We start from the raw sequence: 144,179 nt of genomic DNA on the forward strand, positions 1-144,179 counted from the left end.
ACCACCTGACAAACACTGTTATTTTTCTTTAGCCTATTTAATTCACATAATAGCCTTAATGTATAGGCCTCAGATTGTAATATGTATTCTTCAAAGAGCCCTCAGATCTGTATGAGCAACACAAGCAAACCATGCCATCAGCTGTGTACTCACAGCCTACAATGCGTCAGATTCAAACAAACACGCCCTGAAGCGTTCTTAAAAACCATCTGAATTAATAACAGAACCACAGAGACATATGGCCAGATCCCAGAACAGGTTCCAGCCAGAGCACGGAGAAGCTCTCAGAGACTAGAGGACTATAAGCCGAGTCAAGTTCAAGTTCACTGTGCAGTGAAGTGTCCAGGGTGGGGGGATGGGGGTCACATTTAGTGGCTGTGTTTTCAAATAAACTCAGTAACTGAGCTGGGAAAATATAAAGTGACAAGATATGATGTACGGAAGACAAAGCTTTGCTGTTTTTTTTCTAAATGAACAGAGAAACATAAGTGTGCAGGATGAAAATGCTTAGTTTGCACGGGTTTCTTTGCTTAAATTAAACTAGTTAAAACTCTGCTACAAATTATTTAACTAGTTTGAATTGTCTTCCTTGTTAAATGTATGGTTTCTGTGTACACAATTTTACTTAAATGCCAAAATCTCCTGTTTATTTTTGCACCACAACAGCCACATTGTTTAGGGCCTGTAAGAATGCTTTGCAAAGCTTGAGATAAAACACCATATTGTCGTTTAGCCCAGAAGGACAATAATTGAGAGATGAGTCTGAGACGTAATAAAGTGCCTGAATAATTCCAAAACACACTAAATGCCTCCCCAAACAATAACTCCACTAAACTGCACCAAGCAGCCAACAAAACAGACAAGTATGAAAAAGCAAAAAAAGGAAAATATTTAGCACTTGCAACACCTTTTATTATATTTGTATGCAGTAAAATTCTTATCACAATAAGGAAGAAAACACCTCTTAAAACTTTGAACAAAAGCACATAACGAAACAACTGCCCATGTTTAGCTCGTAAATTGTACATATTTATAGTAAAGAAACATTCTTTATAAATACTGTTTCATCTGTAGCAAGTAAATACCATAATTTAATTACAAATGGATAAATATGGCAGTCGATATTTACAAAAAAGGAAGGGCGTAGTTACAGAAAATGGAACGGCACAACGTTTATTTTCCTCCACAATCTTCCAGATAGTATTTCACAATTCAAACTTGCAAAGCACAAAAACATCACAAGTTAAGCCCAGTAAACTAAAAAATATACATTCACAAGCATAATATTGTGGTCTGTTTTTGAGTTAAATGTTAACTTTGGCACTCTTTCCAGTTTATAGATGTTTAGTATAGTACAATCAATTTGCCTTAGGATCACAATATTCAACATTATAGTACAATTTTTTATCGTAATATGTGCACTAAAAGTCCAGTTAGAGAAATAGCTACCATTGAAGGAACATCTATACACCAAAGACTGACAAACTAGCACAACCAATGGGAAAGTGGGCTTTTAGTAAGTATTTACAATATGAAATACAACTCGACTATTGTACATATTTTCCTCTGTTGTCATCTTCCCTGGCAGAATCAAAAATAATAAAATAAACAAATGTTTGTGTGCCTCTCCTGCAGTGCACTTTGTCCCCATCTCCTGCTGAATGGTCCCAGTGCTGTGAAATGAGTGTGTGTTTTGCTTCATTTCAAGTCCTAAACATACCATTCACTGAAATTGGAGGATAGGCCACTGTGGTTGGTGGTGTTGTGCACAGCTGAGGCTGGGGACAGGGTGGTGTTGCTATGGGTCTCGGTGGTGGGAGACACCAGGCCTGGAGGTGTGGAGGATTCATAGCCAGAGCTGGCTGCTGGTGAGGAGTCTGATGGTGGTGGTGGTGGGGACGCTTCATGGACCTGAAAGGAAAATAAGACAAATGAGTATTCACAATAAGAACAACAAAAAAAACATTGAATTTAGATGAGAATGAATGATGCACAATACAAAATCAGTGTGTTTTAATAATAATAAACATTATAGAGGCCTGACACACACACACACACACACACACACACACGTATTTACCTTCATGTGTTTCCGTAGAGAGCTGGGATGTGTGTAGGACTTGTCGCACATTTTGCAGAGATAAGGCTTGTCCGACGTGTGGACGTGCATGTGTTTCTTTCGGTCGCTGCTGTTTGCAAACCTTCTGTCGCAGCCCTCAAACTCACACTGGAACGGCTTCTCTCCTGTAAGGGGAAAAAAAAAAGAAATATAGTCAGATATTTGTATTATTGTTATTATTATTATTACAGATAAATGCTGTGCAGCTCATTGCATGCGTAAAATCCCAAAGTTGGGGTTTACAGCTTGAACTAAAAAAAACACAGCAATCAATAACAATTTAAAACATGATCTCTATTGTGATATTCAAAGTTTAGAGCTTCTTTTTTTTTTTAAACGAGATGGGGGAGTTAATAAATAATGCGCATACATAGTGATTTGGAGGGGGGGTGGGACAGATAGAGAGAGAGAGAGGGAGAGAGAGAGAGGGGGGATAAATAAGGCCGTCCTCAGCAGGCCCATGGATACAGAAGGTTGAACCATTTGCTTGCGAGACAATAAAAATCTAATTAGCACCTGACCAATTTCATGGCACGACACCATAATGTATTTCCCCACAAGAAAGTAAGTCCAAATGTGAAAGGCATGGTAATGGCCCCGTCTAGCACCTTTATTATATAGCTCGTATCAAAAGGGGGACGCAAACAAAAGGCATTCCTCACGCGTATAAACATTACTACTACTACTACTGACTGACTGGTGCTGTCCTCGGCTAAACCTATACACCACAACTACCAAACAAAACAAATCGATTAGGAATATTTAATGGAAATAATTTCCCTGTGTGGCCAAATATGAAATGTGAGCTATAAAAGCGTAGAACACATTCAAATTGATATGATTTACTACACCAGTCTGGCTGCTCTACGAAGCACGAAACGCACTGTCCCCTTTGACCCATATTTTCTTCTTTTTTTAAAGTTTACCCCCAAACAGTGAAAACATCCACTCAGCATGTGTTTTCTATGTGAAATGTTTTACACCAGAATAAATGTAAAATTACGCACGCTATAATAAACTAATTTGCTCTCTCTCTCTCCTGGATGTGATCCTAAATCTACTTTGTCTGTTTCTACGAATACTATCTACTTTAGCAGCCTGAAATAGCTGCCTGATAATTAGATCTTCATTTTGCGCTTGGCAAGGCACACTTGTTTACAAGAGAAGAGAAATTAATACACATGCCTGCTTATAGTTACAGCAATAAACACCAATCTTATTACTTAACCTTTATCTTGGTCTCTGTCTAGTGGATGTGTGAAATGTTGTTGTCTGCTCTGTTTACCTGTTTTTATTCTGCACTATGTCTGTAAAGCACTCATGTTGTTTTAAATGTGCTACAGAAATAAATTTGACTTGACTTAAACAAAAATCAATGAACAGAAAAAAATCCTTCCAACTAGTGTTTGTTGTGATAATTTACCTGTATGTGTTCTCTTGTGGATCTTCAAGTTTTCCGACCGTGCGAACACCTTCCCGCAGCCTGGGAACGGGCACGGAAACGGTTTCTCTCCGGTGTGCACCCTGATGTGGTTCACCAGTTTGTATTTCGCCTTGAACGGTTTGCTCTCCCGGGCGCAGTCCTCCCAGAAGCAGATGTGGTTGGTCTGCTCCGGACCGCCGACGTGCTCCACGGAGACGTGCGTCACCAACTCGTGCATGGTGCTAAAAGTTTTGTTACAACACTTCTTCGGGTTGCTCAGCTGCTCCGGGTCGATCCACTTGCAGATGAGCTCCTGCTTGATGCACTGCTGCCTCATGTAGCGGAAAAAGGCACCGGGGTGGTGATGGTGATGGGCTGCCATGTTCATCCCCATGTTCATATTCATGGAGCCGTACTGGTTGTGGAGCTGCGCGGCCGAGTACGGGTCGGTCCTCGGCGAGGAAACCTGGTGGTACTGGTCGGAGCGTCCGAAAACTTCCCCCGGTAGTCCGAGCCTCATTTGGCCGTTCAGGACGTTCGGAGAGCCGTGGGACTGGTCGTGGATCCCCGGGAACAAGATGTGGCCTTGAGTGTCTGTGTGGGAGTGATGGAGGGATCCCGCAGTGGGGCCAAAAATAGCGTGTTGGCTGCTCGCCGGAGAGGATTCTCCGAAGCCACGACTGCGAAAGAGAAAGTCCCTGGTGGAGTTGAAAGGAGAGCTCGCGTACGACGTGACATGGGCGGCGGCGTGCGCTCCCAGAGCCGCAGCGGGGTAACCGGGCGCCTGGCTGGAGAAGGCTGAGCTCTGTCCCGGGGAGAGATCATGGTTCAGCTTGAACGCACCCATGTGTGCGGAGTCTACAAAGCTATTTTGTGCCAAACTCAAGTCTCTCTCCTGCATCTCGGTGGCTGCTGAGTGATGCCTGGCGAATGACCCCACTCCCAGTCCGGGGAACTGGTGACCAGCATCCAGTAACATGATTTCTTTTTTTCAGTAAATGACAATTTTTTTTTCGTTTTATAAATCAGTCGCAGAGAATAATAAGTTAAAAAAAAGAAACAGAATCAAATGCTGGCAATATAACTTCCAAACCTTAGAAACACCATATCAAGGCTGCCATTCAGCTCCGCTCATGAGGATACAAAAAATAAAGAATCAGCTCGAAGGCGCATCGAAACACTGGATTTACTTCTAGTTTAAGTTAAAAAAAAATCCAACGAAGTGAAGAAGTGTGTCCTCTTCTCTCCACTGCGGCGTTTTTTTTAAAAACAAAAAAAAGAATGCACTGGAAGAATTAAATAATTATCTTACTGGGTGTCCTCTTGCGCGCACAGAGCGAGTAGTAAGCTGGAGCATCGCAACACAAATCGCCGTTCCGATTGGGTATGTATTTATTTCTCTGGCTCTCGCCTTGTGTTTCTCGCGGAGGGTCCCTGTTTCTCTCCGTGGACTGGCTCTACCTCTTCTTCCGCCCCCTTTAACTGGAGCCCGTTCATTCATTCCTCGCAGCCTCATTGGCCACTGCGCCTCATCAATCCCAGGTGCTGCTCCAATAGCAGGTAGCGCTGCGGAGACTTAATAGCGCAACGCCATTTTCCACTAATAATTACCGCCTACTTTTAGGGGAAGATTTGGGGAGGAGGGTATATACAAGAGAGAGAGGATCACGACAAGAGGAGAGGAGAGAACATGTTTTTGTTGTTTATATTGCGTTGGTGCCAAGTTGTAGTAGGAATAAAATATTAAAAAAAATATGCAGCATTTGATGAGAAATAAGAAAGATTGGAGATTAGAGAATTCATCTTTTTAGTGGTGGGTTATTTACTAAATCTAAATCTAATGCAACAGCTCACTGTATTTTCACATTTCTCAATTGGAAAACAAACGCTCACGCTCCTCTATCAGCCTGTGCTATTAAATATATGGCTATCAATTAACCGCCATGATATCTAAAAATTGCACTAATTGCGCACAAACGTTCAGTAGCTTTACGCATGCCAGTATGACTGCAGAAGGAGGGGGGGGGGGGGGGTGTAAACTGATTTCCAGGCTTCTTTACGCATGTAAATCATCAAATATTGTTTTTGAATATTAAATAATTTTATTGACATCCAAAGTCTGCTAAAAAATACCGAGGTTACATTAAGTCGCTTTGACACAAAAAATATAATAATAATGCAGAACTTTTTTGTTTAATTGGACTGAATATACTGCTGTAACACCCTCCCCCCTTTAAAAAAAAAAGAAAAATTATAATGAATTGCTCTATTTAAACATAGCACATATGCATGTTAAATGCTGATACATCGTAATAATCAATACACAGTTTATAGATTCATTCAAATGTGATGAATCTCTCGCCACTTGTATAATTCCTCACAGCTGAAAAAGCATGTGTGGCTCCATATGGAGTCCAGTGGTTTTTTCACTGGTGGTATAGAACCACAACTGGGCCTTTTAGCGGTGCTCCAGTGCTCACACTGATGGTGGCAACCGCCAGTGCTTGTTGTTGGTGGTTCGTGTTTTTTTTTAATGGTTCCATATGTTGCTGGTTCTGGTTCCTCGGTGGTTCTCACATTCACCACAGCAATTAAAGTGACATGTTATGGTGGTGAACTGCGCTTAGATCCCAGTTAACCATTAGTGACCTGTGAGGTCGAACTCACCATAATTAGTTTTAGGATTATTGAATAAGATGTTATGGTGTTTTTTTTTTTTTGAGAGCATGTGTCTGTGTGACACAAACGATGCCCTCAAGAAAACAATAGGCAGCAGCCACTGTTTTTACGCATGTGTTTTTTTTTCTTAATGTGATTTCCTCTTTGGTTCCCATGGTACAAACACGTATAACTGACTGAGGGAAGTCTTTTTTTGAAAAGAAAAATTTGCAAATTTACTGGCAACTTTCCACAAGCATGCACTGAATCTGCGTTCAAATTGGGATATCCTATATACAGGCCATGTGCCACAACAGCTGCTCATTCAAAGTCAAAGGAAGTTTACTTACATTTTCACCAAAAATCCCACAAGTTGTGCGGTTCCCTTCCATATTACACAACACATTTTCTGTGTCTGCCTCGGCTCTCCAGTGCTACAACATAATGGTTGAAGGCGAAGTGAAAGGTTTAAAAACTTTTTTTTTTTGGGTAAATTGTGTGTCTCTTAGCTGGGAGTAGGAGTGGGACAGGCTGAGCGTTGTGTGTGCCATTCTTCCAAGTCTATTTCAACTCGCACCACAGGAAACACAGGAGCTGATCCAAGTTCAAAGTCACGTCTGCCGACCCCTATAAGAAGTTCTTTATTTCTCTGGAAAAAACACAAAACCTTTCTCCAGATAGGGAGAAAAGCGAGAGAAAATTAAAAAGGAGAAAGAAAAAAAAAATCTATCGGGTATAGAGAGGTTTTCCCTTCTGCTTGGAGAAGAAAAGGAGGACTAGGTCTATTGAAAATCCCCCAAAGACCAGTATTTCAACAGGTTCTGGGATCAGCAACACACACTGAGACACCCACAGATTTTAAAATATAAATTACATGAAATGAATCTGAAGTTACTGTAAGTGTGACGCAAAGCTAATCAATAAAGTCAGTAAGTGTTGATCACATGAAGGCGCTCTGCCTGTGCGTAATAATGGAGGGGGCCAAAGGCACATTTCTCTTCTCTTGTTATCTGACAATATCAATATGTTGACACACTGGAAGGTTACTTGTGTGGCTCCTGTGACCTTGTGTTTCATGGATGTTTGACCTCTGACCCTTTAAGACCACATATGTTGCCCTCTTGACTCCTTTTGGTAAAATAACCCTGTTTATGACAAAAGCGTCTTTGTTTTAAAGGGGTGAGAGACACACAGAGAGAGAGAGAGAGAGAGAGAGAGAGAGAGAGAGAGAGAGAGAGAGAGAGAGAGAGATAGAGAGAGATGCCCCCCTCTCTTGTGTCTGAGGCATCGACAGCTTTGGGTAATTTGGAAGCTATAAGTCAATAAAAATTAACCCATTCCTTCAAGAAACTCAACTTTTCTCTCTATTAATTTACATAATAAAAAAATATGTGTTATATAGATCAATCTCCATTCATTTGACATGGCAGAATATGATACATGTGGAAACACTGTGCGACACTGTGACCACGAAGTGTGTTTTTCCAACAAAAAAAAAAATGCACGTCCATTATATTCGCAAACTGTCACGGTTAAAGCTACCAGGGATGGTAAACCTTTGTTTCTACGCGTTCTCAGCAAAATTTATAATTCTTGTTGTTAATTTTGTCCCATTTAATGTGCTGTTTAATTTAATGTGTATGAAATGGGGGGCCCTTTAAACAAATCATAAACAGTGCACCCACTGCTCTTCTGGGTTTTATGGGTTTCCAGAAGGAGCTGGGCGTATTTTATTTATTTAACTAAATCCCCGAGACAATGATACACACGTGGCACATGCACATTTTTTACTGACTTTTAAATTATGATTTTTTTAATAATAAAAAAAATACAGATATGAGACAAAGTGTGCAAATAAAATAAAAAAAATGAGCAGCTGTAAATTTATATTATTATTATTATTATTTTTGCAAAGACTATACAACACGCTATATATCAATTGTAGGAGTTGTGATTATTCAAAGCCTCTGTTCCAGTGGCTGATTATCAAGTTCATAAATCAGTTTCATGCACGTGCAACAGGCCCATAACATGTAAAGCCTTCCTCTCTCTAACACGGTGGAAATCAATTATAGAACATGGTCCTGAGAGGGGAAATGTGCTGTTCATTATTCTACTTGAACATTTTTAAGGGCGAGCTCCTGTTCAAGTTGCATCAACTTTGATGATGTGATGATTTTGTAGTTTTAAGCCCAGTTATCACAAATCGATTGGAAAGGTGTCTGAATTAAGACATATATCAATGACAGATACACGTCCTGCTGACTATTCCAATGGCGCGTCAAATACAGTTTAAGATAATGTCTGGCAACTTTAATTATAAACCAAGATTACAAAAAGTTGGTAAATAATGGCTAAAGCTTATTACGTGCTGATAATAAAAGTACACGACACTTTTTTACAGGTGCTGCCAAGATATTCACTAACATTAAATTGTAGGTTACGCTTTCTTAGTTTACTGTTGGATGTTTATATCTCACGCTAAGGTCGACCGTTACTTTTTAATATATTTAAGCCAAAATAAATTAATTTAATGGGATTTTTTTATTGAGGCGTTATGAAAAAATGTCTGAATAAATAAGATTTTTATTGGTTTTCCTAACTTCAGCATTATAGTATGATTGGTTATGACAGCCTACACTACCCACAATTCAATTTAAAGCTTATCTAAAATTTAAGTGTAGTATAGTACTATTATTTATTCTATGAACATAAGAAGAAAAAAATAACTATATTCATATACTAATAATTGCGAGAGGGAGAATAGGGTTAAAATGAGCAACACCTAAAAAAAAGCAAAACCAGACTGAAATATCTTTTCTGATGTTTTTATTTTATTTTATCTATCTAATCATAATTTTACGATATTATATTTTACAGTAAAATAGTTTGTATAATTAAGCAATGTCTGCACTTTTTTAATTTGATATTTTCCTGACAAATAAAGTTAAATAGTAGGAGCTGCATGTTTTCGAAATCCTTCTTGATAACTAAAAAAAACAAAACGCCAAATAAATAAACTTTACGCCATGACTGTTGTGTCCTCTGTAGACATCTATACACTGGTCACATACGTCTACCCACCAGCAGCGGGCTTCTTTTCTCTTCCCCCTCTCTCTCTCGCTCTCTCTCTCTCTATCTTTTTCAATGTCGACATCAAATCAATAGTAAGGACACTTTACCAGAAGAGATAAACTAGGCTGCGTTTGTCACATAAAACTGACATGTCGGTCATCCAGTAAACAGAAAAAGCCGCGCGTAAAAAACAGATCTGCTGGTAACTTTGTGTGAGTACAACTTTTTGGAGTCAACAGCGCTAAAGAGAGTGAGGAGGCGGATCCCTGCTGAGCTGCTGCGCTGAACGACAGCCAATCGCTTCGTTCTCCTAACTGCCAGTCACCGAAATCCGTCCAATACCCGCAGTGCCATTTCTAAACTGTATTCCCCACTGTGTCCTCCAACTGTTGTATGTTCTGCCAATCGCTTGAGGACAGAGTGGTTGGGAAGGGGGAGCAAGCAGAGTTAGAAGCCGGACAAAAAGAACTTTATATATATACACCCTTTATATATACATATTTTTTCCTAATGTTTTAGAGAAGGGTGGTGAAAAAACAATTGAGCAGAGTGCGCATGGACTTGTCAGTGTAGTTATCATGGAACCCCCTTTAAACAAGAGGAATCCGGCGATAAGATTAGCGGATTTGGCAGCGACTCAACCCCTTCCTCATCAGAATATGACAGGCTTCCCGGGGCTAGGGGGGCATCACCCTCTCTCCCACCATGCCCACCACCACCTCCACCCTGGGGAGCTGGGCAACGACCCCGGAGTGGCACTCACTCCATTTGGACCCGAGCACATGGCACAGACAAATGCTCTCAAACTTAGCCCATCATCTCAGCACATTCAGAGCCACCACGAAGCCACCCAGACCGCGGCACCTTTCACTTCTTCTGCTGCCGCTGCCGCTGCTGCTGCTGCTCAGACCACAGTTGGTTTCCACCCCCACTCAGGCTACTCCTCGAGCAGCAGGGACTTCATCCTCAGGAGAGAGCTCTCAGCCTCTGCTATGCATGCACTTGGCGACCAGCATAGTTCCGCCTCCTCCCCTCATCACCATGGCATGTTCATCTCCCCAACAGGTGCTTATGGCCACGCGGAAAGTGCAGGGGCCCATTCACTTTTTACTGGACTCCACGAGCAGGTGTCCCCAGGTGGTGGTGCCCATCACCACCACCACCATCATCATGCCCTCAACGGGCAGATGCGCCTGGGTATACCGGGGGACATCTACGGCAGGCCGGAGCACTTCGGGCACAGGCCGGAGCACTATGGAGCCTCTTCTCTCCACAGCTACAACTCCATGAACCTCAATGTGAACATCGCTTCTGCTCCTCACGGAGCGGCGGGGGCGTTTTTGAGATACATGCGGCAGCCCATAAAGCAGGAGCTGATCTGCAAGTGGATCGACCAGGAGCTGAGTCAAAAGAAGCCCTGCTCCAAGACTTACAGCACCATGCACGAGTTGGTGAACCACGTCACGGTGGAGCACGTTGGAGGACCGGAGCAGAGCTCGCACGTCTGTTTTTGGGAGGAATGTCCGCGCGAAGGAAAGGCGTTCAAAGCGAAGTACAAACTGATCAATCACATCCGAGTTCACACGGGAGAAAAGCCCTTCCCGTGTCCTTTCCCGGGCTGTGGGAAAGTGTTTGCCAGATCGGAGAATTTAAAGATTCACAAGAGGACGCACACAGGTCAGTCACTTTTTCTAAATTGTGTAATCTGAAAAAAAATATCACTCATAATCGAAGAGCGTTCGAATGTATCCGATCCGAAGAGACCTTATGTTGTTATAAATAAATGGATAGATAGTGCGACCGTGCGTAATTGCGCACAAAAGTTGTATTCAGTGACGCGATGGCAGTTTCGTGTTTCATTTCCTTTCTTTAAATATAAACTTTTTCTACTCGCCGAGACGCCTGCATGCATGCAGTAGGCGTGAGAGGATTAAGGGCATATGATTTGTAAAAACGTGCTTACGTACGGACAGCGCTACAACACGCGTAAATGTAATTATCCGCAGGCGCAGGACGTTTACGCAGAAGCTTAGTTTATATCGACGAGTGCATGTGTATGTGTATGGGATATCTAAACAATGTGCAAGATGTATTTCTGTTCCACCATATGAGTTTGAGCTATATAGGCTATACGACCTGTCTGTCTGTAGAGAAACTAACTAAATCTATCCGGATACACTGTCCAAACCAAAACAACAACATGCATCGTGGTGAAATGTTGCTCAGAGTTGTTAAACACATGTAGTGACTCTAAAAGCAGGCTAACTTTCCACGAGGTTAAAATCCTCATGAGTGCCTTTTTGAGAGCTGTTGTTGTTGTTTTTGTTTTTGTCATTACGCACAGATTGAGGGTTGTGTTTTGGCTAAGAGAGAGAGAGAGAGAGAGAGCTTAATTTTGGTCTGCTGCCACCAGCATCGACAGGCCTCTCTCTATACACCTTAATACTGAATGGTGCAAAATCCCCTGGGAAATAAATGAGTCATCTACCATAAAAATATAAGTCATCCGAACGCAACCTTCTTATTGCTTATCAATTTTTGAAAACAATGTCCTGCAATCCACAATTTGACATATTATGCATGATGTAAATTTTAAAAAATGCATGTTTCAGTGTGTGTGTGTGTGTGTGTGCGACGAGTTATAACCAGAGTCCACCTCGGTACATAAACGGCTCCTGGTGGTCTCCTGAGTGCCCCCCCCCCTCCTTCTCCTTCCATCACATACACACACACACATACATGTAACCATAAGGCCTAAAGGCATGTTACACGTGTTCACACTGGAAAATGCTTTGGACAAGTAGGTGTGTGGGGTACAGTGGATGTTTAGTGAATCAGAAGTACAGGATTAGCAAATGTCCCTTATGTTGTATTTATTTATGCTGAGAATATGGACAAATTAATTCTCCAGCTCTGATCTTGTGGTGTGCGTAAAAATAATCTTGTGGTGTGCGTAAAAATGTAAACACATCTCTCTTGGGGACTTTTGTCCCACCCTGACATTCTTGACACTGACACTGCATCTGTTTCTCGTTTTCTTTCCATCAGGAGAGAAACCTTTCAAGTGCGAGTTCGAAGGCTGCGACCGAAAATTCGCCAACAGCAGCGACCGGAAGAAGCACTCCCACGTCCACACCAGCGACAAGCCTTACTACTGCAAGGTGCGCGGCTGCGACAAGTCCTACACGCACCCGAGCTCTCTGCGGAAGCACATGAAGGTGCACTGCAAGTCTCCCCCGCCTCCTTCCTCCTCCACCAACAACAACAACAACAACAACGTCCCGTACATTTCCTCCACGAACCCACTCGGAGACCCTCTCTCTCCAAACTCCTCCGAGACTCACATCAGGAACCGCTCCTCCAACCTCTCCCCTCAGGTCACCAACCTCAACGAGTGGTACGTGTGCCAGGGGAGTGGTGGGCCAAACCACCTCCACACCCCCTCCAGCGACCTGCCCACGTCAGACTCGGACGAGGACTCTTTCAGAAACTCAGACCCGAGGACAATGCTCTGATGCTCTCCATGTTTACAATACAAACCACGTGACTGTCACACTTTGTCATCCAGTTGAGCCGTGAAAGTGAAAGAAGTGCCATGCTGGCCCCTAAGGATATTGATCTGTTATTTCCACTGTAGTTGTGGTATTAATAAACGACTGTGCTAAACGCAGGTAATTCAGTATTATTGCGGATGCAATGCAGGCCTATACACAAGGAAGGATTTCTCTCTGAGGTGACCCCTGACCTTTCCTCAAATGTAGATCAAAACTGTCCAAAATAAAACATTTGACAGACATTAGCAATTATTATTTTTTAAAAAGGACCTAACATTTTAAAATGAGCCAGTTCCTGAATAGAACTTTTCAACAATTATTATTATTATTATTATTATTATTATTGTTATTTTTAAAAGAGCAATATGCAGGGTTTAATTAACTGTATGGCTATTATTGCGGATGCAATGCAGGCCTTACCCAAGGAGGAATTTCTCTGAGGTGACCCTTGACCTTTCTTAAAAATGTAGATCAAAACTGTCAAAATAAAAACATTTGACAGACATTATTATTTTAAAAAGGACCAAACATTTTAAAATGAGCCAATTTCTGAATAGAACTTTTCAACAATTATTATTATTATTATTATTGTTATTTACAAGAGCAATATGCAGGGTTTAATTAACTGCATGGCTTAAGACTCAACTGGTGTGCTGAAATGACATGTTTCCTGTGACCTCCCATCACCCCCCTTGCAGTTTAATAACTCGCCTGCTATCAATCACTGTCATATTCCAGACATTTAAGGAAAACAAATGGTACCGCTTGTAGCAACAAATGCTGACGGACAAAAATCTAGAAGTTTTTTTTATTTCATGTGATTTCTGTAAGATGTGGTACAAACTTTGATAAACCAATAAGGAAAAAAAAAGAAGAAAAAAAAGAGAGGAGGCAAACATCTGAGTGTCTTAAGGGTTCTCATTTTACCTTTTCAGATTTATACAATACATGTGTTTGGATGGAATTTTTGTAATATTTAAGAACTATTTAAGACTATATTTTATGCAAAATACACAAGTGTTATGCTCGTTAAAGAGTAAGTCCCTTGAGACCCTAAATGTCTACACTGACAGGCTTTGGCCCTGTAGGATTTGTATATATGTAATTGTACTGATGCTTGTGAATGTTGTGTAGTTTTAATTACAAGAAGAAAAAAAATGTTGTTTTGTACATTGTAATTTATTTGCTGGTATCAATGTTGTACTGGAACTACAGGAACACCAAAGAATAATAATATCAGTTTTGGTGATGCATAGTACCCTGCTGATGTTTTTCTTTTTTTTCTCAATTTCATGTTAATTTTCTGTTCACTTTTTTTATTTTTTTTAATTGTGTTCTGTAAAAGAAGAAACATTTACTTGAATAGGCTGTGTAATGTGAAAAGTCCCTTTCTCGCATGCCTTTTTGTAGTGATCTGTCTTTCTCTTTGAGGTGCATGGTGCCGTTGGACATGATGGATAAAAGAAGAAAAAAAAAAGAGATGAATCAGCTATGATTGTTGCAGAGCCTTGATGTTCAAAATTAAATTTACAAAATAAATTTCATGCTAAAAAAATAATAATAAAAAAAACAGGTCATATACAGTAAATTATTAAAAAGTGTCAAATTATTATGATTAATGAGTGAATTGGGAAATCAGAGTGCGTAAATGGAGTGGTTACACAGAAATTCAGCTTGTCAAATGTATTTTTGGAAGCGTTAATTGTCAAATAATTACCTTTTTTAAATGTGAAATGTAAATAAGAATCAACAACTCTTAATGGCATTCTCACCTGAAATGAAAAAAAAGTAGAAGTGTTCACTTCCTATGGAGACATTTCTATAAAATATTCACTGTTATCTCAGGAAAAAAAGGCCTATAACGGGCCAAGGAGGCTGGTATAAACTAATCACTGAGCTAATGGGAAAACTTATAGCCCCCTGATGGCGCTACCTCTGAAAGGCGCGACAGCAACAAAAGCAAGCCGAGGCATGAATCATTCATGGGGAAAAATAAAAGATAAAAAGATATCTGACAATAAGCAAGGCCTTGTATAGGAGTGTATAAAACAAGTTCCCCCTCTTATTTCCTCCATTAAAACGCACAATCTCACTTTCAAAGAGTTGCCTGTCCGGCCTATAGAATTAAAATTGACCAACGCGAGTCTCTGCGCCACTTCAAAGGCTGCGGAGCTTCTGAGAGGAAGGCTGGCCATGCTTTGACAGTCTTCATGGTGCGTTAGGATTTCTATGGCAATTGGGTAGTGAGACGCTCACATTTTCAATGTGTCTGCTTGGAAAAACACTAACTGCCACTAAATGAACTAGAATCAAAGCTCTGGGATGCACCAACCTCTCTCTCCAGAAAATGCGCAAATTCACCAGGTAGATGACACACAAGCTTGCAGACACTTTTGCAAGCTAAGAATTTGACAAATCAAAAAGAAAAATGTGTAAAAACGCACAGTCATACAACACATTCTGAGGTGCACCAATTAAGACACTTGACTCAGGTCAACCTGGAGGATGTTGGGACTGTGTGGCCATAAAATGCAAAAACTATGGAGTGCAAACAATGTCAAATATTACGCACATTTTTACAAGAAAATAAAAAACACTTATACACTTTTTTTTTAAATGCAACAACTGCAGGTTTGTTTAGTTGAATTAATGGGGCTTTATCAATTTTATAGCCTTCAGCATTTCTAAAAAAAACAAACACTTTATCTGCTGCTTCATTCAATGGATAAGCACTCGTGGGCCTCCTCTCGACTTTTATGGAGCTCAGGGCCCCAAAAGAGTCGCCTGCTCTTGTTAAGGTCCTGTTTGAAAACAAGAGCTCCATGAATGTTACAAAATAAACACGGGGTGAAAAATAACCAGAGACAGTTCCTTGGGCATTAAAAGGAGAGGGAGACTTAATAAAAAAAAGGAGTGAAGCGGTCACCCTTCAGCGAGAAAACGCTTTGAAGTAGAACTTATTATCTGAGAAATACTTTTGGGTTGTCCTAACGACGCCGCTGAATGGGAAAGGCGCTCCTTTGTCAGCGATTTGTTCTCCTTTAGTGGGATGCCCGTGGAAATCACTTACATGGGCCACCTTAACATACTGCCTTGCAAATCAGTAACCGGCAGAGTCAGACATGCAGACGCCACTTTTCGGATGAGGACAAAAGCGCAAGAAGTCGCAGTGAAAACGCCGCAGCTTTTTCTCAATTGCGCCCCTTTTTTTTTTTTTTTAAAGGGGTTGAATGATAATTTCTCAGACGAGCGTAGGACCAAAACAAACGGCGTCTTGTCAGACTTTACAAGCATTATCCATCCTCCTGAATGCTGTTGGCACAATGCGCAAAATGGCTTGTGAAGTGATCATTTTGGTCACAAAAGTTAAGAGGGCACTGGTAAAGAAAACAAAAAAAACACAGGTCATTTGATCCGAGCACCTGCGCTTTGAGATGGCAGTGTGCTTGTTTGGCCTCACCTTGATGGTGACAGAAAAATATTCAGTTTTTCAGAGGAGAACATTTTTTTTTTATTATTATTATTATTTAACTCCTTTTTTTTGTGAAGAGGAAAGCAGGTGTGAAGAAGAAGCAAGCAGCAGCAGCAGCAGCCCTCCTCCACTCCAACTCCAACACCACCCCACCTCCACACCCAGAAATCAAATATAGCAGAACAGCAGCACCTTGTGACAGCTTTGGCTGCTTTTCGCTCAGTTACTAAATTAAAATCACACTTCCTAAATATGACAAGTGAATAATAAGATGTGGGTGATTAAACAGAAATAAACACACAACCCTGGAAATAAGAGATAGAGATTGTAGAGTAGACTGTATTTGGCATATTTATACCCATTTAATAAAGTAAGTTAAAACGCAAATATAGGCCATGTTGCAAAGAGGAAAAAACAGTTCCCTTAATTTGTATGTTGCCTAATAATGTGGATAATTAAGATTTGTATTGCTGCTTTCCACCTCTCCCTCTAAATGCACTGTAAATCCCAAAAGAAAAGGATTCATTTAGTGGCACAATATTACCTGTGCACTGTGAAACTTTGCTGTGATCATAACTGATATGCAAAATCATAAACTTCAAATACATTTAAGGTCCAATCACTTACATTAACATGTGCCACAGAAGAATATAGGCTACACACCTGTCTGTTTGTCTGTGCCAAAACTTTCACACCAGTGTGAACTCTCCGTTGTTCTTTTCTTTCTTATACAAACTCACATTTAACGGCCACATTATTTGCTATCCGGGCATCTTGCCAGGCTTTTTCAGAGCTCCCTACCTGGCTACTGTCTTAAGTTTCATGATCAAGTAAGTCAGAGAACAACGCAGACCAGTAGTTGCTGGTGCACCTTTCTCCAAGCCGGTTAACTCTCAACTCCAAGAAGGAGGTGATTTTGATTATTTTTTTTTTTCTTCCAGCTTGCACACAGACTCAGCTTTTATTCTAGAGGGTTTTTTTTACAGTAACTCCAGCCTGTATAGGGGACAACTCGGCAGCAACTTAAAGGAGAAAAACTTTTTTTTATTATTTGTGTGGAAGGACTCTTTCTACCCTGATTCACGGATTGCGCATGGGAAACAGGGGGAAACTCTCAACTCTTTGTCCCGTTTTCCTCTCGGATTGTCGGACGTCTGCAGCGGGAACATGTCGCTCCTCTCCGGCCAAACTTCATCCAGCAGCTGTGGTTTCACCTATTAGCCCCGGTGTGTCTCCCAAAGGAGCGCGGGAGTTAAACATCTGACAGTGGGCGCGCCGGGGGGTTACTCCACTGACCTGTACTTGGTTTTTAGTTTCATAGGAACTTCATTAAATCAATTACTCAGTGAGCACATCATGATTTTTTTTTTTTGTGTATTTTTAACGACAAAAATATGTTTTTTTTCTCCCCTCCATATGTATATACAGAGAAACCTGAGATGCCTTCTACAATTAAATATAATCATAAGCTGCACAGAACACTGTGTGTTGTGAGGAAAATTGGTTTATTCTTGCTCTTGACATTTACAGTATCGTTTCTCATCTTCCATCTCAAGCTATAAGTGGCATAAAATAGTCAGCGTTATCATTGTCCCTCTGTTTGTGAGACCTCATTTCAAATAGTTTTTTCTTTTAATTTATTTTTATACCGTTTAATTAAAATAAATAAATACAAATTGAATGTTTCATTTGAGTTTTTAAAGCACCTGGAATATGTTTCTCCACAGTCTCTTCAAAGATGTGCACTCATGCTTGAATTATTTTGCGTTTTAAATGTTTAAAAAAAAAGACAAAAAAGGATGAAAATGTTAAAATGTTAAAGTAAAGACACATCAGTTAGAAAATTACAGTAACAGGTGCCACAAGGCTGGCCTCTAGACATCTAAATATGTTGCAATATAACACAAAAAAAATATATTTTAAAAACAGATATTTTTATTGTGAAAAAATGTATATTTCATGTTCCATATTGAATTTTTTAAAGTATATCTCTGACATTCAAATAATTATTTAATTGTAATATTTAAGCATTTCCTTCTCTGACATGACAGATCAGTATAGAGCCATAATTATAACAGAATCTTTTAGTGATGGGGTCACTTTACTGATTTTCCTCGGTTGTCACGTGTATAAAGTCGTGCACTTCTATTCAGAGGAGCATGATACATCACTCAGAAACTGACATAATATCTGGTGGCTCAGTAACATCTGTGGGGGTAGAGACTTGGTTCCGGTCCAAAGCCCCATCCCAGGACTGGGAGCCACTCCAAGGCAGTAGGTGAGGAGAGCAAGGTCGTCCACGGACAACCGCATGAGCCAGGCCCTGCTACCTGGCCCTCATATAGCCCACCAGCCAGAAAATAGAAACTAAAGTGCAGATAAGCGCGAGCATGCTGCCCCAGTAGTCTCTCATTGAATGACAGGGCTTTCCTAAAAGCCTCTAAATGCAGGATGTAGGCTTCAGCGTACTTGGAAACTAGGGCTGACAGGGTGGAGGGAAAATGGGGAACTATATACTCTATCAAAAGAGAAGCAGATGGACTTTTTCAGTGTAGGATATTTTGATTTGTGCCCAGGGAATGATAGCTTACACTGAACTAAAAGAAACAGCTTCACCTCTGGCACATGAAGAACATCATGTTTTACTTATTTTTGAATAATTTGTATTGTTAAGGGCTTTTTTTTTTAAGTATAAAGACAAATGTAAATCAATATGATGTGAGCTCATGCTTTGCACTCCATAATATAGTCTACTTTTGTTGTTATTGAAGACATGCTGACACTTATAAACTGACCTGGGGGTCAAAATACCAGATTGAGGCCTCTGGTGAAAGGATTACTTTCGCCAACCACGGCCCCCTAGTAATCAAATTCAAATCCATGTATCTCCCCTTTCAATTCCAACCCTATAACATATCTGAAAAACCTATCTATGATTGATCAAAAATGATTTCAAAAGCATAGTGCCAGTCCACTATTTTAATCCACCCCCATTCCTTTGCTTCGTCTTTCTCACCATCACTTCCTCCATTGTGGGCGAAGATTGCTATCGGTGCCAGATTTGTGCAGAACTATCACGCCTGCAACATCAGATGGCGGGGCCATGAATGCATCTGGTTTTACTGCAGAAAAGGTCAGCATTTAGAGTGGGGGGAATCACAGCTGGGGAGAAGGAGGGCATCCTTGGAAAGAAGAGAGGAGGAAAGGGAAGAGAGTGGAAGTATAGAGAGGGAACATGAGCAGTCTTGGTAATAAAAAAAAGGACACACTGGTCATCTGTGCCAACAACAGATAAGGGTTTGACTCTACGAACATCTGACTGTCTTCACGTAGTTGTGTTCATCATGGGCCAACGTGGTGAAGTTGGTTACCAATCATCCTCAGCTTCCAGTCTCACTGTAGGAGCTCTAATCCAATGTGATAAGCCAGTGCACAAGCAGTAAAGTATCCAGTGTGGAGGCATCACTGCCTCCTCGACCATGCGGAGCCAAGACCTCCCTCTGACTTTGTGGAGGTGCCTGCATGGATGCCAAACATCACAAGCCTCATTCTCTTTAACAGCACTTGGGTTTTGGAAACGACAGATATGGCTCTGGATGGGCAGAAGGAAAATGTGGTGTCTTGATGTTTTCCAACTGACCAGGGATAAGCCAGAAAGGATATATGGCTGGATAGGCAATGAGATTGAGATATGGGGGTCTCCATCTGACCGACGGCTTCAAAAAGAGATGTGGCGTTGGTCCGCTGAGGCCCCAGATGAGGCTTAAGGCATAAATGATTGAATACCAAGATGACCTATGGTATTAATGGTGTCCAGGAAACAAGCTCTCCATCCACTTTGCCATTAGTCGCTTTCGCTTTGTGTCTGCAGAAAAACATGTTTCAAGAAATTCTGTTTTCAGAAACATGTTGAATCAAAGTGATCACACCTCATCTAAAGGACATAACACTTATTAGGCCGAGCTCTTTTACTTGCTGTGAAGATATACTGATGACAGCCATAATGTGTCTGGTTGTCCCACAGGACACTTAGCTCTGGACGGTCCCAATCACAAGACTAATTGTATAATTAGGCCAGCTCCGTTGGGGATGGCCACCTTTTGGCCCTTTCCTAGACACTTGCCATGGTAAATGACAGTATATCTCACAAACTATCAAAGCTTATCCATCTTAGTGACACTAAACCTTGAGAGATGGCGATATTTTATTAACATGACTGATAGTTCGCACCGCAATCTACAAGAGGGCTGTATTTAGAGCACAACAGAGACTTTATTTTTTGAGGTGTTAAAAGAAACATGGTATATCCACAAAAATCAACTTCTACCGGTTCACAATAGAAAGCATCTTAACTGGATGCATACTGGTATGGTTTGGCAACATTACATCAAATGACCACAAACTCCTGATGAGGACAGTGAAAACAACAATCCAAAATTATTGGATCACTGTTACCACAGTTACAGGACATTTACACCACCCGCTGCAGGAAGAAAGCACTTTGTATCATGCAGGACACAAGTCATCCAGCACATATAGTCTATTCTCTTATCTCCCTTTAGGGAAGCGCCTACAGGGCATTGGAGCTCGGACCTTTCGCCTCAGAGACAGTTTTTACCCTCAGGCAGGCGGTCAGACTACTGAACAGTAGCACTAAATGAATGCAGAGCTGTGGATTGTTTTATGGATGTTTTTAGGTTGTTTTATAATTTTATTCTCAGGTATTGTCTTATTTATTGTAGTATTTATCTAGTGTTATAGATTTAAAGGGCCGAGAGAGAGCCAGGGTAAAATGCATTTCATTGCACACTGTACTTTTAAATGCACATGACAAATAAACTTGAAAATTGAAACTTATCACATCATTATCCAGTGTTCACATGAGCTAATCTGCCTGATTTTGTTTGCCTATTTTAACATTTTAGAACAGATATTTGACTGTTTTGTGGATTGTGAAGGATGCAGAAGAAGTGAATTGGTCCTGAGGAGAAAAAATGCAAGGTGGGCCCCTCCCCTTGCTCAAACACGGAGAGTCCTTATTTCCCTACTACTACACAGCCCCTCCTTAGATTTTCAGCATCACCATGCGCATCATTATCGTTGTCAAAAGTTGTGCGCAGAGTATGAACTCTGGGTGATGGGGAGCCAGGAGGAGGAGGAGGAGGAGGAGGAGGAGGTGACGCGCAGGTGTCGGTGCTTCAAATTCTGACCTGGGTTAGGACACCTCTCCATCCAGGAGGGCCCCCATAGGTGCCCTCATTACGCAGGGCCCCTGTAGCACCGGAGCGGCGTGCTGCATGGAGAGGAGAGGAGAGGCGCGCTCCAAGTGTACCTCTCCACACCTGGCCTCTGTCTGTCTGTCACAGCCCCTATAGGGAAGAACTCCCAATATGAATTATAATAAGCATAATAACAACCTTGTGGTTGCGGGGGAAAACTGAAAAGGGGTATTTGGTAATGGCGCATTATTAGAGACGCGTCAATTTCCACAAGAGATGTCATAGAGCAATAAACTGAGTCATCACTTAAAAAAAAAAAGTTCATGTGCTTAAATCCTCCTCGGAGCTTTTTTTTTTTTTTTTTTTTAATTCTGACAGTATATCCGCTCCAACAATTTGGACCTCACTGAAACATTTGGAGCGCAATCATTGCTGTAGATGTCCTCATCATATTTTATTTATGATGCATGATGCATGAGGGAAGTATAATGTTAAACGAGTTGAAGTTTTTCTCCCAAACTTCCCCGGCGCTGCACACTGTGACCGAGATTCAAAGGGCAAGTGGTGCTTCATTAACCGTATCCCCATTTACTTTAGATCCCCCCTGAGTCTCAGAGAGAGCGGATTAATGTCAATTACCTGTCATTTTGCTACACCTACAATATGTTATGTCGGCTTTATGGAAAAAACGTGTCGCCTTTTTCCCCTCTTTTCTCAAATTTGCAACAATTTAAACAAAATAGGAATAAAAACTTGTACATGCCAGATGTCATTTTTAATTTTGTTATATTTCAAGTTTTTTTTGATTATTCTGGTAGGAGCTGAAATTTTGTACAACTATTTATCCCAGAATAAGTTGCACGGTTTGTATTTGATTAAAACTGAGGATTGAATGTTATCTGTCATTTTTTTTTTTTATTACAGGCCTATAATCTGCTTAAACCATTTAAACAAACGACTAATTAGGCACACTTTAAAATGATTGTTTCCTTAAATCCCAATTAGCAGGCTGTTTGGATTACAACAAAGTTTGAACTATTTAACAAGATAATGAATACAGGCTGATTATTTCTTATGTTTTTCAATACTCTTCTCTGCTGATATATAACAAACTAATAACTGTCAGCAGCCCAGTGGACGTGATTTCCCCCTTTAAAGGCCTTAAAGAGAATGGAGCGCTACGCGTGATGACCGCACTAAACAAAAAAGCCAGAGTACTGGACAAAGAAAACACCATCCAGCTCGAGGACCAATGAGGGCTTTCTTTCACTTTTCAATCACTCCTAGTCGTGCACCGGGATTAAGAGAGGGCTCTTGACTCTCTCTTTTCACACAAAACCAAGAGTGCTTGTCAGCAACTTGAAGGGGAAAAAAGGAAGAGAATAATACGTGAGTCCAGGGTTATCGTGTTTAATTGGATTAGATGGTGTCATGTTGAAGTCCCGAGCATGACAAACAAGAGATAGACGGCGAGACGACTGGGATATATATAGATATAGATATATGTATATATAGGCTGCATCCTTCCTCACTTGGAAAATATTTAATAAAAACAAATATTTTTGTTTGCCATTTTATTTTTAAATTACTGATAAATAGTGCATGTCTCCATAAAAAGAAGTGGAGCACGCTGAGGCGGAGGGCTGTGGCACTGGAGAGGTTTATATTGTCGGGATTGTGTTGTTGGCTGTGTGCTGCGCTCATCTGTGCGTCAAGCAGCGGCAGCAATAACAAGGTGCGCGCAGCTGTGCGTGCAGGTGCGCAGGCCTCCACCTGCTCAACGGCACAGAGACACAGAGAGAGAGAGAGAGACAGAGAGAGAGGAAGAGAAAGAAAAGAGAGAGAGGGAGGAGGTAGCAGATCAGAAAGCTTGGTTTTTCCGATTGTGCAGAGAAAAGGAAAATATGGAGCTTTAAATGCGCAAAAAGACATTTTTGGCACCATTTCTAAGGTGAAAAAGAGGAGAACAGCACTGTGTTTGATATTTGGTTATAAACTGTAAACTCTGCAGGCTGGAGTTGACACACACTGTTATTAAAGCGCTGCGTGAAAAGTTGTGAATGTCCCCAAAAAGTCACCTGCAACACTTTGCTCCCAAATCTGTGAATCGAAAATGTGAGGTTCAAAATGAATAGTGGAAGCGTTTATGGCACATCCTCAGATATTGAACAAAGAGAGCAGAGCAGAGGAAGCTGCTGGACCCTAATCATGGCACCTGCACTTTATGATCCATTTATTTTTCTACATTTTGATTTGAATGTTTTTTATGTTTGCTTTTACTGCCAAGAGCTGCTAAACTGTTTTTTCTTTGTTTTCAATGACAATGACAATAAAGTCTCTATTCTATTCTAGGAAGATCTGAAAAGTTACCCCCCCAGTCGAATATTTTTGCCAATATGAGACTTTTATTTCAATATAAGAGAGAGAAAAAAATAATATGGAAGCATTCATTTGGCTTTAACATGTTCCTGCCTCATTAGCTGCTAAGAGGCAGGTGTGAGAGTTGATCTCCGCTCATGTGTGTGTGTGTGTGTGTCTGCATGGCCACAGACAGACCTCCGCAGACATTTTATGAGGTGCTGGTACTTTTTTTTCTCTCTCTCTCTCTCTCTCTCCCTTAAACTGTCTGTGTCGGTCGCGTAAAACTTTCTATTGGTCTGCTTTTGTCTGGTGCGTTCAGGGAACAACAAAGAACAAACAAACAAACAAACAAGACAACAAGCCTAGGTAGGTGCGGTTCCATCATTTAATTAAAAGGGCGTTAATTGGGACAGAAATGTGCGCGTTTATATTAAAAAAGCTGCATTTTAGACATATACATCCATAAGATGTGAATCAGAAAAAAATATGCATTCTGTCATATAGGGTGAGTGGGACACAGCCTAATGTGGGACACCTAAGCTCCAGTGGGTCTTCTTCAAACAAATAAAAGTCAATAAAACTATTGATATTTAATGTCTTTCTAATATGCTTCAAATCTATTTATTCATTATTATTTATTTATTATTATTTATAGTCTTATTGTTTGTTTGATATTGCTCGATTCTCCATAAAACATCCACACCTATGCCTATAGGTTTTGTAACAGCAATAACATTGTAAGTGATAACATTTCTGAACATGGGATTGCACGTTTCCTATATTAATTATGGTAATTTTGTAGGCCTTTTTAGACTTTTCAGTGTCCCACATTTAATGACTGTCCCACATTAGAAAATCTAATTTGTCAGAGAAAACTTGGCATTAGAGTGCTACCATTTCTTATGTGTGTGATATCTGCATTTTTTTGGTTTGCTTATAGGGGGGTATTTCGGAGTGGTACTGGGTTTATATTTAATGTAATGGCTTCATATCATAATATATTCCAGAAATATGAAATGCAAAAAAAATTCTCACATCCGGCTAATTCACCTTATACATTACAGGTTATTGTTTGTTTGTCCTATAACATGTAAATGTGCTGCTGTTGTTGTCATCCACAGGAAATACTAGAAATAAAAATGAATAAAGTTGAAGTCAGACAACTTTGTGAGATATGAAGACAGATGGACACTTTGGAGGTAAAAAAGAAAAAGTTGCAGAGACTTTTTGTAACGAGTCTCATTACCATGCCACCCCTCCTCCTCGACACCCTTCCTCACTCCTGGCAACAGCAGACAAAGCGGGCGGGTTTTAGTGGTCTCCGCCGGGGCCCGGTCAGCCTTTGATCTGAGCCCGTTAAGGAGAAGGGAGTCTGGGGGGAGTCGGGCCAGGAGGAGGGCCGAGGAAGAGGAGGAAGGTAAAGTCACCTCAAAATATATTTCTACCTACATTTAAAAAAAATCATCTGACTATTTTTTTTTATGGGACAACATCATTTGCATATAGGAGACCTCTGAGGGTAAGATGTTGACAGCCTGTTTAATTTCTGTTATTTTTTATTTATGATATTAATCCACCAGGTAAACACACCTAAGAGAGAAAAGGAGCTCCAAGAACTGCAAGAAGCGTGAAAGGCCTTCAAATATGGAGGCCTGGACAAGTTTGGTGGGTAAATTAAACAGAGATAGACACCTCCTCCCACACCATCACCTTTATGATAGACATATTGCAGGTGGGAAGCACTATAATATTTATATACCTGTCTGGTGTTGGGGATGAATTATTGACTAAATTTAACCAGCAGTGTCAAAAAAATAAATAATCAACTCATATTATATGAACAAAAATTGTATTTTGTTTAGAAATATTATTTAGCTTTACATGAGGCTTATTGGGGTGTTATAGTTTCATCAGAAATGATTTATGTCACAATATGAAGGTGTATGGAAAAAAGTAAAAAGTTTGGATTTAACATCTCTGATCCTGATTCCGTCCCCTCGGACTGCCTCGCTGACTCACACAAAAGGTCTCCACAAATGAAGTTAGTAATGGTCCACATGTGCCAGATCACTCAGGCAGCACACACAGACACACAGACAGACATACAGGCAGACAGACAGGCCGAGGTGAATTTCATATCATGCAAACACACTGGGGAAGAAAAAAGAAAAGGAGGCTGGACATGCGTCTGTCATCAGAGGGGAAATAAAAGGCTGTGCGTAAAAAGAAAAAAGAAAATGCTTTTGGTGGTTTCTGAGCAAACAAAATATTCCTCTAACATGCGTTTTTATATTCAGAATAAATACTGAATTAATAAAGTGTGGAGGTATATAGGAAGGCTCGCTTGTTATTGCAGGATAGAATAGAAAATGACCCAAACAAGATAAATTAAAGTAAAAGATTTTATTAACAGACCATGCTTTTGAATTAATCCGCCTTTTATTTTTAGATTAATTTATTCTTAAATTACATAAAAAAAACATTTCTTTGCAGCTGCATTATTTCATGTATTTTCAAATCTAAAAAAGAAGGCAACATTTATTTTCTTAATTTAAAGCATTTTTTATTATTATTTTTTGGAAGCAATAATTGATAATTAAAAGTAACATGTTGTGTGCCTCAGGCACTGGGATATCCTGAAAATGAAGAACTCACAAGATGGCCTATATTGGAGCCCCTAACTGAAAATGTTCTAATCCATTTAAACAATGGCTAAATATTGAAACAGAGTTAATTAGCTTCAACTAAATGTTTTATGTTGATCAGCTCTGCGCACGTTATATATATATATTTCAAGCCTCTTTTTTTTTTGTTGCTAATAGGTTTGCACTTCTCAAACTGTGCTGCAGCTCCAATAACGAGGCGTTTTATTGCTTTAGAATAATCTTTTTTTGCTGCAATTACTTTGTCATATATTGTCATTAGAAGTCTATTAAAACATCAAGTCATTATTTGGGCATCCCCGGGCGGGGGAATTAGAATAAAACCATCCTTGCCACACGGGTCCCATTTAGATTAATGGAAAAATATGTAAAACATTTCGTTTTAATTTTCCTCTGACGGTGTTTTGCATACATGCATTTTCTCCGCCTGCGCTGTCCCTCATAATTTATGAAAGCAATCTCGACCAGCACATTACCGGGCTATGAAATACTGCTCGCAGCCTAATTGATTCCCGTCACAATTTGGTGAGGTTATAATCGTGTTAATTGTAATTTACTCTCTCGGGGAGCAGCAGAGAGATGTATTTAAATAAAACCGCCGAGCGGATTGAGCAGATTATATCAATTCCACGCATAATAGAAATGTCATGTAGAATTACACAGCGGAAGCAGACAGGAATGCATTCCTCTAATCTACAGAGATGTCACTGAAATCTTTGGGATTTTTTTTTTTTTTCATTCCCCAAATGTTATTGAGTTGCAAAGTCTGAGCAAAACCAGCTCTATAAAAAGACCAAAGGATGTTTGTTTTACCTTTTAAAAAAAAAAAAAAGTGTAGAAATATCACATAATAAGAGCAGGCTGAATGGATGGAGCAAAAAAAAAATATATGTGTCAAACTCAGGGGGGATGTTGTGTTTTGCTAGAATATAAACTGGCCAAATTCTTTCCTGATCATCCTCAGAAGAGTTGTTTTGTCCCTGCATGATGCTTCCTCTGCTTTATACAGAGCTGCCTTCCTGTCTGTGGGGACACCTGTTGGTGCAGAGCAGCTCGGAGAAAAAAAAAAAAGCCCAAGTTTGTCCCATCTGACTGGCCTCCTTCACCACTAAAGACACCTGGTGAGCCTCTTTTCAACTCTGAACACATGTGTCTAAGGATGACTCTCTGCTCCCTATAGTATGCAGCTCTATACTGTATACTCTGGCTCGGTCAAAGTAGTTTTTATTCAACATTTGAGTACAAAACTTTCAAGAAATTTGAATTAAAATGTGCAAATTCATCAATCTGAGGAGAAAACACCCGTTCATGCACTTGACTGCTTTCTGTCATTTGAACATATATTGATGGAGATAATAGTGTCAAACATGAGATGCCAAACAGTTCTTTATTCATATTGAATTGTTTTAACAATTTTTTACTGCACTTCATTATATTATTATTATTATTAGTCACACAAGAATCATAGTTGATTTTCATTCTGCAGCTTTTTTCTGCATTAATTTCAGATCGGACTGCAACGAGACTTAGCTGCAAGAAATGATACATTAATGAAATGTCACAGTAAAGTGTTTCAAAGTTCGATCAAAATCTGAGTAACCCATTTTAATGACAGTCAAACAAAAACAAGACATGTTGAGCAATCAGTGCTCACAATCTACAAATGATGTAATTGACAAGTGGAAGAAACATATTAAGGTCGACCGAATTCCAGATCCGGTTTGTCCAACATGTATTTCAACAGATCTGCAAGAGCCTCACAAAAAAGGCTCTACCCCGAAATAATGTGTGCGGCTTTATTTAATGAAAGTCAAACATAATGGCAGTTTTGTCCACCAACCTCGGGGTATAATGGTAGATTGGGTGGAAAAACAAACAAACAAGCTTGAATGTGGATTTCGAAAAAAAAGTGAGCCAGGGGTGAGGGAAATATGTGGCCAAATGCCAAAGAGACAGCTTACTGTTCGGGTCTTTGGCGGGGCGCAGGAGTGGTTTCGATCTTTTTGTCTGGCCTGGCCTGGCACAGACCACAGTCCTGCCCCAGACACAATAGATCATACAGTACTAGGGAGAGAGAGAGGGAGAGAGAGATGAGTGGATGAGGTGGGGTAGGGGAGGTATGGTGCCTTTCATTACCATGGTCACCAATGGCACTATTAACCATTCAACACCCCCCCAATTATCCTCCCATCCGCCGTCAGAGAGACAAAGCCTCGGCCCTGGTCTGCTGGAGCAACATGGCCACTAATCTGTCTCACTCCAACATCACACCCACTTCACTGTCTCTGGAAGTCAGACGTGCACAGAGACCCATTGTACTTTTATATGTGACAGCACAACAAATTACTTTACTGAACTTGTTTGGGAGTTCATTTTTTTTTTAAGAAAAGTGACCATTTAAAACTGGATAAGAGGAGGGATGCTGATAAGGTTTGAACCTTATCTGGAAACTGAACATCCAAGTTTAACTGTGTTAAATGAAAGATCAGGTAAAAAGAATACCGCCGCAGCATGTGCATGTACGCAGTGTTTATTTTTCCGTACGGGGTCACGGCGTGTCTGACGCCACACGCCTTCTCCATCAAGACCACGGGCTCACAGCTGCCATAGGGCGAGCTGCATGTCTCTACTAAGGAGACTGACACAAAAAAAGCTAAATCGTGAGTTTATGCACTTCCATCTGACTTTGATGTGTGCGAGTCGGGTCGTGGGCAGGGGGCTGAGGCCTGACTAGAGGACTGGGGCCCAATGAATGGATCCACAACAGTGGCTTGTTGTGTTTGTTTACCCTTTCGCCCAGCTGCCTGGACCGTGGAGATGGGAGAGCATTCATCATGACCTAGGAGAGAGATGGGAGGCGTGGGCACAAACACACACACAGAAGAATGACATGGTGGCGCACACACACACCGCAGAGCGTGCCAAGAAAGTGCCCCACACGGGGCAGTAATCGGCGACACTCGGGTTTCAAGAGGCAGATATCTGCTGCTGCGACTCGCTATGTGCACATTTTATATTGTTGAAAGGTATATTTTAAACAGCAGCAAAAGTGAAACTTCAACTGCCATAGCAACCAAAACATGTCAACAGTTATTAAAAACTTAAATTAAAAACCACAATTCCCAGCGTCCACTTATGTCAGGCAACATAGTTCATAAGCTTTTGAGGTGCTTTTGTTGTCAAGAAAACCTGCAACAGTCCCGGTGTCCTTTAACCTTTACTCGTGCAGTTCCTCCCATTTTCTTCCCCAAACAGTGGCGTTATATCCCTGGCACCACGACGGAGAGCGTTACGATGTTCTGTGCCTGCTTCACCGAGGGCATGTCAATCATGCTGCCGCGGAAGGTGAACGCACCCTGAACAGGTTTGCAACAGAAGAGGAGAGAGCAGAAAGAGAAACATTAGACCAGCAGTAAAATGCACTCTCTCAAGATGAAGGATGGGGGTTTACACATGCAGGAAGTAGATTACTGCATGAAAAAACATACTGTAACATGCCACTTTATGAGAACCATCATAATATGTGTTTTTTGTGTGTATGGGGGTGTGGCATAGATAAATATACTTTTTAATCTGTAGCAATTCGTACTAAACAAAGTCAATAATTACAGCAAAGAGGAAGTTGCAGAAGAAAATGTACCAAGCACGTACACATCCAGTGAAGCATTAAAAACTGCCAGGAAAAACATATAGAATAAGAAAAAAATGTATAAAAATTAGCTAATTATACATTTTCTGGTATAATATACTACTTTAAAAAAGATCTCAGAGAAACCTCAAGTCAGGAAAAAAAGCAGTCAATAGCTGGAGGTGAGAATTATGAAAAACAAGCACCTGTCGTGTTGCGAGACAAAGGGACTGACCCTGCTCGCTGTTCAAACCCTCACACACACACACTTACACACACACACACACACACACACAGAGAGACAGAAACACACACACACAGAGCGCGGCAGAGGGATGGGTAGGATATGAATCCCTCGGGCGATGCTTAGTAGGAGCAGCCCTGGCAGGGAGAGAGGTGTGGGCAGATTGTGTATTACCTCAGCAGATAGCCCACAGAGCTCAACACACAGGATCCAACCATGCACTAAATTAGGAACAATAATATTGTACACTTAATTGGCCCAGTCCCCCCACCTAACCCACCCACCCCCTCGTCCCCTATGTTGTCTCTGAGAGTCACCCAGGGGTGTACAGTATGTATTCTCTGGAACTACAGAGGTGTGTGAGAGGGTACACAAAGGATCAGTCCGAGTCTCAGAGCAGAGAGAGGCTCAACACAGATACGACGTCATGCTGGAGATGTGCATTTCAGAAAGTTTCGTGTACAAATTATCCAAGGTCTCTTCCCTCCTTGTAATTTGTGAAAGGATTTATAAAAATATATTTAGTTGTTTTGTGAAGTCAGTTTTTTTACCGGAATTTTGGAAAAAATGGATTGTTCTGTTTAAGAACTTAAGTGACATTTTAATGAGCTTGTAGCCTCAGAGTTCAATTAAATAATAAGTGAAAAATCAGGACAAATGCTAACAAACTAAATCATAAGAGCAACGGGCTGCATGTCTTTTCTGAGTTATCTATTCATTTTGCATTTGCAACCATCTACTTATTTTGCTACATTCCTGAATCGTCTCAGCAATGAGCATTTATGGTTTCAAATTTTACACCAAAACACTAACACAAAAGATTTTTTTTTTTTCTACTGTAAAATAATGCGATTTTACTTTATTTGTGAAGAGGATGTTAACGTTACCTTGCCCTCCTTTTGGTGTTGGTCAAAAGCAGCGATGAGCTCTTTGGCCCACTGGACCCTCTCTTGACTCGGTGAGAACTCTTCCTGCACAGCCTGGATCTGCCCTGGGTGGATAACCTGCTTACCTGCACAGAAACACACACACACACAGAAAGAAAGAAAGTGAAATATGCTAATGATAACAGCGGGCTAGCTGTGGTTTCAAATCAAATCAAATACAAGAGCCATTTGTTCTAAAAAAAATAATAAAAAAATGTTTTTACTTGTTGGCACAGAGCTATCAATAACACAGTTTGTGCCAATTACCCTCCCTGATAAAAACAACAAAACAAATATTTTTATGAAAACTGTTGAGCAAACAGCTGCGTGGATGGGAAAAAAAAATAAGAAGTCTGAGAATTGGGAGGGATTGCAGCTGGCACTGTTTCTGCGAGAGAGAGAGGAACCACGACACAGAGAGGCAACGACAGAGGAGAAACAGGAAATACACAAGACTGTGTGTTTATGTGTCAGTATGTCCTATGGCACTGAGGTGAGTCAGAGGATGCTGTGCATCATGAAGGACATCATGTGTCTCCCTTCTGCTTGCAGCCATTCTGTCAAACAGAAACTTCATTATGTAACATAAGTTGCTTACTGTATATGGATACCTGTATACCAAGTATATTTATAACCATGTTCAAACAGATATAAATGAAAATTCGTTTTAACGCCACTAATTTTTTTAACGCATTGACAAAACTTGCGTACCTAAGGAATCCATTGGTACCAACATGTCATACTAGCTTGTCGTGAAGGAGGCTTAATAACGCTCCAAACTTGCACTTAATTTTGGCGAGGAAAAACTGGCATGGCTATTTTCAAAGGGTTTCCTTGACCTTTGACCTCAAGATATGTGGATGAAAATGGGTTCTATGGGTACCCACGAGTCTCCCCTTTATAGACATGCCCACTTTATGATAATCACATGCAGTTTGGGGCAGGTCATAGTCAAGTCAGCACACTCACACACTGACAGCTGTTGTTGCCTGTTGGGCTGCAGTTTGCCATGTTTTGATTTGAGCATTTTTTTTATGCTAGATGCAGTACCTGTGAGGGTTTTCTAGACAATATTTGTCATTGTTTCGTGTTAATTGATTTCCAGTAATATGTATATACATACATTTGCATAAGGAAAGTATATTTGCCCACTCCCATGTTGATAAGAGTATTAAATACATATATAAAATCTTGCTTTAAGGTGCATATTGAACAGATAAAAAAATGTGAGATTTATTTGATCAACTACGGACAATCATGCGATTAATCGCGATTAAATATTGTAATCGGTTGACAGCCCTGATATAAACAAATGTTTTCATGCATTCTTACTAAAAATATTCTGTTATTGAAGTAATAAATATGAAGGGAATCTATGAATACATTTTCTATTGCCTCTGTACAGTCTCTATAAATGTCCATTGTCAGTGGTTGCATACCTTCCAGAAATCTCACATCCGACCGAAAAACAAGCCTAACATGGAGTTAAAGCTCTGTCTGACACGATCCCCCCGCCCTCCCGCTCCCACTCCCTCCCAGTTAAATGTGGGCTAACGCCACAGACATAATCCCATGTACATTTGCAGATCTAACTTGTAGTGATAAGTTAAGGTTATGAAACGTCTGGTGGGAACGACGGCTCAGCGGCAGCCAGCAGGAACTCGACACTTTAGGGCTTAGCTCCGTCGCCGACAACAAATCCTTCAAGGTGGCCGAGCGGGCGGGCTGCACGGGCGAAAAAATTTTGCCCAGGAGAGGAGAGGAAGAGAGGAGCGGAAAGGGGAGGAGAGAACCCACTCCCTTCATCCAGCTCCGCTCACCCCAGTTAACCTCAGAAAGACACACACAATCAACACATTGTAGTTAAAAAGCTTGAACAAGTACCAATGAGAGAGCATATATTCATTGACTTGCAACTAATGATTCATAGATACCTTTGAGGGAAAATGTGTATGCTACAAAATATGACATTTGGCACTTGTTAGTGTGTCATTGTGAAGCAGAGACTGTAACTGCACATTTTCTGTTGGACTAACAGCCCGAGGACTCCCCAGAGCTACGCTGGAGATGTGTATGAGTGTGTGTGCGAGCAATCTTATGTATGTTTATCTGTGCATCATCTTGTCTGTAGTATTTAAATAACAATCTCATACCAATATTGTGAATCGGTTTCAATGCAACAACCTGTATGTGTGTGTGTGTGTGTGTGTGTGTGTGTGTGTGTTATGTGCATGTATGTTGCATTCTACAAGGATTGAGGCAAGAGGAGTCTCTGTTCCCTCCTCTGCCACCTGTTTTACTTCTAGGCTGAAGGCAGGAGCATGTTTCCACACTGAAATTGGCAGTAAATATACTCAAAGAGGGTGGCTCTTTGTGTGTGTGTGTGTGTGTGTGTGTGTGTGTGTGTAGGACAACAGGAGAATGACGGAGCGAAGAAACAGACAGGGTGACTCAGGTGCCCTCAGTCACAACCCATTGGTTCCTCCTAAAATGCATCATTCGTGCCCTCCAGCCAATCCCGGCCTGCCATGTGGTGCTGGCACCTCATTGGAGGATTGCTATTTAGCAAAGTGCTCTCAGGCGAATGATGGGCAGGGTCCCCGGGATGGAAGTGAAATGCGGTCCCTGAAAGCAGGGTATTTTGTGGAACCGATTTCTATTTCTGGGGAGGCAAAAACACTTTTAGAAGGATCATTGAGTCTTGGCAGCAACAGTACAAGCACATAAAAACAAGGTGCTTTTAAAGTCAAGACACAATTAAATCCCCCAAAATTAACGACCTTCCTCCCTAACAGATTTGATACTTGTCAAGGTTTTGCAGAATTTAAGCACCGGGTGTTTGTGTGTTTCACCAGTGTGTTTTGTGCTAATGGGTGCTGTATGCGGCTTAGGTAGTGCCAAGGTCAATTACTGCACAGGTAGAGGCTTTTGGCCGCTCCGTATTATTGCTTAAGCACACTCGGGCCAGTAATAGCTACTAACTAAGATTATACAGAGTGCCCATGGCTTGTAAGCCACTAATCCAGCGCTCTGTTCCATATCAAATCTGACCATTTATTTCATCAACCGGCTGCTTCCACTTTTATATCTTTTACCTCATACAAACACCACCTCGGGCTTGCTTTTATGAATTACTGTTTGCTAAAAAAAAGGATATGTCATTCTGATTAAGACAAATGCAAACAGGAAAAAGGCGCAAGTCATCGAAAACAAAACGACATTTGCACAATACTATAGCTGTATAATTCCGATATACACACAGAGAAATGCACGTACGCACGCAAACCCGCAGCACCAGAGAATAGTGGCAAATGAGGTCATCTGGAAAATAAGTTGCCGTATAAGACAGTAAGAAGCTCTCCTACAACATGATTTGATGATGTGAAGTGCAGGTAACGTGCGTCTGGGCCAGTGCAACATGGAGAGCAGAGATTCACAATATTTGCAAAGCCCAAAAAAAAGAAGTGTCAAGTGCGCTTTTTTTTCTCCATTTCTTTCCAGTGTGGAAGCTGGCTAATTGCTGACGTTGTTCTGTTCCATTCACTCATTTTGAAGAAAGACAATCTAAGCATTACCACATAGTAAATAAAACATATTTCCCCTAGACCACTGTGTGAAATATGTCAGGTTTTAAAATAATCGCCCTTAAAAGGATGAAAATTACAGCATAAATATATATTTGCTGCAGCGGAGGAAGAATGACTGGAATAGCCACTTTGGAACAGGCTGTCCTGCCTTCTGTGGTCTGATACACACACACACACACACACACACACACACACACACACACACACACACACACACACACACACGCACACGCACACGCACACGCACACACACGCACACACACGCACACACACGCACACACACATTCTGAAAGCGTTGCCTGGCTACGGAGACACACAGAGCGCCGTTAAAGTAGACGCTACCACTACTTTAACTCCCTTTAATCATACTTCTTGTACACATTTGCACGCGAGCAGGTATGCTCTCTCTCTCACACACACACACACACAGACACACACACAGACACATACACACACATACACACGGGCACAAAAACATTCATGGTGGGCATAACAGAAATGTCAGAAAAGCATTTAAAGACAGCGGCGTTGTTCACAATTCACTTCAGCAGCACCTGAGGTGCAAACAACAAAGACAAGCAGCCAGGTCTAAAATCACAGACACATTGGTCTCTTTGAGGCAAGACCTCCATTACAATGAATACAATTATATTGATGATAAATGAAAAGCCAGATGTTCTGCATCCTTCCGCTGTGTGTTTTTTTTAATTTTTTATATACATCCTATTCTCACTTGGAACGCAGGAAGAGCAAGACAGAGTAACAGAGGGAAGGAGGAGTGAAAACTGAAATGTTGGATAGCCTGAATGCAGCTTGCAACAGGAAGTTGAGGGAAGTCCGTTATTGTATCCACAGGGATACAAATAAAGAGCCAACACTGAGAACGATGTGAAGCAACTGCAGAAACCAGAGGTATCCAGGATGGACAGACTTGTAGTGACCTTAGTTAATGGAACAGGGGCAGATTTGAGAACTTTACCTGTAAAGCCCATGAGAGCGCCCTCTCTGGCCTGCAGCCTCAGCCCCTCTACATCTTTGTAGTCAATGTAGACCAGGTCGATAGCCTGCAGCCCAAACGCTTTGGTGGTCACCACCACCTTCTGCCTCGCGTAGAGGAGCTCCCTGGCATCTTTAGTCCGCGTGGCACCTGTAAAAACCAAAATATGAGGGTACGTCCACATCATATAGGTCACATGCCAGTTAAGATCTCAGAGGCAGAGGCATAAGCAAGGAAATAAGAGGTGCAGGGGAGATGGGTTGAGGGAGATAAACAGGTGAACGGAAGAGTCAGAGAGAGAGAAACCAGGACTGCAATTACACCGATATACAGTATGTCAATATATTTCTCTTTTTTAGTGGGGGGGATTTGGCCATCACTTGAAATCGATAGATTCTGTCTATAAATCCAGGTTACTATATGGGATAATTAAGAAGAAATACTTGTTTCTAAGTGTCCATCAAATTCATACAGTATGTCAGGACATATCAAAAAAGACATGGATCAGCAGTTCAACCACAATTCTTTGCGTATCATACCTGTGAAGTCTCTCCATTAAAACAGACCCAACCATGGGTTAAACTGAGTACAAACAAACTTTAAATAATAGATTGTGATTTAAACACAGCCTCCCTTTTTACTTGTGGTGAGATGTACTCATACACGAGGTGAAAATAAAGCACTTGGTAGAGGAAATGCGTCTTAAACTACATCGCATTAATTTTTTGTATACCACTCACACATCCCATCAAAAAAAAATGCTGTATTTATAACCACTTTTCCTGCAGTACTGTAATCATTCAAAACGGGAAAAAGGGGGATTGACCTGCTGTGAGACGTGCTTTTACAGACAGGCACATTTTTATAAAGCAATACAACCTCTCTCTCTGCCACAAATCCAGAAAAAAAGAGAATAGCATATGTGTGGCTTAAAAAAGAGTGAGGAAGTTAAGCAGGTGTAGGTGTAGTAAGGTTTAATAGCTACCTATGCTGGCACAGAAGTCATCGGAGCCAAAGACCACGCCGTCATGGTGGAGACCGGCCTTGGGAGCAAGTCGACGGATTTCCTCACACACCGCCTGGAGAGAATATACATATTAGTATAATACAGGCTGACGAAAGTGACACAGGTGTAAAGAGGGAGAGAGATGTTGGACATATTTTCAGCATACTCAGCAGCATTTGTGCCAATATGTCCAACAGTGGTTCAAATAATCTGGATTTCTGAGATTCCTTAAAAAAGCCATGATCACACTTAACTCTCTAACAAATTGGTAATAAACACATATCTGTCAAAACTTTTATTCCAGCTTCCTTTCTACAAAGACAGATATTAATGTACTAGCCCACTAAATGTGCCACCTGCAGACACACATAATGTAAAGTAACACAGGCAGGAGTACAAATGATGTCTCTTCACTCTTGACCAGTCACTTAGCTAAGTAGTAGGGGTGGGAATCACCAAAGGCCTCACGTTAAAATATTATCATGATACTTAATTCACAATATGACCTTATTGCAGTCTTAAACATCTTGTGATATGCTGAGTATTGTGATAAGATATATTGAGATATATTGCAAGTAAGGCTGTCAAAGTTAACGCGATTATAACGCGTTAACGCAAATTTGTTTTAACGCCACTAATTTCTTTAACACAACTTGCCATTTTTAGGTTGTAACAGGCTCAATTTTAAAACTAGAGGGAATATAACGGCATCATATGAAACTAGAAAACCCAAGGAATCCATTGGTACCAACGATGTTATACTAGCTTGTCGCAAACTAGGCTACATAATGCTCCAAACTTACGCAACATTTTGTGGAGGAAAACTGGTATGGTCATTTTCAAAAGGGTCCCTTGACCTCTGACTTCAAGATATGTGAATGAAAATGGGTTCTATGGGTACCCACGAGTCTCCCCTTTACAGACATGCCCACTTTATGATAATCACATGCAGTTTGGGGCAAGTCATAGTCAAGTCAGCACACTGACACACTGACAGCTGTTGTTGCCTGTTGGGCTGCAGTTTGCCATGTTATGATTTGAGCATATATCTTCATGCTAAATGCAGTACCTGTGAGGGTGTGTGGAAAATATTTGTTTTGTGTTGGTAATTGATTTCCAATAATAAATATATACATATATTTGCATAATGCAAGCATATTTGTCCACTCCTATGTTGATGAGTATTAAATACTTGACAAATCTCCCTTTAAGTCACCCTTTGAACAGATAAAAAATATATTTTCCACACCCTCACAGGTCTACGCTTTTAGCAGTAGTATATATGCTGCAAATCATCCATGCAAACTGCAGCCCATACAGGCTAAAACAGCTGTCAGCTGTGTCAGTGTTGCTGATTATTGACTATGACTTGCCAAACGCATGTGATTATCATAAAGTGCTGTCGATTGGTTCTAAGAATTTTCATTCACATATCTTGAAGGTCAGAGGTCAAAGGACCCTTTTGAAAATGACCATGCCAGTTTTTCCTTGCCAAAATTTAGCTTAAATTTGGAGCGGTATTTAGCGTACTTCCTGACAAACTATCATGACATGGTTGGTACCAATGGACTATTTAGGTTTTTTAGTTTCACATGATGCCAGTATCATCACTTTAAGCTTTAAGACTGAGCCTTCTACAATATGATGCATGACGTACATGTATCGATACAATATTGCCACGCAAAATATCGCAATGCCATGCTGTATCAATTTTTCCCCCCTATCCCTGCTAAGTAGTGGTGGATATCAAACGTCAATGCTTTCTGGGTGCCATTCTAAACGTTTCTGTAGGAGTCAGGGCGGAAGCAGCTAAGTTTTTCTTAAGTACCGTCAAGTAATGAAAGCTGGCATTGACTGCTTTGTCATGTTTAGCTTTTTTTTTTTACTTATTCTACAACCACATATTCTCTGTCATAAAGTTCTAATACGGTTACTTTGTATTAAGACCTCATTAATCAGTGATGCATGGAGAAGTTATTTATTTTATTAAATGAGAAAAAAAAAAATATTTTGCAGTAAATTTTGCATTTTTTAAGATGGCATTGAAATATAAGTCAGATATCATATTTGTACCTGTATTGTAAGATGTCTAACAATAACAAGCCCCATGGCTAAGACAAGACTATTGGCGACAATTATTATCGACTGAGGAAAAAAACAAAAAAATCTGGAATGTGATTGTCTGCGGTGAAGAGCGTGGAACAATAAGAATGTGTCTCCTGGCTTTTGTTGGCCTCCAAATTAATTTCACCACTAGCTGTGCCACAGTCATTTTTTTCTCCCTGCTTGTAACCTGGGGTTCAGTGTCTGGGCAAAGATACAGGGTGTTCTCAAGAAAGCACACAGAGGCACCCCCTGCCATCACAAAACACACACACACAAATACACACTGACAACCAAACAAACACAGAATTAGAGTGGAGAACTAAAAAGACAAATCAAAAGAAGGAAAGGACAGCTTGTTTCTCCCCAAATGCCCAAAACCGTGCCCTTTTCCCTGTGTAGCTGAAGGTCGTGCCGCACTATAACAGGAACCGCTTTGATGCTTGCCAAAATATCATTAAGAACTTTTTCCACTATGATTATAATAAAACAGTTCTAATTAAAAAATGTCTGGAGAGCGATAGAGAGAGCGACGCACACATACAGACAGAGAGAGAAAAAGGCTCATTTTGAGAGACTGTCCGAAAGCTTTGAATCCCTTTCATTTTGGACACGTGGAGCGCCCCGCTCGCTGACGCAGTCTTTAATCTAAAGTGAACAATGGACAAACAGCAAAAATGTCTTACGCAGGCACTTTTGTGGGGGTTTTGTTTGTAATTTACCTTAAAATTGAGCAGGCCCACAGCGGTTTCCACAAAGGTGACCAGGCGAATGGGTTCTGTCAGTGCCCGTCCTTTCAAGTTGTGCTGAAACCTGTCAACAAACTGAAGCACACGGGGACAACGTCAGGCACGACTCATTAACAACACCCACTGGTTCTGTAAATAGAGAACAAAAAACCTCCTAAAGCCATTTGTTCCCACTACATTGTGCAGTCATATTCATTAGATGTTTGTGCTTTGTTGGAGCACATATATCCTCTACAGCATTTGTTATAAAAAACAATTAGGGCTGTCAAAGTTAACACGATACTGGTATCATATTAAACTAGAAAACCTGAGGAATCCATTGGCACCAACCATGTCATACTAGCTTGTTGTGAAGGAGGTTAAATAATGCTCCAAACTCGAGATACATTTTGGCAAGGAAAAACTGGCATGGCCATTTTCAAAGGGGTCCTTTGACCTGCGACCTCAATATATGGGGATGTAAATGTGTTCTATGGGTACCCACGAGTCTCCTCTTTACATACATTCCCACTTTATGATAATCACATGCAGTTTGGGGCAAATCATAGTCAAGTCAGCACATTGACAGCTGTTGTTGCCTGTTGGGCTTGAGTTTGCCATGTTGATTAATGATTAGAGCATATTTTTTATGCGAAATGTAGTTCTTCTGAGGGTTTCTAGACAATATTTGTCATTGTTTTGTGTTGGTAATTGATTTCCAAAAATAAATGTATACATACATTTGCATAAAGAAAGCGTATTTGCCCACTCTCATGTTGATAAGAGTATTAAAAACTTGACAAATCGCCCTTTAAGGTACATTTTGAACAGATAAAAATGTGCGATTAAATATTTTAATCGATTGACAGCCCTAAAAAAATACTTTTCAGACTTATAAAAGCTTGAATCCATTTGTGATATTGTGTATAATATGCACAGATCTTCAAGAAACAAATGATGTTCTGGTGGACTGTATTCATCACAAGTTCCTGCTCCACTGTGTGGTAAAGTGCAGCTGCCACCCTCGGTGGACTTCTTATCAATGCATTATTAGTTATATGAATGAGAAAAAAAAACAGGAAACTCCTACTGAGACACTGAGCTATTGAGTCAGGATGAATTTAAAACTGGGAGAAGAAAATGTTCAGCAGTAAGAAATATGACACATCTTTCAAAAATCCACTGTGGGGTAAGAGACAGAGAGAGGGGGGTTGGGGGGGGGGAGAAAATCTTCACATGCAAAAAACTCACTTTTGATATGAATCTTGACACCTTTATTACGTGCACTGTTCCCATTTCAGTCCTTACTGAGAAACACATCCATGAGGGTTCAAATAGCGCAGAGAGCGAGCACAGGAGAGCGGCAACAAAAGCAAAGTGAAATGAAATATTTTACATTATCACCAGGGTTCCCCCCCTTCGTCTGAAGTCTTCCGCTCTACCTTCTTTCACAGGCTCCGCGCAACTACAGCATGCGTCTCCCCCGAGAGAGTGTGCACACATGTAAATGTGCACGTGCACACGCACACACACACACGGCAAACCAAAGAAGAAACAAAATACCGAAAAAGGGGAGAAGAAACAAGATTTGGGATGTCTTTGAGTGTGTTTTACTCCTACATTATTCTGTTTTGCGTCCCCCCCTCCATGGCAGGGAATAGGGAGACTGGAGCAACAATCACCAGTGTGATGTGACACTTTGCTGAGGCCTTTATTCTGCACGACTCCTGCTAATATGCGAGCTCACCTAAGTAGGGCTTTAAAACCAAGTTTAATTCTTTGAAGACCAAAGCATTTCAATTTTTTCCAACAGACCAGTTCACAGCTAGCCCTGGACTGCCAGTGGGGTAGCCCCCAAATTCCAAAATCTATCATCTGGAAACACACAAAAGCCCCCTCCGTCAGATATTTCCTTTCAAAGCCAGTCAAAAAAAAAAAAAAAAGAAAAGGAGAGGAGAGGGCGCAAAAGCTCAGAGTAGAAATGTCTAACTCCATGTCCCCCTCCTTCCTCTCCTTTTCCTCGCTCCCTCTTTGACACACCGGGAAAAAAAAGACAGATATAAATAACCTCAGGTATAGCACTGCTATTTTCCTAAATGAAGAGCGAAACAACCCCGTGTCTCGCTCGCACTCACCACTCTTGTTCTCAAAAAACTGAAAGAGTGGGCCCTCCATTGAAGGATTTCAAAAAACAAAAAAAATAGGGGCAATTTTAATCATCTCTCCATTCAATCTCAGTTGGATAAATCATATCTGAGAGATTTGCATAAATACAAACCATCAAAGACTTTTCATCTTCAAAGAGGTTTTCAAGACCCAATAGGCTTTGTACTGTAATCATCTGAGGTCACAACCCTGTGGGAGCAAGGCTGCTATGGCAACATAAAAACTAACGCTGGGGGCTTAGCATAATATCCCCCCCTCCTTCGCAAACACAGGAAGGGGTGGAAGGGGGTCCGAGAGAGGGAGTGTGAAAAGAGGGTGTAGATAAACCTATTTCTGGGACAGAGGAAACTAGGTAGATATGGCTCGTTGTGGGGGGAGACCTAGCTGATATTACACACAGAGATTACCACCGCCACGCAAACCCTACAACTAGGCCGCGGCGAGCCGAGCGGGCTGTTTGGATTGTGCTGAAGGAAAACAAATGACAGCTCAATGCGCCACCGCTGGCTAGAAGAGCCTCTCTGATTACATGTTTCTGTCCTTCTGCTGTATTCTCCTCTTCAGCTATTATACACTTTGAGGGCCTGATTTGCACTGCATAAGAGCTACCATAGTGCTTGTGCATTGTCCCTCTGGCGCATACAGCAACCATTAGCCGCCAATGGCTCTCAAAACTATAGCACCCTTTAAGATGTTATTCACTACCGAATTGGAAAAAAAAACAGTAAAGGAAAAGGGGAAAAAAAGAAGAAATAACACCTCTTCTTGCCATTCAAAGCCACGCTACAAACAAGCCCCTCTGACAATTTCGCCACCCAATCTTGAAAAGAGAAGGAGGGCGAGATGGTGCTAGAGAAAGGAGGCTATAGTGGGACAAGTTTCAATTAATTTTCTTCAAAAGGGGGCCAGATTAAATGTTTCCGGCCTGCTGAAGTGTTCATTTCACAGAGGGGAAGCGGAGAAAGGGGATGAGGGGAGGGGACGGGAGGAGGAGTAGGAGGAGGAGGAGGAGGAGGAGCGGGACAGGGCGCGATTCTTTCGGTCCCAGTGCACACCAAATAGTGCGGTGGGCAAAGAATGCGCACGGCTCCGAATCTGTGTGAGAATTGTCCTCGGACAAAAGGAGGGAGTTACGCCTGTTATAGCCCAATAAGGCCTGTCAGTCACACAAGGGCCGGGGGGAGAGGAGAAAGGCAGAGCTAAAGGTTTCCACACAAAGGGAAACAAGCAAGTCCATCTTTTAGCGACAAATCAGTCTGGAGGTTCCTGTGCTAATATCAATAAAAAAAGGGGAGAAAAATAAACAAGTGAGGGATTTACTGCGCCGCCTTACAAGAGTGGGGAAAATCAGACACATGCTTACAACACAGACACAGAGAAAAGCATGTGTAAAGAAGACACGGAGAAAGTTTGAGGGACAAAGATGGGATTAGATGAGCACACACGAATGAATGAAGGGCCCATCCAGAGCTGCAGACTTGGCTCGACCGTTTCGGGAGCACACACACACACACACACACACGCACCTGCTGATGCAGAAACACCCCGACAAACACACTGTAAATCCGATGTGCAAACAGATTTACAGTGAGCACTCAGACTGTTTTTCGCAACAAAGCTTTAGTGTGAAAAGAAGAAAAAAAAATACATAAGCAGGCAATTATTTGATAGCTCTCAATGGGCTGACTGTGATTTTCAGCATTCTAATAATAATAATAATAATAATAATAAAAGTGTTTTTTTTTTTCTTTTTAAAAGGAAATTAATGCAGAATAAAATTGACTTAAGTGAGGAAAAGTAGCGGAGGGAGAAACGGCTGAGCTAAGGGAGAGAATTAGCGAACACCTGTCAGCAATTATACTTGGAAGAAAGAAAGGGCAGCAGGAAATAGACGTGTTCTAATTAAAACCACTAGTTAAAAACTTCCTGCTCCTGCCCCAAGACCATGTATGAGTGTGTGCATATGCGTGTGTGTGCGGGCTGGCGTAGTAACACTTAGGGTAAAGCCAGACAAGACACCCTCCTTTCACCTTTCTTCTAAACAAACCTAAATTTCTCCTCTTGTGTAATCACTTCTTACTGTTTGACACGATACTAAAAGCTGTATTTTAAAAAAGCAAAGCAACCACTTAAAAAATGCTTAGCTCGGCCCATATTAAAGTGTGTGCAAAGAGAGATTTAAAAGAAAAACAAACTTATTTAGCAACTTCAATATAGAACCTTTGAACTGTATTCAGACACAAACAGTGCAGGAGGCAGAGACAGTAACCTGGTGGCTCCTGGCGAGTGAACCATATGGAGCTGATCAGAAAGGCCCGCATTAATGATGTCACTGTCTCCTGACCTTTCGGGACCTGACATCCGTACAGCGCCCCTTTATAGAAAGCCAGAGGGATGGCCAAGCCCAGACAAACACCTCTTAAAGGGATAGTTTGGGTGTTTTGAAGTGGGGTTGTATGAGGTACTTATCCATAGTCAGTGTATTACCTACAGTAGATGACGGTCAGCACACCGCCAGTTTGGAGAAGCAGACGGGAGTACCGACACAGGAGCAAAGCAATGTACTGCTGTGGACGGGGCCGGCAGGAAAAAGCATTTTAGCCAAAAATAAAAAATAAAAAAACATATCCCTTTAAGTGTACACTGTATTTGGAATATTTTCAGACAGCGAACTGAACTGAAAGCGAAAACTTATCTATACTGTTTTGTCAATGGAGTCTGCTGACTTTGAAGAGAGCATAGATAAGTTTCACTTTCAGTTCAGTTCCCTGTCGGATAGGGCTGTGTGATGGCAAGATAAAGCAGTGAAAATATTCTAAATATAGCGTACACTTAAACGGATATCAATGTTTTTGGGTGAGCCTTTCTTTTAGGTGGCTAAAGTACGTTTTGCTGCCGGCCCCGTCCACAACAGTACATTGCTTTGCTACTGTGTTGGTACTCCTGTCTGCTTCTCCAAACAGGGGGCGTGCCGCCGACTGTCATCTACTGTAGGTAATACACTGACTCATACAATCCCACTTCAAAACACTGGGAAGTAGCCAATCAATTCGTATTTGTTTAACAGTTATTTTATGTGTGCATTACCAATAACCATTTTAAGAGTGCAAATCAGTCAAATCTTGTTGTGATACAATAGGGGAGATCTTTAAGTACCAAGTCAAAGGTATCTGTATTTTAGAGTCTCACTTGCTTTTGATTTTGTACTTCTACGCCTTCAGTTTGTGATCTTCAAGTTACCCACGAGAGCCTTTCGTCTTAATATTCAAGAATATTCAAAGGTGTGCATGAATAACGGCATGTTTTTTATTCATTATACCTGTCTGGCTGAGTGCTTTAAGTTTGATTAAATCAATTCTTAGCCACAACATGACACTGTTCCCGGCAGTTTGCAGAAAGTTCAGCAGTGGCAGAAGGCACCGTTTGTGTTGTTACAGAAAGCTATCGGGCTTCTGAAGCTAATCCGAAGAAATGTCATCCGTTTCTTGAGCAGCGGCCAAGAAAAACACCCCGTCTGTCCCCGAGTCCTGCCACAGGGATCGATTCCCACTTTTTACTGGGAAATGGAAAAGTTTGTTATGATTGCTTTGAAGATTCCCGTGGTTTCCTCTTACTTCATGAGTTTGTGTAAGAGCACCACTGTGTTTTTTTTTTAAAAGACACCCAGAGGTGAAAGAGAGAAGAGTCATGGGTATTTTTTAGTCCTATTTAGTTTTTGCATGTATTGCAACTTTTTGTTTTGTTTTTTTTGTTCTGAAAAAGTCTCTTTCAGATTACTCCATTCAGCCTTATATCGCTTTTGGAAAGCTTCAGCAAGATTTATAAGGTGGGCTAATATTTGGAACTTACCCACTGCACCTCCTGCGTGTCCTCCACTTTGGGCAACATGATGGCAGGAGGGAGAACCGCAGCCTGCAGGATGACCTGCAGGTCAGCCTCAGCTAAGCCACTGGACACCGAGTTCACCCTCACACACTTCTCCGTCCGGCCCAGGTCCAGCTCTGCCAACATCCTGGGAATAGTCTCTCTGGCCTCTGTCTGCACCACGGGAACATAAAACACAGACAGAAATCCTTATTATTTCATGTTTAGACTGCACTTTTGAATCACTAATAAATGAGTTTTAAGATATCAAAATGCAACATTTTAAAAGCTAGCATAGTTACCGTGAAAAATGCTAAACAGAGCGAAAAAGGAAAGGTTGAAAACTGGTGATTTGTTCTAACTCCATTCAACATTTACAAAAATATGCATGAATGCAAAGCAGCAAAAACAGTACAGGATAAATTGTTGAAGAATGCAATAAAAGTCCAATTTCCTCCAAGGAAATGTTGCTACATGAATTAAATTGACTATTAAGCATGATCATAAAAATAAACAACACATTGCAGACACAAATAATGTGTCATCATAGTGGGCAATTGAAACATCAATTTAGGAATAAATAATAAAGATGAAACTTTAACATATTAAAAGAACAAAATAACACAGCACACCTGCACTCTGCCTCGACAGCAGTTTATCTACATACAGTACGCCACAAATCAACAAAACGCACGCTGCACACTCTCTCAATGCAGGCATTGTGTGTGTCGAGCAGGAAGAGAGTTGAGGAGGATGGAGAAATCAAAGAGAAGCCTATGCACAGTCCCAACTTCTATCAGTAACACAGTAGCACACGCCGCTATATTCAAACCAGATGCCGGGCTACAGGAACGGAGAGAGAGAGAGGGACGGAGTGGGGAGAGAGAGTCCGGCTAGTGAGAGGAGAGAAGGCTCTCTGGGAGAAATGTGGTCCGAGTTAAGCAGCATGAGGAAACGGTAGCTTAGGAGTTGTCAGGTCAGATCAGAGGCTGGAGCCTTTGAGTGCTTGTGTGTGTGTGTGTGCGTGTGTTGTGGAGATGCTCAGATTGGGATATTTCCCCTTCCTCGGTTTTCATTTATATTACTAAAAATTTCTCTCAAAAAACAAATAAATAATCTAAAACTGACACCGATTGCTGGTAGGGATGCACTGATGCCGATACTGGATCGGATATCAGGCCGATACTGACTTAAATAGCTGGATCGGGTATCGGTGACAATGCAATCTATTCAATTAAATTCTATGTTTATATACTATATACATCATATACTGGAATTCCTGCTTAAGTTTTGACCAATTTGTTGCTGCATTAAAAAGGTTTACACCTGAATTGTAATTAATGTAAATAATTCCTATTCATTTTGAAGATTTTTTTTACCAAGTTTCTGGTGTATGATTTTTTTATTATTTTAATAATAATTATTACACGGCTTTGTTGAATACTCGATTCTGATTGGTCAATCAGCATTCTACAGTCCGTTACTATGGGCTCAGTTCTGATGTTGGACTCTGGCAGACCATTTTTGGGCCAAATAATTGATTTCTTAAGAAAGTAGCCGTGTAATAAGCAGGATAATGTACAGCTAGCGGGTGATTGTTGCGAAATAAACACCGTCGGGGTGATGCGATTGCCCTGTCGGGGGTTTATTTATATTTAGTTAAGCCTGTTGTTGCCTTACACATAAAAGAATGATCCCAGGGACTTCCACACAGTGAGGCATACAGGTTATTAATTAAACACTGGTATCGGATTGGTACTCGGTATCGGCCAATACCCAATGCCAAGGTATCGCTATCGGTATCGGGACTGAATAAGTTGGATCAGTGCATCCCTAATTACTGGATGAGAAAGATTTTGGAGAAGCTTATTCATGAAATGAAATGTGGGTAATTAAAATATGGCACCGATTGATGGTGGCAAATGTGGCCTCATGCCATGTGATGCAAATGCTTTGGATTTACTGCAAAAAAACATCTGAGTGGAATATCTAAACAAGCAGATCGTTGGCAGGCCGATCACTGAAGTCATGTGTGCATGAAAGAGAAACCGTGGACAGATATAACATGGAGAGCCCATACATCACAATCTCTTGTAAAAACTAAAGGTTCAGTTGTATGTGAGCTTACGGAGACCCCTCAAGGGTCACGGGACAGCCTCTGAGACAAAACAGCTCTCGCTCTGATCTCCTGGAATGCAGAACTGTACTTGATATTACCAACACCCCTCCAGTATCAATAAAATATGGTATCAAAGTACATATCAAAGATTTGCTCGGATTTAATAGGGGTCACGAGCGGGCCGGACTGCTGCGTGTCATCTATGTCTGCCTGTCGCCTCATTGAATGAGACAAGAGGGATCGTCACACCATACGATGAGAGCGCTGTGATCTCTGACTGCGTTCTGCTGTAACCTCTCTCATAAGCCAAGATGGAAGCCCCGTAACTGTACCGCGGTAACTTAAAACGGACGGGGCGATTTACGCAGCCATAATTCACTCTTCATAAACCTGCTACTTGGTGGATTAAATTCTGTCTGTCCCTCCCCGGTTCACGGTGACTGGAGAAAATTGATCTGTGAGAACCGCTGGCTGCCTCGTAATGCCAAGAGGAGTCACCATTGATCCCTGACCAAACTAAATAAATAGCCAGAAATGATCAAAAAGCATGGTTTATAACATTCACAGATCAAATAGACTGGAGAGGGCCGCGTCTCCTGCTCCAACCTCAGCCTCATACTAGCAGCCTGCATGTATAAAATTCTTTTAATGTAACCAGAGAGCGCTCATTGCAAGGATTGTCTCCTGCACTTTTCTCCCTTTTTGCGACGCCGAAACCATGACACCGGGAATGGCTAAGGAGAAGGCCAGGTCACTGTGCACTATCCTTTCTTTTATCTCGCTCTCTCTGTAAAGTGAGATATTATTCCGCCAGACACCTTGACCCCTATGGGCTCCGCTACTCCGAGCTTGAATAAAGCCCTTTGAAAAAGGAGATATTTTACATTAATGGACAGCCATCCAACAAGTTGCTTCAAAGCTCCCTCCCCAATCACCTGGTGTCCCATGGAGCGCTCGCCCCGACGTCAGCTCCATCTCCTCTTTGATTCCCTCCATCATCCTCATCATTAGAGGCTGACACACCGGCAGGCAGGCGGGCGAGTGGTCGGCCAGGCGGGCAGGGCCGTCGAACGAGTAGATGCGCGCGAGAAGCTTTTCAAGTGCAGAGAGGCTGACCTTCCAGAGAGCGAGGTCAGCTCCTTAACACACAGCCTGAGCCTCGACGCCCAGGATCCTACAGAGTGCTGTGCATACGTGACGCAGCATGGCTGCTGCCTTGTAGACACCACATCAGACTGGAGCGTCCAAACCGATGTGTGTACAGTCCACAGCGGGACGGCCTTCCTCTCCAGCATCAGATCATGGATGTCCAGCCCCGCCGTCATGCGGCTTGAAACAAGCAACGTCAAACATCGCCTCTGGACAGAGTCTGGGTGTAGACTCACTCTCTCTCAGTCCCTTCATTCAATTTGAATTAGATCTCAGGGCATTGGTTGTTACTGTACATACTGGATAAAAAATGAGGAAAAATAAAAAAGGTCTGCATGACATGAAATGTGTATTAGAGAATAAAAAGGCATAAGAAGGGGTGGAATCTATGTTTCTACAATGATTCTCAAAGTGGGGTCCGTGGCACTCTGTCAGGGGGTCGACGAAATAATTTGCTATAAAGCATGCACCAATAAAACAAACATATTGTGTCCATTACTCCCACCCATGTTAGCTTTGGGCCAATAGAAACTCTTGTCACATTGTCAATCTGTGATGAATCAGTCACTTCACTCATGGAGCAATGAATTGTTCCTGCTGCTGCTGCTTAGCTTATTAGCCAGCTAGCTGGTGAGTATAGAGAAATATTTGAGTCAGTACATATCGTTAAGTGACGCTAAATCCAAACTAGCTAAATTAAGAAAATATGAAGACAGTTATATAAAGCGACAGTGACAGGAGACCAAAATGTGTCCAAACCGACCATGCTAAAGCAACATCTGATGACAAAGCACCCGGAATATCAGGGCAAAACAAAGTGGTGTTAGCATGATTCAAATTGAACTGTGTTTCGGTTTTTCACTATCAAACAGGTTTGAAGTATTTAGGTTTAACACTTTTAGAATACAAATAGTTCCAGTGGCATCTAAGAGTACAATGGTAGTAGCTTAAATCGGTGATTATGAGGGGGTCGAACCCCTGTTCAAGAAAATAAGAATTGTGGGTATCAATAGCCTGAGAAACAGCAAAATACATAAAAGATAATAATGGCATAAATCAGGATCATTTACAACATTAAAAAGTCATTAACATTATCACTGAAATAGTGCCTGTGTGTGTGTTTGAGTGCCGTGTCTTTTATTCTGGAAGCGTATATATATATGGTTTTGTGTGAAAAGAGTGGGAACCCATGAGTCACAATGAGCGTACTTGTTTTTCCATTTGTTTTTACCTTTTAAGAGCTGGCGTTTTGCATCCTGCTGTGCAACTCGCGATGCCATTTAAAATGAGCTGTAAACTACCGCAGGTGAAGGCTGCCTGCCTGAAGTGTGACTGTGTACACATTTGTTTCCTCCGTCTTTGTCAGTATGTGTGTGTCGGCGTGTGTTTGTGTGTGTGTTAGCAGGCTTCAAGTCATCGCGGATGGGTTTTGACAAGTGGCACGCTGCACTCCAGAAAGCTGGAGTGAGATGACTGACTAATTCAGGCTACATTGATAACTGAGACGTAGCAGAAGGAGATTCGGGCCTCCACTCCTGTCAGTTGGAGGCACACCGTGTTATCCGTTATCCTGTCAGGACAGACAACAAGACATAACTAGCAGGAGAGAGAAGGAGGGATTTGTAAATCACCAAACCTGCTTGTCATTGTGGGTCAAAACTGACAGCCTGAGGTGGAAGAACAGATAGTTATTACACACTATTTATTCACTTTAATTAGCCATGAAAAGAGCTCATTAAAGCTCTTTGGTTACAGTTCATTACAAGCTGTATTGCAATGTTTTTTTGGGGGAAATTAATTCCCAAGGCTAAGGTAAGGCTCATTGTTCAGTATCTTTAGTATATTCTCTGCATAATTAAAATTGTTTAGAGTTTTGTTCATTAGTGATTATGCATCCGTTTGCTTCCTAGTGATTCATGTCTCATTTGCAACTCCCAGTACAGCTGTCTCAAATGAACCAACATAGGACTGTTTGCCCAGAGAACTAACACAGGAATAATCATGCTTAACTCGATGTCTCTATATTAGCTTTCTTCTAAATCAATGATTGATTTTAAGATATTAAGATTATGATTAAAAGGGGCTAAATTTCAAATTCAGAGCATATCTACGATGAGGGATTGCCTCCACACGGCTCTCAACATGGCGATGGCTGTGCTGGCGGCTAGCAGCTAACGGTGCTAACAGCGCTAACGGTGCAAACAACAGCAACAGTGTTGACGGAGCTAACAATGTTAATCTGGGGGGGAACCAGAGGGTTGTGACGGCGTTATCGGCAGTAACCGCCGTGTGAGTGTAGTGCAGAGCGGCGGCGATTAACTAGCCAGTGGCATATGCTCACTGGGACTCACATGCACTAGCATGCACATGCAGCCGGACCAGCTACATACAGTAAACAAAGAACACTAGCACGGCATTGCAAATAGTTGTTTGCTGCTAAATTAATGCTCTTAATTTCGAATTTAGCACCATTAAAAGGTATCTAAGTGACTTTAATAACAAACAATATCCAGTGTACTCCAAACAATATAAAGTTTGACATGCTGATGTCTGATGAGTCACTGGGTGAAGTAAATGATGGACTGGGAAATATATACCAAGCACTAAATAAATAAAAATACAGCACAACCTATGGCTCGAGTGAAGTAAATAAACCACAAGGTCAAAAATAACTAAGGAACAAAGAATATCGGTGTTTCACTCGATGTGTTTCACTTGATGTGTTTCATTAGCAAAACTAAAAAAAAACATTATTATTATTTATTTTTTTACTTTCAAATACAGATAACTACATATCAAACATCTGGACAACAACATTAGAGCAATATGATTACACAGACAGAATATTGCCCAGCCCTACCATGGCCCTACCACAAAACCATGGTTAGGGTCCGTAATGTTGAGAAACTAGCAAGAGTACACTAGATTTAAAAACAATTAGTCAACCGAAAAACCCAGCCCAGTGCTGCAAACTCTTTTCCCATCAAAGTAGCTGGTAGCAAAAGCTCCAAAAGTCCCTAAATCTCGCGAGAAAGTCGCCAAGTCAGAGACACTGAGGCCCAATGTCCCCCCTAAGGCTTTAAGTGAACCCTCAGGGACTTGACTGACGTCACCTAGTTGAGTGTGAGAGGCTGCAAGGGCTAAAAATGGCAGAAATACGAATGGGACAGCACTCTGCGGCAAAGTATCACGTTAACGTTTTTATTTCACTTTTTTTACTGCCTATTTGAACGTCTTCCAGGCTCATGTCTTTCGAGAAAAGAGGTAACTGTCAAAAAATCTATTTACTTGTTTTTGTCAAACTTCATTAAGCAAAATTAAAAGAAGTGGTTGATGAATAAACCAGGTGTGTAATATAGTCTAATACTTGTATAAGTGTTTTTTATGTACCATCTTAAACCCTTAATGTTAATGTTTCTGTGTAAATTTAAATATGCCTGTCATTTGATTTATTAACTGCTGTCGGGATGTAATGAGAATTTCAACTAATGTAACAAAAAATGTTTTTGAAGAACACTACCAACCCCAGCTTTAATGTAGAGTAAATTCAGAAAAGGAGAGTATTTTATAAAAATGCAAAAATTTGTCAATTAAAATGTGGAAAAAATGTTAATGAAGCACAAAAAAACCTTTAGAATATGCAATGCTGTTTTCATGACCTCAAGATCTGTTCAAAAAGATCTGTTAGGAATCTGCTATAATGTTATTGAGTGCAAAACTGAAGCTACTAATGTTGGGAAAAAGAAGGTGTGGCAGATCCTTGTAAGGATAGATTTCTTCTCAACTTGGTGTCATAATCAGTTTATGTGACCAAAGTGCTAATAAGGTGAAGAAGGTGTGAAAACACAACAAGTAAACTGAAAACGTGTCTTGAGGCCACATGTGAAAAGTGCTACCACTGTAATTGCATGAAGACAACAAATGGACAATGACAGCATGTTGGAGCGATGGAGAATCAGACTGTGCAAAGCTTTGACTGGAGGCCTGCACACACCCTCGGATCAATTCTAAACGTGGTGCTTCTTTTTGGTAAAAAGGCTTATTAAACTTGATTTATTCCCATTTTTACAGTTTTTATATTTCCATTTCTTACTTAGATTACTGCATTAACCTTGAGTGTATCTTACTTCATATAATTTGCAAATTAAACAGATTTTATATATTTTCCTTCTTCTCTTTCATCTATATAGATTTTATTTCTTGTAGCAGTAGGCTAGTAGAAAATAATTTAAAAATGGTTTCAAATATCTAGCTGGCATCCGATTACTTTATCGTGCCCTGCCATTAAGACGGACAATTCAAGTAAAGTTCTTGCAAAATAAGAGCAGCATAGCATTGCTTATTTTTTCCCCCATCGTGCGCCAACATCTGCTCTATTCCTCTCCTCCTCCTCCTCCCATTCTTTTCATGTTTTCCTCTCCTCGTCGCCTTCTCCATCATCACTCCTCCTACTGGGGGTTACTCTCCAAGTGTTGCGTTGCGCGGCCCACGTAGCACCGAGTGGTGCGGGCCGCGGCTCTGCCAGTGAAAACACAAGAGTGTAACAGGATAATGAGAGAAGGAGAGAGGGCCTCTCTGTTCTCTATGTCTCAGCATTTTCCGATCCCTCGCTCGGCCTCAACCCTCGCCCTTAACCCGTGGTATCTGGATCAGCCGCATATGAGTGTGTCTTTCAGAAGATACTTGAGAAAGCTCAAATGTAATTTAGGGATTTTATTGATATCTAAAATACACGCGAGGTTAAATGTTCAAAACTTTTACTCCTTTAAATCCATCCACTTTCTCTGTGCTCCAACAACGGACAAGCTCTGTCCGCTCCTGAGCAACGAATGCTAATCACAGCGCTGTCATCACTCTCCTGTGCACCCTGACCTCTCGTTCGCCTATCATACCCTCCCGAAGGACTCCAATCGATACCCGACACATGATGCTTAACACATACACTGTGACAGACAGTAAGGTTTGGATGTGAAGGTCTTTCTGATCTGGCTGCGACAGGGTCTATTTTCTGGCTGAGCGGCTCACATCCCGTTTGTGAGTCTTGGCAGCCTGACTGGGAGTTTCTCTCAAGTCTCCTGGGTCCTCGGAGGTGTTGAGCGCACACGTATACAAACACACACACACACACACACACAAGAACATGTATATACACGGATGTAAATACACGCACACGCACACACTAAATACAAATGTTCAGTATTCATAATTCAAGCGGCTAACATTATTTCCCAGGAGCTCTTTCCGTCAAGAGTTTAGTCATTTGAATCCACTTAAATGGAGAGCAGATCTTTCAGTGTCCTCTGGAATAACACAGTGAGCATTGAACTGAGGTCATGTATCAGTTGACGGTTGGCTGCATAATTTATGTTAAGTTGAAAATCTCTGGTGTCAGACACAGTTCATGCATAGACCATAGCTCATATATTGACTGCGCTACAAGCAGAAAAAGTTAATAGACCGTAATAATGTCATCCACTTTACAATGTGCCATCTATTCTTCCCTCGGCTGCACTCAATGCAGCTACAAAGGTCCGTCTCCGGACCAGTGGCTGGTAGTGTTACCAAGGGAAAAACAGTCAGGGTTAACAACTTTATGAATTACAGTATCCATCGCATACAAAAGTAACCAAATCAGTTTCTCAGTCACCCGCAGTTGACCAACGTGCATGAAGGAATTGACAAATGACACAATGACAAAAACTAGGGATGTCAAAGTTAATGCGATAATAATACATTAAAGCAAATTCATTTTAACATCACTAATTTCTTTAACAGATTAAGGCAACTTGGTATTTTTTTTTTTTAAAGGTAAACTGGTATCATATGAAACTACAAAACATAAGGAATCCATTGGTACCAATCATGGCATACTAGCTTGTCGTGAAGGAAGCTTAATAACGCTCCAAACTTGCGCAAAATTTTGGCAATGAAAAACTGGCATGGCAATTTTCAAAGGGGTCCCTTGACCTCTGACCTCAAAATAAGTGAATGAAAATGGGTTCTATGGGTACCCACGAGTCTCCCCTTTACAGACATGCCCACTTAATGATAATCACATGCAGTTTGGGGCAAGTCATAGTCAAGTCAGCACACTGACACACTGACAGCTGTTGCTGCCTGTTGGGCTGCAGTTTGCCATGTTATGATTTGAGCATATTTTTTATGCTAAATGCAGTACCTGTGAGGGTTTCTGGACAATATTTGTCATTGTTTTGTGTTGTTAATTGATTCCAATTAATAAATATATACATACATTTGCATAAAGCCAGCATATTTGCCCACTCCCATGTTGATAAGAGTATTAAATACTTGACAAATCTCCCTTTAAACCTGCAGTAGGTAGAATGTTTTTGGCATCATTGGGCAAAAACTACATAACAACTAGTAGCTACCACTAGCTCCTCACAGCACGCTGATTGGTCCGAGCCACTGTGGTTTGGACACAAACAAATTACTTGAAGCCATGGGCTGTATACAAGAAGTGGTCGTAGTCAATATGACGGCACCCATTGGTTTAGGGACTACAGTTTTGAAGCCTCGAGTTGGGCATTTTGGCTGGCGCCATCTTGGTGGAGGGTGGAGCTAGGACACAACCGAACACTAAATAAGAATTTTTTTAGGCGACCAAATGTTACAATTAACCTTCATGAACTGAAAACATACTGTGAAAGGGATAAAGTTGTAGGACGAAAGCACGGACAACTCCCAGATAGGACAACGTCGTGGTAGCGAACTGTCAATCACAAGGTAGCCACGTCCTAAATCATACCCTGCTTTATGGTCTATTTGACTCTAAATGGGACCAGAATTTACTAAATGAACATCATGCTGTATTCAGAAGACTTAAAACTAGCGATTAAGACCATAAACTCATGTTTACGATGTTTACTGAGTTAATAAATCAAGTGAGAAGTAGGCTCATTTTCTCATAGACTTCTATATAATCAGACTTCTTTTTGCAACCAGAGGAGTCGCCCCCTGCTGGCTACGAGAAATAATGCAAGTTCAAGGCACTTCCGCACTGGCTTCATTTTTCAGAACCGGAGGTTACCGCCTGCTCTCGTGATATCGTGAGAATCCAGCTGCTGTGCAAGGTAACATCAAAGTAGTAACTTACCACAAATTGCATTAATTAAACACAGCGAATCATGTCTGTCTGGAGGTTGTAATCACATCCATGTACTCATAAAGCTGTAAAACCCAGGGCTGACGGGTTTCTGGCTTCCACATGGGCCCAATAAAAGCTACTGAGGGGGTTGATCAGTATCAGTTATTACTTTAAATGGTTTATACACCTTCCGGTGAACAAAAAGGGAATTAACTCATTTTAAGCACTATTAACAAGTGGTACTGCTTCTTTAATGTACTGATGGTGAATGCAGGACACTGCTCCTCTGTCATACTTGACTGATGCACAGTGAGCTGCAGACTGTAACAATATGCGCATAAGCTTGCGTGCGTGTGTATTTGTGTGTGTATGTGTCTACATGTGCACGCTTGCCTGTGTGTGCACGTCTGCGTTCTGCATGTCTTGTGTGCTCGTGTGCGTTTTTGCAGGCGCGTGCTGGTGTGCTAGAGGTGCTCCCCGTCGTGTCGGCCACGCCACCATGCCATCTGGAGAGGAAATCGAGTGTGAAGTACAGTATAGTTTGGGACCAAGCTCCGTGGCAGCGGCTCAGCAGTTAGTTCATTAGTTCCAAACTTCCAGGGATTAGGAGAGAATCTCTACGGCAGGGAGGCAGGGGGGAGTCGGGGAGGATGGAGGGACCCATGTGGGGAAAAGAGAGGGAGAGAGGGAGAGAAACACCAGGAGGAATACTGGACCATAGGGCACTAAGGAGACGGAGAGAGAACATGAGAGAGAGAGCTAAACAATCTTAACCCTGAGGACCCTGGCGAGGGGAGATGAGCGAGAGAGAGAGGGACAATGAAAAGAACAAGACAGCGAGGGAGAGAGGAGGAGAGAGGACAGGTGTAGCCGTCAGTTCCGCTCCGGGGTTTCAACCTGCCCTCCCTCTTCCTCCACCCCACTGATCATACAGATATGATGATATGTGTAAGAGTGTTAGAGCAGTCAGCCTTGTCTTCCCTCCCCTCTCTCCTCCTCCTTCTCTCCCCTCTGGGTCTGTGGTGACAGTTAGCAAGCTCTGGGTGGCTCCTACCCTTTACTCCTTTATCTCATCTCCCTGCCTCGTAAGCAGCCAGCATTACTGCCAAGACGGAGCGCAGACATTTTTTTGGAGTCAAAGCGGCAAGGCAATTAAAGCGGGCACTGCCGGATTTCAATTTCCAAGGGGAGGGGGGTGGACTGACCTTCATAGCGTACCTTTTTGTCATGAATATCCTTCCCTGTTTTAAGGTGAAGGTGACAGATAATGAAAAGAATACATTAATGAACACATAATAGGAGGGTGGTTGTGGGCAGTAGCCCCCATTTAAGGCCTATCCAGGCACAGCCCGGTAACTAACCTCACATTTCACCTAACCCATTGCTGCCTTTACCAAAACAGTGGTTCAGGGTGGTGTTTATATCAAGCTCAGTCTCTGCTTTGCTCCTATTCTCTTTGAATAAAAAAATAAACACACATGTATAATGAGACCATTGTTGAGGTCTTGCATCTCTTGGCAAACTCTGTGAGGTTGTCATGGGGAATATAATCTCAGCTACGGTATACGCTGTAGAAATTGTCAGTGCAAACACACTCACAATGTAAAAGCTAAATCTCCCATTTATTCACATTACATTTGAACAGATCTTAATCTGACATACTAGGAGGGCAGAATAAGGGTTTAATATTTTTTGACAAGACATTACGGAGGATGTTTTGAAAGTCTACCACCAATTACTGGCTCTAAATTTTGTGCAATTTTTCAATTCAGCCGGGTATTTACTGACACAAGCAGATGTAAAAGTGTCCAGCGAAAAGTGCATCTGATTTGCATGAAGTGCATCCATGTAAGATCTTTTACATTCAATTTATTCGGCAGATGCTTTAGTCCAAAGTGACTTACAATAAGTGCATCAAACAAAACTAACAAAAAAGTAACATGAGCCAAAAAAGGAACAGGTTGTAGGATCTGGCGGTATCTAGCGGTGAGGTTGAGTGTAACCAACTGAAACTTCTTATGTGTGCCAAGCGTGTAGGACTGCCACGGTGGTGAAAACGCATATGGCCAGTTCTTGTAAAAGTAGCATAGGCCATTTGGAGCAGAGCCAGTGTCTAGAGTCTGTGTGCGAATGTGTACGAGGAAAGTGAGTGGTGAAGCAAGAGAGAGAGAGAGCGGCGGCGAAGGGAGCGAGTAACATTATCGACTCCGGTCCCAGCCGTTCTTGGCTACTGTAGAAACATGACGGTGCAACATGGCGGACTCCGTGAAGTGAGGACCCACTCCCTATGTAGATATAAACAGCTCATTCTAAGGTAACAAAAATACAACGATTCTTAGTCTCAGGTCATTATACACTAAAGAAAACATAGTTATTAATATTATATTCCATTTCTGCCAATAGATCCCACTAATTGTTACACACTGGTCCTTCAAGAAAATAAACTTAACATATAAAAATATGCTTCGGGTCGAGGTTAGGTTAAAATGTGAAACATAAAATAGGAGCGCATCTGTTCTGTCAACCTCACGTGAGAAGGACGACTTACAATCGTGGCTGAAACACCCCCCGTCTTTTACTCAGATGTTAAATTCACTCGCTCACTCCATATTTTGCATCTCTTAACAGGAACACAGTCAAATTTATATTGCATGACTCCAAAGACATAATATTTCCTCAGTGGCACCATTTACTAAATATGGACAAATGCAATTTGACTGTTAAGTGCCTCAAGAGGGTCTGAAAAGCCTTACTAAATACCCCCCTGCATATGGAATAAAGAAGACAAACAAAGACAGGAGGTTTTTTTAAATGGAATTTTTGCGAAAAAGTGAAAAAACTATTATGCCAAATGGATTTCAAAACATGGAAATTGATATCCAAAACAAATGTCTTGGCAGTATTCCTGCCAGCCGACACACACATACACACACATACACACACATACTAGAAGCACTGTTCATCCAACAGGAAAAAAATATCATCTTAAGGGAAGGTATAACTACACAACAACCCCCATGGATTTCCAATTGCCACAGTGGAGAAAGAAGCTGAGAGTGTGGGAAGTGAAGAAAGGGTGCCAGTAGGAAAGGTGCATTATGTTATTGAGTAAATAACTAATTTTTATATTACACAGTATGACCTAGCAAACACATAATAGGTTACAGGATTTTTTTTGTGCACACAGTGTCAAACGCTTTTAAAGATAACATGGACCTATGGTGTCAAAAATATGGCTGCCATGCTTTGTCCCGTGTAGTGCTGATGTAGCCATATCAGAGCAGGAGAAAGTAATGGGATTATAAGGTAGGGAACTATTGAGGTACAATACTATTTGGCAGAATTTATTGTTGGTATTGTTGGAGTGCTACTAGTGGAAGTTGGAGAGGTAAGCCTGCTGAGGGACATTTTTAAGGGAATGGAAATGCCCTGTAGCTAATGTCATTTTCCTCTTTATTTTTAACAGCTTATACCAAAGCCTAAATGCCATCCTCGACAGGTACACCCCACCAGCTACATGCTAACAGAGAAAAGGCCTTTGAAAAGGAGAGAAAAAAAATGAATCACATCATATTCAAAAATAGTTTCCTGCAAACTTTAAAAGATGTAAATAAAGTCTTGTGTTTTATGTAAAATGAGTGGGTTGTTGAAAGAAAATGAGTGGGTTGGAGGCAGGATATAAGATAGAGACATGGACCTGTCACATGCTGACAGGCTGACATCCACCGTCTGAATTCTCCTCAAGCCTGAATGGTGCTGCATTCCTCTCCACATTTAACACATAATAAAGACAGGAGCTCTGACATCCGCCAACTCCGTCGCAAGGGGTCACAGTTTTAGCCTGTCAGTCACACAGGCCATCGTCTTATTGTCTTTGTCTGCTACAGGAACAGCCTCGGGCCATATCAATCATCTTTATTATCATGACTTAAAAACCTTTGTTGGTTAACTTTTTACCCGGGCCCCTTCTTTATCCTACTCTCCAATCACGATTTCATGGGCAGTTCAGCAGGGCCAATGGGGAGGTCACGTGGGTGGGGGGAGAATGCTTTTAACCTGCTGCATCTGGTGCTTTCCCGCTGCTCGCCCAGTGGGACGTGGTCACCTTGTTTTAAAGGACTCTGATAGGGGGCCGCCGCTGCCTTTATACCATCATAATAGGGTGAAATGTGCTTGTTTTAAACATCTCACTTAGGTAGTTTTCCTTTCAGTGATTAAGACCAAGCACCTGTCTGATTTTAATTCCAATCCCCCGAGCTCCTTTAGCCAGGATCACGCAGCTGTATGCATGTACGTTTGCTCGCTGACCTGTTCATACGAAGCTGCATTTCATTTATACTTATTATCTGTGTGTTTATGTACCTTTTTGCTGAGGGCTACACCATCCTCGCAGTCCAAGACGGCACAGTCGACTTCCAGCGAGGCCAGTTTCCTCAATTTTCGCTCATCATTGCCGGGGCAGTAGAGAACCGCCCTGCGGGGTATGTAGCGCAGCGAGGGGCCTGCCGAGTGATGGTGATAACGCCGTGCTTCGGGATACAACTGCCAGGCTGCGGGCAGGAGCCGACCGCTCTCCCTGTCAACACAAATACAAACATACATAAGCACACGGTGACCACACATGAGTTTGTGTACATTTCATGAATATACACAACACTCCAGACAGTATGCGCAAATGCATGTATTTGGTGCATACATTACTCATGAGAACACATACAGGGCGAAGGGCAATGAATATTTAAAGGTTGTTGCTGCATTCATCTTCATAATGTCTACGGTGTTTATATATTATATACGTGAGGATCCGGAAGGAGTTCCTCCAGACTAGAGAGAAAGTCTGGAAACGTTTCATTTTGGGAGTTCTGTTTGCCCTTCAGCTGTCCATTGAAGTGGATGAGAGACGTTGACCTGTGCTTTGGGACCCTTTGTTGAGAACAAACTCACCCAAACACTGAGCCACTCATATGCTAATGTTGCCACACTGCTGAATATCTAGGCAGGGCAGGAAGTGAATGAGTAGGAGTGTCAGCAGTAGCAGTTCGAGCTGAGTCATCGAAACACTGAAGTTAGGGAAACACAGAGTAGGTGTAGTTTTAAAAAGGCCAAATTCTGTACCTTCATTGCTACATAGGTGCAAAACCTATAGAGGATTCTGCTCTGTTATACCATTTCTCACCAAAATTAGAGAGTATATACAGTTTTTTTAAACACAAAAACTCGCTAAAAATTGCGATAAACTCCTTTCCCATTGCGAGTATGCCGTGCCGTTGCACTGTTATCTGTATGTTACTTATTCAGTCTCTCTTTCAAACTCTCACCAAAATTGGTGATTGTTGGAACAGTGAAAATACTAAAAATGACTGTTTCTGTCAATGGAGTCTGGTGGCTTTGAGGAGAGCACACTAATTGTATGTATTATACATTTATTAATTATAATAATTGTCCAAATCCTTGTTGATTTTATTTATTATATGTTCACTTCAACGCGTGCCACATGGCATCACACCGGAAAAGGGGCGAAAATTAGCGTGTCCACACGGGTGTCATATTTCCATGACTGCATAACTGAGCTGGAGCCAATAAATACCCGTGATTACTGCGGAGTTATTTGTCCCGGGAATTAATGCCGATTGTAACCTTTTATAAATGAAGGCAAAAGTTGAAAAGAAAAAAAAATGTTAGTGGGTGTTTTTCCAGAGGGAAATGGGCTTTAGTCACACGATGACGAAATAGATAAACATAATTAAAATAATTACAAATTTGGAATTTCATTCACAAAGTTAAGTTAAAGTTTTGCATTGAAAATTGTATTAAATATGAGTTCAATTATTGAACATTGCCTTCAGAACTGTTTTACTGAATTTAAGTCACATAAAATAAATAAAGTTACAGTATAGCGTGGTGAATGATGTCGTGAAGGCACCGTCATTTCCAGGGTATTTGATTAGTCAACTAATAACGACAATGTACGAAAACCTTTATTGTTTTATTAAAGTGTGTTCAAAACAACCCCTCTCTGAGTAAAGCCTCACCATATCAGTTACCTCTTGATTGCAAGTACATTACTTTTTTTCATTTTGGGTGCTTTGCTCAAATATACTGCAGTGTTTGCTCTTCAGATGATGCTTCTTACAAGTTTAGAAAAACATGCAACAAACGTGTTTCAAGTTATTCATGTTTTCTAACCCGACAGAAATCAAAATAAAACATATTTACTTGGATTTGCCGCACAATTAAACACCAGGTTGACCAGTTGTTGACATGCTCATCATCACATCTTCCACCTCTACACGCACACTCAATGTGTCAAGGGTTCACACACAAAGTCCCAAACACATGCAGTGACTCTGGCTCGTGTCTCCCCCCCTCCCATCATCCACACACACCCACACCACGGTGCACACCAATAATCACAATCATTGTACACACGTCTTAATTATTTGTTCCGTCAATCTGGCCTCTGAAACAACTGGCCCTAATGAATAGCTAAATGTTTGGGATCAGATATATCTAATTACAGCGAGAAACCGCGTCTCCCACCACTAACTCTCGCTGGGTATCAGGAGCCCTTCGAGGGATCATATTTGTAATTAGTGTCCTCCTTTGCCTATGAGGAAGACGGGAGAAAGAGAGGAAGAGGGGGGTATTCCTTTTGTTGAAAAGAGGGGCTGAATGATTCTCTTTTCTTGTCTTGTGCTCTCTAAAAAAGGAGCAAAAGTCGCTTCAATAGCCACTTAATCCTGTCAACTACGCTTCCACATGCCCTCCAGTCCCAGTCAGGCCTAATCTGCACGGAGATGTTGCGGTTGTAGCAGGCAGTTACAACCAATTCAGGTTGCTTACAGCATTTTAGTGCTTCCAGGTATACATAGATGCTATTTAGACTGGGAACAGTACTCACAAAAGGCTTAGGGAGAAAGGTTGAGGGGGAAGACTATGGCACACCACCAGGCAAATTGTAGACCAGTGAAAAAAAGGTAGAGCTCACAGTTGTTTCAGGGACAAAAAGCTACAGGGCCCAAATTGATAGGGAAGAGAGGAAAAAAAGCAAACAGCAAAAATTAGAAAGGAAAATAGTGGGTAGGAGGACGGATGTGGGAGTGCTGAGTGGTAGGGGGCAAGAGGGGGCTGTTGAGACCTAAATGAAATCAGTCTATTCTGTGCATACCGCTTGGGGGGAAATGTTAAAAAGCCGTGCTAAGTGCCCACTTAAAATAGCAAATATATTATAATATAAGTGAAGTACAAAAAGATGGTGGGCGTAAATTAAGAATAGGTTTCATTATGAAGGAAGAAAACGGATAACGGGGAAAGGGAGTGGAAGTGCCTTGATGTTAGCTATAGAGACAAGGCACTAGAAGCAGAGATCAATAACAAGAGACCAAAATCAGCATTTTTGTTCCCTTAATTTCAGTGTGTAACCTCTTTCTGCTCTTCTATAGCTCTCAGGAGGTCTCATTTTACAGAAAAACGGGTAATTAAGGGGTAAAGAAGAAATAAAGTAGGTATTTTTTTTCCCATCCTGGCAAGGACAACAAAACTTTATTCTGTTCTCCTTTAAAAAAAATAACCAATATCTGAAAAGATGATGTGTAGTCAGGCCAACAGGATGTAGCAAAGAGGCATACTGCTTAGAGCTGTGTATTGGCAAAAATCTGGTAATACGATACGTATCATGATACAGGGGTTAGGATTCAATATATCGCGATATATCGCGATACTGTAAGCAAGGCGATATATTTCAATTTTTTAAATATAGTTTTGGGAAAACTGTCAAAGTATAAAGAACACACCACAATATGCATAAAATCTAAGTAAAAAAGTTTGCTTTTTTATACAATCAGAACAGTGGGATCTGCATTTGCATTTATCAGTCCCTGTAACATCCAGCATCATAGCCCTACTTGTAGAGGATGCATATTTCTACAAATTAAATTGATTAAAATTCAATTGAAATTAAGTTGAGTTTGCATGTAAACTATTAATTAAAAATGTATAGTGTTTTTGAGATATTTTCTTTCACCCCTCATACTACTGTGTCCCGTACATTACAGTAGGGCTGCAACTATCATGTCAGAAAATTGTGAAAAATGTGCAGTGTCATTTTCTAGAGCCAAAGGACTGTCCTTGACCAAATAAATTTGCCAAGCTTAAAAAAAACATAGAAGAGGTGTATACTGTATGTCAATGGTCAATACAACACAAATACGACCACATATATGAGCAGTTCCTTTGCTTCTGTTCATTTAATTGTTTACTTTTAACTTAAGTGGTGGCTGATATTAAAACATTTCAATTTTCCCATAAAAACCCAAAGGAGCTGTTTGCAACGCCAGGCAGCGATAAACATTACAGATATATAGATTGGAGCAGAGCTGTAACCAGTGGGGATCTAGGCACAGTCATCAAATACAACTTTCATATACTAAACACAATCTGGATATTTTTATTTACACCATCCCACATCTAGTGGACATTTCCCCATTATTAAATCACTATATACTTGTGTTCTGTATATTTAACAGTCCCCAAAGTGACATCACCTACATTACCGATTTCTTTTCCTCTCCCCTCTTTTCCTTTCTTTTTTTTTTTACATGAAAGGTTATGATAACACGGGGCTGTGCGGCTAAATTAGCAGCTGTAAAGTGGTGGAACCTGGCCACAGTGACTACGTTTACTGGTCTGAGATCAGAGGTAAGTGTGTGTTAGTGGGTTTATATGGTGCTGGATGGGACTGGTTCTCATTAGCAGAGAGGCAGCAGTAGACCCAGGCCCAATGGCATTAAAGGGGGAGGATGAGGGGGGGATAGGAGCGTGGAATGTGGTAAGAGGTTGGTGAGCTTGTGTTAGACTAGACATGGGCCTTCCTGACCTTCACGTACATTAGTTTTGCAGACCCAACAGTAGGGCTGGGCAATATGGAGAAAATCTAATATTAGGGCTGTCAATCGATTAAAATCGTGATTAATTTCTTGATTGTCCATAGTTAATCTCAAATTAATCACACATTTTATATTAAAAATGTATCTTAATGGGAGATTTGTGAAGTATTTAATACTCTTATCAACATGGGAGTGGGCAAATATGCTTGCTTTATGCAAATGTATGTATATATTTATTTTTGGAAATCAATTAACAACACAAAACAATGACAAATATTGTCCAGAAACCCTCACAGGTACTGCATTTAGCATAAAAAAATAATAAAAATAATAAAATCGTAACAAGGCAAACTCAAACCTAACAGACAACAACAGCTGTCAGTGTGTCAGTGTGCTGACTTGACTATTACTTGCCCCAAACTGCATGTGATTATCATGAAGTGGGCATGTCTGTAAAGGGGAGACTCGTGGGTACCCATAGAACCCATTGTCATTCACATATCTTGAGGTCAGAGGTCAAGGGACCCCTTTGAAAATGGCCATGCCAGTTTTTCCTCACCAAAATTTAGCGCAAGTTTGGACCGTTATTTATCCTCCTTTGCGACAAGCTAGTATAACATGATTGGTACCAATGGATTCCTTAGGTTTTTTTCTAGTTTCACATGATGCCAGTATCTTTACTCTAGCATTAAAACTGAACCCGCTACAACATAAAAATCGCAAGTTGCGTTAATGCGTTAAAGAAATTAGCGGCATTAAATCAAATTTGAGTTAACGCATTATTATCATGTTAACTTTGACAGCCGTAACCAATATCACAATATTTTTGAACAAATATCTCAATATCGATATTGAGACAATATTGTAGGGTTGACTATTGGTGCTTTCAAAAACTATTTAAAAAATTTGATCTTTGATAAATAACCATCAGTAATGTGGATATAATGACTAAGTGGGTAAAGACAAATAATAGAACAGCTAGAACATTCAAGTTCAGACAATTGCATCACTTTGCTGTAATTCAGCCTTTAAAACCAGGAAAGAACAACACTTATGCCATATTACGATATCCAAAATCTAAAACGATATCAAGTCTCATATCACAAATTCAATATAATATTGATTTATTGCCTAGCCCTATATACCCAAAATTACAGTATGTCATATTTGGACCTGTTGTCTAACAAGTTATTATCATCAACAGCCCAAAAAAAACATTATTCTTATAAACTTTCCCTTATTTTTCTCTCCATGGCACTCCTTCATGCTGGCTAAGCAGCATTTTACATGCAGATTTGTGTCTGTTTTGCTCCAACACCTTCTTGAACAAAGCAGTTCACTGGTATGGAACTATCAACTGATCTTCAATCCGACAGAATAGCCTCTGAAGATCTGACACTCACTATACGGTTCTCTGTAGTGTCTAACTACAATAAATCCACCTTGAACCACATATCCTTGAACTACACATCTTATCTTCATCGCTCTCACACAACTATGTCACTGATGTACACTTATTCAGCTCCTGTCTTCCCCAAGTTTCATCTCCTTATCTCTGAAATCCTCCTGTCATGTAATCCAGACAGGTGCGCCAATATTTCTCAAGGTAACAGGGCATGTCACTGAGAAATGGCGAACTATTTAAGGATTGGGATTTCACACTTATATGCACATGCTTCTGGCATTTGGGGGTTCCCTGAACATGTCAAATGTAACAGAGATCATCAAAGAGTTTGCACTAATTTTGGCTATCGGTGGCGATATGGGATGGGAATGTCCTAACATTAAACATGCAAGTGAGACGATCCAGATTTTTAAAAAAAAAAACTTGTACCTGAACAGCTGACACTTTACTATTCCTGAGACATTTTGAGACTGTCCTCCCAAGAAAAAAAACAAAACTGTATCAGTCATGTCAGCAGACACCCAAGCACAACATTTCTTCATGTTCACGTGATGAAGTCAGCTGACGTTAGTAACGCAAATTGTTCCATCTGCAACAAGTACAGTATAGAGCCTTGTTGAATTGAACCAAAATTAAAAAGATATGTACATTAAAAGGGCAGGTTTTAGGTTTTTAGGTTTTTGTGAATGTAGTGTGGTGGCTTTGAAGACAGCGTATAACGGCTTCAGTTTCCCATCGGAAAGGACTGTCTGATGGCAAGGTAAAGCGGTAAAAAAATATTCTAAATATAGCGTACACTTAAAACTGATATTGATATTTTTTAGGTGAGCCTTTTAACATTTTAACATCAGACAGCCGTTTCCAACGGGGAACTGAAGCCGTTATATTGCTCTCATCAAAGTCACAAGACTACATTCACAAAAACAGTAATTGTACCTCACAGAATACAAAAAATCCGAAACAACCCCTTTCAGTTATTTCCAAACTTAGAATAGCCATCTTTGACTCAGTTGGTGCTAGCGTTCACATTATTCATAACCTTATTGATGAGCTTACTTTGGTAACCTACGTTTCTGTTTTTTGCGTTTCGTTTCCATTTGAAAAAAAACCCCAGAAAAGAATGCAGATGGACCGGTCCTTTAAGGTGCATCACTATTAGTAAGAGAAAAAAGCAAGTTTGATCTAACTGAGGAAAGGCTTTGTTTGTTATATAATTTAGGTGAGATTGAAGATGTCCATTTCATGTTTTATTGCATATATAAGGATTTAAGGGCTAGAGAGTAAAAAGCCTTTTTTGTGATGGATGTTGACAAAGTTTTTGTTTGCCATGTAATGTCATCTACAATAAGTTATGTTCTTGCCTGACAAATGTTTTAATATTGCCGGGATATATTTGGTGTTTTATGCAGTAAGCCCACGTGGGTTTGACACTTGTATGAGCGTGACAATAAATAACATAACTAACTAAATGCCAGGCCTCTTCAGCTGCAGCGTACCACAGTCTGTCCAAATGAAGCAGGAAGAAAAAATATATTAGATGTTAATAAATATTCAACTTGACATAAGATCTATGTCATCATATCTAGCCAGTGCTGATTGCGGTCTGGTGGTCAATATTGTATTATGAATAGCCTGTAGTAATTGCTTCATTGTCATGACATGATGATCACCATTTCCTGTAACTCGACTGGCCTCCACCTGGCAGCATAATAGCCTAATTCAGGTGGTAATAGTCATCCTACCACATGAATTATAGCAGATAACAAGAGGCCCACTCCAAAACAGACCCTGACGACAGTCTCCCTCTCAATATGTAGATTTCCACAATTATCTCCAGCATGGCGGTGCGGGCAGAAGCTGTGTCTAAAATGCACAAAATTAAAGATCTGTGTTTCTACCCCCCACAATAATCAGCTCCTTCTTAATAATATGCAAACTACATTTTGAGGTATGTGGTGCTTAAGATTCCAGATTAAATTTGGTGAAAATGAAGATGAATAAAGAGTAGGGAGGAAATCGATGTTGCTGGAGCATAAACAGGCTCTCCCGTCTGCAGAAAGCTGTCTGCGGGTGGGAAATAAAATGGTCAAAAAGTCATCAATATTTACCTAGCTTTCGTGTCCACCTGCCTGTCTGACACTTTTTGTTGTTTTTCAGAATGAAAAAAAGAGAGCTGAAACATTCCCCAAATACAGCCCTCCTCTCAGCATGATGCTGTGGGTTTTTTTCACACTGCCTCAGGTCTGAGGACACAATTGGATGGCAAAGAAATGCTGAAAAATTAACCAGAGACACCCAAGACAGGGAAAGGAAAGAATCAAACACTTTTCTTATACTTTTTCTCTTCTCTGCCCCCTGCTTTCTTTGCTTGCCCTCCAGCAAATTGGAGCTGAGGATGAGCAATCCGTCCCCAGATTAGATCAGATGGGGGCTGCAGAGTTTACAGGGGAGCTGGTCTCTCAAGCAAACTGGACCTGCTAACATTATTACGGAATTGACTGTACGGGAGTTTTGTGCTACCAAACGAACAACTGATTTAAAAGAACCAAACACCAGAAATTCAATTTGCTCGGAGCAGTTAAGAGAGTGACACCTCGTTACCCTCAGTAGCGACACATAGTACTGCCATCATAAAAATTCAATACCATGCTCCTACATGCAGAATTTACCCACTCTAACCACAGGCGCAGTTTGCGTTGTTTCAGGGGGGCTCACTGAACCCCCTAGTGGCCGTAGCCAAAAATGCATGAAGGGATTTGAATATTATCTATATGAATAGTATCTACCTTGTTGTGTCTTCTTATTGACAGAAGAAACTAACAATATAACTTTTTGTGATCTTTTTATTTACTTTTAGGACGCTCTCTGTCCACAACGAATCCGTTAAATTTGCACTTTCCGTTACGTTATGGAAACAAACCACGTAAACCACCATCAGATCAGACTGCATGGAGCTGGAGATGTAACCCTTTAAAAGATAAGTGATAGTTGCTATCTTTCTACATTTGAAGCCTACTTTTTGAACAGAAAACACACGTTTTATATTGTGATATTTACTAGAAATGACATACAATACAGCCAACAGCAAGTAGGAAACTTTCAGGCGATCTCCTGGCGATCTCCCTCCAGCCAGCTGCCACCTTATTTTGTTTTTTGTAGTGAAATGAGGAGGTATCGTATAGATAACTCCTTATTTCAACTTCACGAATCAGCCATTCCTCGTCTATTGCGGCACTTTCAACGCGAGCGACAGGAATAAAGAGGGTGTCCGACAAAAGTTCAGTTCCAAATGTCGCGCAGTGCGGCCAGTTAGGAAATTCTATCAGAAAACAACGCGATCAAACTGATTTTGTTGCTGACGCTTGCGTCACATTCAGTTAACATACTATTAGATATCATAGGATAGCCTGCTGTCTATCAACAAGCTCATCTCTGGTTGACTGTCGGGTTTTGCGGTTTGTGTGAATTTGGTTTCATTGGGCATATTAGTTGGGATATAAAATTGCACCAGGTGGTGCCTTATTATTATTTTGTGTGTAAACGAAGCCTCTGTTGTAGGCTACACATTACATTCCCTCTAGATTCTTTTTTTTTTGTGAATCCCCAACCTTAAAGTTCAAACTGTGTCTATGACTCTACCCCAAGTCTTCATTTATTTAACTAAATTTAGCATTTCCATTTGGCGATTGGAGGTTGTAGCATCCGTTCTTTTTAACCTCACTTCCTCAGATTATATCACCTCTGAACCCGACATCTTGCTCTTCTCGCTTTAAAAAGCTAATTCCAGTGACAATGACGTCCCTCACCACCATCAACAATACCCCTTACTCCTCCTCCCATCCATGTCTTCTCCCCCCTTTCCGGTCTCATTAGTTTGGGTTTTATGCCTTAATCTACACAATGAGGATGAAGTCATGGCGGTTATCTTCGGCAGCCAATGTCTGCCTACCTGTAATCCTTCCCAAAGTCCCCGGCTTTCTCCCAGCTCACAAATCGGCACACAATGCTTTTATGCAAGGCCTCTGCCGTAATGCCCGGAGACGACTACAGACTTTTTTCTTTTCTTTTCTCATCCCTCAACATAAAACTAGTTAAATCCCGCTCCTACAGAAGAACGGAGATGTCTTTATCTAGGTCTCAGGACAGGGAAAGGTCAGAATGCCAAAGAGCTATAATTTGAAAAAAATGCAAGCTGGTTTTGGTGATAGTTTTGATGGTAGTTTCCTGTCCAGCTGTCCTCTCTCTTAACTCGTCTGTGTGTCATAGACAACTCGATAAATCCATTCAAGTCAGCATTGATTAGCTCATGCAGTATGGAATGAATTAATGTGAAATAAAAAAATGAATAATAAAATGCAGCACTAAATGCGTGCAGAATAATATACTTTAGATGAAAAAGTGAAAAAAGAAAAATCAATGAATTTATCATTAAAAGTTAATTGAGAGGGGAGGTCAAACAAGTCGCTCCATTCGAGGAGGGCATAAGGGGGTTAGCTCTTAACTTAGCATTTTTATTGACTCTGGCAAAACAAAATGAGCGGGCTCTGTAGGATTGTGCACTCTGCATTGGCCATTCAGGCCTTCAGAGCCCCATTGTAGTACTTTGAAGAGAATGAAAGGAAACCCCACTGGTGGAAATGCAGTGGAACAGCCCCACAACAGGCCACAACTGTTCCCTTATGCATGAAAGGCAGGGACATAAAAGACAAGATGGACTTCTGAGGTAGGGCCAAAAACAAAGGCAACAAAAGTGCTGATCACGAGGGGATGACACGACTCGTCTCGGCAGAAGGAGCAGGGAGAAAAGGGGCAGGGGACAATAGCACTCCCCGGCCAAATGACATGTTGAAGAATTGAAAAATCCACACAAGAAGTGTCTTCTCAATTCACTAAACCCACAAGAGCTGGGTGACTGTCGGCTGGACCCTGGTCAGTCCGAGGGGGGCGGACTGTAACAGCCCACAGCTTTTCTCTCTCTTACTTTCTTTCCCAAATCTTTCCCTGTTTTGGCAAGCAACTTGGCAAGGGCAGAGACGGACTGGGGTGACGGCTTTAGTCTGCGCACACCAAACCGAAACCAAACCAAACCTAATCAAAGCGTGGTGGGTTCCGCTCCCGCAGCTTCCGTTTTGATCTGTTGGCTGTCTGTGTGTCTGATCTGTTTCTGTTTGTGCTCTAAACACAATTATGCTACTGCCTAACCTCCATGGAAACAGTCAGACGGACAAAAACATGTTTGCTCTCATTCAAAAAGCATCCCCGTTTTTAGTGACACAGTGTAATGGCTGCTGATATTTGTGCCAAAGTCATACCAAATAAAGCTCCGTTAATAAGAACACTTCCTGCCGATTTTCACCCTGTTGGCTTCTAGGCTGGGAACCACTGTGGTGCTTTATTTATTTATTTCCCATTCTCGGAAATGAATATATTTTTCAACACGAAGAAAGCACACACAGCTATGCGTGTGTTTGTGTGTGTGTGTGATACCTTAAATGGATGGCTAGGCTTAATTTAAAATCCATCCATGACGTTCCGTGCACCCAGGAGAGGAATTTGTGTGAAAAGATGGCAATTTAAGAAATCAGCTTCATTCTGCTTACATTGATAAAATCAGTTTTCACACAAATACATATATGGATTTCATGCATTACGTATGAATAAAAGGACCTACAGATGCCTCTAAAATAACAGCTAGGGCTGTTTTGTTGTAAGCCAAATGCTGAGCAGTGCACTCCACAGGTGAAGGCCCTCCTCCACGATAGCCTAAGGCCTATCCCGCGATTCTTCACACATACCCACGGGCCCTTTCACTGGCCATCACCCTGTCTGATTAATGGATCGATGTGGTAATTGATTAGTGAAGAGGAGGTGGGAACAAGAACATAGGTCAAACGTCAATAATGTCCCCACGACAAAAGGTGGAAGACGTAAAATGTAGCAGTGATAGCCTGCAGCCAGACCTCTACCCATCAAAGCCCTGGCAGGGCTAACATATAAAGGCCCCGGCCCATTCTCCAGCCTGCCCTGCCCTCCCTCCCCAACGCTCCTTTTCTCTTGGTAATGCTGTCTGTTAAAGTGACAGGAACCATTCTGGGAGCTGCTTGTCAGCTCACCTTCATAAAACAAGCCGTAAAGCGGCAAATAACAGGCTTATATGGCTTCATTATGCTTGCTATGCAGGATCACAGTCCTGGGCTGAGGGGTGGGGGTAAGGGGGTGGGGGGGGGGGTTGTGCTGGTAGCGGAGAGGCGGGGAGAATGTTGGCAGCACGGCCTGGTTCTCGTGGCGGTTTGTTGTCCCAACGGCTGTCACCGTGTCCATGTTTGCTCAGGATAGAGGACCACTTGACCCCCTTCAACCCTGTAGTTCCCCGAAATCCAAAGCAGGACAAACAAAGAGGTATGACTCACTTTGGGGACGCTATGACAGCTCGACTTTGGTATCCTCCTGCTACATACTTCATAATGACTTTGAATCTATGTTACACTTAAAGCTGCAGTGGGTCGAATTGGAGCAAATACGATTAAAAAAAGTTATTTTTATAAAACGGTCACTATATTCTGACAGTAGTGCTTGAGACATGTATTTAGAAAAAAAAAATCATGTGTGTCCTCCGGTGCTCCTAATGGTATCTGCAAGATTTCACAGACCGGAGGAAAACAACCAATCAGAGCTGAGCTGGAGCCTTGCCGTCTCTGAGCAGCTGTCAATCACTCGTGAACTCCGATCAAATGGTCAAACTAGGCAACAGTTAGAAAGTTTGTGACACAGCCGCCATCTTGAGATCAGTTGAGAAAATACCAAGCGCCGCCCACCAGCCGGAGCAAATTTTCTCATTTTACAGCTAAACAGTACACTACAAGATGCTTCTAACAACATTTTACGCAAGAAATAGGCATTACAGTAAACAGAATATTAATTCATATTTGATCAGCGCTGCCTAGTTTGACCTTTTGATCGGAGTTCGCGAGTGATTGACAGTTGCCTCCGTTAAATGAACAGCCAATAGGAACACTCTCTCTCTGAAAGTCTCCTGTCGCGGGCTAGATTTTTTAAAGCCTGAAAACAGATCCATGAGGAGGTGCAGGAGTCTAGTTATCTCTCAGAACACTTGAATTACAATATACTGAAAGGTTATTATGGAATTTTTGCCCAATGATGCCAAAAACATTCTGCCTACTGCAGGTTTAACACAAGATGCTAAAGTTAAAAGATTATAATTTGAGCCCTCTAACAAAAATCATCCATAACCAAGCACAAAAGCATGATGGTGCATCTGAACAGTTAAAAGAGTGGAGACAAGGAGAGCAGGGCCAGATGGAGCATGCATCTGCGACAGTAAACCTTTGGCCGTGGCAGGGCTGGACGTGAGAGAGATTCTCATTTATTTCATGCAAATAATCTTTGGGCCGTTTCACAACCTGACAGTGGGGGCTGAGAGGTGGTCAATATCTCAGGTTGTGTCTCTCCAAAACATTTCCCCTGTTTTTCAGAGTCAGCCACGGGTGCCTGGCAAAGAAGCTGGCAGCAGGAGCAGCAGCGGTGAATGTGTGTGCTTGTGTGCTTACCGGTGACGAGTCCCTACTCTCAACACAACTCGTGGTATTTCCCCACTGACTTGCTTCAAATGGAAATTCAGCCCCGTCTTGGGTTAAATCTTGTTACCAAAGAGCAACATTTAACATCTTATGCACATATATGATGTGCAGTCAGCTTAAATACACAAGGATGAGGCCTCTATTAGCTTCAATAAGAACTATAAATAGGCTGCTGATATTAGCAAGTCAAATATGGAGCATAAAGCTCGCTGAACATCTGGTAGGCAAGCTTACACCGTGTTCACCGAAAAGTAACTGTCCCTTTATGTGCTTATCTGTCATCTGCCCAGTCCCGGCTGAGTTCAGATCAGTCACTTATCTCTTTAGCGAGGCTGTGAGGCGGCGGTACTGTGATCATTGTATAGTTAATTGTCACCTCCATCAACATTAGCACTGTCTAACATGCTAACCAGAGGGGGCGAAAAAGGGGGGAGCCGACGCACTATTCACGCGCGCTCTATTCTGAGGCTGACACTTGTTCTCTGAGGGGCGGTTTTCGGTCTCAGGATTACAGTGCACAGGAGAAAAAGAGGCGGAGGAGAGGTGGGGAGCTTTCTCCACAACTCATGTCACTGGGTCTGTCTGTATAGTGGCAGCAGAGGGAGAAAGAGAGGGAGAGAGACAGGGAGGATTGATTGGTGTTTACTTTTAAGCAGCCTCTCGACCAATGGCTAAATAATCCACCCCTCCCACCTATAACGGCTGCTTGATCATATAGTCACGTGACCTAAATGGGCCTACTTGAATATAAACTCCACTTCAAAAATCACACAAGGTTGGGAAGGGTTCACACACACACACACACACACACACAACTATGTCTATTACATTCATTTGGCCTAAGGCCAGAATGACTCAAATGTGTCGCCGCCGAACCATATGGGTACACACATTGGTGCCTAATCTAACAAACACTGCAGCGCGCACACACTCACACATATTCCTGGCCTGCACACACACACATCCGGACTGTAAAAACAGCATTGCCATCTTGAGCCTCCTGGATCACCGGGGCCATCTGACACTGTGGAGCCTGAATGCATTAAGACTGGCAAGGTGGCTGCACTTTCCATCCCAGCGAAGCACGGTTACATAACCCTCCATGATATGAATGCATTAACAGTATTAGTTCTGCAGGTGAGAACACTTTCTTCTCGCTGCTCACACATGGTACCGCCTCACATTTACATAATAGATGATGTTGCTGCTGGATGTCAAAGCAACTTCCATTAGGCTAATTATCAAAAAACTTATAACAACTGCTGATACACCCTCAAAGCTATAGAGCATCGAAACAGGAGGTAATAAAAAGTATACGCCCATTTTGAGGACGCTTTCAGCTAAAGGGGTGTAAGAAAATATCAGAAAAAATGGAATATTGTGATATTAAAGATTAACTCAATCAATGTTTTATGTCATTTGCAAGGAAATGCGCCCTCTCAGTGTGTGTGCCCTCTCAAAGTAGTACTGGGACTCTAATAAATGCAGATCCCACTGTTCTGATTGCAGAAAAAAGTAAAGTTTTTACTCAGATTTTATGCATTTTATGCGTTCTTCATACTATGACAGTTTTCCTAAAATGAGATCAAAATTTTTTTTTAAAATTTTAAAAAACGCAATATACCGCCTTGCTTACAGTATCACAATATATTGCAATATATTAAATCGTAACCCCCGTATCATGATATGTATCGTATCGACAGATTCTTACCAATACACAGCCCTACTTTCGCCATATAAATCAACACAACTAGGATTTAGAGTTGAGGCATGGGAGATGATGCCTGGTTGACTCTACAGGTGTCAAGGGTCCTCTGGTGGGGAAGACAAACATTTGGGAAGAGAAGGTGGATGAGAATGAAGGGGGGTTGATAAAGGTCAAAGCAGATGCATTCATTAAGTCTGAAGTAGCAAGAGAGAAATGGGCAAGCATGGTTGCATGGGCAAGCTTTTAAAAAACGGTCTTTTAACTCACACTACAATCTGGGACGGGGCGTGCCTGGATGAGCCCTGGATATGGATATGACTGGGACAGTAGATCAGATGGTACATCAGACTATTAGGATATTTGGCCTGCGATGTGATATGTACTACGTCTGATCTCTTGCCCCCACCCATCCACCCACCCGGGCCCAGACACAAACACGCCCCCGCCCGTACCCCTCCTCGGACCTCAGAAAAAAAAAAAAAGTCTGACAGATGGGTGTACTGGAAAGATCCACTCAGGAGACCAAAACATACTAAGGCGCTGTCTGTCTGACGTTTGGATTTGGAGGGAAGCAAACCAGAGAAAAAGGGGACATCTGTGGCATGTGTCTTATTTCCTCTCTTGTGGTACATGATGTGTCATGAGTGAGCGCAGTCTTTTGGATCATATTCCATTTAATTAATGAACCCCCCCCCCCCCCCCCCCCCCCCCCACACACACACACACACACACTCCCACACTCCCACAGACACACACACATGCACACACAACATTGACACTCCAGCTCATAGCTCCTCATCTCTTCCCTGTAAGTTGCCTGTGCCCCCAAGTGGTTGAAAATTATAACTGCATCTGTTTTACAACTGCATCTGTTTTACAACTGCATCTGTTTTGAAACTTGTGACACAACTGCTTTGGTATCCAAGACCACTCAAAACCTGCTCATTTAGCGTTAAATTTGCTTTTAAGCTTAAGTTTTTAACACTCTTGTAGCGTTTTTACATTTTAACAAGCACTGAGAGGAAGGGACTATAAATAAGAAATGCCTTCAAGATGGTGTACAACAAATCCTTCTTTTTGTAACTCAACTCAAGTACACTTTAAAAAATAATGGGAGTAGAGCTGCATGGATACTTCTCACAAAAGGAAGGAGCATTACTCCTCTTTCATGCTTTCGTTCTTGAGATTACCTCAGCCTCTTCACAATGTGTTTATGAATGGAAGTGCTCCTCCTGAATGCCTAAAAAACGGCTCTAAACTGTCAATTTTGTGAGATACAAGATGGCAGAATGATCCAAGTGGGCTAATTATGTAACAACAAACTGCTGATCAATTTGTTGATCTTGAATCCATCACTTTTCTTGCCTTTACAGGTCTGTTTTGCCACTTCCTTGGTGTTAATAAAACGACCACAAAACAATAAATAAATATGCCGACTTTTTAAAATTGCTACCGTGGTGCCGCTGCTTTTCCCCCTTAATTTCTATGGGGCAAAACAAAGATTAAGTCAAACCATCATTTGTCGTCATTGAACGGTAAGACTTTTTGAAAGAGGAATTTTAAGTAATAAAGCTGATGCTCCCTATAGTGTTGTAATGACAGACGCTTCATTCTTTCAACCAACAGGGATGCCTTTTGCCCTCGACTTCTGCCCAGCCCCAAGCCTTTAATTAAGACTGGCTTAGGCCCGATTGATCCTGACACACCAGGAAGTTTCTTGAAAATCGGACTGCCAAAACCATGGAAGTATTATATAGGCCACAACCCCCCATAGCAGCCCACAGAGCCCCTCCCCACACCCCACATAAAAAAAAGGATTGTAAGCTGAAAGCCCTTAGTCTGTCCATGAGACCTTACATGATTGAGGTATGCCTACTCATTCTGCATTAACCCTTAGCTACTACATCAGGCTTGTCTCTTATGTACACTTTTTTTTTTTTGCAATTATAAACATTATAAGAAATGAGCTTCTTATCCCCTTCTTATGTGTCTTTTGCACACACATATACAATGTCTGTACGGTCTGTTTGCACTTGGTCTTTACCACAAAATGGCTTGACAACAGTAATTAAATTAACTAATGTAAAGTTGGTTGTATCCAGGTTTAATCCTCACATCTAACTTTGTTATGGCTCTATACGTCAAACACGTTGGAAAAAAAAATACAGCAAAACGTCTCCACTACAGGCCTGCACACACCGCCAAATCATTAAATCAACAACACATTTCCTGTAGCAAAAGCTGTGATGCAAATAGGAAGCTGGGATCGTCAGATTGTCAAAGCTCTGTGTGCTGCGGGTGTTGTGCACCACATGGAGAGAATTCTTGTACCGGCTTTCACCGCAACATAGCCACCGATGAGTCAGTGAGCCCCATGAAAGTGCGAGAGCTCCACAAACACTGCCTTCCGTTTTATGGCGTTCCAGTATTCCACAGGGCCAGAATTGTTTGATAATGTTAACGTATGCTGCAAATACAGTAGATTACATGCAATCTGCATGACACTGACCTTTGGCACCTGCCTCTTTGTGTCAGATTTTTAGGAAATTGCCAAAATGCCAAGTCAATGCAAATTTGAAATCAACCGCCCCGAGTTTTCGCAGTGTGACGGAGCTTCCACCTGAAGGGACTTGGAGCAAGGTGAGAGGAGTTTAGACGGATCTGCTACAGGGGAAATCCAACCAACCAGCCAAGCTGTTGCCTCCAGGGGTGGACAAAACAAGGGCAACACTTGCACAATGTAATGCAATTAAGCAGACATTCAGTAAATTAGGGATGCACCGATACCAGATTGGATATCGGGCCGACACTGACTCAAATAGCTGGATCGGATCTCGGTGACAATGGCGCCAATCTATTAAATTCAATTAAATGTTTATATACTACATACATTACATACTGGAATTTTAATTCCTGTTTAAGTTTTGACCAATTTGTTGCTGCATTAGAAAGTTTTGCACCTTAATTGTAATTCCTGTTAATTTTGAAGATGTTTTTCAAAGCCATGTTAGTGGCTGGGACAAGACCCAAACTAAAAAGTCAAAGTACACTTCAAATAAATTTTTCACAAAGATGGTTTCTGTCAATTTAGGTTGTCATGCTTTTCTTATCATGCTGATGTATGTTCAGGTGTTCATTTTGGTGAAGTGAAGTTTGGTTTTAATTAGTAATCTGATGCCATAAAAAGGAGGTGAGACGTCATGATTGACAGCTGTGATTGACAGCTGCTCTGAGTTAAGTAGTCACGCAGCCGGAGGCTCGGGAATTGTACGGGAGAGGAGATGTAACTTTAACTTTCCATAATGTCACGAGTCTGTGTAATAGAACATGTGGCAATTTGATCATAAATGTAGTTATAGAGTTATTATGGTTAGTTGTTGTGTCTTTCTAGCCAAACAGCAACTGTGGTGCTGATGCAGCAGCTATAGATGACTCTCGCTAGCAAGCTGCGGCCGTGCATGGCTCGTGATTGGCTCGGGCGAGTGTGTGGGCAGGGCGTTGATACCTCAGCTCCAGCCCGTGATCACTACTGCGCAGATTCAGGCTCCAAATGTTGTCAAAATCTAAATGGCAGCTCCCTTATCTGGGATATTTTGGCTTCCCTTTTGTGCAGTGAGAGGAAGTGGAGACACGTCGTCCATCTATATATAGTCTATGGTACAGACCTGGGTCAGATAAGGTGTGCTGACCCATTCAAAATTTTAAAAAACTGTTTGCCAGTAATGTGAATGGTGGATCCCTGACCTTTCTCCCAACCTGAGCCTCATTAAAAGGACTGGGTAACTTTAGTCGATACCAACCATAGAATGAATGTAATAACACAATGCTAGGTATTTGCGGTGTCCTCTAGGCCAGTATATTAACTTCTCATTGAAGAATCCTGTTATTTTGTCCACAAAATATAATGTAATTCAGTACAACAATACCATAAATTCCATCAACAAAATGACCTTTAATTTCAATCAACTATTCCCTAACAAATTATTATCAAAATGTGTTATTATTAGCTTAAAAAGGGTAGTATTTAATCCAGTGCTATTACATTGGATTAGAAATATTGCACAGGTGTTCCTGTTTTTATACAAACTGACTCACATCCAGTGTTTCATCAACAGCTTATTTACAGGCAAGCAAATTATGTTCAGAAAGAACAGGACTTATTACTGAGCAATTTCCGGATATGCCAACTGGCATGTGTTGTGCTATTTTCCTGCAATTTTGATGTGAACCAGTATTAGAGCTTTTAGTATACAGTTACACAACACCTTTGTTTTCCACACTACGGACAATGAGAGTCCAGTCTATGCCTGATGGTTCTAGAAAGTGACAAAGGTTGCCTAATGTTGGTCTGATCAACTGAGGGTGTCATACTTCCTGTAACAGCTGATGTAGCAAATCTAATGATGATGCATTAGTTGATGAAACATAAACACAGACCCAACCCCAATGTGGAAAGTGACAAGGAAAGAGCAGGACCCTACCTTGGCCTATTTCTCCATTAAGGGTGTGGTGTGGGTGGTGGTGGGCAACCGGTCAATAACCAGTGCCCCTTCCTTCCCTTACTGGGAGGATCATGGAAACTCATATTTTCAACGTATTTGGCACCAACACAATCCCGGACCAGACTGAAATCATGTATTAAAAGCACATAATATGTTGTGATGAAGGAAATGTCATTAAAAATGCTGCAATGTTACTTTTCCACAAAATGGGACAGAAGGTGCATAAAAAAAAGTTAATTTTGGGGGGATTTAATTATTTTTAGATCAGAGCAACAACTTCCACTTCATAATAATGATATATATTTATGATTGAGAGTAACTTATGGTTAAAAGAGCTAGAACTGACCGCTATTGCCTCCGAGAGGGTTGTTTTAGTAACTATGCAAGCACTGAATCGCACCTTTGCATATAAGCCATTGCAAAAACCGTTCACCTTGTAAAACACAGATTTTTCCCAAGCTGCTAGTGTGAAGAGGGTAAAAGGTACATAAATGTTTGTTGATCTTGTTGCCAGTAGAACATAGGCTATTTGTATTTGAAAAGATCACTTACTTTATCCATGCTTGTACAGAGGTTTGGGAAAACCTGAATGTGGTGTTGCAAAAGACATGATTATGGGATTATTGGGCTACAATGGAATTACAACAATAAATCTAAAATTACCATAAATTATTATGTACATGTTATTAAAGCAACTCCCATCCCCCTCAGCCATAAATGCTGCTCTTTCCTATCAAAACAAAAAAAAACATGAAATTGATTGTAAATCTTGAGCTAAAGGATGCTTCATATGGTGTCTGAGAAAAAAAAAGGTCTATAAAGTTGCACCAGATCATCCATCACATCATTAGCAGTGTGATACCTATGATACCAGTTATCTTGCTGGTATATGATGTCAATCGCCATGCCCTGTGAAACTAGAAAACCTAAGGAATCGACTGGTTCCTACCATGTCATGTTAGCTCGTCGGGAAAAATGCTAAATAACGCTCCAAAGTTATGCCAAATTTTTGGCGAATTGGTAATTATGGTTTTAAAACCCTTTGAGAACCACGATCCCCACCAACATTACTGTCTTTAAGACATGCTGTAATGGGCTCAGTCTGAAGATACTGGTATTATATGAAACTAGAAAACCTAAGGAATCCAGTGGTATTTAGTCATGTTAGCTTGTCGAAAAAAACGCTCCGAAGTTAGCTACATTTTGGCGAGGAAAAGGGGTCCCTTGACCTCTCACCTCAAGATATGTAAATCAAAAGTCTGAGATGAACAGAGTGAAAACTGTATCTTATTAGATAAAAACAAGTGTTGACAAATAATTTGCAGTTGATAAAAGGTAATAAATTGCAATATATCTTATCGCAATACTCAGCATATCGCAAAATGTTTAAAATCACAATAAGATCGTGAAGGGGGATCTGGTGATTCCCACCCCTAATTAGCTCCATAGATGAGCTATTGTAGTGAGCTGCATAGGAATATGGGGCTAACAGCCGGTTAACTAAGCAAGACATTTTTTTAATTTTCCTTTAATGTGCCAAAATACATAAAAAGCACAAAATCTTGTGTAATTCTGTACTAACAGTACTGATACTGTATGTCTTACAGAAATAGAAGTACAGCTTAGGTCCCAATGCTTGTGTGAACGGTGAGTATTTACTTATGTGTGTGTATGTATAAAGAATCAAATGTGGGTCTCCCATACTATACATAAGGAACCAAGTTGACCTAAGCGTTGGCACTGACATCATTCTCAATGGTGATTCCTGGACACAACAGAAATGCAATGTCAAGGTCAGTCAATGTGGTTCGTTGTTGGAATTCAGATAGCAATAGTATAGGTATCAGGTACGGGAAGTCATTAAGAAAATTCCATTTGGTTTCCTGAACAGAGTGCAGAATGGGCGTTGGCGTATTGTTGCTGGAAATGCCTGCTGATTGACACAGGGCATGACGGTTGACGTGCAGACTGTTTTGACTGGAGTGTAGCCTAATGACCAATATGTTTTTGAATATGGACATTTTTTATCAGTGCATACATAACTACTTCATAAATAAGAATGCTTCTTATCCAAATGCAAACAGAGGGAGAAATGGCTAAATGTCTAAAAACCTTTGACTAGAATTGTGGATTCAATCTCAAACTTGGAGCTCAGTAAAGTAAAAGATAGTTGGCTGAGGTTTCTCTCCAGTTCAGCAGCTGGCTTTGTCCCTCTCTTGAGGTCCTGTAGTAAAGCTGGACTTCAAAAGAGCCTTATCGCTGTCACATTCTCTCAGAAGAGATCACAGTAATGGAGACCGGATGCGCAGGCTTACACTAGGTTAGGCTAACACAAGGAGAGGAGTGAAGAAATGCTTTGAATGTTGCCTTGTAAAAGGAAGAGCTCCTGTATAGGCCTCCTGACCTTCTAACTACACTTCCTTCCCGGAGAAGTAAAAGGAATGCTGTGTCAGGTTTTAGAAATTAGTAGGGACGTGCATTTTAGCTTTCCCTCAGTGGCTTCCTCAGTAAATTATAAAGAGAATTTTCCGATCAAAGCATTATTTTTTCACAGCAATAACAATTCAATGTTTTTAAGCTCTGTAATTGCCTGTTTGCTGCCCCAGTGTTAAATCCATGGGGGCAGCAAACAGGCAATTCATGGGAACTCTGAGACCTGTATTATTTAAAAAAAAAAAGTCACCAATTCAAACAGAACTGAAATCTCAAGGATTATAACTTTGATAGAATAAAATCGTGTGATTAGAGATATGCGATACCATTTTTTCCTCCCCGATTCCGATTCTAATCCCTGAATTTGCGGTATCAGCCGATACCAGCGTAATAAAAAATATACACCGTTCAGCCACAACATTAGGACAGCATGGGCACCCTGACCGGTCTGCGGCTATGCAGCCCCATACGCACGTACTGTGATGCACTGTGTGTTCTGACACTTTTCTATCGGAACCAGCATTAACCTTTTCAGCAATTTGAGCTACAGTAGCTCTTGTATTGACAACACGGGCCAGTTACAATTACACTCTCCACAAGCACCACACTGTTGTTTTTTTGCTATCGTCACGTGACAAACTACCCGTAGTCAGTTCTTCTTTGCTGCATTTCTGGGTTAATAAATGATGGTATCGGATTGGTGCATAGACTGGCGTACTCGCCGATACCGAATTTTGGGCAGTATTGGACGCATTTCCGATACTGGTATCCTCCTCCAGTTTATCTCCAATGACTTTTTAAACGTCACTATTTTTGAAGACTTTATTTAGCATATTCTGTATGTTCTCTTAGGCCCAGATGTCAAGCATTTGATTTCTGCAGAAGTCCAGGTCGGTCGGCTCCCACTCATGTTAACCTGTTGTTTACCTGCGTCCAACTCAACAAATGCCCGCACAGGCCGCCTACGTTTTGGTTCGCTTTGAAACGGTGCAAGACCACCAACCTCACGCAAGCGGTCTCGGACCGGTTGTTTTGGTCTGCACCAGAGAGCTATTACTGTGTTCACAACCGCCCAAACGAACCGCACCAGGGCTTAAACCACACCAGAGTTTGATTAAAACAGACTAAATGTTGGCTTGTGAAAGCGCCCTAAGCCGTGTAAATACACATTTTATTTTTATTTTTTTTTAAAATGGTGCTGCAAGCATTTGCCAAAGTCAGTACACAGCAAGGATACTATAATGATCTAAGACGTGTTTTGTCTTTAAAGCTGATGTAGGCGAGATTGGAGCAAATATGATTTAAGAAAAGTTGTTTTTATAAAACGGTTGCTATATCGTGACAGTAGTCAGTAGGAAAACAAGCAGTTACAGCTGATCATCTGCTGTCTATGAAAGCCGGCTGTCAATCACTCGCGAACTCCGACCAAACGGTCAAACTAGGCAGCGCTGATCAAATATGAATCAATACTATGCTACGTTAATGCCTATTTCACGCCGGACCGGAGCACAGCCTATAGGAACGCTCGCTCAATGAAATTACTTGATTGGTCAAAGTCTCCCATCACAGGCTAGATTTGTTAAAGCCTGAAAACAGAGCCATGATGAGGTGCAGAAGTCTATTGGGAATTTTTTCCCAATGATGCCAAAAATATACTGCCTCCTCCCACTTAAAAGCATCCTGTGAATAAACCTGAAATTAACTTGGAATAAGGCAAAGTGAAGCAGGAGGTGGTCTATGTCAATTTGCAATTGACTTTGTTCATATTCAGTTCTTATTGCACCTCATTTGTAGACAAATATCAAAAGGACACAGTTTGCATCCATCGTTTTCATGAATTTGTTTGAAATATTTCCACACCACGCTTGTACATCTAAACGCTATTAACTGGAAATTTCCTCGGTGTCCATGCACAGACAACCATACTGCAATTTAATCCTGCTTTTCGATCACTAAATGACAAATGAATAAATTAAACACCAGTTACACTATATTGACCACCCGCTCTACATTTATTTCTTAAGTATTTAACAATTCCTTCTTAAGAAAGGTGCATTATATCATTACCCGGCAAAAAAATGGTATCTGGAATTTGTCAGAAACTCCAAATGGGAGTTGGATTCGGTTTGCATTTTGCACACAATGGAATCAAAACAAACAGAAAACATTAAATAAAATGCATGAATTGCATTCAAATTTGTTTCTTCCTCTCCATGTTTTCTTCCTACATCTCTCCACCATCCTTGCAATGGCTAACTCAGTCTAACACAAGGTCCCCACTTTGACTGTGGCTTCATCCTGTATTTTCCAATTATCACCTTTTAAAGGCCAGCTGGGTGCATTCCAAACCATCGGGGGGCAATTCCATTTGCATTGCTCTGAGACAAAGTCATGCCCAAGTACTTTCATGCTAAAGTTCATAACAGACTAAAAGGACGCTATAGCTGTAGCTAAAAAAAAAGTCCCCAATACCTTCAGCCAGATAAAACATATCAAACTTTAAATTTTATGAATCTCAAAATTTTAAATACTTGAAAATCTGAGAGTGTTGAGGTAAGTTGGTGAACAACACCCCCAAGCTTTAAGGTAACAAGTTTGCTTAATAAACACAACTTTCTCATTTCAGACTGATCAATGTGTCTCTCCTGCGAGTGTTGGGCTCTGTTTACAATTACACCTCATTATGCTGATTTTATTCTCTCTTTTTTAATAACTTGATTTTTAAGCAGCTCCAGGAATATTTTCCATCTATTTTATTTAGGTCATTGAAATTCCTTGCAATCAAAGGGCTCTTCCCTCTATTGAAATGACCATTGCATTTGTGTGTGTGCGTGGGTGTGTGTCTGGTGTGTGTGTACGTGTGTGTGTGTGCGTGTTTGGAGGGGCAGGAGGGGAAGTAACTGTTCCATTTGCTTTGCACATTAATGAACACTGCCTCCTCTGCCTGCCTTTAGGCTCTCTTTCTTAATGCTGTAAACCTGTGTTTGATTTCTCCTCTCCCTCTCCCTTTCGGACTGCATATAGCAGCATTTAGCTGTGAATTAATTTTCATGTTTGGATATACCCTGCTGAGGTGTGATGCCGGTGGCGCATAATCAAAGTCTGCAACACTACATATGGGTAGATAGGCCTTGTGGGTATTTTCACAGTGCAGATCTGTAGCTGGGCGGGGGGAAACTAAAAGCAGAGAGAGAGACAGGGGTCAACGGGCAACAGACAAAAACAGAAGTCAGCGATGGGACAATGGGGACATTTGACACAAAAGAATAAATCCATTGTCTTATAGGAGGGTATGGAGCGGAGGATAACTTTTGCAGTGTGGTGTGCAGCTGTGAGTGTGTGTTGGTGATAATGTCTCTGGCCATTGGACAAGACACGCACCCACAGCCACAGCTCAAACACCAGCAGCCCTTAACACGGTGTGTCTAATGCTCCTATTTAGTGTTTGGGGTGCAGCGGCGCGTGGCCTGAGGTTTTTTGGGAGGGGAGCGTGGATAGCACCTAGCCTGACAGCTGCGCCCCAAACTGGAGACAAAAGCCTGAGGAAGTACCGCATCATCGAAGATGGGACTAAAAAGGCACGGCAATTTGCTTGTGGTCTGGTCTGTGCGCTGCTGTCTGATTCAGTCCACTTTTCACGGTGAATACGGCCCAATAGCAAACACTACACTTATGCAAGCTTACACATATTCTACTATGAAAAAGACTAGCCATAATGTGGTACATTATAGATCAAAAGCAGAAACTAATTCATAACAGACTTTATTTCAAACAGAAAGAACATAGGCCACCTTTTGTGCATCAGTCTTTTCATTGGAGTTTATTTGTAAACCTTTGACAGGAGGGAGTCTCTTTGTCAATCGGGATACATCAAAGATAAGCCAACTAACCATGCTGCTTGTGTTTGTGTGCCTATGTGTGCATGTCTGTGTTTCAGTCTTTAACATCACAGCGAGGCATATTTTTAATCTATTGATTTAATAAGCTTAGGTAGCACGCTGTTGGCTAAACAAATGAACCAGCCGTGAGGTGACAAATATTCAGTCTAAAAGCCTATGTTTGATGAATAGCTAATGGAATTTACAGTAGGTATACCTTTGTGAAAAACAATGAATGCATGTTCATAAACATAAGTCTAATTATTTCTCATAAAGTAAAAAATGTACACACACACACGGTGAATATGGGAGATAGGAGGGCTGTGAATTGGCAAGAATCTGGCAATAACGATACATATCATGATTCAGGAGTTACGATTCAATATATCGCGATATATTCCGATACTGTGAGCTAAATGATATATTGGAATTTTTAAATATAATTTTAGGAAAACTGATGTATAAAGAACACACCATATGCATAAAATCTGAGTAAAAAAGTGGACTTTTTTCATGCAATCATAACAGTGGGATCTGCATTTGCATTTATCACAGTCCCTGTAACATCCAAGCTCATAGCACTACTTTGATAGGGCACATACACTGAGAGGGCGCATCTATTTGCAAACGAAATAAAGTATCGACTAAGTTAATCTTTGCATGTATACTGTTAATTAAAAATCCCACAAAACATAATATCGCGATACTCGATATTTTCTTACACCGCTAGGAGATAGAGTATAGCAACAACAAATGCTAGACCAAAATTCTGAAGTTGGAGGATCGAGTTAAATTCCAAATTAAAATCTACAAGCGTTTAGCACCCAGGGTCAATTTTCATAAACACTAACCCTTTTATCACCATACCCAGAGGTGTCTCCATTCATTGGTTGGGCTAATAGAAGCAAAAGAGATAATAATTACTTGTTTGTTGCCACATCCGCTATTGGTGATAATTAGGCCTCGACAGAGAATTTTAACTCTTTTAAATGGTTCGTTTGATCTGAACGCGTGTTCCCAGATGGATGTCGGAGTATCCTGAATTAATTATTATTGCAAATTAAAAGGCCAATCAAGCCTGTGCAAAACTGGATCAGATGCTTTAATAAGCAGCTCTCCTCACCGCAGACTGAACACAAATGGCACTCGCTTGCACGTCTTACAATAAGAGAATAGACTGGAGGTCAAAATTTCTTTTATGTTTTCATGACTGTGGTGGATTAGTTTTTTTTGGTGTGAATAGATACTGACTGTGTGCTTTTCTTGGAGCCCAGCGAGGCAGATGAAACGTCAGTAAATGTGAACTACGGATCAAGAGGTACTCACAAAAGGGTGGTGCAGCCATTCCTGGCATCCATATCAATGACTAGCCCTGTTATAAAATGGAAAACTAAATATTTAGAATACATCTTAACGGCAAAATAGGAAAACTATCCATCCCTCGCATACAGGAACTTCCCTTATCATGCCCCCGTGTCCACACACACACACACACACACACACTCCTACACATACACACACACGTCAGGGGATTGAAACGGCTCAAAAATATCCACTGGTTTAAATTAGACCATCAAACAGCCAGCTGCTGATTTGCTTCCTGTGTGTGTGTGTGTGTGTGTGTGTGAGTGTGAGAGTTGTGGGAGTGGACTGAGCAGGTTTCTGACCTCCCATGGGCGCAGCAGAGTGAGTGCAATGGTGTCAGTTCACAAAAACAACAATGTGTGTAACAGGGTATTTCACGATGAAGAACCACAAACAAGCCTTTTATACGACCTGCTAACAGTAAATCAACATACACTTGTGTAACACTATTAATAATTTGGGTTAAAAATTTGAATTTCAATATTTTTTCTATAGAAAAAAAAGGTGTCATTAACAAAAAATCAAGTCAATCAAATAGATATAATTCGTGGTGCCTCTGTTGCCTCACTATCGTCACAAGGTAACAGGTGACTTCTCAGTTTTGCTGTCATAGTAAGGTTACAATAAAGCAATTACATTTTACAAAGTCAGCAGCAAACAGCCTCAACTTTATTGACATTTATTGTTTTTTTTCACACAAATAGTGTAAAACCAAACAGGCTCCCATTACTTCTCAGTATGGTGCAGGTACCTATGAAACATAAAACAAGTCCAGTTTGAGCAACAGATCCATGAGTTTGAAATCTTATCAGATGCCAAACCACTGCATATGCCGCCCAGTCACACAGTAGTTTGTGAAATAGTCACAAAATTGAATGTATTGGTTCATGTACATAGACACAAAGTTCAAATTTTTTTGTGATGGTCAGCACCAAATCAAATCCTATGTAATCCACATAATTGTGAACCGGGAAGTTTAAAGAGTGGCGAATTCCGGGATGGATGGGTGTGTCAAAAAACACAGGACTTTCGCCAAGGAGACTGGTATTCGTGTCCCATGTGAAACCACAAGTCAAAGTTGATTTATTTGTCACGTAACTTCCGTACTACCGCATTTCTGGAGTAATTTAACCCAATCTTTTCCTAAAGCTAACGAAGTAGCCTAGTTTTTGTCATTTAACTTCCGTACTTAAGTTTTGTCACTTCCAGTGTTATTTAAACCAAAACCGTGATCTTTTCCAAAAGCTAACTAAGTAGTTTGTTGCCTAAGCCTAACCAAGTCAATCTTTTCCTAAACCTAACTAAGTAGTTTTATTTTGAAAAGACTGGAGCGGAAATTGGCACATGCGTCACGTGTTGCTGGATATTCGTGGGAAAACGCACAAAAAATACATTGTTGAAAGTCACACTGAGCATCAAAAGGAAAAGGGAAATTTTTGTCTATGTACACGAATCAAATAGATTAAATTCAGTGACTATTTCACGAACTGCCGTGAGACTGTTTGCATATAGGTTAAAGAAGTATTTCACCACTGGAAAAGATGGTCTTTTCATAACACTGGGCTGTCTATGCAGTAGAAAGGTGTGAATATATTTGAAATTGGTGCTCCATGACCAGAGAAAAGGGGCTGTGGTATTCCCTTTTTTTCAAACAGGTAGAAAACCAATGACCAGAATGCCCTGGGCTTGTTGCAACGCTATCCTCACCCAGCTGGCGGCGCTTGACTCTCGGCTGTGGCAACCTCTTCCTCCTCCATTAGGGTTATTATGTCAATATTGAACAAAAATGATGCTTGAATATTCATTCTAAAAATTCGAACTATTGGAATATCTATTATTGCACATTATGTCCATGACATGTGTCCTAGCTGACTGTGAGCGGTGCAGCACTTTGAGCTGAACTTTTGTGGGACACCCCGTTTTTATGCATTCCTGTAGCTCGCTTTGAAAGCGCCGCAATGGATGAGGAACAGCTGATTCATGAAGTTGAAATGAGGAGTTATCTATATATAATGCCTCCTCATTTCACTACAAAAACCTAAATAAGGTGACAACTGACTGGAGGGAGAACACCTGAAAGTTTCCTATTTACTGTTGGCTAAATTGTAAGTCATTTCCATTAAATACCGTCGTAAGATAGCAACTACTCACTAAGTTGGTTAGGTCTCCAGTCTGATCTTGAGCGCACAGCTGATTTTTTTTCACAATTGAATATTAATTTTTGTATTTGAATGTCCATTTCCTGTATTACACTATGTCCCTCTCTCCGTGCAAAAAAAATGTGGAAGTACTATCTGTAGTTTGAACACCAGCCCTAGAAACGCATATTCGGTGGACTTTTGGTAATGGTAATTTCATATCTCGATAATTATAAATATCACGATACAGCATTCTTTCTGGTAATTCAATAAATAAATAGTTCATGTGAAATAATCACACTGTAAAGTCTATTTTTTTAAACTCCTGTAGTGATTTAAATACTTGACAAATGAAAAGAACTGAGAATTTTCTCATTTTCTGAAGAACTTTGATGCAAAATTAACATAAATACATAAACATAAAACATAAGCATGCATGCATGCACACAAATACTAAGTAATCAGATTAAGACAATAGTTTGATTTAACCACACTGGGGTATTCCCATATGGAGAATTCTTATCAACTCAGATTTTCTGAGAAATTTGAGTTTGTATGTGCTTTATATTATCAATGTATTATTATATCTGGTTGGATATTGGCAAAGTTTCCCTTTAATAATATTCAGAGACAGGGTTTTACAACTCTTGAAAGTTATCATGGCAACAACTATTTTATCTTTCGTTGCAAAGATTGCAAAGTAAACAGCAGAAAAACTTATTTCAAGCATTACTTGAGATTACTGTGCGACCACTCACCAACTTTCAGAGTAGAGGATACACTATTATACACCGAGTTGTACACTTGTACAATCTAATGAAACCAAATTCCCTGCAATAAATCTCATCTTTGAGAAGCTTCAGGTTCGGTTCAAACAGTCATATGCTGATCCAACTCTATATTTGTTGTCATTGTTGCACTGGACTGGATTATATATAGGGCGTACAAATTATGTCATAGTCACACATTTTTTTCAACAGTCATTAATCAGCATATGCTGTTGTGCATTCACATGGAAGAAAAGCAGTTAAACACAAGTAAAATGTTAAAAAGCTGAAAGAACTCAGGGAGAAGTGTTTATAGAAGGCCAAAGAGAAGAGACAAATGAAGAATGCCTTGCCAACATGTGTTAAGTAACCAAGCACACTTTTTATGAATGAAACATAAGAAAATCTAAATATTTTATCTAGTTTGTACATAAGCAAATAGAAATCCTTCTCTTGCTTCTATCTAAACCCTTTCCATTTTCTTCTGACAGTATTTATTGTGTCCACTCTTACATACAGACAGAATATTAGAACAATAAAATGGAAATGAAACATTCAACCAAGTTAAGCTGGTTTACTAAATGGATTTCCACTCTAATGAACAATTATATAACAAACATGACAAATGTCAGCATTAAAAAGAAAAAAGAAGCTTTGTTTCATCTTTCATGGCCGCCATGTTGCAGTACTCTAGCCTGTGATGTCACAAGGTTGGTTGGCTCGGCTGAGTTACACAGATACAACGGTAGAGACCGTGAAAGACGGAGACTGAGGAGACATGGGACAGAAGAAAACAATAGAGGGGACACTATTGTATTGCTTCTGGATGTAAAGATGAGTTTTACAATGTTAAAACCAAGGACAAAACAGTCCATTTCATAAACTGCCGCTGAAACCGAGAACAGTACTGCAGCGCTGGCTAGTGGCACTGAAAGAGTCCTCCGACAGTCACTGCATGAGTCCAGCTGCAGCTGATCCCGTCCTCTCCATTCTCTGATCACCTGTCTCTCTTCCTCTGCTGTCTCATTCAGAGCGTTCAAAGACAGGGTCGCTAAGAAAATAAACGCTGAAAGCAATACTTTATTCTGAAACGGTTAAACGTTATAGCGTTTGTTGTGTACATAACATGCCGGGAGCTTAGCGTCTCAACATTACCAAAACTACCGTCACAAAGTAAAATGTTATCTCCAAAGCAAACACTACAGATATTGTCTGCCTAATGGTAGTTGTGTTCTCCTTTAACTAACGAACTAACCAATAAACTAACTCGGTTACTCCGAAGCCGATGGACACCACGGTGCGAAGTCTGGGGCACCCCCGTCCACACCGCTCGAAGCTGCTGCTGACGGCAACCCACCGAGTGAGTCCATGTGCGCCTTGGCTTGGTAGTAACATAGTTAGTTAGTTAGTTAGTTAGTTAGTTAGTTAGTTAGTTAGTTAGTTAGTTAGTTAGTTAGTTGAGAACATAGGTAACATTAGGCCAATAATGTCTCTAGTGTTTGCTTTGGTGATAAGTTTTACTTTGTGACGGTAGTTTTGGTATGCTAATGTTGAGCCGGTAGCTAGCTAGTCAGCAGAAGCTAGAAACATGACTAATGCTTACATTTGTAATGTTCGTTATATAATTGTTAATTAGAGTGAAAATCCATTTAGTAAACCAGCTTAACTTGGTTGAACATTTCATTTCCACTTTAAAACTGTTGTAAACAATGTAAACCCAGCCTATACTCCCCATTAATGGTCCACGATGTTGTTATGAAGTTGCAAACAGACTGGCGTGACGACAAAAAAGAGCGGTCCCTCCTTAGTGAGAGTGGCTGTGTCCTTAGAGGGCATTAGCGCAGGCATTATCTTGTTGTGCCAGACAGTTCAGTAGTAAGCACCCTGGCAAAGGGCCTCATAGTAAACTCGGATGGAGCTGCACAGTAGAGCCGCAGTGTTGTAGCCGTCCTGGCACGGAGATATGGGTCATGCTAGGCTGTCCTCTCCCTCACCCCAGCACCAGAGCCCAAACTCTGATGAGATTAGCCGGCCAGCCAGGCGCTCAGTGGTGGTAAAACACAAACACCACTGATTACGTGAACATTAAAGTCGGATCCCCTCACACTTCAGCTCGGATCCACTTGTGCAGGGTCACGAGCGGGTTAGTATGAGGACGGTGTGCCGCCATTCCCGACATATACGACACTACTAGCTCAAACACCACGGGCCCTGATTAGATCCAAAACAAGCACATAATGACATAGTGATTAGAGCTGACGTCATCTTCGACACGTGCTACTGTATGACTTTACTGCTTCCTGGAATCCTCCGCTTTTTGCATGAGAAAAATGTGCCTGCTTCGCCAACTTATTTGTAACAGAAATTAAACCAAACAGGTTGACGTTTCCTTCCAGTGTCTAGCTTTTTTGGGGGGGTAGGTCAGTGAATGCAGTGCCTTGGCCACTGCTACTCTGTGTTAAATCACTGCTCGAAATGGGATTAGGCAGGTCGGAATGCCAGGGTAATCACTCATTCAGCAGCAGCCAGGAGAAAAGGCCTCCTTAAGGAGAAGGGGCGGGTTTTATATAGCCGAGAGCTTTGATTACTGCTTCGTCTTAAAAACCGCATCCGATGAGTAAAGACATGCACTGGTCCTCCCCCACATTTACTGGGCAAGTCGACCTCCTGTGTTCCTGTAAATAAGTGATGTCACAGTGCTTAATGATGCCCAGACTAGACTCAGCAAAAGTCCTGAAAAAAAAAAACTACACCACCATCACTACTGTGAGCATGCTGCCTAACCGTCATGTCAACAAAGAATTTGTTTTACACATCCTATTTCTCCGTGGAACCGCCGATGATGCAGTCGGAGTAGTGAACACAGCCGAGGGAATTCTCTCGTATTCTATGAAGCCAGTAAAGTTCACCCTCGGGGGGGAAAAAAGAAACATCGTCCTCATCTGCTCGGTCACTAATGAAGATGTTCAGATGGAGAGCGCACAGGAAAAGAGACACTTTTCTCTGCTGCTCTCTCCCCGACGCAGACTGGTAGTGACAGTTGTTTCCAGTTGCTACGTATAAAAGGGCCCATCATAAAGCCCGGCTAGAGGAAACAGGATAAGCGCTTGAGCCAAGGCAGTAAAAAGCTCTCTGGAAACTTGAAAGCCACACAAATGAAGTCTGCGTCTGCCATCTGGAAACAATAAACAAACAAAACCCAGCAGCCAAACAAACACCACGAATGGCAGAGGGAGAGAGAGAGGGAGAGAGAGAGAGGAAGAAATGGAAGCAGAGATGGAGTGTGTGAATGAGTGATAGGGAGAGGAGGGTGTCAATGTTAAAAACGTGTGCGGCATGCATCATTAGCAGACACTGATGGGGAGACAGACACAGAGACAACCCTTTGTATAAAATCTCCTTTGATGCCGGGGAGATGGCCCCGCTGTTTGAATGTGTGTGGTACCACTGAAACCTGGTTCTAATGAAGTGTAGTGCTAACAGGAGGCTGCCTGTCTGCAACTTGTGCCAGTTGATGTGATGAGAAGTTATAAGCCAGTTCCAAATACGGCAAAATACCACAAAGAATCCAGCCAACTCTTCTCTGCGTGCCCAGATAAATCAGAAATAGGATTTTTCTTGTTTTTTTTCATGAATTCAGAGAGACCGTCACATCACAGTTGTCCTGTTTTCAGTGGAGGGTTTTATGTGTTAATGATCATTGCTGTTCAATACGGACTGATCAATGAGAGAAGTTTTCTCACTGAATAGCAGGAAGATCAATTACACTATAAAACTATAGGAGTCTTATAGTGATTTCTCTTTAGGGCTGATGGACCAAATGACATAAAACACAATGCACGTTGTAGTACATAGCCTTTAATCTAGGGATGTACAAATCCAAATTTTTCAGTCTCAATAGCGATACCTGGGCTTTGGGTATTGGCCGATACCGAGTACCGATCTGACACCAGTGTTTAATTAATAAGCTGTATGCCTCACTGTGTGGAAGTGACTGGGATCATTCTTTTACGTGTAAGGCAACATCAGGCTTGACTTAAACATCGCTTTCCTAACTTTGTAAAACAAAATGTGACAAATAAATACATAAATAACACAACATCAATTTTGATGGATGCCCATCACAACTGTCTTACAATTGCTTACACATTAGTCAAAAAAACGTGGAAGTGGAGAAAACTACATCTGAGCAGCTGTGCCTGTTACCTAAAAGACCTAAACTATTAAATGGTTATCAAAATTGTAACTCATTGATTTCCTGTCAAACGACTAATTATTTGACTAATCTTTAAGCATTCAATGTAATTAAAGTAGGGCTGTCAACGTTAACGCGGTAATAACGCCTTAAAGCTAGAGTGAAGATAATGGCATCATTGGTACCAACCATGTCATACTAGCCTGTCGCTAAGGAGGTTAAATAACGCTAAATTTTGGCGAGGAAAAACTGGCATGGCCATTTCAAAGGGGTCCCTTAACTTCTGACCTCAAGATATGTGAATGAAAATGGGTTCTATGGGTACCCACGAGTCCCCCCTTTACAGACATGCCCACTTTATGATAATCACATGCAGATTGGGGCAAGTCATAGTCAAGTCAGCACACTGACAACTGTTGTTGCCTGTTGAGCTGCAGTTTGCATGTCATGATTTGAGCATATTGTTTTATGCTAAATACAGTACCTGTGAGGGTTTCTGGACAATATTTGTCATTGTTTTGTGTTAACTGATTTCCAATAATAAATATATACATACATTTGCATAAAGCAAGCATATTTGCTCACTCCCATGTTGATAAAAGTATTAAATACTTGACAAATCTCCCATTAAGATATATTTTGAAAGGATAAAAAATGTGCGACTAATTTGCAATTAATCGTGATTAACTATGGGCAATGATGCGATTAAATATTTTAATGGATTGACAGCCCTAAATTAAATTAAAGCAGTGTTTTTAGCCTTTTTGGCTCACTTTTAGCTTGTTTATGTTAGGTTGATTTTAGTTTACTGTGACAACACTACTACATTTTGCACACTTGCATTTTGTTTCACTAATACTAAAAGGCACATGTACCGATAGTGCTTTTTTACTGGTGTCACAATGTCTCTCAGAGGAAAAAAAGGGCAGCACAACTTTATTATGCAGCCACAGTTGTTGATATTCCAAATTAAGTTTCCTGGACAGTCACTCAGCGACAGTGTGAGACTATTTAATGAGGGAAATTCATGAGATGAAACTTCACTTGGTACTAGAACAAACATCACACAAGCTGCTCTCCAAGTCCTCATCACAAAGCGCGCTGTCAACACTGACACCGAGGGGTTGGACCGAGAACTGCAGCAAATGTGGACACAGCATGCACCCATGTACAGATAGTCCCACCTATAGGTGTAGATATATGCTTAAACAAACAAGGCAGAATGGCACAGAGAACCACACACACACTCTATCTCTCTCTCACACACACACACACACACACACACACCCTGCTGTGCCTGGTTAACAAACACTCTGCTATAAAAGCAGGCCTCTTACTCATTAGAGTGCTGTGTATCAGACAGGAAATGCTGGGTAAATTACACCTCATCGCCCTGGAACTAGCCGACCATCACCATGGCTATGGGCCAACCTCAGTGCCGTGAGAAGACCACAACACCATCGTGGCAGAGGAAAAGTGGAAAGGACAAGACACGGTTTTGCTCGATAACCGCTAACAATGATCTAATGTCGGTGATGCAAATGTGCTCCTACAGGTTTCTGAGGTGTAAATTGAACCTAAATCTGTATCTATTTAATAGCCAAAAGAACCCCTTTGGCCTTTTGACAGTGACGCTGACTCCGAATCTGGAAGTAATATCCTGCCCACACACACAACTCTGACGGCTACCCAATTAATGCTACATGGGCTAAACTGTACCAGCCCCCAAACACTCCAACTCTTTATTAGAAATTGTTAGTCATGCCTACAGTAAATGCTTTAATATATAGTTCAATAAATAGATCAACACAGGCTACTACTTGTCATGACAATCACGAGGAAATTGGGTGGTCCCTCTAAGGAGGTCTGTTTGTAATATAGAAAATCATTTGATGGTTGAGCACATAGATTCTGATCATGACATGTAAATAGATCAAGGATAAGAAGGGCTGCCTTCCCTTAGTCGATTAGAACAAAATAAAGGTGCTAACTGGAACCGAAAATGGTTCTTCAGAGTGATGCCATAGAGAACCATTTCTGGTTCTACAAAGAACCTTTCAGACCAAGGTTCTTTAAAGAACCATTTCCTTAAACAGTTATTTGAGGCACCATTCCTGGTTCTTTGAAGAACCTAAAGAAAAAAAAAAGGTTATCTAAAGAACTTCATACATAAAAAACATAAAAAGGTTTTTTAGTAGGTGATGGTTCTTCGTGGAACCACCAGCCATTTAAAAAGACAGTTAACCATTATTTTTCTGTGTGTAGTCGACTAATCAGTCGTTTTGGTCTTAGTCGACTAAGATTTCTTTAGTCGATTAGTCATTTTTTCATGCTAAATTACTTATTTCCAAGAAACTTATGAGCACATCTTTGGTAAACACTTATATTTCAAAGTGTTGCTTTTGTATGATTATTGTGGAGAAACTCAGTTTTACACATCTGTTGATTAAATCAACTAATCGATTAGTCGACTAAGAATTTCTTTGGTCGAGGACAGCCCTAATAAGTAGCTTGGACAACTACACTGTACAAAGACACCTATGACCACAATAGGAAGGAATTTTGTAGCAGTTTGTTCAAAAAATACAGCAGATAGGCATTTGATTAAAATGCAATTTCATCAAAGATTATAACAAAAAATACCTACATTCCTGTGTCAAAATCTTTGACACCACACACTAGTCTTAAAAGGGATCATTTCATCACAGCACTTGTATTGGCTCACATCTGTAAAAAGCAAAAACACAAGTTTCCCACTCCGTGTTATCATTAAAAACAGAGAATATTTCCCCAGCTTCTCATTCAATCCGACCACCACGCTCAAAACTCTAAACCACATAGACCACTCGTTAGCCAAGTACACCCCGCGTTTCTAGAACAAAATTCTTTTGTTGCATTGTTCACACATTCCTCCCCGGCTGTGTTTATACAGATGCGATTCCATGTGCGCTCTGGGGTCCGAAGAAAGTCCTGCTCTGAAGCCAAAGATGTGCTGTTGATCAAAGGCTTCAGTGCTCGAGCAGAGACACTTGTTTTGGTTGGGTTTTTTTCCTCTATGGGGATACAGGGTAACATATCCATCTGTTGGCCGCATGGATCCACCTTGGTCAGCGCTGGGACAAGTGTAGGCCTCTCTTCTCTGCCATCCCACACCGCTCCCCTCAACCACGTTTACTCAGCTGGCTGCCACGCCAGTCGCCAGAGCTTTGTTTTCACACAGCAACATGTGTTAACTTAATGCTCTGTAACAAATTTCAAAGGCGAGGCTTGCTGGGTCAACAACAGGTAATAGAGCGATTTATTGATTCACTGGCTCAAAAAAGGCAAAGTGTTACAAAAAATGCCTCTGTAGACACTGGTGAATACATCCACAGGCAGTGATGTCGTGGTGTAGATTTTGTTTACTTGAACCCCATCATGCTAGCGTTGTTTAATTCAGCTTGACAAACCACCAGATTAGGACCACAATTTTTTTAATATCGGTTATGAACATATGGCATATAACTTTGGGAATCTGTCATAAAAGTATGTAAAGTTTGGGGATCTTACAAAGTCCTTACGGTCACTTAGGTTTATTTATTCATCTATTTTATTTATTAAAAAAAAGATAACTTAGTAGTAGTAGTAATATTTAATCAAATTTATTTTTATATTTTAAATTATTTGTTATTTACATACACACACACACATATATATAAATTAATAAATAAATAATTGTATTTATATTATATATAAATAATTGTATTTATATTATATATAAATAATTGTATTTATTTATTTACCTATTTATTTATTTTTAAATCACCGCCTCTCATTGTTATTGTTAGGGTGGTAGGCTCGGGTGGGAGGTTGCTTTATAGGTTCATTGTGGGTTTTTTTTGGGGGGGGGGGGGGGGGGGGGGGTTCCCTTCTTTGTCATCCTTAAATTCCCTTGGTGTTGTATACCTTTTTTTCAATATCGATTGTGGTGTCCTTTTTTACATTATACACGCATCAATAAAAATGTTGAAACTAAACTTTGGAACCGTGAGGCAATGGCCAAGAATGTGTCTAGTTAAAAGATCAGATAAGCCATTAAATAGTTTTTAAAAAAGGCATAGAGCATAAGGTTTGGGGTTACTTGGCCAACCTGCTCGCCCTCCCCAGCTGAAGTATTTGGTTACACAGTCCCCATGGTTGTTTTCCTGCTTGATTGGATTATGGCCACACACCTCAAACTCGGCCTCCACCACCAATCAATGAGGAAATGAGGTGTCAACACACTAGTGTTTATTCAGCACTCATTTATTTATCTACCGGAAGCAGAGGCTAAAAGACACCAGATGATTGAGGGGATTTTCTCTGAGCATTTAAAATTATTGCTTATTTCCATTAGCATTACAAACAAGGGGTTTGTGGTGTACAAGTGCCAATTATGTTAACAAATTTGCTCTGTTTCATCTCATTTTCTTTAATTGCAATGCATGTAAATTCCTCTAGTATTATAGGACAGTTTATATGGAAATTTGCCAATTTACTGTGAAATAACATTGGTATTTATAATGACACTTTGTGCTAAAATAACAAGTATATATCAAATTTCTGTCTTGTTTCTAATCTCTTTTACAACTGAGAAGACATCGCTTTTAAACTTCAGGCTGTGCGTCCATATGACCAAGCTGAAGGAACTGGTAATGGGAAGACACCAGGAAGTCTGTAATGCTTCCAGTCAGCATGAAGTGCCATCAAAATAAAATTCTGCACAGTAGCTGCTGCTTTAAAACAACTGGGGCAATTGAAAATTCCCCTCCCAATTTATGCCAAATGCCACTTTATAAACATTCTAGCATGACTGCCAAGTGTCTGCGCTGCTTTATGCCCTTTTCTCTTAATTGAAAACGTTATAGGGGTGCATTACACTTGGGGTTTTTATAAGCTGTGCTATAAAGCCCTAGCAGGCCCTGAGAGGGGAAACTGCCCATTAACTTATAAGGTCCAGGCCTTGGCTCTCTTAATTGACAACCTCTAGGCTACTTTCATCACTTGTCGACTTCATAGCGGCAGTCAATGCTTCCTCCAGGATGCTGTTGCATCTTTGACACGAGGGTGTTTGTGACAAAGAGCAGTCTGCCGCCAATGCCAGGGCGAGGGCTCTAGGCTGTCCATAAAACAAGCACACACATTCCTCTCCTAGTCCCAGCCATCTGAGAGGGCTGCATTTAACCATGTGGGTGCTGCTTCCGAGAAACGCCAGCCAAGATTCAACATGAATCCCATTAGCAAGGTAGACTTTTTATATGCTTAATAGGCTGTATGCAAGTCATCATAAAAATATTCATAAAGATACTTAATAAAACGACTTAAAATACTACAAGAAAAATGTGAAAAGCAAAGTTAAAAGAGGGAGAATGTGAACAAATATTATTTCTAATATGTTCAAGCTATCACCACAAGCACAAACAGACAAAGACACACACACACACACACACAAGAACAACAGACTGGCGTGACAGTCACTTCACACTCTAATTTGGCAGGATCATCAGCTTTGTGCCTCTGGAAATTCATGCGCCTTGAATTAGAGCCACATGTCACAATGCAGTTGACCAGTACCGACACATTACTAGAATATTAAACTCACTTAAGGTCTTTGTAACCAACTGGCATTCAAACTGTCGGAAGTTTCTCATTATACCTCCTGTGAGACTTGCGTGACAATTTACAGAGAGGTAGAAGTGCACCGGGCAACTTTGACTGCTAACCATCTGTCAATGAATCTCATGACGTAACCTTGCAGAAATTCACAAGACTAATATGCATGTGAGAGCTTGTATTCTTAAAAGGAGTATAGTCCAGCGATTCAGTTTAGCACTTCCATAAAGTTGGGGGGACTTGCAAGATTTTAAAAAGAATGGTGAAAGTCAAAGAGGCTAAGAGTCAAGCTCCAAAAGCACAACATTTGATGATTTTATTACTCTGAGACAATATGAACTTGTCTACCAAGAGAGTTTGAAATGCCATGTATAGTAATTATCCCTTAAAGCTAGAATAGGCAGGTTTGAGCAAATATGATTATTATTTGTATTAAACGGTCACTATATCATGACAGTAGTGCATGAGACAGGTAATCTGAAAAAATCATGTGCCTCTGTGTCCTCCGATGTTCCTAATGTCATCTGCAAGATTTCACAGACCGGAGTAAACCAACCAATCAGAGCCAAGCTGGAGCCTGCTGTCTCTGAGCAGCTGTCAATCACTCGCAAACTCCAATCAAAAGGTCAAACTAGGCAGCGCTGATCAAATATGAATTAATATTATGTTACTGTAATGCCTATTACTCGCCTCAAATGTTTTCAGAAACATATTTTAGTGATTTAGTGGGTCATATTTTGAAATCAGTTGAGGAAATACCAAGCACCGCCCATCAGCCGGAGAAAACATTCTCATTTTACAGCTAAACAGTACACTACAAGATGTTTCTGAAAACATTCTACATGAGAAATAGATATACTAGTGCAATAAAATAAAATTAGACAAAATTAAAACATCACAATATATACAGTATATACAATAACAGATCTATGTATTGTGTTCCAGAGAAGCAAATTCAAAAGCAGGTGCAGTGGTCAGAAACTATGGCTTGTAAGGAGTTATTAAAGGAGGGTAACAGAATGAGGATGTGGCGTTTTAGCATCTTTTGCAACTCGTTCCAGTCACTAGGGCCGGCAAACTGGAATGAATGATGGCAAAATAAGGTGCGGACTTTAGGAATGACCATACTAATGAATTTGTTGGAGTGTAAATTGCGGTGACTGTTGGAGATATTGAGTAGCACCAAGGTCAAAATGTTTCCAATACTTTGGTTTATGACCAAATTACGTTCCCATAAGCCCAAGCTGTACTTTGTGTTTAGTGCTTGTTCGCATGCTAATATATTAAACTAAGATGGTGAAATCCATTATACCTGCTTAACATCAGCATGTTAGCATTGTCACTGTGAGCATATTAGTATGCTAAAGTTGGCTTTTGACTCAAAGCACTGCTGTGGCTCAGTACTTGCCTTACAGTGCTTAGCGTGCAGTTTTGTTTTATGATTTTTGCATCAAGAAAGATGATTTAAACAAAACTGATTATCAAAATAGTTATTAATATAAACATGCAGATTGCATTATTTATAACGTGGAACCACATGACAGATCTACTGCCTACGCTTCAAGGACTGACCTTTGCTTCAAGTTACAGATTTAACCCATGTAATTGGCGTATGTTTGGCTTGATTGTTGAATTGGTTTAATCTTGGCTTTGGTGCAAAGTCGCGCATGTAAGCGATACCAGTAACCTTCATTATCTTAACTACATTAGGTGCCGTCAAATCAATTATTAAACAAAAACATTCACTTGGGGGCTGCAGTTACATAAACATTAGATACTGTTGATAGGAAAGATTGTACCCACAACCACAATGTTTCCAGTTTAGATGGCTGGAAATTTGTGGGTGTGCAGACTGAATGGGACGGGACCAGTGGAACAACAATGATTGCTCGATCAGTTCGAGCGAATCACTGCCAGGAAAGACAAGCAAAAGAAACACTGTATATTCATCTGTAAAGTACATGTTAATCTGAGGATCCTGTCAATATCATTTTTGTAATATACTACTTTGAAAAAGGACAATTCTTCAGAATAAGCACTTCGGATTGTTAGGTAATATGTGTTCCTGCAAAGGTGTATCTGATATTTTGTCCATATCAGTTAGGGTAGATTATATATCAGAAACACCACTTACATTAATAAAAAGCAATACAACTCAACAGCACCCAGAACTACAACATCCAAACAACATTCTAACCTTCATGAAGGTAGGATTTATTGCAGGACTGTTGAATTGCTAGGTGTGCCTATTAAACTGTCAATGCATGTATGTATATTACATTAAATAAATAAAATACAGGCAAAGTAAAAGACACATACGCAGCAAAAAGAAGCGCATTGCAAATACAGAAAGGCTGCCAGTCATACAGATGACCAAGTTTCTTAACATAAGGTTTCATAATTTTTTTTAACAATATCATAATCATGCTGCATGATTATGATTCATGCAATCAGACAATAAAATAAACAGGCAACCAGCACTACAGCCAAAGATGCTCTGCACAGAAGTAGGCCAACTGGGCGGATGTAAAACATACGTTAGATGCCTGAAATAAGGTCTGTGGTTAACACAAGCTTAAGAGATTTTAATGTTTTGTTCTACAACATAAAATAAATCAATATACCCACTGGTGAATTTTGTGGCTTTTATGCGTCTTAAAAAAAGTGGTTGCTAACGAGTGGCTAAATGAGACTACTAAACGTCATCACACCGACTCGTGCGCTTTTACAGCCTCGTTGTGTATACTCACACTGATGCGACCGTGGTGTGATTAGTTTATAGCCTAACGCCTAGCTTTTTACTTCTGGCAATTGCATTCACACTTCATAAATCATAGAAGCGGTGTTCAGTTGTGGAGAGTATCTTGCTGAACAAAACGTGTAAGTATTATAAATATTTGTTTGCCACAGAGCTTATTTTTTGCAATAATCCAAAACCCCCTTTTTGTCGAGGGAACCAAGGTGACGCTAGCTGCTTGGTTGGCCTACAAAAATACGTCATCCCTGGAGCACTCTAGATCTGCTGCACAGAGGATTGTGGGTCAGAATAGCCAGAAAAGCATGCTGGCTTGCATATTGCAAAATGCGACTGGATGTAGTAAGACATCCAGGTATTTTTGGCATACTGCATTTGACATATGTATTGGGACATACTAAATCATTTCTGGCATACTAGTTTGGTAGTATGGGTATTAGAACGCACAGTGACTCTTCCTTTAAAGTTGAGGTGCGTTGACCTGTATTGGCCACAGTTGGCCTGTTTAGTACAGTACAAGGGGCGGCTGTGGCTCAGAGGGTAGAGCAGGTCGTCCACCAATCTGAAGGTCGGTTCGATCCCCGGCTGCCCCGGTCACATGTCGATGTGTCCTTGAGCAAGACACTTAACCCCAAATTGCTCCCGAAGGTGTGTGAATGAGTATTCAGATTAGATCCTGATGTGCAAAGTTGGCACCTTGTATCAGTGTATGAATGTGTGTGTGAATGGGTGAATGCTGATATGTAAAGTAAAGCGCTTTGAGTGGTCGGAAGACTAGAAGAGCGCTATATAGATGCAAGTCCATTTACCATTTACAACAGGCTGCCTTAGATTGACACTAGTTATACTAGTAATACTAGTTAGTAATATTTGACACATGCACATGACATAGAGTCAAAAGAAACTTTGACTCTATGATGATAAAAAAAAGCTGAAAGCAAGATGGAAACACAACAGAACAAACAATTACAACTACCCAAAACATCAGAGTAGTGCAACAGCAACACAGTAGTAGGCAAACACCATCAAATCTGCAACCTACAAGGCGACATCCCCAGATTTAAAAAACAACAATTAACCATTGTACTGTCAAACTCACACTGGCTCTTTGTACTTCCTTCAGTGTTATTACTACTCAGGTTGTAATTCATACTGTGCAATATTTTCAGGTGGAATTTCATTTCATTCTCACTGTGCAATATCATTTTCCACTTGTGCAATTTTGTTAATAGTCTTTTTATTGCCAATACTGTATATACTGCTCCTATGTTTATACTTCCTTCTATATAAATGGTTCATATTTTGTTACACTTTGTTTAGCTCTTTTTTTACTGTGTTAGCTGATGCATCTTGTTTTCTGCACTATCCCCTTTGCTGCTGTACACTGCACATTTCCCCACTGCAGCACTAATAAAGGAATATCTTATCTTATAAAACATACTTTATATTTGCCCGCATTGGCCACAATCTGGTAAGACGAAATAGCATCTTGCATGTAGTTATATCATTTATGTTGTTTTTTAAGATTGAGGAAGACAACATTGATCTCTTAATCACTTAATCTATCATCCAGGAGCCACACAGATAGAAATGATTTGTTATAATGTACAGTATTGTGTATTTTACTAGAGTCTTAATAGTCTGTTTATTGTCAATACTGTATATACTGCTCCTATTTTTATACTCACTTCTATTTAAATGGTTCATATTTTGTTACACTTTATTTAGCTCTGTTTTACTGTGTTAGCTGATGCATCTTGTTTTCTGCACTATCCCCTTTGCTGCTGTACACTGCACATTTCCCCACTGCAGCACTAATAAAGGAATATCTTATCTTATCTTAACCTTTTTGGTATCAATAACTCCTCATTCAGAGCCACTGCAGCCCAGTGGAGCACAGACAGGCAGGACACAGCAGTGTTTATCCTCTGCAGCTGAGCTTGTCAATACATGCTCTGTGCACATTTCCAGCTTTTCTAAGCTCATAGCAAACAAGTCAAGTCAGACCTTGGTCATGTTAGCTCACATAAAGGCGCTGGCAAACGATTATAATGTTGGAAACACTGCTGCCAGCTGCTGTACTTCTTCTGCACAGCCAACAAATGAAGTGACATTTTGACCAACAGCTGAACAATTAGCACGGTTGCATTTCGCCGGGTTGAGTTTCTCTGCAAGAGACACAGCACATTGAGGAGAAAGAGAGATATAAAGAAACATAAAGTGACTTACTGAGGGACAAGTCGCTTCACAGCTCTGGTAATGTGCGCAGCCATGTTTCCTTCAGTGACGAGCTAACAGAGCAAAGCAGCAATTGGCTGCAGAAGCACTTCCCTCGTACAAACCGAGCTCTGTGATTGGCCACAGCACGGAGAGGGGCGGGCTCTGGAGGACTACTCGCACATGGGAAGGTAAACAGCAGAACAAGTAGTGGGATGGTGCTGTTATGGGGATGGGGGGTGTATTTGGAGAGGGGAATTACCCAAACATTTATGATAAAATGTGATTTATTTTGCAGGATAATTCAAAATAAGTATGACTTAAAATGAAAAGTGGGGTAAAAAAGGGACATTTTAGGATTCTTTGCCTCACAGATGGTCTCTGTCTACAATAACTCTGGTGTCCCTTCTGCTCTATGAGACAGAAGGGACAGAGACAGGCTGAAGCTTGCAACAGAGAGAAACAGGGGAGGAATAAAAGGGGGAAGAGAAATTTGAGCACAAGGCAAGTCACCCCAGGAGTTCTCTCTCACAGCAGTGGTGAATTACTACCACTAACATCAGCCAGGTCCAAGTGTGGTGCACAAATGACACGCAATATTTGCCATGATTAAGTCAGCAGGGGATTTGCTCCAAATGTCAGCATTCAGACGACAGCCATTAGGCCGTGGGTGTATTCAAATGTGAACGTGCTTACTTTATTCCATGAAGGTTGTGTAGAGCCAAATGTGTTCAGCGGTAGTAGACCTTGAGTAGAAATAAAGGAAAAGTCCATGATGATCATTTCTTGGTCTTGCTTCAGTTGGAAATGTCCTGCCTTGACATCACAGATCATAAAGAAAGTTTTTTATAGTAATTAAAAGCAACGGTAGTGTTCCCACCAGAAAGTGTTCATTAATAGACTTTACACAAGTGGCTGCATTTATAAAAATGGAGTGGTTCCCAACCTAGAGGTCAGGACCCCCCCATTGGGTCACTGAATAAATCTGAGGGGTCATGTGATTTAAAAAAAAAAAAAAAAGAAACGGGGAAAAAACACATTTCTGCTACACAAACTACTAATTTTTTTCTTTTTCTGACATTTCTCCATTTTTTTTTTTAATACTGTTAAAGGTGCAGTGTGTAGGATCTGGCGGCATCAAGTGGTGAGGTTGCAGATTGCAACCAATTGAAACTTCTCCTGTGTGCCAAGCTAAAGAAGAGCTACGGTGACACGTAAAAACGTGAAAAACGTATATGTCCCTATCTAGAGCCAGTGTTTAGTTTGTCTGTTCTTGACTACTGTAGAAACATGGCAGCAAGCTCTGTGAAGAGAACCCGCTCCGTATGTAGATATAAACGGCTCATTCTGTGGAAACGAAAACACAACGACTCGTATTTTCAGGTGATTATACACTAAAGAAAAGACACTTATTAATATTATACTCCATTTCTGCCAATCAAACTATCAATGAATCCCCCTAAATGTTACACACTGTTCCTTTAAGTGGCCTCTAAAAATGATTGAGTTTAAACCATCTAAGAGGAAAACTGCTCACAACTGATAGTTATATGGAACCTGTAACAAGGGGTTGCATGTAGACACTGATAAGAAAGACAAGAAGAACCACTGATATAATGTGACTATTTGCCATTATTTACTCTCCTGGTCATTTATAGGTGACAATGATGCTGAAAACACATGAAAAACATATTTCAATGTAAATGGCAGAAACATGAGTGATCCTCCTAGTTCGCAACATCTGAAATGACCTAATGACCTATACATATAAACAGGTCATTGTTTTTTATACAGTAAATCTGAAATACTCCTCAGTGTGCTTGCTGCTTCTCCGGCAAATCCATGATCAGGTAAGAAAACTTGGATTATTTGATATAGATTTGATCCCTAAACAAAGAGGGTTTATGTGTGCATCCATTCCTACATGGGATAAAAAATGCAATGGAGTTGGAAAATTCCATCCATGGGTTACTTGGAAACTACTTCCCCCCCCCGCCCCCTCCCGTTCATTGAACACAATTGTTGTCTACTAATCCAGTTTTGATAGCATTTGGCACACTTTCTTTGGATCACAGCAAGATGCTCAACTTCCATTCTGGTCTCCCCTAGGAACCTCTGAGCTCAAGAAAGCAGCCGACACCAGGTCGCGCCAGAGCAGGGGGGTTCTCTGTATCCTCATAAAGCACAGAAAATTATTTTTTGATTCAAGTCACCCCTTGCACACATGCACACACACACACACACACACACACACACACACACACACACACACACACACACACACACACACACACACACACAAGATCACCAGTCTGGTTGTTAATTCCAGATATATGCTGAATATGTGTTTATTCGTGTCAATCTGTTATGTTGTTAAATGTTGCAATCACCTAATGACCCCCCTGTAAGGCAATAGAATATAAAATATTATGTCAAAGGCAAAAGCTTTTCGCCTTTGTCCCCCCTCTGTACGCCCTGATCCAAATGGACAATGCATCACTAGGCCTTGATGCCTCAGAAGTCTGGGTTCATTAAAATCTTGAATGAGTGCCAAAGCTGTAGTCCTAGATAAAAGGAATATGAAAGGATAACGAAATTTATGGATGGCAAGTCACCACCTCACCCTGGCATTTATAATAAACAAATGGGTTCTGTTTCCAATTTAAATTTCTCATTATACTGTGACTTTTGGAAAATGTGTTTTGATTTACCAACATTTTATCTGAAAAACTGTATAATTGATTAGATTTACATGGCTCTGATTTTAATGCTGATCGCCTGCCTTCACCCAACAGCCCCCACACCCCCCCAGCCCCAGCACTCAACAAAAAAAGATCTGCTCCTGAGGCACATTAACATCATATAAAACAAACCTACATATCAAACAGTTGTGTTTTCTGATAAAATAATTGGCTTTAACCAGCATAGAATCCAATTCATCCCTTTGAAAGAAACTTCTGTGAGGGCACCAAAAAAAAAAAAAGGAAAAAGAGTGAGATAGACTTCACAGCCCGAGTGAGATGGACATCAATGCGGTGTGCCAGCAATGGCTATATTAACCCATGGCTAAATCCCATCACACAAATGTCAGTGTATCCGTTATGAAACCATGACATTTAGATCCAAGGTCTCCATTGTGGTTTTAGAGGGTGCTGATGTTTGTCCATTCTTTGCATCCATCAAACCCTGTACACAGCCTCACAGCCAACTGTACTCTTAACACAGAAAGGTTAAAGATCATAAGGGTTTATCGAGCTAATTTTATTGCATAATACATAGTGCGATTTATGTAATTTTTTATGATAGTTTTCCTTCTTCAATATTAGGACACAAAATACAAGATTTTTTTTTTTTTTTTTTTTTTAATATCTAGTATGACCAATATTTTGGTTAATGATGATGACACAATTTGGCAATAAAACAATGGATATCATGAAATGATTTCTATTACTGACCAGGGCTGTGTATTGGCAAGAATCTGGCAATAGGATACATATTTAAATACAGGAGTTACAATTCAATATATTGCGATACTGTAAGCAAGATGATATATTGCAATCTTTAAATCTAATTTTAGAAAAACTGTTGTATAAGGACCACACCATATGAATAAAATCTGAGTAAAGAAGTGTACTTTTTTCATGCAATCATAACAGTGAGATCTTCATTTGCATTTATCACAGTCCCTATAACATCCAGCATCATAGCACTACTTTGAGGGGGCACATACACTGAGAGGGAAATAAAGTGTTGACTGAGTTAATCTTTGCATGTAAACTATTGATTAAAAATCAATAGTTTTTTTGAGAATCGATACAGTATCACAAAACATAATATCACGATACTCGATATTTTTGATATTTTATTACACCCCTATTACTGACAGTTGTTTTATAAAAGAACATATTATTCATTTAAAAGTATTTTTATTAAAAAAAAAAAAATAGTTTAAGATTATTACCAATTTTTATACAGTAAATGTCTGTCTTTTTTATAATTTAATTTAAAAAAAAGGCAGACAGCATTTACTGTATAAAACTTGGTAATAATATAAGTGCTGTATGTTGATATTTTAGTACTTCTTCATGCATCATGCTCAGCAGCTGTACTATTTCTGACTAACTCCTAACCTAACCTGTCCACTCTCCCCAAACATCACCACCATCACCGAACACACCAGGGAAGGCCCAATCTGACACGCCACGACCACTCATGAGTCATGTGTAATGAGGAGCAAAATCCACACTCAAAGAACCGGACAATGTGTCATAAAGCTCTCATGTTAAGAGTCCAACACCTATAACCCACTTGGCTGAGAATCACGAGATGTTTAATTATTGCCTCCTTACATTAGCTTGGATCTCCCCCCTCAGGGCATCAGTTTGGGGGTCAGGGCTGTGGGGTGGTGTAGAGATGAGAGGGGGGTCCGAGGCTGGTGGAGATGGTGAAGAGGAATAAAACCCCTTCATTACCAGATCTCTCTCACTCTCTATCTCTCCTTCTCCTACCAACGGCAGTCCAGATCAGGAATTACAAATGATATCATGACAATTTTTCACGCTCTTCAAACCAGTGATGTTTTACCGACTCATTTGCTATGATACCTTGTTACGGATCCAGCTGTGAATCAGGGACGTGTCATGGGGCTAGAAGCCCGCCGCCTGCTGAGCCTGGCCAATGACCTGGAAGGCAATAGGGGATGCCAGTGCCTGCAGCATGTGCTGCACTGACAAAGCAGCAGGGCACCGTCAAAAACCCTCTCATACAAACTTTGCAGATCACTCCGTTTTTAACAGATGAGTAAGCACTGGTGCTGGATTTTTTTTTTTTTTCCCTCTGCCCTAACACAAGGTTTATGGATTTCCCTTTGCGAGTCTGTGGGCTCTGGTTGACGTGTAGCAAAAACCCTTGCCCACAAGGGGAATAGTGTAGTGGTGGATCTGGGATAGAAGGATGTAGATAGCATTTGGCAGGGTCACTGCACAGGTTAAGCAACAATTCAGTTGAGTGCCTGTAAAGGAAGTGGAGTATGGTTGGAAAAGACCAGCACACCAGCTAAAGAGGCCACACAATCCAGATTAAACTTTGGCCTTTGAACATAAATTACAACATCCCACGGCCTGCACACTTTCAGCAGTGTATGTTTATGGACTTTAACATGTTTGAATATTCTTCATCCCTCTGATCACACATTTCTCCAAAAGCACATCAATCCCAAACAATATTGTGTAATCCAATGAGACAAAGCAGCAACTTAATCCATTCATTAATTTTTGCATTCTTCAACAGGAATTCAATGAGGTTAAGGTTGTTTGGGTTTCCAGATGAAAGCCCTCACGCAATCCCAGGCCCCGATGACTTCTGCATTACTAGAATGATGCGGCCGGGACTGATGGAGCTGAGAGTGTCAGGAGGCATTAGCCTTCACAGCCCAAAGCTGGTGGACAAAACCAGACTGCGCCCCTTGACCCAATCCACCGCCAAGTTACTGACCCAGCAGCAATCATCAGAAGAAGAAGAAGAAGAAGAAGAGAGAGGGAAGGAGCAATGCCATAAAGGAAAGGAAAATGTTGGGGAAGACCAAAGTGAGGTAAGCATAAGCATAAGATGAGTATGCATTTCCATTGACAGAAAAAAAAGGCAGAGAACAAGAGCAGGAAAGAAAAATATACCGAGCCTCTGACTTTTATGCACATTACCCAAATCACAGGAAATGGTTTTAAGGGCTTTTTTTCCTGTTCGGTTCACTCTGATTCCCCCTCTCTCACTTCATTTAACTGAATTAATGAGCAGGTCCAGCCAGAGCTCGCAATATTAACTTCTTGGGCACCTATTATTTTGTTGAGGGGTTGTTTTTCAGTGATTATGGGGAAAATTCTACAATAAAAAAAACATTTTGGTTAGCCTACTTTTAAATGGATGTCACTCTCCGCAGAGACTTCAGTGGATAAAATATGAGCTGTGAGAAAGTGCAAGAATTGACAACATGAAAACCATAACACAACACTGTTTTCAAGACTTCTAGTGTGGGCAGTGAGCTTATGAATGAATGTTCCCGTACTGTATAGTACTCCTCTCAGCACACTGACGCGGAGCAAGCACAGTGGGACGGTGGCCTCGCAACACGACACTGGCGGACTGAGAAACACCTACATCAGAGAGGACCTAAAGCTGTGTACACACGGTTCACCTCAGGACAGACCTGCTTACAGCACAATGTCAATGTTGGACTCCCTCTGTGCACTCTGTTGAATGCACCTCTGTGATGGTACAGTAGACAGCGTTCCCATAGCATGCTGCGGGCTATATCGTACAGCACACGGCATAATAGCAGTAAAAGTGGTGCTCGTATTCAACAGTGAAACCCAGTGGCAAGGATATGCCTGCTTATTTCCATATGTTGCACATCCCATCTGATTTATGAAATGATATGAGTTCATTCATTATTCATATTGGTTGTGGAGTTATTACCATTTCCCCCCATCAGGCTTGCCACTGACACCATAAACATTATGAAATCACAGTTCGCCCAAGGCATTGCTGCCGCTGTGAAAAGTGGTCACAATTGACTAGTTATCACGGGCGTGCAGTACGCTGGAGACAAGCACTAAATGCCATACAAGTGACCCGTGAATTTTTAATACAAGCAAAGTGGCGACAATAAGACAAGTGACAAGGAAGGAAAAAATGACTGAATATTACTGAGGCGTGCTCTGCTTAAAACAGCCGGGTCCGAGTCCTGTTATTACTGCGCCCTGAGCAGTACAGGAGCAACAGTACATTCAGCCTCGATCTTAATGCAGTCCAGGTCCAGAGTGTACTGTAGTCACACCAGGACCCATCATGCGATCAGCAGGTTCCACTTGTAGATGTCCCACTTTGATTATAAAGCTAGATTCTTTTCAAAAATGAATAAGAATTTCACAGCCCAGCAGACTTAGTTGTAAGCTAATTTGTCACAGGCTTATCAAGGCCTATTCATCACTGATCTAGTAATTACCAGAATGAGCTACAGGATAACCCCCCTCCTTTGTCCCCCCTCACCCCACCACCCTCTTTTCTCCCCCTAGCGATGGTCAGCCTGTAAAACCAGGATGTGTTGGCACCTTTATGATATAAATACTCACACACCCTGGGCATAAGAAAGCTGTCAACAGAACATTTGTTTTCCATTTTTCACCACCCAAAGCACTTCAAGCTGAGGGGGGAAGAAAAAAAAAAGGAGACAAGGCGTTAAAAATGTACCGCAACACTAACTATTTTGCCCCTTGGTGAATTTTGGTGCTTAAACAGATGGGGCTCCAATTGGTTCCCCTTTTATTTGGTGCAACAGGATTGTCCGAATTTCCATTCAACAAGCTCTCACCTCCGCATGTGCTCGATTGCGGTCGGCGAATGCAGATTAAAGGGCATAAACGCGCACGCGGTACATTCACACATGCTCGGTTGTGCATGTGTGCTGACACACATGGCAGCTGTTGTTCTCTCCTAATGCCCATTCATCACGGAACTTTTTGCTGATTGGAAAACACAAGTGCATGTCAAGTGAACTGAAAGACAAGAGATGTCAGAGGTGCGTGAGCTGACCCACGCATGGTAGTAAGCTGTTATGACCCCCCCCCCCACACACACACACCCCAATCCACCCTACCGTAAATAGATCAAAGCACATCTGTTTCTGTGTCCAGCAGCCACACATCTATAATTGCAAACTGGCCTTAATGGCTCAGAGCGACCCATCAGATGCTAAGCAGTTTGGACACAGGAGATGCTAAAGCATATGAGCGGAGTGCAACCATCAGTAATCGCTGGACAGGGAATTCTCTGGAGCCACGGCGGCGGCTGTCTGGTCTCTAGTGGACTGAAATAGATATCACAACTTCAGCCCAGGGACGGAGGCCCAGAGGGGCCGGAGCTGACCACACAGCTGGGATTGTGGAGCAGTGATCAGATGCAGGGATACCACTGGGATCAAAGACAGGTATGGAGAAGAAGTTTAGATAAATTTTATGGCTGGAGATGGTGTATTCAAAGGATACATCAGCGTAGCAGACACCTAACCTAAAAGATGCTGTTTTTGGGCAAAAGAGAGAGAAGCCAGAACAGTTAATGGTTGGAAATGAGGTGTGTGAGAGTCCGAGCTGGTCTTTGGCTGAATGGGGTAAGCACTGAGTGACGAGAGAAGCCTCAAGTTGGCCAGTTGTCACAGTGTGACACTGATTCGGCCTAATGAGCGTAGTGCTGTCACCACACATCTGCCTCTCGTTCACTTGTAGAATCTGGCACACTCAGAACCTGCTGGAGTCACTGCTAGATGTTGGAACGGGAGACGCCGCCACCTCGCCGCATCAGCCCCGGTTGCCAGATTATAAGGAACCGAACAAAATAACTTGTACTTGTGTACCACAGAATCAAACATAACAAACACATTTTGAGTCATGCATTGTCATTTTAGGTGGATGACAAGAATTGCTATAGTTGACAAGTAGTAAAAAAGTCTGACTAAGGTATAACGTCAATTTTGATCTAAATGCAACACCATATTGTTTGTTGTATGTATTATAAAAAGGTGTCTAGATGTTTTAACTCATTTTACTTGTATTTACTGGTGTTTGTTTGCTTTTAATTGCAAACAAATTAATCTCAATGTGACTTCATAGTTAAATAAAGGTTATATATTTATTATTTCTAATAGACATTTTTTCTTAATTCATTATCATTTTTATGACCCACATAAACCTAACTTGTTAACTATCTCGCATGTCACAATTACACAGTGGGTAAATTCTCAATTCAAACAATACCCCATAGGTATCTTACATTTGCTTATGATAACAAATGCCACATTGTTTTTGACTCGCTCAATATGATCCAGTACAGTAATGGAATTGGAGTGCATTGTGGTAGATACTAGCCTCTCTGTTGATCAGAAGAGACAACAGAGACAACGAGAAAGACTGTATGTCCTGTACGTGATGATGATTAGGTCGTGGTGTCTCTGATCTGCAGAGGACAGCAAGTCCTCCCATCTGTCCTGACTCCGAAGGCGTCTCCGCAGACGGAGCAGCTACTCAGAAATTCCTCATGGGCATCCTCCTGGAAAATAGCACAAAGGTTTACTAAACATCATTGTGGCGGTGGCACCAATTATTGTTAATATACATCAAATAGCCTCGGCCGAGTCCGAGAAACAGACTGATCACTCCGATGACGGCAACTGTCAGTCTGCTCCCGGACGAAGAGAGCTGTTGAAATAATTAGTCCATGCCCTGTGAATAAAACAATAATACAACAGCCAAGATGACATCCAAAATATGCACGTCGCCTCAGATGACCTGAAAACCTGCCACGGCTGCACGGACAGTGGAACAAGGGCACAACTTCAGATGAATACAGGCTTTGTTTAAATGGAGTATGTACATGTTGGGGTTACATTGGTGAAGAGGAACAGTGATGGAAAAACTGGAGCCGTTTTGTTTGACCTTATGTACATGAGTTTATGTACACTGCCTCTACGTGGTCATGAAGCTATGTGTTAAGGATGTGCTGCACTCTTATATTGCATTTCAGGCTTCATTGGATTTGAGTTAAAGATTCCAACAACATTTTCTAAAGGTTTACACATTACCTTGAACACCAAAATCAAATCAGAGACAGCAGAAAAGCACACAATAGAAATCCAGGTCATATATATACAGTGAAACATTAATAAAAAATAAGAGAATACAAGAAAAATAAAATAAAAACCACCAGTAGAGAAGGAAATATCAGAGGCCAAAGGTCAGAGCTCAGGGCTGGATGGATTACTTTACTGCAGATCCTGAAGATGGTGCTGCTCAGCTGCATTGCTCCTGTCGGCTGGTTTCAAATCCTGTATCGGCAAAGTATCCATGCTGCTTAAAAGTCCCTGACCAATTCACCACATCCCTACCAGCGCCATAGGTGTGGTACTGTAGCTGACCTCTGACCTCTGATTCACCTATGGAGGGGAATGGGCTAATTGGCATGAGGATCAATAATGCTATTTTTAATAACAAAGTAATCTAAAAACTGATGAAGCCAATCAAACTACAAAAAAGCCATGTATGTGTATCTAACATGTGTTTGTGTTGTCAGTATAATTATAACTATCAGAACTTGTTTGTGTTCACAATTTCAGCCCTGTATTCATTATTCATCAACTCAAAATACACCATTGCATATGCATGTGTTCATACTACATTTGTTCATTGGTTCATTATACGCTGTAAATGAACTGTGCATGTGGGATTCTAATTTTGTTTTGCAATAGTTTGACATTAAATATTCACATTTAATGTAGTTCAGTCGGTTAGACTGTTTTCAGGTCATTAAATGGGTGTTATCAGTGGTTATAAGCCTCATAGATGTCATTTATTCACATGGGAAATCCTCGAAAGAAGAAAAAGAAGAAGATCACAGCAACCTCTAGAGACCGTAGTAATTACGACAGGCGCAAAAGTGGAAGTTAGACGATGACACAGGGCTTTCACCCAAGAGTCCGAGTTTGCATCTCATGAGAAACTAACTACGTGTATTTGACTTTGTGTTCACAAGCATTAAGTTTCACTTTTGAAACTGTCATTTTAAGCCAAAACACGATCTTTTCCCCTAAACTTAACTAAGTGGTTTTGTTGCCTAAACCTAAAGAAGTCGTAGTTTTGTTGCCTAAACCTAAAGTTCAGGCTACTGCATTTGTACCCACATACATTTTACAAACACAGACAATAGACAAACTTGCTAAAAAATACTCAAAGCTCCACTGATCACTAAAATACAATGAATAAATATGAACAAATAAATAAATAAATAAAGCAAGCGTTGCATCTGTACAGTGTTGCTACAACTTGTTCATCTGAGTGATGGCTGATGAAACAGAGCTGTTTTTATACCGCTTTGTTCTACACCTTAGGACACTAAACCTCCGTTCAGACGGAAGAAGCTGAAATTCACTGTGCAAAAGGTGGGAGTTATCATTTAAAATGGAGCTGGTTATCCACTGTAACTGTCTGGTGTACAGGAACCCTGGGTTAAAGCAGCAGTGGGTAGAATTGGAGCAAATATGATTAAAAAAAGTTATTTTTATAAAGCGGTCACTATATCCTCACGGTAGTGCATGAGACAGGTAATCTGAAAAAAAATCATGTGCCTCCGTTGTCCTCCAGTGTCCTCCGGTGATCCTAATGGCATCTGAAAGATTTCACAGACCGGAGGAAAACAACCGATCAGAGCCGAGCTGAGTCTGCCTTCTCTGAGCAGCTGTCAGTAACTTGCAAACTCCGATCAAACGGTCAAACTAGGCAGCGCTGATCAAATATGAATCAATATTCTGTTGGTATAATGCAATAACATTTTTCAGAAACATCTTGTAGTGTTCTATTTAGCTGTAAAATGAGGAAGTTTGTGACACAGCCGCCAGGCTGAGCTAAATTGAGGAAATACCAAGGACCGCCCACCAGACGGGGCAAATGTTCTCATTTTACAGCGAAACAGTACACTACAAGATGTTTCTGAAAACATTTGAGGAGAGAAATAGGCATTACAGTATACAGAACTGATGATTGAATGATTCATATTTGAGTGATTGACAGCTGCCTCTGTTGAATGAACAGCCAATAGGAACGCTCTCTCTCTGAAATGACCTGCGATTGGTCAAAGTCTACTGTCACAGGCTAGATGTTTTAAAGCCTGAAAACAGAGCCATGAGGAGGTGCAGAAGTCTAGTTTAGTTTTTGCCCAATGATGCCAAAAATATTCTGCTTACTGAAGCTTTAATGAGCTGATAACAGTTGAATCGGGTGCGTAGCTCTACGGAAGTTATGTAAATTAAGTAAAAGTGCTCAGCATACAACTCATCTAAAAGTATAGAGGATACCGTTTGGGATTTGTCTAGTCAAAAGAGGTGTTTATGAATATAAGTTCATCAGCAATGCCTGATTGGAAATGGTTAGGTCTATTTTTTGCTGCGTTGAAGCAAACCACTGAATTGATCTTTTTGAGTTTTGTTCAATTTCAGTACAATTCCCTAGGAAGCAAAAGCAAAGTGATTTTTTATGGCCACTGCATTGCACTGCACTGCACACACAAATTGCGTTACATGATTTGTAAAAACAACACTGAAGGCTTTAAGAATTAACTTTTCAACACTTTTTTTCTGTAGCCTTCTCTTTATGGTTTACTTTAAGGCTATTTTTCTACCACAGTACAATATCATTAAATGATAATACCATGTGGTGAAACCTTAAATGCTTTCTGTTCGGAATCGGGCCTTCACATCTTGATGTGTGTTTCACTGTGCTGCATCGTTCTTTTTGTCTGAAGCTCCAACAAAGCATTTTCTGTCGCAGGGTTTTTTGATAAAATGCCCAAAAAAAACCCAGGAGCAACTTCTGAGGTACTAAAAATGATGCCTCTGGCACCGATGATCAGACCGCTAAAAGTCATTGAACTTAATCCTTTTTCAAGTTTTAACAATCAAGAATCCCTCAATGTGTATGGGCCAATCAGAGCTTACCGTCTGTGAGTTGTGTATGTGTGTGATGAACACATTAAAACTGATTGGGTTTATGTGCCATGAGACTTCCCTAAATGTGGGAGGAAGGCAGAATTCACAGCATGTTCAGTGAGTGTGAAGTCACGAGCAGTTCAAAACGGACACCAGGCACAATGAGCCGGTGTGTGTTTTTCACAACCGGCTACACTAGTGTCAACACTGTGACACGTTAGATTAACTATGAATGAAAGGGACGTTCTTTAAGATGCTGTCCATAGACACCTGTGACGGCATAAAATTATGATCCTTCACACGCACACAGCCTCAAACGCTTTTCTCCTCGTCGTATCGCTCTTGTTTTATACTCTCACACCGAGTCAGGCGTGCAGGGTGAAGCACTTGTCTCTGTGAAGCAAAGGGTTTAAAAGTGTTTGCTGAAAAACGACAAATAGCTCATCAGTGGTAAAGGTGTGAAGCAAAGTGTGAACAGAAAGTCTTCACGCGAGCGTGGTGGAACAAGGGCCTGAGCAGGGCAGGCGGTGACTGGTGCATGGGGAGGGAGGTAGGGGGGGGGTAATGGTGATGATAAGAACAGACACGAGCCACATGAGGCCCCCTGACAATGCAGGAGTCCCCCTGCGGTATGTCCAGCAGTCTACTTATGCACGCACACACACACACACACACACACACACACACACACACACACACACACAGATGCATAAATGCACATAAGCACGCAATTTTAACACTACTACACTATTAAATAGACTTAGTAAATAACAAGTGTAAGACGTAAATAGTTAAAAAACTGAAACATTTTGCTCAAATTTATTTCGTTCTTCAGTATGAATGTCACTGTATTATTTTCTGTTTCTGATTCGTAATGATTGCCCGCCCTCTAGTGGTATTATGCTTTGTAGCAGTTAACTTTTATATATAGCTGCCTGCATTTGTCATGACATATTTGCATATAATTATCAATTTCAAACATAATCCACACGTAGCTCTTGTTTTAGTTAGTGCCCCCTCATTCCCGTGATTCCCATCTCAGTTTAGTAGATTCTACTGAGGGTGCAAAATATGGATTTCTCTGCCTTTAAATTTTTTTGAACATGTTTCAGCATTTTAAAAGATCCCTGAAATCATCTTTTCTGAACAACCGATATTTTCCATATGGACTGCCTATATAAGCTGGGTCCGACCAATATTTTTCCTTTGTCGTACAAGTTTAAAGGCCTACTATGATTATCGCTTGATTTTTTTGTTTTTTATTTGTGTTTATTTTCTCTCTATTTTTTTGTTCATCTTTCTTGTCTAATGAAAACTCTATGCCAAACTCTTAGTTTGTTAAGTTAGTCTTTGACAGTGAATTGCGAATGAGTCTTCTTGAAATTTGCATAACCGATGGGTGTTTATGGGATGCATTGTTGTCAAATACTTTGCTAAACAATGTCTCTGTTTTTTTACTATGTTTTACTATGTCTAAGATTATTGCTTGATACATAAAAATCATGTATATTACATTACTGTAATAATTTCGTGTAATATGCTGCCTGGAGAATGCCACTTTTCAAGCTCCTGGAGGGCTTTTAAGCAATTCTCCTTCAAGTCCCCTTGCAAATTGTATATTGTATGATATCTTTTTAATTTTTTATAAGTGTAAATAAACAAACAAAACAAAAAATTGCAATTGTATACATGCATATACAGTGTTTTTTGCATGTCTAAGTCTAAATGGAAAAATCCTCATAATCAAAAAGTCCTTGTGAATACGCACCAACATTGCTTTTATTTGGCTGCTGACGAGGTCGACAGCAGCACAGTGAAGTTGGTTTGATAAGCCAGACTTAAATTTAAACTGTGTGGGGGAAGTTTCATACACAATTCATTTTGGCAGCAACAAACATCCCAAATTTGGTCGGGCATCGTTTGTGGAACCACGCTGGCTGTTCCACACATGTTGTGGACACCAGAAGTCATTCCCAGTTTGCCTCACCAACACACCACTGGTCCCCCCTCCACCATGAGGGTGCCTTTAAAACGATATGCCTTCTGGGGTGTTCCTTTATGGTGCTGCTGCAGTTGCACCATTGACTATTGTATAATTCTCTTCAAATCAGTTTGTCCCCCCCCACCCCCGCATCCCTCCTCTCCTCCCGCCCTCCCCCCCTTTTTTTAGCCCACCCCTGACTTAACAACCAGAAAAAGGTCACATTTCTGAGAAGTGACTTCCATGCATGTTCCATGCTGGGTCGTCACTTTCAATTTCCTAAGACCTTTCATGTCACACACCCATCAACCCAGAAAACTGCAAACACACTACTACTACTACACATTGCCACGTGCACCATTTTCATAGTGCTGGTGTGAAATATATGAAATAGAATACTGTAAAACAAAATGTGACATATTCTAACCGATTACATTTAGGTATTTAAGTGTAGAGATTTACCGAAAACGAAAAGAGGCATTTTTGCAGTTTCAAGCTTTTTGTTTTACTTTACTGTAAGGGTTGCACAGTATTAGGTTTAAGGTGAATAGGGAGGTAAAAGGTATTAATGTGGCAATTCATATAAATATCTGCATGGGTTTATATTAGGGCTGTCAAAGTTAACACAAACTTGTTTCAACGCCACTAATTTATTTAACGCATTAACGCAACTTGCGATTTTTAAGTTGTAGCGGGTTCAGTTTTGAAGCTAGAGTGAAGATACTTGTATCATATGAAACTACAATATCTAAGGAATCCATTGGTACCCTCCATGTCCACCATCATACTAGTTTGTCGTCAGGGAGGCTAAATAACGTTCCAAACTTATGCTAAATATTGGCGAGGAAAAACTGGCATGACCATTTTCAAAGGGGTCCTTTGACCTCTGACCTCAAGATATGTGAATGAAAATGGGCTCTATTCTATTTTTATGCTAAATGCAGTACCTGTGAGGGTGTCTGGACAACATTTGTCATTGTTTTGTGTTGTTAATTGATTTCCAATAATAAATATAAACATACATTTGCATAAAGCAAGCATATTTGTCCACTAAGTATTAAATACGTAACAAATCTCCCTTTAAGGTGCATTTTGAACAGATAAAAAAATGTGTGATCAATTTGCAATTAATCATGGACAATCTTGTGATTAATTGTGAATAAATATTTGAATCGATTGACAGCCCTAGTTTATGTTGCTTATTTTGGGTCGTGAAATACAAAGGGCATGCGTGAGCAGAAGTGATCATCTCCTTCTTTCCTCCTGCTGTATTTAACACTGAGAGACCCCCAGGACGCCTAGCGAGCGCTCGACAAACGACTTGTCTTTTTCTTTTCTGGCGCTATGTTCAGATGGTACGAGATGTTTAACTCCGCGCACAAAATTAATGGAGCGTGAAATGCAGGCCTGAAGTGCAGCAGGCTCCTAACCTGCAGGTGACATTGTCTACACGGAGCCCTTATTGTGACCGAAGTGAGCTGTATTATAACCGCATTTGACTGGTGACAATTAGTGACCTTTTGCCTTTCCAGCAGCCATCCATTTCAATTACACCAACCTGGAGGGCTTTGGTGGGCGAGCGAGTTGTGATACTGTAGCCAATGTGCGTCTACTGTACTTCTATTGTTAGCTTGGCCACTGTACTGAGCTATTAGTCTTATAATACTATGATTGGAACGTGTGTTGTATCAAATTTGTCTTTTGATTGAGGTTTAATGGTTAATATGTTGTGCTCTTATTTTCTTTAATATCTTCGAAAGCAGCATTTTCTTCGTCCGTTAGTGCCTATCCCAGAGCGAGAATTGAGAAACTGAGTCAGTTTTTGTTTGTAGAAGTGAAGCTGCTGCATCTTGCTTTGCTGAAGCAGACATACAGTGCACACATTTTTACCACCATAACTATTCTCAGAATTTAACACCTTGTTTTGTTTTTTCCAGTTTAGATTTTCTAATCTTTTCAAGGGGTTGGTGGTTGAGATGTACGTAGATGTGAAATTCTTCAAACTGTTAGTGATTCATCCACACATCACAGGATTGTGACAGAACCAGCAATACTTCGGCTTCCTTCTATATCTTCCATCAGCTCCACCTCAGGCCTGCGTTCCTTCACCTCCGCTACACAGAGTACAGACTTGAGAAACCTCAGAAGCAGGAACGTATTATATAAACCTCACACTTTATCAGTTCATCTAACCTTTCACGAAAGTACGCTGCACCAACTGCAAGCAGCAGTGCAAATGTGTGCACTGTTCTATTAAAGTCTAGCCACTGTATATCACATTACGGATGCTTTTGTCCAAAGCAACTTAAAATCTGTGTGTTAAATAGCAACCGTTACTTCATGCATGCAGAGAAGCAACATTAACACAACCAGTTCTTGCTTACTCTATCACTATCTCACTATCTCCCTCACTAGCACTCTTGTATTAACCACATTGTGGTGATTGTGCTCACAGTCCCATAAATTATGGGGTTATTATGCGCTATAACGGTGGGTACCCAGTTAACTATCAGTATTTAGTATTGTTACTTGGTTTCCTTTAGAGTTATGGTTAGTGTATGTCCATCTAAGTAACAAAAACACGTGGCTGTGTGTGGGTGTTCGTGTTGTGGTTATCATGAAGAAAGGTGTCAGTGTATGTGACAAATGGCCCTTGGCATCTGTTACCGACACACCAAGGCACCCTTTAGTGTCTGTATAAGACGCACCGGTCTTTCAACTAACTCCAACATAAACCCGTCATTATTAGATGGTCAGAGCAACTGCTGGGGTACAAAGAGCACAAAAGTCCTCTTACGGAGGAGGTCAGGGTGATTGGGTCAAACAAATACAGACTTTCTCCCAGGGGACTGCTGTTCGTGTGCCGTTTGAAACCAAGTCAACATTGACTTATTTTACTCTACTTTTGTTACGTAACTTACGTACTTAACTAACGCTGTCTATGTAAGTTACATAACAAACTTACTTATTTTAACCCAAACCACTATCCTTTCCTAATTCTAACCAAGCAGGTTGTTATACCGTTCGTAGCTATACTTACGAAAAGTAATGTAATGTAATTGGTAAATCCCATGAAATCAATGTGTATTTTTTCCATGTAATCTTAAACCAGAAAGTATAAAGAGTGATGAATGAACGTCACGTAACTTCCATACTTAAGTAATGCCACTTCCATTGTTATTTTAACCCAGACGTTGAATTATTTATCACGTAAACTCTGTACTTATAGGGACTGTTTGTAAGATCAGAATCAGAATTGCTTGTTAACAGGGACACCTGTGGCCGTTAAGTCAACGAAAGTCAGCGTCGGGCTCGAGCTTGTGCTCGCACTAAATAGACATGAACGAGCATCGCTCAAAACAGTGAGGCGACACACGTCAGCTAAAACCACAATTTCACTCTATATTTCAGCTGCTTGGCAGTAATGTTAGCTGACCAGACGAAGGTCTCTCCATGAATCAATGCTGATCCTAGTTTTGGCTTTTCCTGCTTCAGCCTCCCGACCGCGGCCGGGGAGGAAACAAGGGAGACACCGGCACCCGGTCGGAGACGATAACGTTTCTCGCTGCGGAGCCCTGTCACTTCACAAGACACGGAAAACATCTGTTGGTCTGGAGGGGCTGCATCATTTATTTTTGCACAAACGTCCACTGTACAATCACTAGATATTCTCAGAGCTACGAAGTCTTCTGCAATGTGTAGTGTGCGCGCATGGAGCGAGCTCAGTGAAGGCAAGCAGGCAGTGGAGCAGAGTACAGCAGAGACTCCGGCCCTGGAGACCAAAGCTACGGTCTCCCCTGTGTCCTCCAACCGCAGCAAACACTGTTTTGCAAGACGGGCTTCACTAAATATAACTTTGCGGTTTTGGTGCTTCCGTGTAGTTTGTGTAGGAGTCTTGTCTGAACAGCGTAGCCACACGCGGGCGCGCATATGCGAGCGCATATGGGACACGAACCCGGCTGATTAATACGTGTAAGAAGTTACAAACAGTCCCTTTAAGTTACGCCACTTCCGTAGTTATTTTAAGCCAGACGTTGACTTATTTATCACGTAACTTCCGTACTTAAGTAACGCCACTTCCGTAGTTAATTTAATCCAGACGTTAATTTATTTATCATGTAACTTCCGTAGTCAAGTAACGCCACTGCCATAGTTATTTTAACCCAGACTGTGATCTTTTCTTAAACTTAAGTAGTTTTGTTGCTTTAACCTAACCAAGTATTTCAAACTTCCATACTTAAAGTGGCAGTAGGCAGTGTATTTTTGGCATCATTGTGCAAAAATTCCATAATAACCTTTCAGTATATTGTAATTCAAGTGTTCTGAGAGAAAACTAGACTTCTGCACCTCCTCTTGGCTCTGTTTTCAGGCTTTAAAAAATCTAGCCAGTGATGAGAGACTTTGACCAATCACAGGTCATTTCAGAGAGAGAGAGAGCGTTCCTATTGGCTGTGCTCTGGTCATGTGATCGGTAGTTTGGCGTTCCTTCAAGAGAATTCACAATGGCTACCGTGACACAAACTTTCTCATTTTACAGATAAACAGTACACTACAAGATGAATCTGAAATAATTTGAGGTGAGAAATAGGCATTAAAGTAACATAATATTGATTCATATTTGATCAGTGCTTCCTAGTTTGACCGTTTGGTCGTTTGGAGTTAGTTGAAAGACTAGCGTCTTATACAGACACTAAAGGGTGCCTCGGTGTGTTGGTATCAGATGCCAAGGGCCGGGTTGTCTTGGCCATTTGTCACATACACTGACACCTTTCTTCATGATAACCACAACACGAACACCCACACACAGCCACGTGTTTTTGTTACTTAGATGGACATACACTAACCATAACTCTAAAGGAAACCAAGTAACAATACTAAATACTGATGGTCCACTGGGTACCCACTTTTTGTATTACAAATAGGAGCTGAGTCTCCGTTATGGCCCATAACCCCATAATTTATGGGACTGTGAGCACTATCACCACAATGTGGTTAATACAAGAGTGCTAGTGAGGGAGATAGTGAGATAGTGATAGAGTAAGCAAGTACTGGTTGTGTTAATGTTGCTTCTCTGCATGCATGAAGTATCGGTTGCTATTTAACACACAGATTTTAAGTTGCTTTGGACAAAAGCATCCGTAACGTGATATACAGTGGCTAGACTTTAATAGAACAGTGCACACATTTGCACTGCTTCTTGCAGTTGGTGCAGCGTACTTTCGAGAAAGGTTAGATGAACTGATAAAGTGTGAGATTGACAGTCGGCTCTGATAGACAGCAGATGGACAGCAGATCAGCTCTGATTGATTGTTTTCCTCCGGTCTGTGAAATCTTGCAGATGCCGTTAGGAGCACCGGAGGACACCGGAGGACACCGGAGGACACCGGAGGACACCGGAAGACACAGAGGCATATTTCAGTACCTGTTTCATGTACTACTGTCAGGATATAGCGACCGTTTTATAAAAATAGCTTTTTTTAAATCATATTTGCTCCAATCTCGCCTACTTCAGCTTTAAGTAACACCACTTTTGTAGTTATTTTAACCCAGATGTTGACTTATCACGCAACTTCCATACTTCAGCATTGCCACTTCCGTAGTTGTTTTAACCCAAACCGCAATATTTTCCTAAACCTAAAGAAGTTCTTTCGTTGCCTAAATCTAACCAAATATTTTCCTGTCAAGTTGGAAGTTTATTTTGAAAAGACTGTATGCATGTAATGTGCGGAAATTTACGCGTGTTGCTGGACATTTGCAGGGGAATGCACAAAAATGTAAATGTCATACATGTTTATATTGTGTATTCGTATACATCTAAATGCATTAAACTATGAAAACACTATTCAAATATTAAAATTGAGGGGACTATATATCCCATTTGTTTCAAAATTGTCAATGACAAGCTGATGAAATGAAAACAGTCTGTGAACAGAGCATCAACTAACTACTGGGGTTTCAGTATGACCAAGTTTGACAGACATATGACGTCAAAACGTAGAGGTGGGATTGGAACACCACATCCAACCTTTTCAGAGGTATTTCAAGTAACGCAGCTCAATTTACGCCCACAACCACCAGACTCAGGAGTGGAAACAGTAAATTAACTTTGGATCCCTATCACTGATTGTAAGTTCTATACCTACTGTATAAACTATGATGATCTTTATTTATAGCTCAGTGGTCTCTTTTTCCTTTGCTTTTGCACACTTGATTTCTGCCTGTAATGATTTATGATTTTTCATCCTTTTCTCAGATTGACAGGTGAGATGGCTGTCGACAATATCACCCTGAACTCGGCCGAGAACCAGAGCAGCTGTGATGTGTTTGTCTACCAGAAGGCTGCCGTTGTCCTCTTCCCTATTTTCTACTCCGTGGTTTTCATTATCAGCGCTTGCGGCAACAGCTTGGTTCTCTACGTGATCTGCCAAAGGAAGCAGAAGTTCAACTCTACCTCCATCTATCTGGTCAATCTCGCACTATCTGACACCCTGTTCACACTGGCGCTGCCTGGCAGAATTATTTACTACATCCGCCACTTTGACTGGCCCTTTGGTGACATTCTCTGCAGACTGACCACACTTCTCTTCTTTGCAAATACATACGCAGGTAATGTTCTGTTGCCAATACGCTACCATGAGTGTGTTTTTACATGCGTCAACACATATGCAAACATATCTCCACATCAGGTTCAGATAACTTTAATTTTTGTGTGAAAGATGTCAGCATTTACATAGGACAAGAAAACAGTATAACAGTACAACCTTTATACACTTCAGGTATATGAAGTATAAAAAGCTTGTTGACCAACATTTTAAAAGTATCACAATGGTACCAGGATGGTTTGGTTGTTATCTGTGAATCTACTTGTGTTTTTCCATAAACTGTATTGCATATCCATTATATTTCCACCAGGTATTGGCTTCATGACCTGTATCAGTCTGGATCGATACCTGGCCATGGTGCATCCGCACCGACTGCAGTGTTTGCGTAGTGTGCGTGTAGTTCGTAGGGTGTCCTGCGTGGTCTGGGCTCTGGTATCCTTGCAGATAGCTCCTCTGCTGTTCAGCAGCATGCTGCGCGAGCACCAGGGAAGACGAACCTGCATGGAGTACTTCAACTTCGAGGGCTCCCGCTTCACCCCTTACCTCCTGCTTCTGGCCTGCGCCTTCTCCTTCTGCGGTCCGCTCGTCGTCATCATGGGCTGCTACGCCAAGATCAACCTGAAGCTGCGAGCCGCAGCCAAGCAGAACTCAGTAAGCGGTCGATCGAGGAGGAATCACAGGGCCAACACCATCATTCTCCTCATCCTCCTCACCTTTATCATATGCTTCAGCCCTTACCACCTCAACCTTATGCAGTTTATGGCCAGAAAGATACACCACCAGGCGACCTGCGAGGAACTGAAGGCCTTTAAGGTGTCCTTACAGGTAGGAACTGTGTTTTGTTCATTTGGTTTCAAACATTCTTCGTCAGTTTTCCTTTTTCGTAATCCATCCTGTCCCTGCAGATCACAGTTTCACTAATGAACTTCAACTGCTGCTTGGACCCAGTCATCTACTTCTTTGCCATTAAGACCTACAAGAAGCGGGTGTTGAGCCTGTTCAAGGACTATCTTTATACTTCCGGCGCCTCCTCCAAAATGACAGCTGAGAACAGTAGCAGCAACACCTGAGAGAAACCACAGCTGAGCTTACGGAAGATATACAAGCAGTGTCACAGAGAAGACCTAGTTTACTCTGTTAAACACAAAAAGGCCTATTTTAGTCTTCCTCTTTGGAAATGACTAACAAGTCTTTCACTTAAGTAATTGTTGTGATAGTGCATGTACATATGCAGTAGATCGGTGGTTCTCAACCTTTTCGAGTCGTGACCCCCCACAGTAATCAGGTCGGTGTTTACGAGTCCCTCGCCTAATGTAAACAGCTGTTTCTACGTGCCTTCCTCTGCTGATTTAAGTGATAATTATGAATATTCTGATTAATAAATGTAGGCTAAATAAATAATGTTTGTTTCTGATGATAGTTTAGTTTTGCTTTGTTTCGTTTGAAAAAGCTAGCACCTAGGCGTTTTCCAATGTGCTCCAGGCACTGTGGATTTTTGATGTGCTCCGTCAGAAACTCATGTGCGCGCACACTTTGACTCTCACAGACACAATCAAATTTATTTCTACATCACCTGTAGAGGCGATGTAATGTATAAACTAAGGCTGTCAATCGATTAAAATATTTAATCGCAATTAATCCCATGATCGTCCATGATTAATCGCAAATTAATCAGACCTTTTTTATCTGTTCCAAATGTACCTTAAATGGAGAATTTTCAAGTAATAAATACTCAAATATGCTCCTTTATGCAAATGTAGGTATATATGTATTACTGGAAATCAATTAACAACACAAAACAATGACAATATTGTCCAGGAAACCTCACAGGTACTGCATTTAGCATAACAAATATGCTCAAATCATAACATGGCAAACTGCAGCCCAACAGGCAACAACAGCTGTCAGTGTGTCAGTGTGCTGACTTGACTATGACTTGCCCCAAACTGCATGTGATAATCATAAAGTGGGCATGTCTGTAAAGAGGAGAATCGTGGGTTCCCATAGAACCCATTTTCATTCCCATATCTTGAGGTCAAAGGTCGACGGACCCCTTTGAAAATGGCCATTACAGTTTTTCCTCTCCAAAATTTAGAGTAAGTTTGGAGCGTTTTTAACCTCCTCCGCGACGAGCCAGTATCTTCACTCTAGCTTTAAAACTGAGCCCGGTACAACCTCCGGAAGATTGATTGCGTTAATGCATTAAGGAAATTAGTGCAGTTAAAACAAATTTGCATTAATGCGTTATTATTTTGACAGCACTAATAATAAACATACCCCAGTCAAAAATATGTTCTTATATTTTTAATATATATATATATATATTTTAATTACCCTGCAACCCCCTTGGGGGTCCTGATCCCCAGGTTGAGAACCACTGCAGTAGATGTCCATTAAAATGCAGGAAAGATAAAAAGAATAAAAATAAATGTTGTTGTTTGAGAACATTGTATACAATTTATTGTTCCATATTTTTCTTTTTACATGATGATGTATCTTATTGCTTTTCTTATTAACATGCATGTGCGATACAGGAACATTTATGTCATACAGCCATGTAAAAATTAATTTTGGTTAATCAGTGCAGGGTGCAGGAAATGTCCTAACCTAGATAAATAAGCTATTTTTTCAACTCTGTAAAAAACTGTTGCGGTCATTAATGCAGTGCGAAGGCAACTTTCACTTCCTTTATGTAGAGAAACACATATGCGGACCAAGTCATGTGGCGGAAAAAAAATCGAATCTAGTAAAATGTGTAAGTGGATGTATTTAGTTAACTTTTTTACCACTGGAGTTACATATAGATACATCTGTAATGTGTGCTCTCCAACTATCAAAAACACTTTTCGTACGGGATATAATGCAGGAACTTTGTGTATGCCAAAATGAGAACAGGTCACACATCTCTCTTTCATACCCACATCTGAGTTGTGTGTGGGAGTGCGTAGATGAATGCCATCACCACTTCCTCACCCACCTTTCCTGCTTCCCCCTCATAGGCCTCATTCCAGCTGGGTCCCCACATCTTGTGGCGGGGTTGCTGTGTGTTTCTTACAAATGTAAGCAGGTGCACGCCGTCTGTTTATAATGCACAGTGCCATATTTAAATTTAACCTTTAACATTTCCTGAGTTTTTGGAAAAGCTGCTCTATGATTTTGCATAGAAAGTAATGTGCGCGAGTTGTGTCATGACTGGTTTGAAGAGTTACTGATGTGTTTTGATATTGTTGTACGAATGATCTATTTGTCAAGACACGATTAAACAAAAAAATAAAATAATTCATTAGGGGTCCCTGCGAGTCAGTTATTGTGCATGTAGTCATTTGATCCATTGTTAATATAAAAATATTGAATATAGCAGATTTGTCTTAAATTGTATTGTGAAAATAAAGCCAAAGGTGGTAAGATTAAGTGGCATCCTATTTATATGACTCTTCTACATATTAGTTGCCTGCTCCAGCTCAACATGTTTTATTTTTGTTAAATTATCATTTTCATTGATTTATTTATTTTACAGGCATTCTTTAAGCAATTGTAATTCAGTGTCATTCTGTAAATGTCTCTCAGTAAGTCACAAATCCAAAATTCCATGAAACGGGAGCAATGGTGGATATTCACAGTGAACACAGCACCATTATCGTATTATGGCTACATGGCTGTGTCATTGAGCTACACTTGCCAGCTAGCCCCAGCCCATTCTGTCTTGTACAGTAGTACCACTTTTTAAACAATTAAAATGGCTTGATGCCGAAATGCATTGGAGATTGCTTTTATTAAAAAATATGAGTGCCTTGAAGTTTTCTTGGGATTTTTGATATGTAGTACCTCAAACAAACTCATTTTGAGTTCAGGAAGCGCTCCTACTCCAACATTTTTTGTAATACCACTTGTTCCTCAAAAGGTGATAGTGAGTCACTGTAGTGTCCAGTCTGCCATAAGTCCAGAGGACAAAGAATTAGAGTTTCCCCGATACTTGATGTCAATAATACATCCATGTATATGTTTATTTTGAAAAGACACAAGAAGAAACTGATACACCGTCCCCGACACATCCAAAACTGACGCTAGGGGGGTGCCTACAGCGTCATAGTTTGAGTCGTAGAGCCACTCACCAAGCCGCGGTATTTGACGAGTTTGGAGTGAGAATGTGTTGTTCCGTTTTCTCTTGTGTATTAAAAGTTCTAATAAAGCTTGCCTCGCGCTGTCCTGTCCTTTAGTGTGAGTCAACTTTGTTGTTGACGCACACCCTTCGGTGCTTGCTGGATTATAACATTTGCACTTCCCCACCCTAAACTGTGTCAGTTTGTGGCTTCTCGTTCTGTCATCCTCTGCCAGCTCCTTTTTCTCTTACTGACATTCTGCTGCATGGTGGTCTTTGCATTGTCTGCCTGTTATTTTAATGCAGACGTTAAACTTATTTATGAGCTAACTTCCGTATTTAAGTAACGCCATTTCCGTAGTTATTTCAACCCAACTCTAAATGTTTGATTTAAAGATTAAGGAGACATGTGCATGGAGATAGAAACTTTTAAGGGCAAAGCAAACTTTTTAAATCAGCGGTATAACCTGAAGTCAAGCCCTTAAAGCGGCGGTAGGCAGTAAATTTTGGCATCATTGGGCAAAGATTCCGTAATAACCTTTCAGCATATTGTAATTCAAGTGTTCTGAGAGAAAACTAGACTTCTGCACCTCCTCGTGACTCTGTTTTCAGGCTTTAGAAAATCTAGCCCGTGACGGGAGACTTTGGCCAATCACAGGTCTATTGGCAGTTCTAGAAATACAGATGCACCTGCACGTCCCTTCAGATGGTAAAAGCCTGATTCAACAGCGTAACATCCTGCAGGAAAAGTTGCTATTCCAACATTGGCAACAACTGCCTGCACTGCAAAGCAACCCCAAAAAGGAAGACGGACTTATCAAAAAGAGAGTCTGACAATATCGGCGAAGCGTTTCAGAGATGGAGAAAAAATGTTGCTGATAGTTTTACTAAATTATTAGCAACATTTTCTCTGAAGCGCTTTGCCGATATTTTAGTTTTCCAGAGTCTCAAATCACAATATGTCATCTCAAAGGGCTTTACAGGCCCATAAGTCTGCAAAGAAAACAAGAGGGTACTTCTCATAGAATTGCCGCTATATAACGGGATCACAATGATAATCGGGATGATGTTTGAAATTAATGAATAGTAGCCTACTCGCACAGGTTAATGTATGAAGCGTGTGCATATTACCCTGCTCGTCTGGTGGGAGGAGTTTAGGACAGAGAGGGGAGAGAGGAGAGCTGCAGGATGAGGGCTGTATTTCCAGATTCAGGCGTTTTTTTTGTGATCCTACACATTGCACCTTTAATGTTGCCTATTCTAATATAATGTTTCAGCCCATTTACTACAAATCATTTCCTACTTTAATGCAATGTCTCATTCACCAAACGTATATTGATAAGTGAATATTCATACAATGACAGCATTATTCAATATTAATGTCAACATTTTTGAATCTCAATGTCAACAAAGTTTAATTAACAGTTGAACAGACATCAGAACAGCAGGATATGATTTATATAGTAAACTTAACCACGTGGTCATTGGTGACATTTCTCAGGTGGTTTGATCACACAAAAACTTGTTTGGTTTCCAACAGGAAGCAGGAAATTTGAGGTTTATTGTCATTGATGTAGCATGACTCATGAACCACAAACCTTTAGCATATTGTATCTAAAGAACACATCTACCTGTATAGTTTTCTATACGATACATCCCACAGAGGGGCAGTTCATACTGGTTGTTCAAATGGCGCGATCTCATCACATCAAAAAGTTTCCAATCAGCCAAAGTTGATATGCATGCAGTGGGAGGAAAAGCCTCATATATTAACAGAGATATTTAGATAACATCACTTATGAGTAAAACCAACCTCAGACGAGAAGAATCGTGATTTTCATAATACCCAGGAAACTCCGATCAAACCAAACATGTTAAAGGTTAGTCAAATGAACACGTCTACCGTTTTCTACACTAGACAAGGGTAGATTTGATCCTAAATACAATATAACTTTAAGTTGTTAACCTCTGCATGACAATATTAAATGTCTATCTTAGTTTGAGCCGTTTGTACGGGTAGTTGCATGGAACTTACATTTGTACCGAGCGTGTTCCATGACGAACACTAAACACCGTTGCACGTGGTCAGTAAATCGGCATCAATTAACCCACCTCCATTCCACGCTAATGGGTTTGGGATGGCACTTAATATGGCGGACCCTCAACGCGTACGTGGAAATGGAGTGGAAGTGGATGGGGAGAGGGTGTAGGAGGTGATTTGAGAAAAGCCCTATGACCTGCCCCGAAACGACATGTGTTTATCATAAAGTGGGCATGTCTGTAAAGGGGAGACTCGTGGGCATAGAACCCATTTTCATTCACATATCTTGAGGTCAGAGGTCAAGGGACCCTTTTGTAAATGACCATGCCAGTTTTTCCTTGCCAAAATTTTGTGCAAGTTTGGAGCATTATTTAGCCTCCTTTGCGACAAGCTAGTATGACATGGTTGGTACCAATGCATTCTTTGGGTTTTCTAGTTTTTTATGGTAGCAGTATCTTCACTCCAGCTTTAAAACTGAGTTGCATTAATGCGTTAAAACAAAATGGCATCAACACGTTTTTATCTCGTTAACTTTGACAGCCCTAGTATTAATATGTAGTTGATAAAAGTATGAAAAATTATACTTTTTAGTGTTTGATTTTTTGTTTGGGGCTGTTACTTTTGGTGTGCCGAGTTAATAGACTAGTTTTCTCAGATAAACAATGCTGTTGATATACACAACCGGACAGTTGCATATAGGCCTACAGCTACAATACAACGTTCTGTTATTTCATTTTCTCATCATACAAGGAGCAGTTAACATTTGAGATTTTTGTACATATTTATTATGATTTCCTTAGATTTTATATCAGAATTATAGCATGGACTTGCAATATATATTATCTTTTTAAATGTGCTAAATATGGGATTAGGAGCATTTCTATTGCCTCTATTGCCTTTGCTGCTATATTAATGTTGTGGAAATTGAATTTAGCACCTTTAAATTCCATGTAGTTGACTTTAGCTGGGTAACAGTAAAAGAACATCTACTACTCATCAGGCTCTAACTTTTGTCTGCAACACTGTTTTGAATGTATTTAAGGGGATCTGACAGAGCAGTAAAGACATTGCTGCCATCCTGTGACTCCCTGAAGTTACAGCACAAGTCTTAGTTTACTCTAAACAGGTGTCAAGTGCAAATCTTTGACCTATACTGTTCCTTGAACCCATTGCAAGTGAGCTGAACCTCAGCAGCTGCAGTACTCTTTTAAAGCCAGAAGAGTGCACTGTTGGTCTGAGAAGAGGTGGTTTAGATGATACTGACTTAAAATGTTATGTATGGTGCACAGAGGAAAAGAGGATATTTTTGACCATGTGGTATTCTAAATGTACTCCAAAAATCCTACCCTCCAAAATTGTTGTTGGGCTTATTACTCAAAGTAATATTTGAGTTGATAAACAGACAAACAGCAACTTGTAATGGCCTTACAACACATTATAACACATAATATTACAACACATCCTCTGCTGTAACATGGAGCTACTTCCATCTAATCCACAGTAAAAACATCACTGCAATCACATGACTTCTATAGTGCAAAGTTTTAGGACAGTGTTTTTCATGTATTACAACACATTGGATTATAAATGAAACTGTGAGGTTAAAGTGCAGACTTTAACTTTTAAAGGTGTTTAAGGGTGTTCACATCTGTTTTGGGTGAACACCCTCAGCGTGTCACAGCAGGATTCATAGCTCCGTTATGGCATGGGGCGAATCATCAGTGTCTGTCTACAGAGTTTATTAAATGAGCCTTGAATATTGTTTTATTTTCAGTCAAATGTGCCGGAGTGCAGAGAACAAAACGACAAAAATGTGCCAACAGACTTTTGGCCCAAATCTGCTGCTTACTAGACTGAAAGTGAAAATGAAGTCAAACATAAACAGAAAGTATTATTAAAAAAAAGTTATTAATTATAATTTGATGTTTGTAAAACTGTAGAGGCACTCCATTAAATGTATTCAAAGATGTGTTATGTTTACAACTGAACCTTCTATGGGTGGAAACAACCATAACATGTATGTATTTTGGTTTCAATACATAAAACACTTTTGTAGCTTTCTGAATCTGTAGTCGACTCATTAAATGTCAAATACAATCAAGTTCTGTAAAATGTCATCAGTTAGCGGTCTGATGTGAATTTTGTGTCCTTATCCAACCGATGTTTTTTTGCCTGAAGTAGTAAAAAGAACAGCCACAGAAGTTTCCTGTACAACTGTTGCAATCTGTACTTAACCACGTGTTCGACAACAGCAGAGAGGCGCGCTATCACACTCTACTTATCACAACAGCAAACGCAATTTTGTACCACGCTTGGTACCAACGGTACACTGTGAACACAGCATCCATTTCATGAAAGATGTACAAACTAGTGCAATTTTCAAACTTTAAAAGGCTACTGTGTATAATTAGAACGTTTTAGGAATCTGAGATTTAAATTATTAGCTTTATCTCAAGCACAACATTTTTCTCATCTTGGTACCACAGACTAAAGCCATTAGTGTCACACAGTGATCAAACTGAGAATATGGATACTGTGCTGTAAAATCATATAAGAGAACCTGTAAATACATAGAAGAAAAAGAAAGAGTAGTGTATGATAGGAGAACATACTAAAGCACTATCATTATGGTTATTGTTAGATGCATCCAACATATGGATTAGAGCATCTACGGCAGAAAACTGGATATTTCAACAGATAAGGCTCAAGAGGATATGCTTTTTTCAAGTTCTCATAACTTCCTTTATTATGCACAGGATGTGGATAACACCGATTCGTATCAAATGCTCTGAGAAATCAGCCAATGCCTCACAGTTTCTGCACTTTTTTTTCTGCATAATCATGACCATAACCATTGGTTTGTATATATTCATTTCAAAATAAGATCCCAATAATAACAAGAACAGACGAGTGCTGTAAGTGACTTTTCTTTGGAATTCACCCCCATTGTCCTCTATGAATAGCCATGGCAGAGTACCATGTCTGTTGTCTGTCAGCGCTGGGTGTGATCTGGCCGTCTGGTGCCCAGTGAGTCAGACCCACAAGGCAAGGCCATGAGGAAGTTAAGCCACTTCCTCTGCCTCTCCGCCGGACTTGTTTACAACAAAGGAAGGTTGTAGTCAATTAAAAAACAACAAAAAAAAAGGTTCTTGTAGATAAATGTCATTTGTATTTAGCAGCATTTAACTATCCAGCACAATCTTCACATCCGGAAGCATTTTTTTCTTGAGCTGTTGTATTATCTTGATTGCAGACAGAAAGGAAAAGAGGTTAATAATAATAATAATAATGAATTTAATTTATAAAGCACAGTTTAAAATACAGCGAAATATCACATGCCTAACAGTGCTTCACATGAAGAGTAAAACAATCACAACATTAAAACAATTTACACAAAAGAACCATTTCAAAATGTTAAAATAGGATAAATAAAATGACAGACAATATATTTCTAGACAAGACTGAGCACTATTAACTTTTTGCAGTGTTTTGCAGTGTAGTAAAACTTTTCCTGTGCTAGTAAATGGTCATGCAGTATACCATCATGCACGTAACATCACAGAGCATGTATCTGAAAATGTGCTTCAGTAGAAGGTAGTGTAAAAGGTGTGAAAACCACAGGGTAACAGTTGGCAAACACAACTTCAGTACGTGCTCAGCAAACCCTGATTGAAATATTGAGAGCAGTTTTTTGGCTTTTGGCTGCTTGTGGGGACAGAGTTGTACTTTTTAACCCAATGACACATTTTCTAAAAACAAATGTGCTCATTTTCTTTCATTCCTCTTAACATATTGAGGCTTGACCACATCTTACATTTAAAATCGTCTCTGATGTCTCACTCCAAAGCGTATTTGTGTTTTGACAGCATGCTCCTACACGTTGAACTATGGCCTATTCAAGCGTGTTGCCTCACCACAGAAATCACTGGTGGTTTGGGGCAGAACATTCAGGTGTGGCTCTTCTCTACTGAAAGTCATTCCGAGCTCAAAACATCAAAACACAAAAAGATGCTTCAAGTGCAAAGGGGTACTTCCTCATTTCGCTGCCACGCATTTACATAAGGAACTAAAAGGAAATTGATCAGAAACTGAAAAAGAGTCTTAATGTGAAATAGGGATTATTAGAAAGAATTGTGATGTAATTATTGTGCAACTTTTGTAAAATAGTACAACATGTCTCTTTGTACTAATACAACAATCTCTAATAAAAAACTGGGCGATCTCATCTGTGCAGCTGTGCAATACACACATGGCATACAGTATGAAACCTCCTTTCCCAAAATATGTCACAGACACAGATGGCTCAACTCCTCCACACGCAGCTTAATCAATCACAAAGGCCAAATGAACATATTACACACGTCAATGTGTGATGTCACATGGCTTGCTTTTTGGGTGCAATAGGTGTTTCAAAAGTGTGTGATGAGACAGAAAGGTTTAGCAAATGTGAGAGAGAGAGGTAGAGAGACACGTGCACACACTGGCATAGACAGACAGAGAGAGAGAGAGAGAAAGAGAGAGAGAGCTACAACAGGATATTTTGTCACTATGGTTACTGGCAGCAGATACCGATCTTGATTTCTGTATGTCATGCTGCTCACATTCAGGACGGACAGAGTGATTGTAGTGCTGTCAGGACAGCCCTTATAATTTGCACAAGAAGTTTCACGTCTTCTGGATGAATGTGACTTCAGCAAATCGGACGAAAAAGTATTTCATCGGTGAGGTAAGTTTCTTTTCCAAACTGTATTTTTAGGATCAGGTTGAATCATTTGTGGTGACATATAGATAAGACATTGTGAGTGAAATGTAGTGTGGATAATACACATAATTGTGTCAGTTTGGCTTGTAATGGATTTATTGTGAGAAAATGTTGAATTGTATTCCAGAGTCAGATATCTACATGCAAACATCTGAAACAAACTATATCCTCTATAGCTTAAACATAATGAATATTGGATAATGAAAAAATAAATCTTCTATGAGCGACATTCTGTGCTAATAATACACATTAATACCAGAGTGAAAGCAATCAATCACAGTTGCGACACCCACAGTTAGAAGCGAACCACTTTCACAACATTTCGAGTGTTATTGTGAAAAGTATATTCCTGCAATAAAAAACACAGTTTTAGTTTCAGATTGCTAAATGTATGCATATAACTTCATTTTGATAAGAAAGGCATTTGAAAATGTTTGGTTTTTGTTACCCCAAATACCCCTTCACTTGTGGTAAGGAGTCAGGAAACGTGTGCATCATGTGCTCGAGCAGATAGACACATGCTAGAGCGGGCAATAATTTTGGCTCCAACAATATAACTTTCCAACGGCCATTCTAAAAGGCAGAGCGCCCTGGGGAAGCCGACTTCCTCATAGACAAGGACGTCTCTCAACACAACGTTGAGTTTTTTTTTCACAGTGTAAGTGTGAGAGTGCTGCAGCTGTATGCAGAATCACAGTAAAGAGTCAAGTTATTGTTCACAGACTTCCTTAGTGTCACTTTTAGCTACAAAATGGCATGAAAAACAACAGCTACGTCCTGTGAGTCAACACATGAGGTATGAGCTGAAGGGGCTAATAGTGGAGGATGGTTACTGTGTCTCCTAATCCTCTATTGTCATATTCATGTGTAAACAGGATGGAAATGTGCCCAGAGTTATCAATTATGCTTGGACTTCCAAATAATAAGCTATGTCTTCATATGTCAAACCACAAGCGTATTACCCAATGATAAGTAAAAACAGGTCATGTGTTTTACAGTTTCAGTCAGACACCAGAGAAAATGACATTTGACTTGTTCCTTGTTTTTTATTTTTTTTTTATGTCAACCTTTAACCTTTCGTTTGTGAAGGCTTGGTTGTGCAAAGCCTTGGAGAGGGAAACTGAGGCAACAGTGAAGTTTGGCAACTGCTGGGCTTTGCTCAAATAGAGCCACAAGGTGGCACTGCACACCACAAAAAACATTTCTATTTGACAGGACAGAGTTAACTTACCTGAGTTTACCGAAACTGCTCGAAACCAGAACACATTTTAGTTACCTGAGGGTAAAAGAAATCAAAATTAAAAGTCGTATCATCCATGTAAATTAATTAATTCTTCATGAGAGCCTTCACTATATGGTAAGTGTTTTTTTTTACATTATTTTATAATTTATTGTCTTTATGAAACTGCCAGTAAGCACCATGAGTAATGACAAATACTGTTACTTATTTTACTTCCTTTTTGAAAGCAAAGACTTGCCATGGCTGTGCTAGACAAGAGTTTCATTTCAACATAGGTTGAAACTCAGACTGTGTTTCACACCTTTTTTTTTTACATCAAATTGCCACATCTGATCTAGTTTCCTTTAAATCACACACCCAGGGGGAAAACATTGTTTTTCATGCACCTGTCAAATTTGAGATTTTTGGGCTATTTTGCTTCAATAACATGTTTTCTTTCAGACTAGTTGAAAGAAAACATCCAAAATACACATTTAGGTGTTTATTTTACTACTTTGTCTATTTACGTCTGTAGATTTCTTGTGAATTCAAGAAAAGTTAGCATTAGATAATGCCTCATTTACATATTCATACATACAGAAAACTTTGAATACAAAAATATTTGTCATAATGTAAGTAATCAACTGGGGAAGTTTCCTGATGATATCTATCAGTTAACATTGTTTACCCTATTCACTTGTAGTGTCTTGCAAAAATGTACGGGAGTTTACAATCGATATCTTTAAAGGCTGTTTTCTCAAAATGAGTTTTTTCTCAGACTATGAGTCAGAATTCCCCACTTCAGCCGCACGTACATCCACCAAACTTTCCAGTTTCATCTCTATCTATAATGTGAAGGTCTTTAAAGAGGGATTTGTTCAAATATCATCCATCGCCTGATTAATACAATATTTTATTCTTAAAAACAGTATTTTCTGATTCTTGGAGTGATACAAAAAGATATTCAAAATTCCTGACTTTGACTCTAATGCGTCAACAAAATGAAACAAGAATTTTGAACCTGGCTTTATCCAATGTTCAGATTTCTCGTCCGGAAATGTATGCAAATAAGCACATATTTAATAAAACAAAATGCCTAATTTGCATATTTAAACATAATATTTCAGAAAACTTGCAATACAAAAATATAATTGTCTTAATGTAAGTAATCAACTGGAGAAGTTTCATGGTGATATCTTTTAGTTAATATTTTTTACCCATTTCACCTGTAGTGTCTAGCAAAATGTATGAATTTTACAATACATATCTTTCTCTGAGCCAGAAATCTCCACTTCAGTAGCACTTACATATACCAAACGTCCCAGTTCCATGAGTATACTGTATATCATTGATAACCTGATTTATATAACATTTTATTCCTAAAAACATGGCAAAAATAGATTTTAATGTAAGTAAGCAATTGGGGAAGTTTCATGGTGATATCTATTAGTTCAATTTTTAACCCTATTCACCTGGGGTGTCTCCCCCTTAAATACACATTTTGTGTTTTTTGGATCAGAGGAGAAAGAAAAAAAAGAAAAGAAAATGTACAATGAAATGAAACCTCTGAGTTTAACCAAAGCATTAACACATTTTATTTTTTCTCTTTTTGCAGTCGCTGGTTCCTAAAATATCAAGATGGGTTCTACCGCTGCACCTGTGACCCTCACCTCCTCATCCACCAACAATGACTCTAATGAGACTACCTGTGACACCCTATACGCCCACCGGGAGTACGCCAGGGTGCTCATGCCTCTTTTCTACTGCGTCGTGTTCGTGGTGGGGCTGCTCGGTAACTGCCTCGCACTCTACGTCATCCACCCCAATCTGAAGAAGATCAACTCCACCACCTTGTACTCGCTCAACCTGGTCGTCTCCGACATCCTCTTCACCCTCTCTCTGCCCTTGAGGATTGTCTACTACGCTATGGGCTTCCACTGGCCTCTGGGCGAGACGCTGTGCAAGATATCGGGCCTCATCTTCTACATCAACACCTACGCAGGGGTCAATTTTATGACCTGTCTCAGCGTAGACCGTTTCATCGCCGTGGTGCTGCCTCTTCGTTTCGGGAGATTCAGGAAGGTCAGCAACGTGCGCTGGATTTGCGTCGGCGTGTGGGTGCTGGTCCTGGCGCAGACCCTTCCCCTCGTGGGCATGCCCATGACCAACGAGGAACCCGATGGCTTCATCACCTGTATGGAATACCCCAACTTTGAGAAGGTCGACCACATCGCCACTATACTGATCGGTGCCGTCTTCCTTGGTTACGTCGTGCCTGTGCTGACCATCCTTGTGTGCTACTCCGTCTTGTGCTCCAAACTCCACCTGTCAGCCAAATCCAACCATTTGACGGAAAAGTCCGGCCGGAGCCAAAAGGCCATCGGCGTGATCTGCTGCGTGTCCCTGGTCTTCGTCGTCTGTTTCAGCCCCTATCACATTGACATCCTGCAGTACATGATCCGCAAACTGGTGTCGAGCCCCGACTGCGCCGATCTCACGGCCTTTCAGGTGTCGCTGCACATCACCGTGTGTCTGATGAACCTCAACTCCTGTTTGGATCCTTTTATCTACTTCTTTGCCTGTAAGGGCTACAAGAGGAAACTGCGGAAGCTGCTGAGGCTACGGGTCAGCATGTCCTTCTCCAGCGCAGTGAGGACGTCACCTGAAGGCTCCTCCAAAGACATTATAGACGGCAACAAGATCCCACTCAACAGTACTGTAGGCTCAACCAGTGAGAGACTCACAGAAAGAAGTTTCAACGGGAAGAGTAAAAGAGAGAACTGAAACACCAAGAATTACGCAAGAAGAAAGGACCTTTTACGCATGGGCCTACTTAAATCAGGACCTGTCGAGTAGCGTCTCAAACAAATTGTTTTGAACATTGAAATGGACTCACTTAGCAGCTACGCAGCATCTGGATCCATAGAAATCCAGCTATTTTGGACCAAATTTGTTTACATAAGGAAAGGTTTTTAAAAGGTCTCATTCAGCACTTCCTGTGTTTACATATTTTCTTATTAGTATTAGTGAATTTCTCAGGAAGGCGGAGATGACTGCAGCTAAGGAAAGACAAGAGGATACTTTCCCATAAAGCATGCTTGTCTCTTGCCCATTGACTGAGCACTGATGAGGAAGAGCATGAAGCAGAGCATGTTGGGAGTGGACAGTCGAGTTGACATAAAGTCATACCCACATTCAAACTTCTACGGACTGGAAAAGTAGTGAAAGCTTAGCTCATGGACAGAATGTGAAGATTGAAGCAGTGTGCTCACCTGAAAAAAAATGTCTGAAAGCAACAACGTAATATTTGCAACCGGACAATGACCTCACTTCTGATCCCATTCTCACAGTGTATTTTTCAACCTGGACTCTATTTTCACATGGTTTTATGTCTAACTGACTAATAAGGACAACAATTTCTGAAATTGGTCCAGTATTGAGGGGGAGCTGTCGACGGCAGCTGCTCACAGGCTGTAATATGGTGCTATTGGGGCAAGCTGGCACCATCATTTACATCCAGTAAAAGTGCTTGTTTCTGCCATGACAGACTTTGATTGTTATATTAAGCAAAAGGTCAAGAAAATGTTTTATTTCTCTGTAGGGTCCTTTCCATAATGCTGTCAGACACTTATAATAACAATCTGAAGCTGTCAGTGGCAAAAACGAACACGTTCTTTTGCACGCAACGTTACATTGACGCTGCTTACTTGCCCTCGCAGCTTATTTCACAGCGCTGGTTATAGTGTTAGCCCTCAATACTGGACCAATTTCAGAAATTGTTAGTTGTGTCACTTAGACACAAAAACATGAAGTCAGACTCACAATCTAAGGTTTTTTGCTTCAAGTTTCAGTTCAGTAGTTGTAATATCTCAGGAAAGTGTACACTCATTATTTCAACTGCCTGCCAACTGAATTAATCTCAATTGGCTGGAAAAGCACCAAATATTTGTCTGTCTTAACATTAATTTCCTTGTGATAAAAGTGGGTGTGGTCTATGATTTCATTTAATTTAAAGGGGCCCTGTGGAGTTTTCTTGTGAACATACAGAAGTTATGTTTACATTAAGTGCATAATGCAACGTGTGTATCCTTCATGTCTAACAAATGTGTTGAGTGCATTTCATTCCTCATTAAACATTTGCAAAGAATTTGTTGAAATCCAGCGTTGTTTACATCCATCCAATAAATTTTTTAAACCTGGCAGCTGTAGTTAAAGGGGCACTACGCCCATTTTTTGAAATTCATACATGTCATTCCTATGCTCTAAGACAGTCCAAAACATTATTAGTAAACATGAACAACTCTCCCAAATCCAAAAAATAGAGTGCTAAAACAAAAACTTGTGATGTCACAGGGTATAAAGTGTGGAACTGCTCCATAGACAATGAATAGGGAGAGATGTAGATGACACTGAGAGCACACAGGGTAATGTTCTGAGTATATGGGGACATTTTCTGTTTCACAACTGAGAACACAACAATAGAGTAAAGCTCATTTGGGTATAAAAAAAGTAAACAAACATTCTGTGGGTCCACAAAATCAGTCTCCCATTCATCGTCTATGGAGCTGACTTTATACCCTATGACATCACAAGTTTGAGACTTACTTCTCTGGTTTCTGGCTTTGAGAGAGAGAGAGGAGCTCATGTTCACAAATACTGTTTGAACTTTCCTAGGCCATGGAAATAACAAATCCTTAATTTAGGTGGTGTTCCCCTTTAAAAATGTACTATATTATAGTTTACATGTATAACTTTAATAAATACAGACTATTGGTCCAAATTAAATACATAATAAATGCAGAAAACCTTGATAGTGGATGTTTCTGCCAACATCTTGTAAAATGAATTGCTTATTTCTCTCTACAATAGTATGCAACTACAGTATGGTTAAGGTGTGGTTAAGGTTAATGGCTCAATCATGGTTATGGCAAACAGCTATGGTTTAGGTTAAGCAGCTAAAACGGTTGGTTTGGGGTTAGCGAAAGCATGTGGTTCCGGTTGATCTGCAGCAAAGTGCAAACCGATCTCTAGCACAAGAAGCCTGATGTGTTGAAATCTTTTCAACACCTCACAACATTATTTTACACTTATATGCACATGAAGGCCACACTGCTTCCTGCACTGTCACTGAGCTTTGGCAGCATATGCAAATCACACAGCCTATACTCTCTAGGCCCTTAGCTTTTTTTAAACATTGAGCTCTTATGGGTTCCTACATAGGTGCGAAGTGAAATACCTATGCCTTCATTCATTATGATAGGGTTGGTTGGTTTGTCTGAGAGACGAAATAACAACGGACCGTCATT

The 144,179-nt window shown here is 40.7% G+C and overlaps 5 protein-coding genes and 1 long non-coding RNA gene across 6 annotated transcripts; 4 read left to right on the plus strand and 2 right to left on the minus strand.

The window, feature by feature from the left end:
- Positions 1-888: 888 nt before the first annotated feature.
- Positions 889-5,144, minus strand: zic2a (zic family member 2 (odd-paired homolog, Drosophila), a). Its single transcript, XM_074658679.1, has 3 exons — positions 3,543-5,144; positions 2,081-2,244; positions 889-1,911 (listed from the first exon to the last, which is right to left on the minus strand). Exons 1-3 carry the CDS (start codon positions 4,519-4,521, stop codon positions 1,711-1,713), a joined length of 1,344 nt encoding a protein of 447 aa, XP_074514780.1. The 5' UTR covers positions 4,522-5,144; the 3' UTR covers positions 889-1,710.
- A 4,448-nt stretch (positions 5,145-9,592) lies between these two features.
- On the plus strand, positions 9,593-14,420 carry zic5 (zic family member 5 (odd-paired homolog, Drosophila)). Its single transcript, XM_074658678.1, has 2 exons — positions 9,593-10,952; positions 12,324-14,420. The coding sequence occupies exons 1-2, from the start codon at positions 9,854-9,856 to the stop codon at positions 12,788-12,790; spliced, it is 1,566 nt and encodes a 521-aa protein (XP_074514779.1). The 5' UTR covers positions 9,593-9,853; the 3' UTR covers positions 12,791-14,420.
- A 9,672-nt stretch (positions 14,421-24,092) lies between these two features.
- On the plus strand, positions 24,093-27,665 carry LOC141782393 (uncharacterized). Its single transcript, XR_012597107.1, has 4 exons — positions 24,093-24,247; positions 25,003-25,298; positions 25,462-25,546; positions 27,554-27,665. It is a non-coding gene; the product is annotated as an uncharacterized LOC141782393 (long non-coding RNA).
- A 53-nt stretch (positions 27,666-27,718) lies between these two features.
- Positions 27,719-105,813, minus strand: clybl (citrate lyase beta like). Its single transcript, XM_074658680.1, has 8 exons — positions 105,659-105,813; positions 60,532-60,745; positions 45,779-45,967; positions 39,758-39,859; positions 36,912-37,005; positions 35,909-36,076; positions 31,304-31,428; positions 27,719-29,900 (listed from the first exon to the last, which is right to left on the minus strand). The coding sequence occupies exons 1-8, from the start codon at positions 105,700-105,702 to the stop codon at positions 29,805-29,807; spliced, it is 1,032 nt and encodes a 343-aa protein (XP_074514781.1). The 5' UTR covers positions 105,703-105,813; the 3' UTR covers positions 27,719-29,804.
- Positions 105,814-126,203: 20,390 nt separating this feature from the next.
- LOC141782075 (G-protein coupled receptor 183) lies at positions 126,204-128,253 on the plus strand. Its single transcript, XM_074658116.1, has 4 exons — positions 126,204-126,276; positions 126,404-126,756; positions 127,063-127,577; positions 127,658-128,253. Exons 2-4 carry the CDS (start codon positions 126,417-126,419, stop codon positions 127,820-127,822), a joined length of 1,020 nt encoding a protein of 339 aa, XP_074514217.1. The 5' UTR covers positions 126,204-126,276; positions 126,404-126,416; the 3' UTR covers positions 127,823-128,253.
- A 9,068-nt stretch (positions 128,254-137,321) lies between these two features.
- Positions 137,322-143,020, plus strand: gpr183a (G protein-coupled receptor 183a). Its single transcript, XM_074658682.1, has 2 exons — positions 137,322-137,618; positions 140,489-143,020. The coding sequence occupies exon 2, from the start codon at positions 140,512-140,514 to the stop codon at positions 141,655-141,657; it is 1,146 nt and encodes a 381-aa protein (XP_074514783.1). The 5' UTR covers positions 137,322-137,618; positions 140,489-140,511; the 3' UTR covers positions 141,658-143,020.
- The last annotated feature ends 1,159 nt before the right edge of the window (positions 143,021-144,179 follow it).

This window comes from Sebastes fasciatus, chromosome 14 (genome assembly GCF_043250625.1).
Source record: "Sebastes fasciatus isolate fSebFas1 chromosome 14, fSebFas1.pri, whole genome shotgun sequence".
Lineage (NCBI taxonomy): Eukaryota > Metazoa > Chordata > Actinopteri > Perciformes > Sebastidae > Sebastes > Sebastes fasciatus.

Bases quoted from the DNA above. Each gene is read 5' to 3' on its own strand.
- zic2a (XM_074658679.1), bottom strand. From the start codon at position 4,521: ATGTTACTGGATGCTGGTCACCAGTTCCCCGGACTGGGAGTGGGGTCA. The intron at 2,245-3,542 runs GTAAATTATCAC...TTCCCCTTACAG, and splicing joins CCACAAGAGAACACATACAG to GAGAGAAGCCGTTCCAGTGT. The intron at 1,912-2,080 runs GTAAATACGTGT...TTTTCCTTTCAG, and splicing joins CTCTACGGAAACACATGAAG to GTCCATGAAGCGTCCCCACC.
- zic5 (XM_074658678.1), top strand. From the start codon at position 9,854: ATGGAACCCCCTTTAAACAAGAGGAATCCGGCGATAAGATTAGCGGAT. The intron at 10,953-12,323 runs GTCAGTCACTTT...TCTTTCCATCAG, and splicing joins TCACAAGAGGACGCACACAG to GAGAGAAACCTTTCAAGTGC.
- clybl (XM_074658680.1), bottom strand. From the start codon at position 105,702: ATGGCTGCGCACATTACCAGAGCTGTGAAGCGACTTGTCCCTCA. The intron at 60,746-105,658 runs GTAAGTCACTTT...TTGTGTTGACAG, and splicing joins GTGAAGCGACTTGTCCCTCA to GGAGAGCGGTCGGCTCCTGC. The intron at 31,429-35,908 runs GTAAAGTTCTCA...GTTTCTGTGCAG, and splicing joins CGCTCTCATGGGCTTTACAG to GTAAGCAGGTTATCCACCCA.
- LOC141782075 (XM_074658116.1), top strand. From the start codon at position 126,417: ATGGCTGTCGACAATATCACCCTGAACTCGGCCGAGAACCAGAGCAGC. The intron at 126,757-127,062 runs GTAATGTTCTGT...TATTTCCACCAG, and splicing joins CTTTGCAAATACATACGCAG to GTATTGGCTTCATGACCTGT. The intron at 127,578-127,657 runs GTAGGAACTGTG...CTGTCCCTGCAG, and splicing joins CCTTTAAGGTGTCCTTACAG to ATCACAGTTTCACTAATGAA.
- gpr183a (XM_074658682.1), top strand. From the start codon at position 140,512: ATGGGTTCTACCGCTGCACCTGTGACCCTCACCTCCTCATCCACCAAC.